We start from the raw sequence: 144,179 nt of genomic DNA on the forward strand, positions 1-144,179 counted from the left end.
CCTCTTGTATTTTGAAGGTATTTACCCCTAAACTGATGTCTAAGAGGGATAGTGTAATTGTTGTTTCTCTAAAAAGATTGTCAATTGATTCCATTGAATATGCTTACACTCCCAGAAAAGGTGTTCTCTTGTTTCAATATGTTCACTACACATATCACATAGATTCGTGTTGGATAGCTTGCACTTAAAAATATGTTTATTTGTAGCTATGATTCTCTGGATGTATTTATATTGAAAGTTTCTCAGTGTGCTATCAGTAGTTGATTTATATGGCATGACAAATATTTGTTTCCAATTATATTATTTTTCTTCAAGAAGGTTTTGCCATTTAGTTTGAGCTTTAGATATTTCGGCAGGTTTTTTAATTTAAAGTGTATAAAATATTTTGTTCGTTTTGTTTTGTTTTGCAATTATGTTTTCTACGAATGTTTTTTGAGTACATGGTGCATTTTTTGTATTGGTTACAGCTTTTATATGTATGGGTATACTTCTTATCAATGTGTAGTACATAAGGAAATTATATGTAGGTATTCCGAATATGTAGCATACGTTATCAAACGAATAGAAGTCGTTTATTCTGTAGTCGTACAATTGATCTACATATTTTATGTTTCGTTCAAACCAATGTTTATAGAAAAATGTTTAATTGTTAGTAGTTATGTCTTTATTGTTCCATAGAATGATTTTACTGTTTCTAAATTATGAGTAACTTTACACCATGCCGATATAACATTCCATAGAAATATGTTTTTTGGTTGGGATTTCATCTAGGATATTATTGTTGATATTACATTCAAAAAGTAAGGAGTCACCATATGTTTTAAGAATTTTTAATAGAATAATTTCCATTTACTCGTATTGGTATAAACTTAATGATATTAATTAATTGCGTTCGCTTAACTTTATCAGGTTTACCGTCCCATATGAAATTAAATATATCTGATTTTATATCTTCAATAATATCATTTGTGGGTTTGGGAGAACTCTTAGTGTATAAATTAATTTAGGGAGTACAAACGTTTTCAACACGGTGTTTTTTTCCGATAAGTGTAAGTTTACGATGCTGTCATGATTTTAAGCAATTTTAAAATTTTTGAAATTAAGGCAATATTTTTTTTTAAATTGTTTCATTTTCATTGTTTGTAAAGGTTTTTCCTAACGTTGTTGCTTCATCTGATGTCCAGTTGAATTTAAGATGAATATTACTTTGTTTAAATTTGCCTACTCGTAGTACAGTGCATTACATTGTGTTTAGTTTAAGACCAGATACCATTTAAACAAGGGTTAGCGATTCTATAAGATTATTGAACGAGTCACTACTGTTATTTAAAAAATAAGCTGCATCGTCAGCAAAAAGAGACTGTTTAATTTCTTCATTAGGTTCTAGCGATATTCCGTTTATGTGTTTATTCGATTAGATATAATGTGATAGATACTCGATGCATATAATAAATAGCGAGGATGAAAAGTGAAAATCCTTGTCTTACCCCTCGTTCGATGTTAAAACTGTTTGAGAAAAAGCCAGTGTTGATAATTAAACTGTTAATATCGGTATAAAATAGTTAAACCCATTTAATTAGACTTTCAAAGAAATTCATATTTTCTAGGCAAGAAAACATAAACGAATGGTCTAGTGAATCAAAAGCTTTCTCAAAGTCTGCAAAGAAAATTAGGCCAGAATTATTTGGTTGGTTGAAATATTTTATGCATTCTTGTATCAGACGTACGTTTTCACCAATGTAACGTCCTTTAATAAAACCAGATAGAGATCTTGAAATGATTGATGGTAATGTTTTTTAAATTCTGTTTGATATGCTTTTAGTTGCAATTTTATAATCATTGTTCAGTAAACTAATCGGGCGCCAGTTTGATAAGGTTTTGGAATGAGTGCTATTATACCTTGTTTTTGTAGTGTAGTTAAGTTTTCGTTGTTAAATGAATAGTTAGGTGAATTAATTAAATATGTTTTAATATCATTTCGGATTTTTTTTTATAAAATTCGATTGTGATGCCATCAGATCCTGGACTTTTGTTATTTTGCATTTCTTTTAGTGCTTATCCACATTCATTTTCATTTAGTAATCCGTCGCATAGTAGTTTTTCTTCTTGATTTAAAGCATGATGTGTATTTTTAAAAAGGGTGTTATTTTCAACATGTTTTCGTTTATACAGGATTTCGAAAAATAAACGTTGCTCTTCTAGCATTTGAGTTCTGTTTGTTATATCTTCGCAATTGACTACTAATTCGTGTACAGTTAATTTTGTTCAATTCTTCGTTTTTCGATGTTTGCGAAGTATTTTGTGTTTTTTTCATTGTGTTCAACATGCTGTGCACGTGCTCGTAGTATTATTCCATTGAGATGTGTATGATAAATTCCTTCTAATACTTGTTTTTTAAAATGTTATTTCATTTTCAATGGCTTCGGTATCGTTAGTGTTTGTTTTATGCAATTGTTTTTAAGTGTTTCAATGATTTTTGATGGTTTCAGTTTCAAGTTTGTGTGTTTCTTTTTGCTTAAATGATGTGTATCTAATTGTTGTGTTACGTATATTTCCTTTGATTACTTTTCAAAAGGTGTTTGGGTTTGCATCTTTATTATTTTGAACTGTATTGAATATTTCTTGTTTTATTTGCGTTTGATAATTGTGTATCTAATAAGATGCTGTTATTGATTTAAAAGTGTCATGGGCCTCTTTCAGGTTGTATTTTGTGTAGTTTAAGTTCATCTAGAGAGTGGTCAGTCATAAATCCTGGTTTTATGCTACATGTGTCAATAATGTTGCAAAGTGACTCAGATATAAGAAAAAAGTCTAATCTACAAAATATTGTTGGTTTTGTGTTTGAGTGCCAGGTCAATTTGCTTTCGTTTGGATATACTGTGCGCCAGATTTCTATCATATTGTAGTTTTCAGTTATTTTATTTAAATTGTTTCTTTTTTAGGATGAGTATAAAGGTTTCCATTATTTTTTATCCAATAATGGGTTAAGCACAGTATTGAAATCACCACCGACTATAATGTTTTTATCTTGGTTATTAATTATAAAGGATTGTAATGTTTCGTAAAATGTGGAATCTATGTTAGGGCCGTAAACATTGATTAATGTTAATTGCGTTTCGTGTATTTGAATATCTATACATGCTTGTCTGCCAATTATTATTGCGTTAAAGTTATCGACTGTGATCCCTATACAACAATGCTTGAAATATAAGAAAGATGTAACAAAAGGCAAAGCCGTCGATAACATTTTAAGCATTATTGAGCATTTAAACCTAAACCGAAAGTGAAATTAGTTTAATTACTCTATGCTTTTATGTGTAAAAAACTTTTTTAATGAAGAAGGGAAAATAGAGCGAAAAGTTACTTTCCAAGTATAATTGCATGTAGTTACACTGATTGTTTAAACATGTTGTAAATATCCCATTTAGAAAGAGTATTTGTTAAAAAGAAATTTGTTAGATACAATGTTAGTAGAGTTGAATATTTATAAATGTGTATTCGTGTGTATGCTGGTGTGTGTGCGTGTGTGTATGAATGCGTGTGTGCTTGTTATCCCCCTCTATAGGCGGAGGGATATTGTTTTGGCATTGTCCGTCCATCCGTCCGTCCGTCCGTCTTTCCGTCCGTCTTTCTGTCCGTCCTTCCGTCCGTCCATCCGGAGCCATATCTTGGATGTGCTTTGGTGGATTTCATTTAAACTTGGTATGAGAATATATATTGATAACAGGATGATGCACGCCAAATTGTGTTGTACTCCATCCGTTAATAACGGAGTTATGGCTCTTTTTATCTTGAAAAATGCTCTTTTGTGTGTCCGGAGCCATATCTTGGAAGTGCTTTGGCAGAGTACATTAAAATTTGTTATGAGTATTACATTATATATATATATACTCATAAGTGCATAAGACGTAATATATATATATATATATATATATGAAACACTAAGATTTGAACAAGAAAGTAACAGATAGACGAAAGGCTATGTACTACAGAACAAATAAATACGGCTTATAGTTTATAGAACTGATATGTATACTTACACATATTAACGGACATATCTCGCGCAATTGACCTAAAGGAACCAGGGAATCTGGACTGAGAGCGCAAAACACAACAGGGGGTGGGTGCCGTTTCATGCGGCGTCTCATCTGGGTCTACGCTGTTTGCCATGGCATTTTTTCATAACGCTAGGCATCAATGGGTTAAAATAACCCATAGAATCAAGAAAATGTGGTTATACAGTTCGAAAAAGACGGTCTGAACGAACAAAAAAAATGCATCGAAAGGAATATGATTTTCAAAACGGATTTCAATCGAACAATTATGAATTTAAATATGGAAATATGGTTTTATGCAGACATTTTTAATCAGCTGACATCAGGTGACTTTTCTGATGTCCTTATTACTTACATTGAACTATGAACAAAGTGACCCTGTAGGGTTATTCATGACGGCGACAAAATTGCTACAATTCACAATAAAGTCTTTTGTAACGTTGTTTTAAAATTATTTATGTCTATATGGTACTGTAATAGTAATAACGCGATGTTATTGAATTGTATACCAATTTTCAATTTACACAATTTCATAGTATAAAATTGATGAATTAGGCGAAAAGTCTAAATGTCTCACAAAAGCTATCTTTTAGGTCTAGCCGAATCTGTCTAGTACAAAATTTGACTCTCTTTTTATACTAAATGGTTTCCCTTCAATCGGGTATCCACGACAAACATGTTTATCATGGAAATGAACTACAATATCGTGACATTTTTTAGCAATGGGTCGACTTTTGTTTAGCTTTTCGCTTTATTTGATTTTAGTTATTATACCTAGTATTCTGACCGCTGTTATGTATTATCTTTCAGATTCTGACATTCTGAGGTATAGTTATACAACAATGTTTTAGGTTTGAACTTTTCGTCTCAGATGTCGCCCATGTTGATCAATGTGTTACGTTACAGCCGTATAATTTAACAACCTCTAAAGGACGGTCTAAACGTAACGCTGAACGTTTTTAGAGAGAATGTTTTTGTTTGTTTGTTTTTTTTAAACACATTTTATTTCGAATTGTAAACAAGTACACGTACAAAATAAATTTTAACAATTATGATTTGCAATCGGAAAAAAAGCATGCAATGCAACCAACTCATATCTTAAGTATATAAAGTAGTAGTCTACATCAGACGAAGCATTTAAGTTAGTGAAGTGTCTTGTAAACTTTACAATTATATTAAGTTGTGTGTTAAAAAAAAACATATTCAAAGTACATACAAAGGAAAAAAATCTTCTAGTGTGAAAAAACAACAAAGAATGTGTACATTGTAGTAACAGGTGAAAAGGGCATAGAGAAGCAATTATAGGTGCATACAGTAATTATATATAGGTCCTACATTTTATTGCAGTAACGGGGCGCCTTAAATATTATTTGTAAAAAGTGCTTAAAACAATAACAATCATCAAATTTGATTTCTAATTTTGTAAGACAATAGCAATAAACGGTTCCTTTTCAATGTCAAAGCATTCTACATTATTTTATTAAATTTATATTTTTCTTAATATAGCATATTCATACTTGTATTTCTTTGCTCCCGTAATGCTTGGAATTCATTTATTCATTTTACTTTTGTGCAATTATAATTTAATAAACAAAATAACATTATTTATGGCTATAGCACACTTAATTGAATATCCAAGTAGAAAGAAGTGTCATGTTGATGAAAGGAAAAGATTGTTCTGGTAACATTTCATCAATGATTGCTTTAGATGTCTGACATTCTCAGAATAAATGTTCTAAATTTTGCTCATTTAGAGAGTGTGTTAATAATTTATAATATACTCGTGCAGAGTTGATTTTTAAAACATAAAATACGACTGTTTCAAATGAATATTTCTGTATTGTCAGCACAATAAAAACTAAATCTGCTAAACAAAAGTAAACAAAGAAGAAGAGAAATCCACTGGTACAGCAGGATGTTCTCCTCTACCTAACCAGCAGACGAACCCGTCGACGTCAGGCATCGTCACAAAAGTTGTGCAGTCGGCTCGTCGGACGCAGTGCTGGGAACACGCTGTGGCGTCATCAACATCCAACATGTCGATTACGTCATCAGCTAAGAACGTCACGTTGCGTTGAGTCATTTTGAAATGAGAGCATCTCTCGAGAATTTCAAATGTTCGACCTGAAAGATGCCACGGACATACGCTTGTATACTATTTCAAATTTAGAATTTATGTTTGAACGTATGTACTTAGTGCGTATAATTAGATTTAATAATAATAAAAATGCAATTGATGACCATTTGTACGTGGTGACTCGTTTTCATAAACCTACAAGTATGCTTGCTCGTGTTGTTTGATGAGAAAATACCACTGTAAAGGAGAATTAATACTGAGCCAAATAGCTTCGCCGCCACTTATGTTTTGCGAAAGTTTCAATCAATAATATTTCTCCAGTGCGGTAAATTGCATTTATAATGTGCCTTTTGTTATGTTTCAGCTCACGCCGGGGTACGATAACGGATTATGAATAGATAATGCTGCATCTTAGACCATAATTAATACGACACTCGACAATAAGTAACGATCTCGTCGATGTTTAAACACACTAAAATATTGCTGCAATATTTTTCTTTGCAAAACAAAGCAGTTAAATGTCATTTGTCGTATCGTGTCGTGGCAGGTAATACCAATACAGTGTCAGGCGACGCGATTGCGTTGTGGTGTAGTGTCGTTTGTCTGGCGATACAAATTATGTAGCAGATGACAAAATCGTATCCGTCGTACTGTATCGTGTATGAGGTAATACCAATTGTGTGCCAAGCAATCGTGTCAATTGCGTATCGTGTCTTGTGTCTATCAATACTGGTATTGTGTCTGGCGATGCAATGACATGTGTCGTATCGTGTCGTGTATCTATCAATGCCTGTATTTTGTCATGCGATACCGTGGCATGTGTCGTATCGTGTCGTGTGTCTAGCAGTTCCAATATTGTGGCATACAATATAGTGGCATGTGTCGTATCGTGTCGTGTCTATCAATACCAATATTGTGTCATGCGATACAGTGGCATGAGTCGTATTGTTTCGTGTGTCTATCAATGCCTGTATTTTGTCAGGCGATGCAATGGCATGTGGCGTATTGCGCCGTGTGTCTATCACTAGTTATATTGTGTCAGGCGATGCAATCGCATGTGTCGTTTAGTGTTGTGTGTCAGGCAGTGCAAATACCATGTGTCGTATCGTGCCGTTTTTCAGTTGATACAAATGACATGTGTCATATAAGGTCGTGTGTCTGGCGATTTAATTTCAAGTGTCGTAACGTGTCGTATGTCTGGTGATACAATAAAATGTGTTATTTCGTGTCGTATTGATACAAATTCATGTGTCGTATCGTGTCGTGTGTCAGGAGATACAGTGACATGTATCGTATTGTGACGTGTGTCATGCGATACAATGGTATGTGTCGTATCGTATCGTGTGTCTGGTGAAATAATGACAGGTGTTGTATCGTGCCGAATCGATACAAAACCATGTGTCGTATTGTGTCGTGTGTCAAACCATACAGTTGCATGTGTCGGAATGTGTCGTGTGTCATGCGATACAATGGTATGTTTCGTATCGTGCCGTGTGCCTATCAATACCAATATTTTGTCAGGCGATGCAGTGGCATGTGAAGTATCATTTCGTGTGTCAGGAAATACAGTGGCATGTGTCGTATCGTGTCTTGTGTCAGGCGATACAATGTTATGTGTCGTTTTGTTTCTATTCTACCAATAGTGTGTCAGGCGATAGAGTGGCGTGTAACGCATCTTGTCGTTTGTTTATCGCTACAAATATTGTGTCAGGCGATACAGTGGCATGTGTCGTATCGTGTCGTGTGTCTATTAATACCAATATTGTGTCAGGTGATACAGTGTCATTTGTCGTATTGTGTCGTGTGTTTGTCAGTACCAATAATATATCATGCGATACATTTGCATGTGTCGTATCGTGTCGTATGTCTATCAATACCAACATTATGTCATGCGATACAGTGGCATGTGTCGTATCGTGTTGTGTGTCAGGCGATGCAATAGCATTTGTCGTATCGTGTCGTAAGTATATCAATACCAATATTGAGTCAGGCGATACAGTTGCATGTGTCGTATCGTGTTGTGTGTCAGGCGATGAAATGGCATGTGTCGTTTCATGTTGTGTGTATATCAATACCAATATTTAGTCAGGCGATACAGTTGCATGTGTTGTTTTGTGTTGTGTGTCTATCAATACCAATATTGAGTCGGGCGATACAGTTGCATGTGTACTATCGTGTTGTGTGTCAGGCGATGCAATGGTATGTGTTGTATCATTTAGTATGTCTATCAATACCAATATTGAGTCAGGCGATACAGTTGCATGTTTCGTATCGTGTTGTGTGTCAGGCGATACAGTGGCATACGTCGTATCGTGTAGCATGTCTATCAATACCAATATTGAGTCAGGCGATACAGTGGCATGTGTCGTATCGTGTCGCATGTATATCAATATCAATATTATGTCATGCGATACAGTGGCATGTGTCGTATCGTGTCGTGTGCCTATCAATACCAATATTGTGTCATGCCATACAATTGCATGTGTCGTATCGTGTTGTGTGTCAGGCGATGTAATGACATGTGTCGTTTCGTGTCGTATGTCTATCAATTCCAATATTGAGTCAGGCGATACAGTGGCATGTGTCGTATCGTGTTGCGTGTCAGGCGATGCAATGGTATGTGTCGTATCGTGTCGTATCGTGTCGTGTGTATATCAATACCAATATTGTGTCAGGCGATACAGTGGCATATGTCGTATCGTGCCGTGTGTCTATCAATTCCTATATTATGTCATGCGATACAATGGCATAAGTCGTATCGTGTCGTGTGTATATCAATACCAATATTGTGTCAGGCGATACAGTGTCATTTGTCGTATCGTGTCGTGTGTTTGTCAGTACCAATAATATATCATGCGATACATTTGCATTCGTCGTATGTCTATCAATACCAACATTATGTCATGCGATACAGTGGCATGTGTCGTATCGTGTTGTGTGTCAGGCGATGCAATGGTATGTGTTGTATCATTTAGTATGTCTATCAATACCAATATTGAGTCAGGCGATACAGTTGCATGTTTCGTATCGTGTTGTGTGTCAGGCGATACAGTGGCATACGTCGTATCGTGTAGCATGTCTATCAATACCAATAATGAGTCAGGCGATACAGTGGCATGTGTCGTATCGTGTCGCATGTATATCAATATCAATATTATGTCATGCGATACAGTGGCATGTGTCGTATCGTGTCGTGTGCCTATCAATACCAATACTGTGTCATGCCATACAATTGCATGTGTCGTATCGTGTTGTGTGTCAGGCGATGCAATGACATGTGTCGTTTCGTGTCGTATGTCTATCAATTCCAATATTGAGTCAGGCGATACAGTGGTATGTGTCGTATCGTGTTGCGTGTCAGGCGATGCAATGGTATGTGTCGTATCGTGTCGTATCGTGTCGTATCGTGTCGTGTGTATATCAATACCAATATTGTGTCAGGCGATACAGTGGCATATGTCGTATCGTGCCGTGTGTCTATCAATTCCTATATTATGTCATGCGATACAATGGCATAAGTCGTATCGTGTCGTGTGTATATCAATACCAATATTGAGTCAGGCGATACAGTTGCATGTGTCGTATCGTGTTGTGTGTCAGGCGATGCAATAGCATTTGTCGTATCGTGTCGTGTGTATATCAATACCAATATTGAGTCAGGCGATACAGTTGCATGCGTCGTATTGTGGTGTGTGTCTATCAATACCAATATTGAGTCAGGCGATACAGTTGCATGTGTACAATTGTGTTGTGTGTCAGGCGATGCAATGATATGTGTCGTATCGTGTCGTATGTATATCAATACCAATATTGAGTCAGGCGATACATTGGCATGTTTCTTATTGTGGTGTGTGTCTATCAATACCAATATTGAGTCAGGCGATACAGTTGCATGTGTACTATCGTGTTGTGTGTCAGGCGATGCAATGATATGTGTCATATAGTGTCGTATGTATATCAATACCAATATTGAGTCAGGCGATACAGTGGCATATGTCGTATCGTGTCGTATGTCTATCAATACCAATATTGAGTAAGGCGAAACATTGGTTTGTGTCGTATGTCTATCAATACCAATATTGAGTCAGGCGATACAGTGGCATGTGTCGTATTGTGTCGTTTGTCTATCAATACCAATATTGAGTCAGGCGATACAGTGGCATGTGTCGTATCGTGTCGTGTGACTATCAATACCAAATTGAGTCAGGCGATAGAGTAGCATGTTTCGTATTGTGTCGTATGTCTATCAATACCAATACTGAGTCAGGCGATACAGTGGCATGTGTCGTATCGTGTCGTATGCCTATCAATACCAATATTGAGTCAGGCGATACAGTGGCATGTGTCGTATCGTGTCGTATGTCTATCAATACCAATATTGAGTCAGACGATACAGTGATATGTGTCGTATCGTGTCGTATGTCTATCAATACCAATATTGAGTCAGGCGATACATTGGCATGTGCCGTATTGTGCTGTATGTCATGCAATACATTGGCATGTGTCGTATCGTGTCATGTGTCTATCAATACCAATATTGTGTCAGGCGTTACAGTGACATGTGTCGTATTGTGTTGTGTGTTAAGCGATACCGTGGCATGTCGTGGTATTGTTTTTGTTGCTGTTACTGTTTTTGTTGCTTGTGATAGTGTTGTTGTTCTCGTACTTGTGGTGGCTATGGTTTGGTCAGTAATACATTTTGCATCGTAGTCGTAGCAGAGATCGGAAATTACACCCGGTTCAGTTTGGCCAAAGTGACTTGTACGCACATGATCTGACCAGGTAAAGGCGCAACTGGGGATGGTGCGTCACATGTTCATCCGAGCCTCATTGTACCTGAATGCTGAAGTCAACGTTGGACATGTTTCCGACAATCAACTTGATGGTGGCTGTGCGGTTAATAATTACATCGACGCAGTTCTTATTTTTGTCACGCACAACAATCATGTCATGCCATTTGTTCGCTTGCAAGCTTATGTTGGTACATGTAGATGTTGCATTTCCAAAAGTGCCCAAATCAATCGCAACGTTTCCCGTGTTCACGTATGCTGTAAGAGTACTGAAATTTGGAGCAGATGTGTCGCCTCTGAACTGGAAAAGTATCCCATCACTTGTGTTTTCCATTAATATATACATGTACGTCCCTATGGGAAAATCGTATGAGGCTATTGACGTTTCTTCCAAGCGAACTTCTACAAATGAGTTATTATGTCCGTTCAAAGACGCGGTTGTTCCGCTGATGCGAGGATCCGGAGCGACGTATGTGACATCACTTCCTATATTTCCGATGTTACGTTTTTATCCACATCGTTAGTTCCAGTAATGAATGACAAAGGCCAGGTGTGGATTGGCAGAACAGGGTTGCATGGGGGCATAACGTTCTGATAAAGTGTGTAATACAATGAAAAGTATCTCAACAATTCAAACTTTGCTTCGACTAATTGCGATTTAATTAACGGCTTAAATTGAACCAAATAAGAGATGCACTGTCTTCAGGATGTTGATTTGGTATATTAACATTTTTATCAGGACATTACTAAACAAATACTGAGGAGGCAAGAGATGCGACTGATAGGTTATCCTTAATGAAGCCCTTAATATGTCATATGGTATATAATTCCAAACAGCAAAATAATTTAATGTTCCAAATAAAATATCTTATCAAATACTTAATCGAATTTATAACGAATTGATGATGTTTTGGTAAATACCGCTATAATTGCTGACAAGTGATTCACTTAATAAGTTCTAGTTTCGAGTTTATACAATGTATGATATATTTGATATCAATTTGATTCTTGTTACGAATACTTCCTCACCAGTGACTAGTCCCCCGTAAAGTCCAAGCCACAGGACCAATGAGAATGTGCTCACTTTGCAGGCAGCAGTCATAGCGTTGACCTGAGGAACGAATAAACGCATATAAAACTGATGTTGTTAGACACATACGTCAATAGTAAAAATCAAGTTAACAAAACGCGCCTTTGAATTGCTTCAATTACATATATCAGAAAACCGGAAGTATATGGATTTGTTTTCAATTTATATTAAATATAATATAAAAAAACTAACAAAATAACTCATTTACTATATACATGTTTTTCGAAAACATATTTATATTTGCAGTTATTTTGACAGGTTTCTCATTGTGAAATGAAATAAAATAACTATTCTTATATATAATCATTATGATTATTAAATAAAAATAATAATATTTTTATTATTTAATACCTGTACGACACTGTAATGTACATCCAGTGATGCGCTCGCCTCGATTGTGAACGCCGCGATTATCTCGTCAAGTACAGCCAGTCGCAGTCCTTGTGTACATTGTAACTTTTGTCGGCAATCGGATACGACATGTATGGAACATGGGTCGCCTTTTGTTGTAGATTTAATAATAGATTTAAAGAGTAAATGGTGTGGTTAAACAAATTTGCTTTTAATTGTCCTTTAGACATTGCATTTAGGTGCAACCAAACAAAACTCATGGAAAATTAATTTGTAACAGCTATACGGTACGCTCTTGGGCGCTACATAATCGTTTCCGGTTAGTTTCAGTTCTATTCCCGGGACTTGATTGAGGGGTAATTGTTTGCGGTATCGATTTAGTTTTGCATGCAGTAATTCAGAACATTTGCAATGTTCAATTAATATCAAATGATTATACAAATAAGACAACTGTCAAGTGTTGAGCACCGTCGAACCCACGGTATATATTCCGGTATCACTACATGAGCCTTGTTCTGAGAAAACTGGGCTTAATGCATGTGCGTAAAGTGTCATGCCATATAAGCCTGTGCAGTCCGCACAGGCTAATCAGGGACGACACTTTCCGCCTAAAATGGATGTTTGATAAGAAGGGACTTCATTTAAACAAAAAATGTCATAAAAGCGGAAGGTGTAGTATCTCAGAACGCGATTCATATTGTAAACAGTGCGACCCCTGAATCGCATGCTTGTTAATTTAATACTGTAAGCAAACAATCAAATTATACTGAACTGTTTGATTGACATATTCAAAGCATATATCATTTGATAAGAAAACGATTAATATGATGAACGCTTACTGGTAACGGTGATAGGACAAAGTACGGAATAGCGTTAGGGCCATCGTAGTTACACATTAAAATCCAGAGGGCGAGAATGTGAGAACGCCAAAATATTGACGCACTGTCGTCATCGCACTGTCGCATTGTCGTCATTGTATTGTCGCGTTCTGACATTCTTGCCATCGCCTTCTCGCCATCGTATTGTTTCACTGTCCTCATCGTATTGTCGCATTCTCGTCATCGTACTCTTGCGGTCTCGCATTCTCGTCCTCTGGAATTTAATGTGCAACCACGATGGCCCGACTGGTATTCGTCAACAAAGCGATTACCGACTGTTTAACTGTTTCATCAAGCGTCTTTTCATTTGGATCAACTTATGATCCATTAATATATATTTATGGATACCGCAGCTTGGATGTTGGTCACTTTTTATAATTGCTTAATGTACAGAGTGTATAAGAAAGTGTTGTTGGTGTTGTTTTAGTTTCTGAGAATCTTTGAGAGAGTTTTACAGTTGGGTTTTATGTACATGTTGCATTCACACACGGAAATAAACGCAAAATGCAATGATAATTAAATATTGATTAATAACGCGAAGTATTGATACTAAATAATTATTAAACATAATATGTAAATTAAACAATATAATCATAATATTGCTTGCATTTATTAATTTCAGCATTATTTTGTAAAGAAAGTGCAATTTGCTCTACAACAATGATTCGCGTATTGTTCTTTGTGGTGATGGTGCATCTGTCCTCCTAAGAATACTGCAGGCACAGTGTACCCTAAACTACCAATAGCAGATAAGCATATTTGAAGAAATTTTAACTTACTCTCAACTACCAATAGAAGCAAAACTTATGGCAAGAAATGTCTTCTTACTTTCAACTACTTACAGAGGCTGTGGAGAGAAAGATCGTTCCTCTTTCTTAGTTCCTTATTCAATTTCATGTACGGTTCCTTATTCAATTAAGGAATAATGTACGGTTCCTTACTCAAGTAAGGAATAGTGTACGGTTCCTTATTCGATTAAGGAATAATGTTCGGTTCCTTATTTAATTAAGGAATAATGGACGGCTCCTTATTCAATAAAGGAATAGTGTACGGTTCCCTATTCAATTAAGGAATAGTGTACGGTTCCTTATTCGATGAAGTAATAATGTTCGGTTTCTTATTCAATTAAGGTAAAATGTACGGTTCCTTATTCAATTAAGGAATAATGTTCTGTTCCGTATTCCTTATGTAAGTATAACATATTTGATGTTAGGTTTGTAAGACAAATAAAACATACAATTGTTTAGAAAATAAAACCAAAATTACCAAATACATTCAATTTGTGTATTACGATAAATATTTAAGTGATATTATGGGCATTTTCACTGTTGAATTAAGCTGAAAAGAATTAACAGGTCAAAATAGTTAAAATGTGGTTACTGACCAATTATCTGCAACTCATCTTGCTACCAGTTGTTTATAAAAATATATATTTTATATTCGATATTCTTACGTGACTTACCTAGTCCTCTAAGCCGAAATGATCCGTAAAACAAAATGGTGTCGTTGTGTCGTATGAACGAATCTGCACTTAAACTAAATTTAGGTTCACATCGTACATGCATGATCAGTTGTCAAACGAAAGTACGGTTAATATTCAAATGCATTTTTACTCTTTCCGGGATATTGTTTAGTATGTTGATGCTGCATTAACAAATATAAGTGTATATGAAGTCAAGCCACCATAAATGAACAACGGCTGCGATAGACACCTATAAACTGTAAGATGCCTATAATATCACTTTAATGTTTCTTCGTCGCTCTTTCAAAAGATTTGTTGCGTAAACCGAACAGACACTATCCACTTCGAATAGATACTTTGCGCCAACCAAATCTAAAACAAATAAACGTATCGTACATTTATTTGATATAAAATATGCAATCTAGAAACTTTCTACATTTTTTATACGTAAATGAACCAGTTTTTAATTCTTTATGCAAACCAAACAAAGAAACAACATTTTCTTCAGGAAAAGATAAGTTTTAATAAACCAACATCTAACATAATAAAACTTTGTCAGATCATTTCTCGATTGAAATTTCGGCAAAGTTTTGAAACTGGGTCGCTAGGTGTCAAAACCTGGATGTCAAGATAAAATTATCATTTTATCTCATGATATCTCAGTTAAGTTAAAATGTTTAAGGTCTATTAAAAAGATATATGGCTGCTAAGAGGAAAGGCATTGTTTTTGCTAACATTAAATATTGTGTTCCCTATAAAAATGTTTGTTTTTGAAGTATATTCTTCATGAAACTTGGGCAGCACATTTGTCCTTGTATTATGTTGATTAACTTAGAAGTGTGTTCTGCTCCGACCAGGTGTGGGACAGTTTTCCATCTATGGCATTTGTGAACAACTTTCATAGATATAATGTGTTCTTATGATATAAGGGCAGTGTTTGAATATAGCAAAGGTCTAATAAAAAAGCGCCAGTTGGCGGGCTGTTTTCCTGATATGGCTTCAGTTAAACCTTTTGAACACAAAATTTATGCCCGATCATCATGAAACTTGCTAAGAGCATTTTTTCCTTATGATATCTCATCGAAACATAGTTACGGTCCATTGAAAAACATGGCTGCTTCGGGCGGGGCAATTTTCCTTGTATGACTAAAGCAAAACATTGTAAATTCTCAAAAGTGCTATCTTAATTAAACTTGCTCAGAGCATTTGTTTTAATGTTTCCTCAATCGAGTTCTTATTTTGTTTCCTCACTATTGAAAAACATGACCGCCAGTAAGCGCGACAGTTTTCGTTTATGGAAAATTGCTATAGTGAAACCTTTCAAACACACTAGATATCACGTTAGGTCGAACTTTTATTAAACTTGTTAAATACATGTGTCCTTAAGAATTGTAAACCACGTTCGTAAATTAGTCCGGACCGTAAAAATCATTTTTTGTAGATTTTTTGTGAAACTTGCTCAAACCACTTGTTCCAATAATATATCGATCAAGTTTGAAACCGTTTTAATACGTTGCAAAACATGGCCGCCATAGTCTGCCTTTTTTGTATTTAACGAGTAACCATGTCCACGCATTGAAAGTCCGATCTTAATGACACTCGTTTAGAACATTTGTTATTATGGTATCTCGAAAAAATTCCAATGAACAACATGACAATATGAGGCGGGATCAGTTTTCCATATATGGCTGTAGTGAAACATTGGGACCAAGGTTTAGAGGTCAAAATGTTTTCCAAATCTTCATGAAATTAGCTTTCTTACATTTGTTCTTATTATCTCAGCCAAGTTCGAAACTGAAAAAATGCCGCAAATGGAACGGGGCATTTTTTATAATACGACTTTAATAAACCTTAATAATACCCTAGACATCGCATATTTTGTCCGAATTTCGCGAAACTTCAGATTTTAAGATCGTGTATTCTAAGATATCTCAGCTCAGTCCTTTCTTTTGAAAAAATATTGCTGCCACAACAGTTTGGAAAAAAGAATAAAGAAGTTACGAGTCGGTTTCAATAATCACAGAACTTACGAAGGCGGTTACCTTGTTATATTGATAGCGTTTCGAGTTCTAAAATGCTTCCAATCCGTTTAAACAAATCTGCAAGCAGACGTTTCAGTTTTTATTATCCAACTATATTTATTTTAAACAACAAAAAATAATGTATTACCAAATCGCCAAGGGAATTGTCCAGATCATTTGATTGTACGTTAACTTCTTCGAAAATAGTCTAGATGTCAAACCCTGATTTTTGGGCTGACCTGGATTTATAGTACGCATAAAATGTTTTGCTGTGTTATTGTTCCCGAACATCTCTATAACCAAAATCCAGCGAATACCACCTGAGCAACATTGAGCATTTTGCAAAAAATCCAAAATGTCCGCCAACATGGCTGCCAAAAGTACACAATTTCCTATATCTCCTATATTTTTGGAATACTCGTCTTTTTTTCACTTGAATAATTCGTTTAGGTAAATATCAACATCCTGGAGGCTTTTAATACAAAAAAATGCTCTTGCTGCAAAAAAGATTATACAAAATTGCTGCCAAGATGGCGGCCAAGATGCTGACCAAAATGACAAAATCGTGGTATTCCCATTACAATTTATTTTTGAACCTGCTTTTGAAAGCACAATCATACACACTTATACCACATTCATCTACATTATTTTTTACGCATTAAATAATTACATAAGCTGAAATAACTCATCATGGTGATACATTTCATTATCAAAAACTGTAAATACCATAAATTTCATGAAAAACAGATATTGTTGGGAAATTTTATTATTTTATTGTATCATAGTTGTTTATCTTAATTTATTTTATTTTATCAAAGTTGTAAATCTGTTGGGATGTTATTACTTCTTAAAACATTTAAACACAAAATTAATAATTAACATTCAACTTGTTTAGAGGAAAATTATAATAGATTATAATTTACATTATAAAGTTATTTCCCTTAGTTATAAATCCGCCATTTAAACGTCTGCAATAAAAAACAAACAAGGAAAAGTAGAAGAGTTTTCAGCAGCTTCAACGTGAATTAACAATAGTTACATGTAAGTACAGTCAGCCTTATATAGACCTCTATAAAATGAATAACTTATCTAAATGTGGCTGGTATAATTTGCTTGTAAGTATGTTAAATGAGAAAATAAACCAATGTCAATATCATGAACAATTCTGCAAATATCATTGTGTAACTATTTGCATATTTGACCCTCGCACGAATGGACCGAAGGCCAATTTATGTCAACGGTTAACTAAATGTGTGTTAATAAATTTATTGAATGTGTTATTCTAAGAAAGGGGCCGCTTAATTATTCTTCAAAAGTGTAATAGTCTTCGGATGGTTCTAGAAGCCGGAAACATGTTGTCATTTACCTACAGTTTAGCTGCCAGTTCAATAACAGTTGCAAGAAAATAAAATTAAATTTTGTTCTGGTTTTCTTTTTAGATGAAATAAGTTGTGTTCATAGAGATACCTTACTGAGCCACATAACTGAGCTACACACCAGACTTACCCCAGTACATCTGATGCATTGACCACTTAAATGGCCAACTGTATTTTACAACATAAAGAAGTGAAACTCCAGCTGCTGAAGCAGTATTTCATTCTCATTATAAACAATTAGTTGGTCATTTATTTAAGGCAAGTGAACACTTGCCAAAACAATACTTTGCAGCACACTTCGAAACAACATACACACATAGAAGAGAAGAATAAACCTAAGGTCACCGCATTGGACGGGTCAATGAAAAGCATTGGGGGTTTAAACCGGTACAAACATTTTCAGTTGTGGACAATAAGCAAACGAAAACCAAGATGGAGTGACCAGGATGTTGACGGGGAAGAACTTTTCACAAAATGTAAGGGCCCTCAGAATGGAAGCTGAAGAGGTTTTAAGAAAAGAATCTCTTTTGACGACCATATGCTCTCCCTGGAGAGTAAAGCAAAGAATAGTAGAACAACCCGTCTTTGGCTTGACTGCCTGATAAAGCCTGTTTTCATCATGATGCTCTTTGTTCGAGCCAAACGAGAAGAAGCAGAATGGGGCCTACATCTCTCAGCAGTAGCAGCTATGATGCCATATTTCTTTGCTGCCTGGCATATTAATTACGCAAGATATGGTTTGCATTACTTAAGGTCAATGGAAAATATTCCTGCACATATTCGAGAAAGATTTTTTTTGCTGGTGAGCATGTGATGCGCCATCATGAGGGCTATGGAATGGTATATGGTGAGATATGTTTACTGAGACCACATTTTTGCGCTGTGGCCATGGACCTGAAGTAATTATAGGCATAACACTTAAGGAATCCGCTTTAAAACCTTGAAAACTGAGTCTCCATGTATGTAGCCCGCTTAGCCAAGACAATAATAAATGAGGAACATTAAAGAAGAATCTGCACATGTAATTACACATGCAGAAAAGTCATCTGCTCGAGTGAAAGCCGATAGTGCTGATCGGCAGAATATTCAAAAGAAGTTGGATACATGCATTGATCCAATGAATCCTGCAGAACCCAGCACTGGTGTCTTAAACATTGTATCAATATAAAGAAGTGAAACTCCTACTGCTGGAGCAGTATTGAATTTTCATTAAAAACAATTAGTTGGTCCTTTATTTAAGGCAAGTGACCGATTGCCCAAACAGTACAAAACAGCACAATACAGCACAATACAAACCAACATAAACACAAAATATGAATGAAGCTGGGGTCACCGCCTTGGAACGGTCAATGCAAAGCATTGGGGGTTTAAACCTGGTTATAGAGCGCTCAACCTCACACTTGGCCCAGCAATATTCATAATACATTAAGTGTAAATAAAATTTAACGTCATAGCATTGTAACTCAAATTAAACAATAATAAAAGGGAATTAAAACGCATTCAATTTAATTACTATTTAATTACTCAATTGCATTGAAGATACAAGAGTAACAGAATTACAACTTTTTGACGAACGATCAAATAAAACTATTAACAATTGTCAACTACATTCCTTCTTTATAGAAAAGATTTGAGAATATAGAATCATAGAGTTAATATCTCAGATAATCATCGCGCAAATACAGGAAGAAGCAGCAATAATGGGTGTAAAAATTCCATATTACATAGCTTGGTTGTTTATGTGACTGCTAAACAAATTAAAAATAATTAAATCAAACAAGAAACGCCTATCAGAGAGAAAATATAAGACGATTTGGTAATGAATGTGTTCACCTTGATGATGCTCTAGCAATTGGAATGGAACAGATGATTGCCTTGAAAACACATGGCCAGAAGGTTTTCATAGCAAATTGACCAACATGGTTGTAACAATGGCTATCAACAATAAGGGGGTGACTTGTGAGGCAGGCACAATCTATGACACGGATTTGATATATGGAATAGTAATCGGTTTAATGTCATCAAGATCAGTCGACTTGAAAAAAGTCCTAAGCCACCAACGTTCAACAGTACCGTCCTCAATGTTTGATAACAATGGTAACATGAAAATAGCTACACCAAAAGCAACATTGACGAGGAAACTACACGTAACCCAGTCAGCTAGACTTTCATCAACGCCAGACACAATTGTAATAGATGGCTGTGCAGTTCTATGGTGCATACATTGGCCTGCAATGGTGCAGTGCAGGATTTTGTAAATAGTTTGTGGCGATTTGTATTAATACATTTGAGTTCTTGTGATGTGTATCTGATATTCGACCGATACCATCCATACAGCATTAAGAGTGGATCAAGAACCGGACGAGCCAGTAGTTGCAAGAAAGTTTGTCATAAATTGACCACCTCAACACCTCTCCCAGCCCAGCAAATTATATTGACACATTTTAAAATAAGGTTCAGTTGATTGACCTAATATGTGAAGACTTCAGATGTAGGGAATATGATCTACAAGAAGTACAACACAAACTTATTATCACAGTTTCATCGGATATTCCAGTAGAAATTCATAGAAATAACATCATGGACAGAGTGGATTTGCAAACCACCCATGAGGAAGCCGATGTAATTATTCCTCGACAAGTTATGCAGGCTATAGAAGAGGGAGCTGTCTGTGTCAAGGTCATATGCGACGATACTGATGTGTTTGTATTACTCCTACATGTATATTTGACTATGAACCTTACATGTACAGTCTTAATGGGAAGCACAAGTGCAGACAGAACGATTGTGGATATTGGTGCTACAACACAGAAAAACAAGGCAATAATTCCAAGTTTATTGGCAGCCCATGCGTTGTCCGGCTGTGACACAGTTGCTAGGCTAACTGGGATAGGACAAATTAAGGTCATCAAACAGTTAGAGAACGGATTACACCTTGATCATCTTAGTTCAAGGATGCAAGTTTTGATCTTGTTTTGTCAGAAGCAAAATCATTAATTACAGCGTGCTTTGGAGGTTATAACATAGCTAGAATGTCAGATGTCAGGTATGAAGTTTGGCTTTCCAAAATAGGGAAGAAAAAAAAAGAAATATTCCAAAACTACAAACGTTGCCACCAAAAACTGAGTCTTTCTTAGAATATGTCAAAAGAGCTCATCTTCAAACATGCATTTGGAAAGCCACCTTAGAACAAGATCCCCCAACATTCAATGTAACTGAGTTTGGTTGGAAAAAAAGAGGTAATGGGCAATGTTTTTTTCATCCGTCCTAATTGCCGATGATAAACCGCTAGCCCCAGCAAGTGTGTTGAAACTAGTATCGTGTGGTTGTTCATCTGATCAACCTTGTGGAACAGCAAGGTGTGGATGTTATGGGGCACACCTGCCATGCACCATGCTTTGCAGCTGCTATCAAACGTGCAACTGTGCGAACAGATTAACAACGGAGGCAGATAACAATAGTGACAGTGAAGCGGAGGACTGTGACGGTAAGTATGAAGCATAACAGGTAAATAACAAAACACAATAAGAGGGAGTAAGTTACTCTATATAAATGAAAACAATATAACTGGTTGTTGTTGTCATGTGTATAACGTTGTCATGTAATCCCTATACTATTGGTACTGTTTAGAACCGTATCATTGAGACGGTTCTAATGTGGACCTGAACCGTATGGTTTGGATCAAAATTATATTAGTTTATGGTGTAGTATTCACCTTATTGTTATATGGATTTCACACTTTGTCTGCTATTTTGAACTCCATTGTTTAATTGCAAATGTATTCAAATCAGAATTTTGCATTTTAAATGAGGAAATGATTAAATGATAAAGGTTCACACTCAATAAAGGTATGCTGACCGTTTGTTCGTGAAAAATGTCGCGTTTTTCTAAAAAAAAAACGGCCATTTTTTTGGCCATTTTGGAATTTTGTTGGTGTTTTTAATTTGTAATTATTTATTGTATGTTCTAAAATTATCGTTCATTAAAAAAATCACAAAAAATCACTTACTTTGAGACAAAATTAAGCAAATACATAATGTTATTGAATAATGATGATTCTTCATTTTGGCAGCCATCTTGGATTTTTCAAACGCTCAACAATGCTAGAGTGGCATCCGATGGATTTTAAATCAGGACATATTGTAAAACACGTTTATGCAGAAACATTTTATGCGTACTATTAATCCAGGTATTTTGCTTCACATCCAGACTAATAGTTCGACAATTTTGCTCTAAAATCCTTGGCTCCCACGGGTCCATAAAGATGTCCTGGAATGATATGCTGACAAATATCATGTGAAACAGACTTTCAGCAAATAATCTGGACACGTATAAATCGGTAAACATTTATTTTCGTCGCCCAATTTTGAAACATAGTCATAAGTCTCAGTTAAAAGTCGCATTTATTTATCAAACACAAAGAAAGTGACCCATGTCATTTCAGTATCTCAGGTGTGCGCCTGTGGGTCTTGTGTCCTCTTGTTGAATATATATGACATCATTTGCCGTCGATATGCCCCTTCGATGAAATTGACTGGTGATTGTTTCAGTCTGCTGGAGAAACGGGACTATATTGCTACCCAACCTTGACCCCGCCCGCTACGTGACATTTTAGACGAGCTCGTGCGAGTCCAGCTGGGGGGATGCCTATGCTATATTCGTGCTCGACAACTGCCACCTGGTAAGAACAAAAAGGGTTCGTAGATTGCGCGCCCACGATTGCTAAAAATATCTTTCTCTTTTTGAACTAAGCGGTTATATAAGTAGCATATATAAGTGGTTTACTTGACATTACCGTTTTGTACGTTTCGTATTTACCAAAACAACACTTACAATTGTTTGGAATGAATTGTAACATTCGATCTTACATAAAGTAATTAAATAGAATTTTGATATAATGGCGCATGCTCATTATTTGCGATTTGAAAACTTACAGACGTTTTTTTCACATAGTCAATAAAGATCAGTGTAGATACATGTAAATGACATAAAACAATCGGCATGTCTCTTATGTTAAAAAGCGTTACGTACATAATGGTGCTTATGGTTTTAACGAATGACTCGCATGGAATGTTCTCATATTGTTTAGAAACAATATAATGTGTCTGTCACTCGTTCTGTAAAGTTGTTTTACACACTGTCGTTTCAGAAACATTTAATATAATTTGGCTGTTTCATAAATTAACTTTTTTATGTTATTCTCTTTTGTGACTTTAAGATGCCTGCGTTAGAGCATAATGTAAAGTAAAATTGTCAGAATCTTATTATGTCAATACAAAAAGGTTCTGAACATTTCCGTCTCGTATATAGAATTAATTCGAAAACAGCTACTTCACAGCAGCTGGACCATGCCATTGTCATTCTTTCATTAACAAGTCAAACCTAATACAGTTTTATGTTAAAGGAGGTAGAGCTAATGTGTTTCCAAAATCGGTGGAATTTGTCTCGGGTTATTTTGCAACGAAACTTGTAGCACCATTTATTTTTCTTGAAGAATGAGTTTTTGTTTTTAGTTTCGAGTCGCAGTCTGTTATATTCTCTCTTTTGCTAATCGTGATGTTGAACCATGTGTTAAAACATAAAAATACAACGGTACGAAAAACAAGTATTCTTTAAGTGAATGGTGGCGTTCTTACAGATCAGGCCTCACGTGGTTTGGTTCGTAGTGGCAGAGGTGGACATTGATTATGATTCAGTATGTAAATATGGGCCTTGCTCTGTGAAAAAGGGGTCTAATGCATGTGCGTAGTGTCGTCCCAGATAAGCATGTGCAGTCCGCACAGGATAATCAGGGACCACTTTCCACAATATTCTACAATATTTCTCGTTTAAAGAAAGTCTCTTCTTAATGATCTGGGACAACACTTTACTCTTCTTAATGATCTGGGACAACACTTTACTCTTCTTAATGATCTGGGACAACACTTTACACACATGCATTCAACCCCCGTTTACATGATACATGTTTAAGTAAGCATTTAAAAGTCAAATTTAACCTTGTCCCCCATAAGAAGCTACATGTAAATGGCTTTTGTAACCAGCATAAAACCAGAACAGCCTGCGAGTAACTCGCGGTCAGTCCAGATTTTATGCTGTTTGCTGCTCATCAGTATCTGAAAAATGGAAATGAAACCTTTAAAACTAGAATTTAGTAAGAAAGGTATTTAATCAAATAGAAATTTCTAAGGGACTACAAATGAGTCAAAATACGTATCTAAATGGTAAAGGGTTGATGTTCATTGTCTTAATCACTTACAATTGTCTTAATGGTCATAATTCAATATAGAGAGGGGTTTAATTATATTTTGTCCACATCAATTCTAATCATTTGCTAACTATTGCGTTGATACAAATTAAATAACATATATACTCATGATTGAGTGCGTGTTTCTTTCCCTTATCACAATAGTAATGGTCATCTACTAAATGAATAAAGCACTGCTTTAACTGACATGTGTGCCATGCTCTGTAAAATGGGGGTTTAATGCATGTGCGTAAAGTGTCGTTTCAGATTAGCCTGTGCAGTCTGCAAATGCTCATTAGGGACAACACTTTAGGCCTAAACTGGGTTTTTGCTCAGAAGATACAGAAAAATATCATAAAAGTGGAAAGTGTCATTCCTGATAAGCCTGTGCAGACTACACAGGCTAATCTGGGACGACACTGTACGCACATGCATTAAACCCCTTTTTCATAGAGCACTGCCCAATTATAAATTATCATTTTCTTGGACTAATTGTTTGCATAATGCAACAACATACCCATTATATATGGTCCAAAACAACACAATCGACAAATTCTTTTTATTATAAATAACAAAGACACTAAACAAAGTTAAATTGTAAAACATCAATTTTAGAATGCATTAACCTTACACAAAACAAACTTAAGTAAATGAATGGAAAATTGTTGGACCAACCAAAATTGTGTAACTTTTAAATATGGTACAAACGGTCTGTTCTTTAACACATAAACATATACAATGTTTGTTAAATTTTGTTCCAGGATTGTGGTGTGTGTATGATGGAAATACATGTACTGATTAGAAAAAATGGTCCCATTTATTACAAGTAAAATAGTATTTGGTGCTTTACGATGGTGCTTGATATAATAGTGATAAATAAAAAAAACAACAGTGAGATTTCCTCTAATTGCATAACAATATGTTAGAGCATATTAATTGTATTGGCTAAGAAAGGGCTTAATGAACATGTATAATAGCTTGTCATGATATAGTCCTAAAGAAACTGCCTGAGGTTCGCTAAATTAAGCAATACATCATTACAACAACAAGCTCAATATTTGACAAGGCAGTCTGAGAGACAGCTATATACCCGGCTGAGATTCTTTTGACATGAAAAGGATTACTTTCAATTTGAGCCCTCATTATAGATTCATTACAGGATCACCTCTTCTGAGTGAGATTAAAAAAAATCTTTGCCTCCCACTCAGAAGCAAAGTGAAAATGGCTATGTGCAAACAGCATAAAACCAGAACAGCCTGGGATTAACTTGCTGTCTGTAGACTACTAGAGGTTGTATGCTGTCTGCTGCTCATCAGCAACAGGGTTGGAAATGAAGCCTTTAAAATTTGAATCTAGTATGAAAGGCCTTGAATTAAACTTAATTTTCTAATGGACTACAAACACGTCAAAATATATATCTAAGTGGCAAAGGGTAAAATACGTATCTAAGTTATAAAGGTATAGTACATATGAAGCAGGTACAAAAACTATTTAGTGTGATCTGATCTTTACTCAATGCACGTTCCATGAAAGTTTCACAAAGCAGACACAAAAATGGGGGCTCAAACTTTTGACTTTGAAGTATGACCTTTAACCAGCACGGCTGACTAATGCCACGAACACATTGTCTCAATGACAATTACCTTTAATGAAGTTTCATAAATAAAAACATTAAAAGATATAGGAATATAAACATAGTGGTAAAGATATGGAATGGACAGGAAAAGGAAAGCTCAAACATTTGACCTCTTAGTATGGCCTTGACCTTTATCAGCATGACTGACTCGTGTGTTCTGTACATAATCTCAAATCACCTAAACATTTGAGCAAAGTTGCATGAAAATCCTTCAGTTGCTACAGAAAATATGGACAAGACTCGAAAGAAGAGACTCAAACTTTTAACTTTGAAGTATGACCTTGACCTACAGTTGGCATGACTGACTCATTCCTTCTGCACATAGTCTCAATGCTGCTCTTAAACCTTTACCACTTAAATATGTATTTTGAGGTGTTTGTAGTCCCTTTGAAAATTTAATGTTATTTAAGACCTTTCTTACTAGGTTCAAGTTTGAAAGGTTTCATTTCCAACCCTTAGATATTGATGAGCAGCAAACAGCATAAAACCTGAACAGACTGCGAGTTACTGGCAAGCTGTTCTGGTTATATGCTGTTTGCACATAGCCATTTTCACTTTGCTTCTGAGTGGAAAAGGGTTCAAAATTGAAGAATGTTCAACGAAAACCGTAGAACAAATCGTAAAGGATATATAGAGCAGAGACTTAAATGTCACAGACAGACTGAAAGATTGAGCGAATGACAGATGGAAGGACAAACTGACAGACACACGAAGGGTATTCCTATAATCCCCGCCTATTTTACAACAGAGTGCGAGTTTAAAGAGCAATATATAAAGAACTATTTCATACTTATTGTAAGTAAAATCTAACATTTTACCTATTAAAAAATTCACAAGTCAGAGCTTTTTAATACAATAACTGAAGTATTGAAAAAGTAAATCATTGAAAGTGGAGGTGTTATTGGTAATTACATAATACTCTTCAGTTTGGTGAACATATTTCAAAACAATAATATAATAGAATAGGTAATCAATATTAAGTATATTAATTTATTATCAAAGGAAAAAAATTCTAGCACTTTCTGACATACAGTTTAAATATCAATGCAACTCAATTGAAAAAAAAAAAAAATCCAGTAACAAAAAAAATAAATCAAGACAACATCATTAAATGTTAAACACACAATTCCATTAGTGTATTTATATATAAGTGTATTTAAAATCAATATGTCTCTTTTTGAATTGTTTAAGTCCATGTAAACTAGACAAAAAGTGTCAACAAATTCAACCTTCACAAAGTAAAATACATGAACAACAATATTATTAAATCTGATTTATTAAAAAATATGTCCATATTCATTTGCAGCGTTTGCAAAATGATAACATATTAAGGTAGCGCCACTGTAATGGGCACCTTTCCAAATATAATCTTATGTATTATTTTCTTAATCAGCAGCATTTCACTGAACTACATGCTAATTTTTAGGTAGGCGTTCCATGCTTTAAAACAAAAATACTGATTTTTTCAAAACCACCCCCACGCTCAGCTTTTGTCCAGTTTATTTGCACCCCTGTGGTATATGAAAGTTCCATAATTCATCCAGATTTCCAAATATGGGCATGCAGTTGGTGTGTACAGATGCAGTAAAGGTGTATAAAGTTTAAACAAGATGAAATAAGTATTCTTTTACAGACATTTATTTTTTTATACCTGGCTATCTATGGAAGAGCGCCATGAAATGTAAGTCGTTTCAGCCAAATAGAAATTGGGTTGTTTAAAAACAAAGTGTCATTAAATTCATAATAGTATCATTTAAGTAATATTTTGAACTTAGTTTTTATAGATACACTGTATAAAACACAATTATCAAGAAACAGACAGATTTACAGTTTACTTTTTGAAATAAAAATAAAAATGCAACATGCATGATTCTTATTTTCAGCAGTAATTCACCCAATTTAGCCATAACGTTGTTTTAATTTTTTTTTAAATTGAAGAATTTGCATAAAAATTGCAACATATTTAACAATAAACCTAGATTATAAGCTATATTAAATCAAATCATGTTAGAAAAGAGATAAAACGCGTCGCAAAAAAGTATGCAATGTTGGCAGGATTCGAACCTGCGCGGGAAGATCCCAAAAGATTTCTAGTCTATCGCTTTAACCACTCGGCCACGACAACTTCACATTAGAAGGGCTTCAATTAGATATCCATAAGTAAACAGGTTAAAAGGCTCTTCGATCTTTGAAGAAATTGCGGGAAATCCTCCAGGTAAAACTATAAATAATGTGTATCCAGATATCATTAACATACTTAAGTGACAAATGTGCTCATGTTAATTCAAAATATATAGAACCAATCCTATTTTTGTTTAAAGAAGAGAGTAAGTCCCTTTGGACAAATAGATACCATAATAATTGACTTACGTTTTAAGCAGTATGTACATGTGTCCAAGTGTGAAATAATTGTGGTGTCCATTTGTCTGAATGTTTGCATGTTTGTTCATCTTGTTAGTTGTCTGTCTGAACATTACATATTCCTGTTTAAACGGTTTATGATCAAATATATCAGGGTTTTATTTAAATTGATACAATTTACAATAGAAATCATTGTTGTATTAATTTGTTGTGTTTTGTTGTCTATGTTTTTTTGGTAAATGAAATATAATCCAATAAAACAAGAGGGCCTGAAAGGCCCAAAGTCGCTCACCTGAGATAACAAGATATTATTGGGACAAATCTTCTGACCAAGTTTCACGAAGATCAGAAAATAAATGTGGCCTCTAGATTGTTAACAAGGTTTTAATATAGCCATATAAGGAACAATGCCCCGCCCCCTGGCAGCCATGTTTTTCAACCAACCGGCATCATTTTTGAACTTGTCCAAGATATTATCGTGATGAATCTTCTGACCAAGTTTCATAAAGATCAGACAGTAAATGTGGCATCTAGAGTGTTAACAAGATTGTAATATAGTCATATAAGAAAAAATGCCCCGCCCCTTGGAAGCCATTTCTTCAAGCAAACATAATTATTTTTCTAACTCATCCAATATATCATTGAGACCAATCTTCTGACCAAATTTCATGAAGATTGGACAATAAATGTGGCCTCTAGAGTGTTAACAAGGTTTTACTATAGCCATCTAAGGAAAAATGCCCCGACCCTGGTGGCCATGTTTTTAAAGCAACCAAAACCATTTTTGAACTCATCCAAGATATCATTGGGACAAATCTTCTGACCAAGTTTCATGATGATCGGAAAATAAATGTTACCGACCTCTAGAGTGTTACATGTAACAAGGTTTTACTATAGCAATATAAGGAAAATAGCCCCGCCCCCGTGGTTGCCATGTTTTCCAACCAACCGGCATCATTTTTGAACTCGTCCAAGATATTATTGGGATGAATCTTCTGACAGTTTCATGAAGATCGGACTATAAATGTGGCCTCTAGAGTGTTTACAAGATTTTACTATAGCCATATAAGGAAAAATGCCCCGACCCTTGGCGGCCATGTTTTTCAAGCAAACGTAACCATTTTTGAACTCATCCAAGATATCATTAAGACAAATCTTCTGACCATATTTCATGAAGATTGGACAATAAATGTGGCCTCTAGAGTGTTAACAAGGTTTTACTATAGCCATATAAGGAAAAATGCCCCGCCCCCTGGCGGCCATGTTTTTCAACCAACCGGCATCATTTTCGAACTTGTCCAAGATACTATTGGGATGAATCTTCTGACCAAGTTTTATGAAGATTGGACAATAAATGTGGCCTCTAGAGTGTTACAAGATTTTGCTATAACCATATAAGGAAAAATGCCACGCGGCCCCTGCCCCTTAGCAGCCATGTTTTTCAACCAACCGGCATCATTTTTGAACTCGTCCAAGATATTATTGGAATGAATCATCTGACAAAGTTTTATGAAGATAAGAAAATAAATGTGGCCTCTAGAGTGTTAACAAGATTTTACTATAGCCATAAATAGCCATATAAGGAAAAATGCCCCGCCCCTTGGCGGCCATGTTTTTCAAGCAAATGTAACCATTTTCGAACTCATCCAAGATGTCATTAAGACAATTCTTCTGACCATATTTCATCAAGATTGGACAATAAATGTGGCCTCTAGAGTGTTAACAAGGTTTTACTACAGCCATATTAGGACAAATTCCCCGCCCCCTGGCAGCCATGTTTTTCAACCAACCGGCATCATTTTCGAACTCGTCGAAGATATTATTGGGATGAATCTTCTGACCAAGTTTCATGAAGATTGGACAATAAATGTGGCCTCTAGAGTGTTAACAAGATTTTACTATAGCCATATATAGCCATAAAAGGAAAAATGCCCCGCCCCCTGGCAGCCATGTTTTTCAAGCAAAGAATACCATTTTTGAACTCATCCAAGATATCAGTGGGACAAATCTTCTGAGCAAGTTTCATGAAGATCGGAAAATAAATGTGGCCTCTAGAGTGTTCACAAGGTTTTACTATGGGCATAATAAGGAAAAAATGCCCCGCCCCCTGGCGGCCATGTTTTTTAACCAGCCGGCATCATTTTCGAACTCGTTCAAGATATTATTGGAATGAATCATCTGACCAAGTTTTATGAAGATAAGACAATAGATGTGGCCTCTAGAGTGTTAACAAGATTTTACTATAGCCATATATAGCCATATAAGGAAAAATGCCCCGCCCCTTGGCAGCCATGTTTTTCAAGCAAACGTAACCATTTTCGAACTCATCCAAGATATCATTGAAACCAATTTTCGGACCAAATTTCATGAAGATTGGACAATAAATGTGGCCTCTAGAGTGTTAACAAGGTTTTACTATAGCCATATATAGCCATATAAGGAAAAATGCCCCGCCCCCTGGCAGCCATGTTTTTCAAGCAAAGAATACCATTTTTGAAGTCATCCAAGATATCAGTGGGACAAATCTTCTGAGAAAGTTTCATGAAGATCGGAAAATAAATGTGGCCTCTAGAGTGTTAACAAGGTTTTACTATAGGCATAATAAGGAAAAAATGCCCCGCCCCCTGGCGGCCATGTTTTTCAACCAACCGGCATCATTTTCGAACTCGTTCAAGATATTATTGGAATGAATCATCTGACCAAGTTTTATGAAGATAAGACAATAAATGTGGCCTCTAGAGTGTTAACAAGATTTCACTATAGCCATATTTAGCCATATAAGGAACAAGATGTGTTTGTGAAACACAATGTCCCCCTATATGATGTTTGACCTTGAAGGATGACCTTGACCTTGTGAAGGATGACCTTGACCTTGAACTTTCACCACTCAAAATGTGCAGCTCCATGAGATACACATGCATGCCAAATATCAAGTTGCTATCTTCAATAGTGCACAAGTATTCATAAAATAAGCGATTTGGGCCACATATATTTGACCTCTGACCTTGAAGGATGACCTTGACCTTTCACCACTCAAAATGTGCAGAGATACACATGCATGCCAAATATCAAGTTGATATCTTCATTATTGCAAAAGTATTCATAAAATGAGCGATTTTGGCCACATACATTTGACCTCTGACCTTGAAGGATGACCTTGACTTTGACCTTTCACCACTCAAAATGTGCAGCTTCATGAGATACACATGCATGCCAAATATGAAGTTGCTACCTTCAATATAGCAAAAGTTATTGCAAAATGTTAAAGTTGGCACAAACAGACCAACAGACCAAAAGACCAACAGACCAACAGACAGGGCAAAAACAATATGTCCCCCACTACTATAGTGGGGGACATAAAAATGCCCCGCCCCTTGGCAGCCATGTTTTCCAAGCAAACATAACCATTTTCGAACTCATCCAAGATATCATTGAAACCAATCTTCGGACCAAATTTCATCAAGATTGGACAATAAATGTGGCCTCTAGAAAGTTAACAAGGTTTTACTATAGCCATATAAGGAAAAATGCCCCGCCCCCGGGCGGCCATGTTTTTCAAACAACCGGCATCATTTTCAAACTTCTCCAAGATATTATTGGGATGAATCTTCTGACCAAGTTTTATGAAGATTGGACAATAAATGTGGCCTCTAGAGTGTTAACAAGATTTTGCTATAACCATATAAGGAAAAATGCCCCGCGGCCCCTGCCCCTTGGCAGCCATGTTTTTCAACCAACCGGCATCATTTTTGAACTCGTCTAAGATATTATTGGAATGAATCATCTGACCAAGTTTTATGAAGATAAGAAAATAAATGTGGCCTCTAGAGTGTTAACAAGATTTTACTATAGCCATAAATAGCCATATAAGGAAAAATGCCCCGCCCCTTGGGGCCATGTTTTTCAAGCAAATGTAACCATTTTCGAACTCATCCAAGATGTCATTAAGACAAATCTTCTGACCATATTTAATCAAGATTGGACAATAAATGTGGCCTCTAGAGTGTTAACAAGGTTTTACTAAAGCCATATAAGGAAAAATGCCCCGTCACCTGGCGGCCATGTTTTTCAACCAACCGGCATCATTTTGGAACTCTTTCAAGATATTATTGGGATGAATCTTCTGACCAAGTTTCATGAAGATTGGACAATAAATGTGGCCTCTAGAGTGTTAACAAGATTTTACTATAGCCATATATAGCCATATAAGGAAAAATGCCCTGCCCCCTGGCAGCCATGTTTTTCAAGCAAAGAATACCATTTTTGAACTCATCCAAGATATCAGTGGGACAAATCTTCTGAGCAAGTTTCATGAAGATCGGAAAATAAATGTGGCCTCTAGAGTGTTCACAAGGTTTTACTATAGGCATAATAAGGAAAAAATGCCCCGCCCCTGGCGGCCATGTTTTTCAACCAACGGGCATCATTTTCGAACTCGTTCAAGATATTATTGGAATGAATCATCTGACCAAGTTTTATGAAGATAAGACAATAAATGTGGCCTCTAGAGTGTTAACAAGATTTTACTATAGCCATATATAGCCATATAAGGAAAAATGCCCCGCCCCTTGGCAGCCATGTTTTTCAAGCAAACGTAACCATTTTCGAACTCATCCAAGATATCATTGAAACCAATCTTCAGACCAAATTTTATGAAGATTGGACAATAAATGTGGCCTCTAGAGAGTTAACAAGGCAAATGTTGACGCCGCACAACGCACAACGGACAAAAAGCGATCACAAAAGCTCAGGTGAGCTAAAAAAGCAATACCATGTTGAAACTCTAAAGTACTCCTAAACTGGAAGTATTAGATAACAATAGTCTCCACTTTTAAAGCTTCTTGTCTAAATTTGCTGCCCATCTGTTAGGATTATGGTGACCAATTATATTTCAGAAAGGAAAATTCGAAGTTATTTTACAATAAACAAGATGTGTTTGTGAAACACAATGTCCCCCTATGTGACGTTTGACCTTGAAGGATGACCTTGACCATGACCCTTCACCACTCAAAATGTGCAGCTCCTTGAGATACACACGCATTTCAAATATAAAATTGCAATCTTCAATATTGCAAAAGTATTCATAAAATAAGCGATTTGGGCCACATATATTTGACCTCCGACCTTGACCTTTCACCACTCAAAATGTGCAGCTCCATGAGATACACATGCATGCCAAATATGAAGTTGCTATCTTCAATATTGCAAAAGAATTCATAAAATAAGCGATTTGGGCCACATATATTTGACCCCTGACCTTCAAGGATGACCTTGACCTTTCACCACTCAAAATGTGCAGCTCCATGAGATACATATGCATGCCAAATATCAAGTTGCTATCTTTAATATTGCAAAAGTATTCATAAAATAAGCGATTTGGGCCACATATATTTGACCTCTGACCTTGAAGGATGACCTTGACCTTTCACCACTCAAAATGTGCAGCTCCATGAGATACACATGCATGCCAAATATCAAGTTGCTATCTTCAATATTGCAAAAGTATTCATAAAATGAGCGATTTTGGCCACATATATTTGACCTCTGACCTTGAAGGATGACCTTGACCTTGACCTTTCACCACTCAAAATGTGCAGCTTCATGAGATACACATGCATGCCAAATATGAAGTTGCTATCTTTAATAAAGCAAAAGTTATTGCAAAATGTTAAAGTTGGCGCAAACCAACCAACCAACAGACCAACCAACCAACAGACCAACCAACAGACAGGGCAAAAACAATATGTCCCCCACTACTATAGTGGGGGACATAAAAATCCAACCGAAAGAAGAAGTTTCGCAACTTTAATAGGCACTTTTACAATCACATGACAGTTGTATGAACCATATAGCTGTTGTCATATAAGTATTGCAATTGTATCCATTTTCACGTTGTTATATAGTAATCAAGCAAATTCGTTAAATTGATATCCCCGGAAAAAAAATACTTTTGGACGGGTTGACAACGCCAACATCATCCTCTTATCCATTTACATACTTATACCAAGTTTCAATGAAATCCGTCGAAGCACTCCCAAGATATGGCTCCGGACTCACAAAAAAGCATTTTTTCAAGATACAAAGGGCAATAACTCCGTTATTATCCATTGGTGTACAATGCCATTTGGTAAGCATCATCCTCTTATCCATATATATACTCATACCAAGTTTCAATGAAATCCGCCAAAGCACTTCCAAGATATGGCTCCAAACACAAAAAAGCATTTTTTCAAGATACAAAGGGTCATAACTCCGTTATTAACAGATGGTGTACAATGCCATTTGGCGTGCATCATCCTCTTATCCATATATATACTCATACCAAGTTTCAATGAAATACGCCAAAGCACTTCCAAGATATGGCTCCGGACACAAATGTGCCGGACGGAAAGACGAACGGACAAGGCCAAAACAATATCTCTCCGCCTATGGTGGGGATAATAAAGTGCATTAAGTGCATTATCTTGTCTACAAACATTTGAAATGTCCCAATTATATATAAATAGATAATATATAATTTACTGTGGTGCGCTTGAAATGGCCCATTTATATGTACATGAATAATATATAATTTACTGGGGTGCACTTGAAATGGCCCAATAATATGTACATACAAAATATATAATTTACCGTGGTGCACTTGAAATGGCCCAATTATATGTACATACATAATATATCATTTACTGTGGTGTGCTTAGAAAGACCCTATTACATGTACAAACATATTATATAATTTACTGTGGTGCGCTTGAAATGACCCAATTATATAAACATACATTATATATAATTTACTGTGTTGTTTCTCTGTGCACATCAGAGAAAAATTCCCTTTAACAAGTGATATTTCAAGAATGTTTGCTTACTTGAAATTCATATTTTTTCTGTTTCTTATTTATAATGCAAACACTAAAGCAATTAAACCAATCCATATGCTGTTAAACGCCAAACCCTCATGAAAGTCAATCAAATCAACCACGACAATTACTTTAATGGCCAGAACACTTCTGATAGAATAGTCCTCATGTTGTTGTCCGCTGGTAGCGATAGACTGAGTTTTACGGTCATATACCCATCATTGCAGTGGTCATGTGGTTTTCAACGTGTCTAATGGTCCACTCATGGATATCGCCACCTCTGGCATTGTCAGTCTGTCAGTGTATGGTATGGTTACAGTGTTGCTTATTGACACATATGGAACATCGGAATTCAAACGCATCAGGGACGGGTAATAGGAGCGATACGTCACGAAAGATATCACCAGCCCTAGTATACTGCCCACTGTAACATCTGAAAGATGTCAAGATCACAATGTAGGAAACAATTTAAAAAAAAATAAATAAGTCTTTTGTTCTAATTTTATGTCAGTTAATCTTTTGCTGAAGATGGTGCACTCAACAATTCTTCTGATAAATGAGTGGTTATAAAGACATAGCTAATGTACATGGGATCTTAGGCTGTTAAATTGTACACGGATTTACTAAACTCTTTGTACTTGCATGAAGAGTAACGTTTAAGTAAAATTTTAACAAAATTAGCCATACTCTGTGAAAAGGGGGTTTAATGCATGTGAGTAAAGTGTCGTGGCAAATTAGCCTGTGCAGTCTATATCCGACTATAAAACTGGATTTTTGCTAAGAAGTGACTCTCTGTAAACGAAAAGTATCATAAAAGCGGAAAGTGTCGTCCCTGATTAGCCTGTGCAGAAAACGCACATGCATTAAACCTTCTTTTCACAGAGCACAGCCAAAATGTATAGACAATTTTATGCTTAAATGAACGTACGAGTAATAACACAAAAACCAACTCAGTCTCACAGTATTATTTCATAATAGTCATAGTTGTTAAGTGTAATATCTAACAATACATATGGGTTGTGTTCTGTGAAGTCCGCACAGGCTGATTAGGGATGACACTTTCCATTTTTATGATATGTTTCGTTTTAAGAAAGTTTCTTCTAACCAAAAATTAACTTTAGGCAGAAATGTCGCATCTAATTAGCCTGTGGGGACTGCACAGGCTAATCTGGGATGACACTCTACGCACATGCATTAAACCCCCTTTTCACAGAGCACAGCTCATAGACATACATGTAGCAATTTTTTAATAGATATGGTGTCAGCTTGTAGACCAAGAGTGCCCACTTTGATCCTGCTTGGGGAGAGATCACAAAATACGTTCAAAGATAATAAGTACTGGTTCTTTGGAGGAAATGAGCAGGAATCTGGGGACTTTGATGCACCAGCTCAAATAAATATGTTGAAACTCAACAATTTCTTCAGTCATTATAAGTATCAAAGCAAAAACAACAAAGCCAACCTTGCCAATGGTGGTGGTAGTCCGCAGTTCGTGAGACCGCGACCAGGGTGGCCCATAACAACGGCAGTATAACACACACTATCCGCCAAGCACTGCCTCTGCCGCGAGCATTACACACGTGTAGTTTCCCGGCTAGATACAAGGCAATGTATGCAAGGCAGCCAAAGATCACTGAAATTAATGTTTATCTATTTGCTTTAAGTATATTTGTAAATTTTCAATAAATTAAAAAATATTGTTCAATCATAAAATCCATCATCAGTAAATCTATTTTATTTAATGCAACAAATAATTGATGTGAAAAAGTTTTCAATGCAATCCCTCTACAGAATGACGCAACATACAAGCACGTACAGGCACTGTGTCTACTACAAAGTGGCAGGTACCACATAAGAGCACATACAAGCACTGTTTCCACTACATAGTTGCAGGTACAACATACAAGCACATAAAAGCACTGTGTCCACTACATAGTGGCAAGTACCACATGCAAGCACACACAAGCACTGTGTCCAAGCGCAGTTACCACATACAAGCATGTACAAGCACTGTGTCCACCAGATAGTGGTAAGTACCATATACAAGCACATACAACAAGAACTATGTCCAATACATAGTGGCAGGTACAACATACAAGCATGTATCAGCACTGTGTCCACTTTATAGTGGCAGGTACCACATACAAGCACTGTGTCCACTACATAATGACAAGTACCATATACAAGCATATTCAAGCATTGTGTCCGCTACATAGTAGCAGAAGCCACATGGAAGCATATACAAGCACTGTGTCAACTACACAGTGGCAGGTACCACATACAAGCACTGTGTCCACTACATAGTTGCAGGTAACACATACAAGCATGAACAAGCACTGTGTCCACTACACAGTGGCAGGTACCGCATACAAGCATGTACAAGCACTGTGTCCACTACATAGTGGCAGGTACCACATACAAGCACTGTGTTCACTACATAGTGGCAGGTACCACATACAAGCATGTACAAGCCCTGTGTCCACTACATAGTGGCAGGTACCACATACAAGCATGTGCAAGCACTGTGTCCACTACATAGTGACAGGTACCGCATACAAGCATGTACAAGCACTATGTCCACTACACAGAGGCAGGTACCGCATACAAGCATGTACAAGCACTGTGTCCACTACATAGTGACAGGTACCGCATACAAGCATGTACAAGCACTATGTCCACTACACAGTGGCAGGTACTGCATACAAGCATGTACAAGCACTGTGTCCACTATATAGTGACAGGTACCGCATACAAGCATGTACAAGCACTGTGTCCATTACATAGTGGCAGGTACCGCATCCAAGCATGTACAAGCACTGTGTCCACTACATAATGGAAAGTACCACATACAAGCACTGTGTCCACTACATAGTGGCAGGTACCACATACAAGCACTGTGTCCATTACATAGTGGCAGGTACCACATACAAGCACTGTGTCCATTACATAGTGGCAGGTACCACATACAAGCACTGTGTCCACTATATAATGGCAAGTACCACATACAAGCAATGTGTCCGCTACATAGTGGCAGGTACCACATACAAGCACTGTGTCTATTACATAGTGGCAGGTACCACATACAAGCACTGTGTCCACTACATAGTGGCAGGTACCACATACAAGCACTGTGTCTATTACATAGTGGCAGGTACCACATACAAGCACTGTGTCCATAACATAGTGGCAGGTACCACATACAAGCACTGTGTCCATTACATAGTGGCAAGTACCACATACAAGCACTGTGTCCACTACATAGTGGAAGGTACCACATACAAGCACTGTGTCCACTACATAGTGGCAAGTACCACATACAAGCACTGTGTCCACTACAGAGTGGAAGGTACCACACACAAGCACGGTGTCCACTACAAAATGACAAGTACCACATACAAGCACTGTGTCCATTACATAGTGGCAGGTACCACACACAAGCACAAAAAAGCAATGTGTCCAATACATAGTGGCAGGCACCACATACAAGTACATAAATGCACCTTGTCCGCTTCATAGTGGCAAGTACTACATACCACCACATACAAGCACTGTGTCCACTACATAGTGGCAGGTACCACATACAAGCATGTACAAGCAGTGTCCACTACATAGAGGCAAGTACCAAATACAAGCACATACAAGCACTGTGTCCACTACATAGTGGCAAGTACCACATACAAGCATGTACAAGCACTGTGTCCACTACATAGTGGCAGGTACCACATACATGCACAAACAAGCAATGTGTCCACTACATAGTGGCAGGCACCACATAAGAGCATATAAATGCACCTTATCTGCTACATAGTGGCAAGTACTACATACCACCACATACAAGCACTGTGTCCACTACATAGAGGCAAGTACCACATACAAGCATGTACAAGCACTGTTTTCACTACATAGAGGCTAGTACCAAATACAAGCACATACAAGCACTGTGTCCACTACATAGTGGCAAGTACCACATACAAGCATGTACAAGCACTGTGTCCACTACATAGTGACATGTAATGCATACAAGCATGTACAAGCACTGTGTCCACTACATAATGGAAGGTACCACATACAAGCACTGTGTCCACTACATAGTGGCAGGTACCACATACAAGCACATACATAGTGGCAGGCACCACATACAAGCACATAAATGCACCTTGTCCACTACATAGTGGCAGGTACCACATACAAGCACATAAATGCACCTTGTCCACTACATAGTGGCAGGTACCACATACAAGCACATAAATGCACCTTGTCCACAACATAGTGGCAGGTACCACATACAAGCACATAAATGCACCTTGTCCACTACATAGTGGCAGGTACCACATACAAGCACATAAATGCACCTTGTCCACTACATAGTGGCAGGTACCACATACAAGCACATAAATGCACATTGTCCACTACATAGCAGCAAGTACTACATACAATCACATACATGCACTGTGTCCGCTGGGGAAGCTCTTGTACCCGTCTATGACGTCCTTCAGACTGCCCTTGCACTTCTCAGGGTCCTCGACGTTACCGTCAGGGAAACAGCGTGCTAGAAAGTCTGGACGGGGCCTGTAGGGCAACAACAAGTTTCAAGCTTGAGACCCTCTTACTGTGATGCCGTTCTTTTGGTTGGTTTAACCGACTTTGTTTATGATATATACTTTTTTGTATTGTAGTTTAAAAGATCACTTCTTTAAGTTATTATGCAGCTTTTGGGCTGCAATCAAGCATTTGGTTTTACTATCTTACAATGTGTTAGAAGTTTGGAACTCATTATTTATTAAACAAATGAAAGAGCTATAATTCATATATATATATATATATATATATATATATATATATATATATATATATATATATCGTTTTTTAAGATGGCTTGCTGCAAATGAGTACCTTAAATTACTCTAGTTTGTTTCAAGATCTGAGAATGTGCCTTCCTTTGTGAGAGAAAAGCATGACAAATAAACATTTATTTTAAAACGGCCAAACGGTTTTTTTAAATGGTCTTAATGGATATTTCATTATATTAATGTTATATTTCACAAAATAAGTAGTCCTTAATGACGGCATATACACAAAAAAATGACAGTATTATTTCACATACCTTCCAACAGTAAGTTTCAGACAGTTGGTTATGTCCGCCGTGAGAAACACAGACATATACACACCTGTAAAGAATTCAAAATATTTTTCCGAAAATGATGTAACAGGAAATATTACTTATTTATCTAAAACACACCGTGACACACATTTACTTCCATGTATTTCTTTATTTTATGTTGGGACGGAATATATAAATATCTGTTTAAAATTGTTCATTTAATTGCAATTGAGCATCGCAGATCCCTCTGAATATTAAATTATGTTATCAATTTTAAAGAAATGTGGGTTACTGAATATAAAAACAAAAGGGTCATGGGCCCTAAGGGGCTCACCTAAGGCCCTTAGAAACTGAACTATTATGACAAGGTGGAGTTCAAAATAATTACAGTACTTCATGAAACATAAATATTTTTTCTAGGCAATTTTTATTTTTGAACTCAGATGAAATCTTAGAACAAAAAGAACAAATGTTCTGACCCAGGTTCATGAACTTCGGACAAAGAAAGTGACTTTAAAAGGATAAACATGCTATTTTTATTTGATTTAAATACCTAGTTTTTGAGCTCACATGACCCAGTTACAAATTGCAGAGATTTCATTTAGGCAAATGTTCTGACCGAGTTTCGTGATGTTTGCACAATAATGTGACCATTTGAGCGTTAACAAGTTTTCACTATAAAGCTAGAAGAGAGGCTCCAATACCTAGTAGAAATTGGACCGTATCGACAAGATCCTTGGTGAACTGGTACACACACCAGGCCGTGAGGGAAGGCACACAAAACACTGTTAGCTGATAATAGAAGAACAAAAAGCAGTAACAATCATAGCAGTAGGTTGTATACTTCCCAGGGTGTTTATCCCAACAATCAATGTGTGCTTGCAATAAGAAGGGCAGCACTATCAACATCATTAATAGTTTAACAGAAGTAATGCATAGGTATGTAACAAATTGAAGTACATGATAGTAATGTTTCTGTGTTTGTTTTATCTAAATAATTTACATTTGAAATTTACTCAAAATAAGCAAATAAAAAGCCTACACCAAAAGGAAACATTAACATTTCTTCATATTTCTATAAAGACTAACATTCTGGCATTATGTAACAAGAGGCCCATGAGGGCCTGAATCTGAATCTACTGGCTGGAATCAATAGGGCTCAAGCCCTTGATAGTATGAACAATCTGAGTTAGTTTTAAATAAACAGACCCAAAATGGGAAATTTATCGCATAAACAAAAAGAAACGTAAAATTTAAACTTAAAAGGCTCCTTTTCAACAATAAGTTGGACAAATTTTGTTCACTCTCAATGGGATTCTGGCCCTTGATGATATAAAACATCCGTTGAAGTTTCAAAAGGATAGAACTTTATATGTAAACAAACAAGAAATGTGTTTGTCAGAAACACTATGTCTCCTTCTGCGCTGCTTTGATTTTTTTTAACCTTTGACCTTGAAAGATGACCTTGACCTTTCACCACTCAAAATGTGCAGCTCCATGATATACACATGCATGCTAAATATAAAGTTGCTATCTTCAATATTGCAAAAGTTATGATTTTTTTTTAAAGATTTTCATTTTTTTCTCAAATTCAAGGGGTGATAATTCTGGACTTATGACTCCGATATTGCTCATTTTCAATAGGGTTTGACTCATCATTCAAATAAACCCACTGTGCAAGTTGTGGAATTGATTGGATGAAAAATGTGGACTTTATTGCGTAAACAAGCCTTATTTCACAATTTTCTCAAATTCAAGGGGAGATAATTCTGGACTTAACTTTGATGTAACCCATTTTCAATAGGGTCCGAGTCCTCATAAATATAAAGACACTGAACAAGTTTGAAAAGAATCGGATGAAAACTGTGGACTTTATCACGTAAACAAGAAACAGTCTAACGCACACATGCACACACGCACGCACGGACGACGGAAACCACGCCATGACATAAGCTCTTCAGGCCTTCGGCCAGTAGAGCTAAAAACAACTCTTAGGCAATTTTCTTAAAAGGTTGTTTGCATTCCAGTAAAAAGACAAGCAGGTGAAGAATAATGCGCAAGACTATAATGATTCTCCAAACACGCAAAGTTTCATAACTCTGAGAAAAATCATAAAAGCAGAACATCCAGGGGACAGCACTCTTGGTTGTTAAGTATCATATTAAGTATCATTGATATATAGCCAGCAGTTGCAAAAAAAGTGTGCACAAGCAGGTCATGAAATGTAGATGGGCCGTGCACTGTGAAAAGGGGGGTTTAATGCATGTGCATAAAAGGTTGTCCCAGATAAGCCTGTGCAGCACGCACAGGATTATCAGGGACAATTCTTTCCGCTTTTATGATATTTTTCATTTTAAGAAAGTCTCGTCTTAGCAAAAATCAAGTTAAGGTGGAAAGTGTCGTCCTTGATTAGCCTGTGCGGACTCCATAGGCTTATCTAGGATGACACTCTACACACATGCAGTAAACCCCCTTTCCTCAGAGCACAGCTCATATACTATACTTTATTTCAGAAATCTTTTAATCATTGGGACTTTTATTGAATGCAAGCCCAAATGTTGCTCTGAAAAACTCCAAACCAGGTTCTATGGCATAAGGACAAAGATAAACTATTTGTTTCACTGGAAATTTTGTAAAAAGCATAAGCATAATAAATTTGAAGCCACACACAATCACTGTGTTTCTGTTTGATGTGACAATCTTACCCATAAATAGCTGCTGGGATAGTAGCTTTCAGATCTGGGGAAGTTGTACAACCAAAACTCCTCTGGCTGTATTTTTCTTCTGAACCCAGGAGCTTTATCTGTATAGCTAATCAAATAGAGTTGTGTGTTTAAGACATAAATATACATGTTTATTTAACATAAATAACACAACATTTTCTAATCAATTTATGTCAGAACAGCAGTGTTGACTTATGCATTTTTGCCGTGTTGTGATGGATATGGTGTCCATCTAGCGACCAGGAGGTCATCGGTTTGATCCCAAGTGTGGGAGCATTCTTTAGATCTCCTCCCTAAGACACCAAGTACTGGTTCTAGTTCCAGTTAACAGACTCGAGTGTGTTTAAAATAAGTTGTAAGTAATTTAAATTCAATCGAGCTAAAATAAATAGTTTAAAACTAAAAGCATTTTGGAAAGTTAACAAATCAAACTACCTCTCCCAGGCTGCAAACATTTGAATAGAGTGGAACCATACTGATTTCATTGAAATCAGCCAAGAATAAAGATATCATTATGACAAAAAAATATTTACTAATTTTTATGTAGTAGAGCATACAATTGTACCGCACTTCTATACTCCACAGCATTGACCAATTTGTTACTTTGAATTAAGTTTGAACAAATTTTTTAGCCCTTTGGGACTTGGTTTTTAACTCTGCAAAGATAAATTCTTCACACAAAGTTCAATTAATATTAGGCAAAAACTATTGCCACTTGAGTGGCCACAAGCTTAATGCTGACAATTTACAAGAGACAAATGGCCATTGCAAAAGCTCATATTCTGCTTATGCTATCTTAAAAAAACAGAAAATGATTAGTCAAGAATTACTGGTAAAATACTTACAAAAAGAAGCCAATGAGAAAAACTCTCATGGCGATCTCGACCTTCATATTCGTACTGTACATCTTCTTCATTTACGATACAACAGGGACTACCTTGGACACATTGGATTGCAAAAAACTGTCTGCTTGTCGAATCTGAAATTATCAAGCCAAACAAATAAGCCGTGCTCTGTGAAAAGGGGATTTAATGCACGTGCAGTCTGCACAAGCTAAGACAGGGACAACACTTTTCGCTTTTATGGTATTTTTCGCTCACAGAAAGTCTCTTGTTAGCAAAAACCTGTGCAGACTGCACTGGCAAATCTGAGACGATCTTTTACGCACATGAATTAAACCCCTTTTCACACAGCACGGCTCAAATGTGATTGGTGATCATGCATTTAACTATTGGGGAATCAAATGGGAAATGTATGCTAATTAGAAAAAGAGGGATCAAGAGTTCAATTTTGGCACCTTTTGTCAGTGGAAAATAAACATTGGACTTAAATGATAGTATACAGCAACACAGGTGCAGGGGTACCCATGTGCTTATCAAAATCAAATCATAATTTATTTATTGTCGGTATGAAATAACATGCTATATACTTTTCAATTAACTTTCCCATTTAAGTGTATGCTGTGCTTTTACCGACACATATTATAAAAGTAAATGTAACGACAACAGATGCGTTTGCTTGTCCTAATAGGCATGCAAACTGTGTCTGCAATATTCAATTGAGAAATACCTGTAAATGCCACGACAGAGTCGTCACTGTTTACATGCGCACCGTTTAGTAATATAATATCAATAATCTACTTAATAAAGATATTAATCAATGCTTATCAAATGTTTTACTTAATGAACCATTTAAAGTCATTTAAATTAATTTAAATTATAAATTAATATGAAAAAGTGTTTATACAATAAAACATATTATTTTTAAATATTTATTTTCATTTAAGTTTATGAATGTGACAATAGAGTAAAATGTCAACATGGAAGATTTTGAGAGGAAATAATTTGTTTTCGCAGATTTTAAGTCTCCATAAATCAATTCCGTTAATTGAGTGATATTTCTAAAGTCAGGACATGAAGCTTTCACCAAAGTTGATAACTGGCATACTGTCAACGCAAAATAAAGGCGTTATTGACTGGTAAGAAAAGATGAATATTAGTCGGATTTATAATGTTCGGATATGTTTCATGAAACATATTTCAACAGGAAAAGTGTTAAATATACACGTATTTATGGTGTCATCTTATCATCGTTAACACCATCTTAATTATATATGGCAAAATTAAATGGTATTATAAGAACTTGAAGTAAACTAAGTTTTGTCTAAAATGTAGTTCTTATTTTTTGCCGGTTTATAACCAGGCATTTTGTCAGGTCTGCTCAACTCTGAGTATTTCACTATGCCCCACCAAGGCTGTTGTTCAATAGCAAACTTGCTAAACTAATTGGTAAATATGCAAGAAAACATATTTTATTTGTATAAATCAATTCTTGGTAAGCAAATGTCATAAATGACTGGAAACATCACTTGAAGCCCAAATATCGTGAAATGAAATTAACTTTCAACTTCTATGTGTCTGGTTGCAGTAGCTTGGGTCAGAAAAATATAAATATTATTGCAATTCTTTAGGTTACTCACCCCCTTTTTAATTTGCTTATTTTTCAATTCAGACAATAACAATATCATACATGCCAAAAATTTTCAGGTCCAAATCGGGACATCCCATTAAAAATGTAGGGAAATTTGACCAAAAAGCAGGACACCTAAAACGATCAATCATGCCACCTATACTGTTGTCAGTAATCAGTATATGTATTACTTACAAAACCTCATAATTTCTGGCAAATATTGAGATTAATGTGTTTAAGAATTTCATGAACACAGACGTTCTCCATTTTCGGGAAGTAAACACACATGTGCACTATGCGGATGAATCCATAACATGAAATGTGTGGCGTGCCCCTATTTGACATCCATTTGGGACAGAGGCATGTGTAATCGTTCAACGCGATGTGCGCACATCAAGCACTGTTTTTATTTAACCAATCATTAATTAACTCTAAATTTAGAATGATGCAATATTTACAAATTATTTTCTGAAAATCTGTCAAAAACGAAAGTTAATTTATGTGAATTATCAATGTGAATTGGTCAGCGCTCAATTTGTTTGATATTCAAAATTAGTGTTTTGACAGGTTTTTTAGCCTCAGTTGGTAACACATGTGGTTAGCGTGATGCTATGATAATCATTAGTATATGAAAACATTATTATGCCCCCCTTCGAAGAAGAGGGGGTATATTGCTTTGCTCATGTCGGTCTGTCTGTCGGTCAGTCGGTCTGTCGGTCGGTCCGTCCATCAGGTGGCTGTCAGACGATAACTCAAGAACGCTTGGGCCTAGGATCATGAAACTTCATAGGTACATTGATCATGACTTGCAGATGACCCCTATTGATTTTGAGGTCACTAGGTCAAAGGTCAAGGTCACGGTGACCAGAAATAGTAAAATGGTTTTTGAATGATAACTCAAGAATGCATACGCCTAGGATCATGAAACTTCATGGGTAGATTGATCATGACTTGCAGATGACCCCTATTGGTTTTGAGGTCACTAGTTTTGAATGAAAAATAGTCAAATTATAACGAAAAATCAATTTCTCTGAAAAAAACATTTCACTATCAAATATATTATTTTTTTATATCCCAAGGTATTCAACTCAAAATGAACCGAAAATAGGGTGTATCACTTTGAACAGCCATTACTTCATCAATTGTGCAGCGATTTCCATGTACTCAGTCTTATTAAACACAGAAATGAATTTCCTTTCTGGAAATGTACATATCTTGCAGTATTTTTACAATTGCTAGATCAATTTTTAAGAAATGTCACGATGCACAAGTCTCGTTGCCTACTTGCGATGATCTGACCAGATCAAAGACTGAAATCTTCACGGATTAAAGGGCATTTTCCCTGCAAAATTCACTGACCTTGGTACCATAATTCAATAAAACGTATGAAAAAACATTCTGACCGTTCTTGCCGTTTCACTATGCATCAAAACTAACTTTCCAGCGCCTTTTGAAACTTTTGTTTACATACCTTTCAAATGTTCGATGTTTTAAACACATGAGTGATTTGATTGGTCCAACACAAGTGTTATCTTTATTCTTTAATATTATTCGTTGGATCAGGTCAGATTGTCGACGAGTATTTTGTTCATGCAGCCAAATAGTATAACCATGTATTTACATTCTGATTGTTGAATCCATCTGTTCTGGCATGTTTAAAGTAAATAGTTCTTAAAATCTGTGTTTTACGCTGCAAACATATCTTCTTACTCGACAATTTTCATAGGAGGTCTGACAACCAAATATGTTTAAGGCTAATTTTTTTGTCAGCACTGAGTCCTAGAGTGCAGTTTTGGCAATCGCTACATAACATGCCTATTTGGTGGCTCATCTTTAAACATACACTGTAACAAGGCAACAACTCTTTTAATTATTAATTGCTTTGCCCCTTCAAAATTGTGTATATATATGTAGCTCAAATATTGGTACGATATTGTATAATAGTGTGTTTGTGGATATGATATGGTCCTTGACACATGATTGTCTATATTTTAGGGGCTGGCAGGGTTTTGTTGCCTATGGTTGCAATAACCATGTAGTTGTTGTAGACCCCAAAACTGTTCAGGCAAGTATACTTGTACAAATTAAATTAATGTACTGTCAACCTTCCATTTTGCCGGATTCAGCCAATTTTCAGCTCTTATCATGTAAAACCTGGAAGAGACCTGCCCAACTCATTGTTAGCAGATACAGTTTTTCTGACTAAACGAATGGGGCTAAGAGACATTAAATTATTATGAGAAACTTTAGTGAAGTGACCCAGTTGTTTTTTTTTTAAAGAATTGTACATGATTATAAAAGATTGTTTTTAAAGCACATGTATACAACAAGAAAGCTCTTAAAGTATTGTAAAATTGTAGTTCGCTCAAGTTGCTTTACCAAATGTATGTCTATGCACAGGCTCTTTAGTCTGTACAAAAAAACTTTGAATTTGCCATGTTGTTTTTTTATATTCAAGCTAGTCAGGCTGTATAATCTCTGCCCATTCTTGCAGGTAATTCAAGTATTGAACTGGCACAAGTCATCTGTAGTCAAGGTAAGGATCCAATCTTGTTTAAAATATTAAAACTTTCCCACTTATGTATTTTGACGCATTTGTAGTCCCTTAGAAAGTCAAATTTAATTAAAGACCTTTCTTAGTAGGCTAAAGTTTTAAAGGCTTCTTGCAAACCCTTAGATACTAATGAGCAGCAAACAGCATAAAACCTGAACAGACTGTGAGTTACTTGCAGGCTGTTCTGGTTTTATGCTGGTTGCTTATAGCCATTTTCACTTTATTTCTGAGTGGGAAAGGGTTTGCTATCAGTTTACATAAACTTCCTTTCAAATGCTATTCTGTATCATTCTTCAAGCAATGTTGTTGTATGATATTGTTTTACTTTTTTTTAGATTTTTGAGAACTGATCAATAATACCACACTGTCTTTGGTCAGTTTCACTGAAAATATCAGAGACTAAACATATCCAATGCATTCTGTTGATACCTTTTACCTTTTCCCACTCAGAAACAAAGTGAAAATGGCTGTGCAACCAGCATTAAACCAGAACAGCCTGTGATTCACTTGCAGTCTGTTCAGGTTTTATGCTGTTTGCTGCTTATCAGTATCTAAGGGTTGGAGATGAAGCCTTCAAACTTGAATCTAGTAAGAGAGGTCTTCAATTTAATTTAATTTTCTAGACTTAGGGACTACAATTGTGTGAAAATACGTATCTAAGTGTAAACGGGTTAATGCAGGTCAAGTGGTCTAGAGAAAACTACGCCCACGATCTAGGGAGCCCATACTCGTTACGCCTGGCCTCTGCCGATACCTCGGGCAACATAATAGTCTGGGATGTGGCACAGGGAGAGCCCAAGTCAGAATGTTGTGACGGCAACAAACCCATTCTTGGTATACACCTTATAATAATTGAGTTGTATTCTTAGAAAACTGGGCTCAATGCATGTGTGTAAACTGTTGTCCCAGATTAGCCTGTGCAGTCTGTACAGGCTTATCAGGGATGAGATGTTTTGCCTAAACTGGATTTTCGTTCAGAAGAGGTTTCCTTCAAAAGTAAAATTCCATAAATGTTGAAAGTTTCTTCCCTGATAAGCCAGTGTGGACTGCACAGGCTAATCTGGGACTAAATTTTACACACATACATAAATAGAAATATAAAAGCATATGTGTATGTGTATTCATATTTGTATGCATGTATGTATGGGTTAATTTACTTGTATGTATGTACGTATGTTTGAAAATAATTAATTTCATTTAGCTTCTTCGTGTGATTTATGGATATGTACTTGCACTTGTGTCTAGTTTTATGTAAGTCTGAATTCATTTATGTATATATAAGTGTTTCTTTGTGTGATTAAAGGATATTAATATATGCACATGTGTGTATGTTTATACAAGTCTGAAATAATAAGTCTTTCATTACCATAAAAAACATTTTGTTTTCATTTACTATAAAAGCAAAGGTCTATTTATCCTAATTGACTTGCAAAGTCGTTTAATGCTCTTCTGTTTTGTTTGTCCATGGTCTGTGGTCCCATTGTGAGAAGTCCATTGGTTAAATTAGGCTGCACTGATTAACCAATTAAAGTCAAACTGCATTAGTCTACTCAGTCTTTGTTGGTCAATTACAAGAAGCATTTTTAGTAAAAAAAAATATTTTGAATATCAGCAAATTATAAAACTTTGTCAAACTTAGTCAAATAACTCCATATCAAAAATACAAAATAAATTTGAAGTGTTTTTTTTACGTAAACTAACCTACATGAAGTTCCATATTTATTTATGGAAGACACACTAAGTATTCAATCAAAAATATTTTGTGTGTTATTGTCTACTAGCAATGGAAATATGTGTCATGTGCTTACAGTGATTTTTTTGCTCAAATTTACAGCCGAATTTCGGCTGCTTCCCAATTGCAAAAATACACGTTTTTTCCCAAAATTCTGAACAAAATTTCCCCAAAAAAAAAAACAACTTCCAAAAAAAAAAAAAAAAAAAAAAAAAAATTTTTTTATTTTTTTATTTTAGAAAGAAGTCTCATATAACTTAATTATGATTTCTTAAATCTAGGTCTCAACTTTATTTTTTAAACATCTAACAAAATATATAACTTGAATTTAGTCATTTTTGTCCATAAATCATTCCCAAACTTGCCACTTTAATTAATTAAAAAAAAAAACAATTTGACCAGACTCCTTTTCTAGAAAACTCCCTGAACATGCACTTAAAAACAATATCACTTCTGTTACTTATAATCCTATTTATAATGCTTAATTTTTCCCAATTTCATGGTTTATCGCGCTATTTTTCCCAATTTCACGGTTTATCGCGCTAATTTTCCCAATTCAAATGGCACAGGCTGTAACAAATTAAAGCAAAAAAATCACTGGCTTACAATTACTTACACTGAGCAGGTATGGAATGGTTGCCATGGCAAGATGCCTCACGTGACCTGCTGGTTGCCCTTCATCCCCCGTATGCTGTCATACTGTGGAACGCTGACACGGGAACCAAGCTCTGGAAGAAGACATACACAGAGGCTCTCTGCTCCCTAGCTCTTGATCCATTCTGCTTTAGAAACGTGGCCTGTATGTATTAGCCCATGCCCACTTAGAAGCAAAGTAAAAATGGCTATGTGCAAACAGCATAAAACCAGAACAACTTGCGAGTAACTTGCAGACTGTTCAGGTTTTATGCTGTTTGCTGCTCATCAGTATTTAAGGTTTGGAGATAAACCTTAAAAATTTGAATCTAGTAAGAAAGGTCTTAAATTAAATATAACTTTCTGAGAGACTTCAAATACACGAAATAGGTATCTAAGTGGTAAAGGTTTATACACTTTGATATACACACTACATGTATGTGTGATTGATCCTCCTTTCTTGTGATTCTTTCCTTCAAATGCAGTCAATGCTGTAATAAAAACTTCCAAACTTCAATGGGTAATATTTAAAAGTAAAAATATTATCTCTGTTAGCAGGGCTTGGTATTTTCTCCGGTAATGATTTTCGAAAAGTAAAATGAATGGCTGTAATTCAATATTTCAACAACACAAACTAACAGACAATCCCTGGGTGTGTATTTAAATGACAGCTTTTTAAAAAGCTGTATTCATATATTTGTATCCGTCAAAATCACGCGAAGGTTCTAGTACTTACTTTTATGCAGTAAGTAAGATTTATTTAGATGGATGCATACAGATGTTTAAAACAACGAACATTTCTTGTTATTGTTATTAAAACATGATTTTCTTTCAGTTTTGGGTCAAGACTCTATTGTGTTCATTGATGACTTCTCCATAACAAAGACACCGTCGAGTAACGGAAAGAAATTCTACATTTCCAGTCCATCAGGTGGGACAAATTCACTGTTTTGATATTACTATGACTATAAAACAATTGAACAAACTATAACAATTTAATGTTATTACTTTCTTTGTCTCATAAATTAAATTAATATAAGTATCTTATACTTCATTTTAGCAAACATTTCAGCCATTATTGCACTTCATGTGTAGCTCAAATTTGTTATCATGAAGTATATTTTATTGCTTACACTTTCAATTTCTTAAACATTGACTGCTGATGCTTTTAATGGGTCTATATTCAGATATATGGAACGAGTTCAAAACTAAAGCATTATATATAAGAATGTTGTTTGGCAGATACAATAAATAAACGCTAAAGCCTTGTTATGTCTTGCATTCAATATCTGGAAGTAAATTGTGATCTGCCATATGACTTCAAACAAATGAAATATTGCTGTATACATCAGCACATTTGAGCTTACTGTGGGAAAAGTGGGCTGGATGCATTTGCCTCAAGTGTCATCACATATTAGCCTGTTCAGTTCACACAGGCTTATAAGGGACAATACTTTTTGTTTTTATGGGGATTTTTTGTTAAGACTGCACAGGCTAATCTGAGATGTCGATGCTTTCTGTTTATATGTTGTTTTTTTTTGTTAAAAGGCAGTCTCTTTTGAGCGAAAAAGCAAGTTTGTGCGGAAAGTAACGTCCCTGATTAACCTGTTCAAACTTCACTGGCTAATCTGGTACGACACTATCAGCACATGTATAAAATCACATTCCCCAGAGCAAGGTTCATTCATTAAAAAACAGCCACAAATATTTGTGACTTTTTTATTAAGCAGGAAATTCTAAGGGTGAGTCGTCCATGGGAAGTCTGGAGCGTAAGCAGTCAACGTCCAAGAACCTGGCCAAGAGGATGACCAGGATACTAGTGGGAGAGATCAGCAAGTACGTGCTACATGTGGGCTTCATTTTGGGAAAAGTGGGCAAAGTGCATATGCATTAACTAACCCTTGACCACTTAGATACGTATTTTTACGCCTTTGTAGTCCCTTAGAATGTTAACTTTAATTAAAGACCTTTCTAACTAGATTCAAGTTTTAAAGGCTTCATTTCGAACCCTTATACACTGATTAGCAGCAAACAGCATAAAACCTGAACAGACTGCGAGTAAGGCTGTACTGGTTTTATGCTGTTTGCAAAAGCCATTTTCACTTTGCCTCTGAGTGGGAAAGGGTTAAGTGTTGTCTCAGATTGGCCTGTGCAGTCCACACAGGCTGATCAGGGATGACACCTTCAGCCTAAAGAGGATTTTGGTTTGGAAGGGACTTCCTATCAACAAAAAATTCCATACAAGCGAAAAGTGTCCTCCACGTTAACCCTGTGCGGTCTGCGCAGGCTAATCTGAGGCAGCAATTTACATTCACGCATTAACCCTTTGCATGCTGGGAAATTTGTTGTCTGCAAAAATGTCGTCTGCTGAATTTCTTAAATTAGCATTTTCTTTGATTTTTTTCAAAGAATACTATCAGAATAGCAAACAGTTTGGATCCTGATGAGATGCCACATTCTGTGGCGTCTCATCTGGATCCAAACTGTTTGCAAAGGTCTTCAAAATCCGGTTCCAGCGCTCAAAGGGTTAAGCCTTGTTTTCCAAGAACGAGGCTCATATAGTCCTTTTGATCATACAAAACTATTTTGTGTTGTTATTGTTGTAGAGCTGGGTAATCTTTAGTTAAAGCTTGCCGTCTAAAACTGCAAAACCAAATACATTTGTTCACATTGACCAACAGTCTCTTGTAAAGTGGATCAAATGGGCCCGGCATCTGGTTTCAAGAATTGAAGGGATGTGTTTCTCAAAATGTTGAAATGACAAGTTTTACAATATTTTATCACAGATTTGAAAATAAAACATCACACTTCAAGGATAGAGAATGACATAGATAATTCTGAAAACATTTTGGTTTATAAGGAATCATCATAGGAAATGGATAAAGTTATGGTGTCTTTCTATTCATTAAAATTGTTTTTTGGAGGCTAGTTTTAATCATTTTTGAAACTTGATATTAAAGCAAATGGACACCTGTTTTTGTGTCCCTGTCTACTTGTACGCCAACTTTTGTAATAGTATGTATATGTATATCATTGATGAAATTTATACATTTTACTGTATATTCATGTACCGGTATATTGCTGCATGTATTTATACTAGGAATTAAGCTGCTTTGTTCACCATGAAATATTCAAAATTTTCAGAATTTGTTACATGTATTGATATCAAATGATCAATGTTCGAATATACCGGTACTTAATAAACCTTTATAAACAGTATATTCCAATATCCATTTTGCTATTTGTATTTCTCATTGCTGTGCGTGTTCTTCCCCTGTCCAGTGAAGGGTCACAGGGCAAGGATCTGATAGCCCTGAATGAGTGCCTCCAGATGTTGTACCTGCGGTCATGTCGACACCACCTGCTGCTGGTATATCCTCGCGAGGTTCTCATTCTTGACCTTGAGATCAACCAGACTGTGGGCATCATACCAGCGGACAGGACTGGATCTCCATTCCTTGAGGTAACACAACAGAAGACTGGGTCTCCATTCCTTGAGGTAGCACAACAGTAGACTGGGTCTCCATTTCTTAAGGTAACAACAGTAGACTGGGTTTCATTCCTTAAGGTAACAACAGTAGACTGGGTCTCCATTACTTGAGATAACACAACAGTAGACTGGGTCTCCATTCCTTGAGGTAACACAACAGTAGACTGGGTCTCCATTCCTTGAGGTAACACAACAGTAGACTGGGTCTCCATTCTTTGAGTTAGCACAAAAGTAATCTGGATCTCCATTCCTTGAGGTAACACAACAGTAGACTGGGTCTCCATTACTTGAGGTAACACAACAGTAGACTGGGTCTCCATTCCTTGAGGTAACACAACAGTAGACTGGGTCTCCATTACTTGAGGTAACACAACAGTAGACTGGGTCTCCATTACTTGAGGTAACACAACAGTAAACTTGGTCTCCATTCCTTGAGGTAACACAACAGTACATAGGTTAAACTTAAACCTGTGTATTTTTATTTGATTGCTTACATAGCGTTATATAGAGACACTCACAAGTTTCTTTGGAAGAACCAGTAAATGTCTTATGAAAGTTCTTGAAAACACTCCCTGGTTTGTATTGAATCAGAGACCTCTGACTTACTTACATATACTATATTCAGGGTTTTTTCCGCCTATTTTGGGAAAAGGAGTCTGACCAAATTGGGAATTTTTTATTGACAAAATTGTCCGTTTTGGGAATTTTTGCTTCGATGAAAGGGCTCATTTTGGGTAAACGTGAATTTATCATACTTAGATAAGTCAGAGGTTTTACAAATAAATGTGTTAATTTGCCCTTAAATGCAGTTAAGCATCAGATGAGTAAGTTTGGTTTGTGTGAATGTGCTGTGAAATGGGGAGCACAGCAGGTTCATGGTGCTAAATCCTCGCTCAACCACAGCAGTGCTTGTTGATATGATACACATCAGCTGGACGAGTTGAAACATTAACAAACTAGTAATCATAAGTCATAAGATATTTGTTTTAAAAAAAAAAATAATTTTTTATTTTTTTTTTGGAAATTGGGAATTTTTGTTCTAATTTCGGTTTGGGATCAGGTCGGTTTGCATTGAGAATGCCTCCGTTTTCCAAAGGCGCAGACAGTGCTGAAAACCCCCTGTTTTATCCATTACAAAATTGTTATACATGTATAATCTATGGGTTTTTTATACCTCCTTTGAACAAGGCGACAAATTGCAGTCGCCCTTTAACTTTGCCCTATATACAAATTACACAAATGGTAATTATCATAAGTCACCATGTTGCGTGTAAACCCTGCCCACTATTTTAAAAGTTCAAGGTCATACTTAGAGCAAAGGTCAAATTCGGCCATTAAACACCTTGATTATATGTATTACAGTTTGAGCCATAACTTTTCCAAAAAATGTAAACCGTCATAAGAATATGTTTGAGTGTAATATCCATCTCCCTATCTCAAAGATAAATGTCATACTAAGTAGTCAAAGTCAATATCAGCCATAAAATCTTAAATTTTCATGTTTCAGCCTTAGCTTTGCCATATAGTAATGGATTAAAAATATGACAACAAGTTGTGTGTTGCTTGTCCCCTTACCTGAAAGGTGGAGGTCACACTTAGAGGTCAAAGGTTAATTTCACTTAGAGCTCAAAGGTTAATTTAGCCATAAAACACCTTGTCTGGACTGTTATTTGTCATTCATTATGCAGTTTAAAAATTACTTTCAACTATTGACCACTATAGGGAGGCAGAGTTCTAAATGTCAGCCTAAAAGGTGAAGGTCACAAATGCAGGTCAAAAGTTAATTTGGCCATTTCAAATAGAAGCTGCGTTTTGACTTAAGTAGATTTTGAAACCAAAGTGTATCGTGGTTCATCTGTGCCCTTTTGATAAATGTCTTGTTACTTCTAGCACCAAAGGTAGTGTGTTTGTTTGGTAAAATTGACATCAATACCAGTTGTTGAATAGTGCTGAAGTGCACGGGTTAATAGATATAAACGACAGTATTATATTTGTTATTTATTGCATGAGATTGCTTTATTTGTTCATGATTTTGTTAAGAAATTGCCCTTGCTTTTTAAACATTAAGAACACAATGTCTTTACTGCAGGATATATTGCTATGTTGCTCTGCAGGTGCTACCTATGACACAGAGGGATATCCTGTACTGCCTGCATGAGAACGGCAGCATCACATGTAGAGTAAGACGTAAGCAATGCCTGCAGGGACAGATGTCTCCGGAGAACAAAGATGCATTTGGTAGTATTGATATTGCATAACATTTTGTTATCTTTATAATTGTTAACTTTTTGTAGTTCTATGGGAAATATCCCTTCTCAAAATGAACTTTTAACATATAACCCATTTGTTAAGAATTTTTATTAAGCAATTTGTTCTTTAAAAAAATAATAATAAAAAGTGAATAAATCACTTTAAATATTTTTTGTAACACCTATACAATTATTTCGACATGCCTTGTAGATGACACAGGCCAGAGTGCCTCCACTGAAGTGACCTATGACCTGAGGGGTCAGTCAGACTCCATACGGATGACCCGCCATTGCAAGGTCATGGGCTTCGGTAACTGTCAGGTCAGTGAGACTAGGCTGGCCCTCCTGCTGTCTGATAGTAGACTCATCTTATGGGATCTGCACACCATCGACTACCAGGTAGTGTACAGTTACTGAAAACAGCAGCGTGACAGAAAAAAATTCTTGTGTAATTGCTGAGTTGTAAAAAAATGTTAAAAGTCTGCAAGCCTGAAAATTTCTCTGCAACATTGTGGTGGGAGACATAATGATTACCAGTAGTTGCTCCTTGTTGGTTGGTTGGCTAGTTGGTTGGTCTGTCCATATTTTATGGCTGGGCCAAAAAATATTAATTTTTTGGACGATTCTGAAATAAATTGGCAAAATTGGGTGTGTTATTCATGTTCATGTTATGTGTTTCCAGATATGTCAAGTACCTGGTGTTGTTTTACCAGAATTGCCTATCAATGTTTGATGTCATAAGATTTTTACATGTCGTTTGATTTTTAAAATACAGATTGTAGATTTGAGCCTCTCCTAGACAACCCATAAGAATTCGCTTAGAATTTGTTTTTGAGAATTTATTGGTTGATTATTTAATGGACAAGTGTATAACTGGTATAAAGCAATCAGCTTCATTTATAACAGTCAACATTGTTGTATTGTTTCATAACTTTTCTAATGAATTAAGAGTGAAAGGACAACTAAATATTTAGTTAATTAAAATAACTTGTATATACCAAATGTAAATGAGCTTTGTTTTGTGAAAAGGGGGTTCAATGCATCTGCATAAAGTATTGTCCCAGATTAGCCTGTGTCGTCCACACAGGCTAATTAGGGATGACACTAACCTTCTGAACTGGATTTTTGCTTAGAAGAGACTTTCTTTAAAAAAAATATATCATAAAAGCAAAAAGTGTCATATCTGATTAGCCTGTGTGGACTGCACAGGCTAATCTGGGACGACACTTTATGTATGCACATGCATTAAACCCCCTTTTCACAGAATGAGGCTCAAGTTTGTATGTAATTAGATTCAAGACTGTTTTTGTTTATATTTTAGTCTGACTCCAAAAGCAGCAAGTCCCCATTGTATACGCCTGGTGATGACATGATTTTGACCAATCAGACACTCTGTAACAAAGTAGTTCCCTATCCAAGACAAGCATTGTGTGATTTGATTGGTCAGTCAAGCCTGATCAGTGTTGATCATGAAACAGCAATGAAAGGTACATTTATTTAAGAGCAATTATTCTGCAGACTGTGATTTTACAAAGCATGCACATATTTATAAGCAGAAAACATTGCTTGCAAGTGCAAAATGGCCCTTTTTCAAGCTAGAAGCCTATTTTGAGGTCAGCGTTGCCTGTTGGATATGGTGTTCCCATAGCAATCGAGAGGTCAGGAGTTCAATCTTCTCTGGTTGAGAGTTTTTTTAGATCTCCCCGCAAAACATCAATAACTACCCAGGAAATAGACTCAAAAGCATTTCAATACGCCTTAGGCTTTTGATACATCGGAGCTAAAGTAAAAAGATGTAAACTTAACTTAGATACATATTTTAACGCGTTTGTTGTCCCTTAGAAAGTTGCATATAATTAGAAACCTTTCTTACTAGAATTAAGTTTTAAAGGCTTCATTTCTAACCCTTATATACTGATGAGCAGCAAACAGCATAAAACCTGAACAGGCTGCGAGTTACTCGCAGGCTGTTCTGGTTTTATGCTGTTTGCACATACCCATTTTCACTTTGCTTCTGAGTGGGAAAGGAGTAAACATTCACGGCATATGTTCTCAGGTCACGGGGTGGTACTGAAGTTCCTGATGACGGGTCTCCTCCAAGGCCTGCTGTCTCCCATCACGGTTATACGCATGTGTCCACCCCTGACCACCAAGAACTGGAACATCTACAAACCACTCCTCGCTGTCGGTGAGAACTAATGTTAACCCATTTATGCCTAGTGGACTCTCCCATCCTTCTAAATTACATCAATTTATTTCCAAAATTAGAGATGTCTAGTATATTTATTTCTATATTTAGAATATTTCTTGCATAAATGCCTTTAAGCAAACAGCGCCGACCCTGATGAGACGTCCCATCATGCGGCGTCTCATCTGGGTCTACTCTGTTTGCCAAGGCCTTTTTTCTAGATGCTAGGCATAAATGGGTTAAGAACTAAAACATGTGATGGTGATAGAAAAATGTGCTTACAAACAATATAACAAAAATATCATAGCTGTATGTTGTTTTCAAAATGTTTCTTAATTATATTCATTATGCATGTTAATATGAGTCATGTTCTGAGAAAACTGGCCATAATGCATGTGCGTAAAGTGTCGTCCCAAATTGGGCCTAAATTGCTAAGAAGAGACTTCATTTAAATGAAAAATAAAAGCGGAAAGTGTGGTCCCTGATTAGCCTGTGCAGACTGCACAGGCTAATATGGGATGACACTTAACGCACATGCATTATGCCCAGTTTTCTTAGAACACGACTCATATAGTTGAAACAGCCTGTACATACATCTGTGTGTCCCATTCATTGTTTCAGATTATAGAAGCCTTGTTCAGGGAAAACTGGGATTAATGCACAGTTTGCAGTCTTATCAGGGATAACACTGTCCACCTGAACTTGATTTTGCTAAGAAGAGAATTCATTTATAATGTATACAAAAAATACCATACAAGTGGAAAGTGTCATCCCAAATTAGCCTGTCTCCACATACTTATCTGGGATGAGTCTACCCCCCCCCCCCCTGCATTAAGCCTGGTTTTCCCACGGCACTGTTCGTATGCTGATCAGGTGCTCTCTTGCAGGCAGCCAGCATGGCAGTGTACAGGTAGTGAACATGAGCAGTGGCCAGGTGGAGAAAGAGTACAGCGTCCACACCAGCACTGTTAGGTAGGCTGGGATTATCAGACAGGCACACAGGGATCAGACCCACTGGGATCAGACACACTGGGATCAGACACAATGGGATCAGACACACTGGGATCAGGTTCACTGGGATCAACACAGTGGGATCAGACACAGTGGGATCAGACACACTTGGATCAGACACAATGGGATCAGACACCATGGGATCACACTCAGATTAGACACACTCAGATCAGACATACTCTGGGATATGACACATAGGGATCCGACACACTCTAGGATCAGACACACTGGGATCAGACACACTGGGATCTAACACACAGGGATATGACACACAGGGATGACACAATGGGATCAGACATGCTGCTATCAGACATAGTGTGATCAGACACAGTGGGATTAGACACACTCTGAGATCTGAAACACAGGGATCAGACACACTCTAGTATCAGATACACTGGAATCTGACACACAGGGATCAGACACAATGGGATCATACACACTGGGATCATACACACTGGGATCTGACACACAGGGATCACACACACTGACACACAGGGATCAGACACACTAGTATCAGATACACTGGGATCTGACACACTGGGATCAGACACAATGGGATCATACACACTGGGATCTGACACACTGGGATCTGACACACAGGGATGACACACACTGGGATCAGACACACTGGGATCAGATAGACTCATTGGTATCAAACAAATTGAATAAGAAATTGTCTTTTCAGTTAGACTAGAATCAAACACCATATGACCAGACACACTGAGATTAGACAGAAACACTTGAATCAGACACACTGATTTTGGATACACTAGAATCATACAATATGTGACCAATGGGATTGGACACACTGGTATTAGAGACACTGACCTGACAGACAACTATGATAAGAAAGACTTGGATCAGAAACACTAGAATTTCCCACACTGTGAGTAGACATACTAGGATCAGACAAGCTCTGTAAGATCCATTAGGATTGTAGGTGATTAAGTGGTGTTATTAACAATGAACTAATTTCATTACTACACGTATTTTATTCATCATTTTTTGTCCCCTACCGGTTTCACCGGAGGGGACCTATGGTTTGCGCTCTGTGAGTCTGTGAGTGTGTCTGTCTGTCTGTCACACTTTTCTGGATCCTGCGATAACTTTTAAAGTTTTTCATATTTTTTCATGAAACTTGGAACATGGAAAGATGGCAATATGGACATTAGGCACGTCATTTCATTTTGTTCCTATGTCAAAAATTATGGTTGCTGTGGCAACAAATAGACTAGAAATACTGCTGAAAATGGTGGTTTTCTGGATCTTGCGATAACTTAATAAGTTCTTAATATTTTTTTATGAAACTTGCAACATGGATAGATGGCAATATGGACATTATGCACGTCATTTCACTTGGTTTCTACGTCAAAAATTGTGGTTGCTATGGCAATTCTGAAAATGGTGGAATTTCTGACAATAGTGGAGCCGGTAGGGGACCATATTGCTTGACAATAGCCTTGTTTCTACTTGAACATACACATTTGTATGCCATGACTGAAAATGAAGTGATAATTGTGTGCCGTCATTGTCCAAACAAGGTTCTCCATATAAATCAACTATTTGATTGTTGTGATTTCTGTTGGTGCTTGCAGGGGTATAGAGTGGGCCAGCCTGGCAAGTTTCATGTCCTTCTCCTACCCCAAGCCAGGAGCCTCTGGACACGTGAAGAATGAGATATTCCTCATTGACACTGTATCAGGTAGGTGTATTTATTATGTTGGGTGAATGTGTGGACATTATTGTTAACGCCTGTCAGGGCTTGCAAAGTCATTTTGATTTTATGGGGAAGAAAAAAATTGACTTAATTTACTTCAGGATTTTTTTTCAATTGAAAAGTAGCCAGGGTTTCTGTCCAAGTTGGTGGGGAAAACCACTGTGTTAGGTATGGAGATTTTGGGTTCTTATGCATGTAGACACTCGATTAAATGGATAAACATACATGTAATTTCTTGCATGTATTGGCATTTCCTTTGTGGTTCTAGACAAAAGCCTTGTGTCAATACTTCTGGGACACTTGCAGCTTTAATAAGTTTGGAATAAAAGTAAAACTACTGCATGCTCTGTTTTGACAAATTCATCTTGCTAATATGTCTTTATAATATTAGACCTGGTTTGTATTCACCAATTATCTAAGTATTAAGGATAAAATGTCCTTATTTATCCAAAGATTACCTTAACTTTCTTATTCAATACGTACTTTCCGTACCACCTAAGGTAATATTTATCCTTTAATACTTGGGAATAATTCATGTGTTTGCGTTTCTTAATAAATCTTCAACTTAACACTTACAATCTCAAATATTACTATATTTATTAACATGATGCTGTAAAAGTCCTCACAAAATGGCAGAACACCTTCACTGACAGATGTGAAGTGATAATAATTCATAATATTTAACAAAGAGGATAGTTAATAAATAAAAACATATTGAGTACTTGCTCTATAATTTTGTGATGAAACACATTCGTTCAATGCAAAAGGGAAAACAAACACAACATGACATGCGATACAGCATAACCCCAATTTCAGATATGTAAACACATCCCAGACGCAAGTACAAAGACTTCTATTGTCTCCTTAAAATCATATTTTTTTTCCATTTATTTAATTATAATGCATCGAAAGAAATAATGTTAAATGATAACACAACTCAAATTATTATTGTAACCATGAAAACTACATAAAACAACGAATGACAACAAACTTACTTCTGCTATTCTGTTTAAAAGTCAAATTTTTATATAATTTGAGTACCCATATCAGTCTGTATTTAGAGCGATGATAAACATCAAAGAAAATATACATGTATGATGAATTGTGTTGAAAATCATAGGAAAACATATGCTACGTCGACTTTTTTAAGGTGATTTCAGAGTTAAGGGAGGGTTATATGTTCCTTAACTTTAATGGAAAAAAAAGTGAACCTAAGGGATATTTCTAAGGTAAGACATATTGTAAATAGGACTTAAGGCATTTCCTCAATTTTAAGGGAAAAACAGTACAAAAACTAAGGAAAGAGTAACAACTTAGCTTATTTTTTCCTTGGTGAATTCTGGCCCAGTTGTTCATACAACTTATGTTTTGTTTCTGGAAGATATGCAAAAAGAAAAGAGATAATCTATACTCATTTCCAATATTATACATTCTTTTTGAAAGCAAAATCAGGGTGCTATTTTAAGGGGGTGTTTTAAGCACTGGCCTCATCAGTGGATATTTATCATACATGTTTATCTGTGATAACCTGTCACATTGCCATATACAGTCCAACCCCTCTTAAGCAGCCAGTCAAGGGAAACAGCCAAATTGGCTGCTTAAGCGGGGTGGCCTCTTAAGAGGGGGTTGGGGCATAGGGAGTCTAGAGTTGATGAGTGCATGGCCAACTGTTCAATTTTGGTATAAACAAAATGGTTAATATGTGTACATGTACTAAACAATGTATAGACTTAAAATAATTTTATTTCTTCCTCTCTAAAATCAGCTATAAGACAACATTTTCATTCAAAAAAATATTCTATTCATCTTTCTCATCATCATCAATATCATCATCATCAGATTCAAGTCAATGAAAAAGAATCATTCTCATGATTCATTGTTTACACAATGCGCGTTGTATGGCCCCAATGCACTTAAGATGGGAACAGTTGTGAATCAGTTATGCGTGAATAACTCCCGTGTCACTATAAATCGATAATTTAATCGGTTTATTGCAGTTTTATGGCTTTGAATACCTACCGCATGAATTGGTCCCGACAGTGATCTCCTTCGTGATAAAATCTTTGCCAGTTACTTAAGAGACTGATAATAGCAACCGGGTGTAATCCTCCTGGTGATCGTGCTTTTCATGCATAATATTATAAAAACATTTTTTGGCCGCGTAAAGGGTTTTATCAAAATTAATATTGAAATCATTGTAAATATAAAACAAATATAAATGTTTTGTTTTATTCCCAAAAGAGAATATTAATTTGTAATCCGAAACACACTCCCGATTGTTTAATGTTAACGAGACGTTTACAAATTCTAGCATTGTACTCTATTGACTGACTTCTTATGTATTTCAATTTTACTTATGTGATAACCTGTCATACTCCGAGCTACTCTATTTTTTTTTACTTGTTCTGTATTTCAGTTATAATGATGTTATAACCTGTCAGTTATAATGATGTGATAAGCTGTCACATTCCCATATACCCTATTCTACGTGTTGTTCTGCAGGTAAGGCTACTGCAGTGCTTACCTATCCTATGTGTTGTTCTGCAGGTAAGGCTACTGCAGTGCTTACCTATCCTATGTGTTGTTCTGCAGGTAAGGCTACTGCAGTGCTTACCTATCCTATGTGTTGTTCTGCAGGTAAGGCTACTGCAGTACGTACCTATCCTATGTGTTGTTCTGCAGGTAAGGCTACTGCAGTGCTTACCTATCCTATGTGTTGTTCTGCAGGTAAGGCTACTGCAGTGCGTACCTATCCTATATGTTGTTGTGCAGGTAAGGCTACTGCAGTGCTTACCTATCCTATATGTTGTTGTGCAGGTAAGGCTACTGCAGTGCTTACCTATCCTATGTGTTGTTCTGCAGGTAAGGCTACTGCACTACGTACCTATCCTATATGTTGTTCTGCAGGTAAGGCTACTGCAGTGCTTACCTATCCTATGTGTTGTTCTGCAGGTAAGGCTACTGCAGTACTTACCTATCCTATGTGTTGTTCTGCAGGTAAGGCTACTGCAGTGCGTACCTATCCTATATGTTGTTCTGCAGGTAAGGCTACTGCAGTGCTTACCTATCCTATGTGTTGTTCTGCAGGTAAGGCTACTGCAGTGCTTACCTATCCTATATGTTGTTGTGCAGGTAAGGCTACTGCAGTGCTTACCTATCCTATATGTTGTTGTGCAGGTAAGGCTACTGCAGTGCTTACCTATCCTATGTGTTGTTCTGCAGGTAAGGCTACTGCAATGCTTACCTATCCTATATTTTGTTCTGCAGGTAAGGCTACTGCAGTGCTTACCTATCCTATATGTTGTTCTGCAGGTAAGGCTACTGCAGTGCTTACCTATCCTATGTGTTGTTCTGCAGGTAAGGCTACTGCAGTGCTTACCTATCCTATATGTTGTTGTGCAGGTAAGGCTACTGCAGTGCTTACCTATCCTATATGTTGTTCTGCAGGTAAGGCTACTGCAGTGCTTACCTATCCTATGTGTTGTTCTTCAGGTAAGGCTACTGCAGTGCTTACCTATCCTATGTGTTGTTCTGCAGGTAAGGCTACTGCAGTGCTTACCTATCCTATATGTTGTTCTGCAGGTAAGGCTACTGCAGTGCTTACCTATCCTATATGTTGTTCTGCAGGTAAGGCTACTGCAGTACTTACCTATCCTATATGTTGTTCTGCAGGTAAGGCTACTGCAGTGCTTACCTATCCTATGTGTTGTTCTGCAGGTAAGGCTACTGCAGTGCTTACCTATCCTATGTGTTGTTCTGCAGGTAAGGCTACTGCAGTACTTACCTATCCTATATGTTGTTCTGCAGGTAAGGCTACTGCAGTGCTTACCTATCCTATGTGTTGTTCTTCAGGTAAGGCTACTGCAGTGCTTACCTATCCTATGTGTTGTTCTGTAGGTAAGGCTACTGCAGTGCGTACACAGAGGGACCAGGAGCCCCACATAGAGATGCTGAGGGTGTCACACCTTAGGTGAGTGAAACTTACACACCATCAACACAAGGAGTACTATTGCCTTAATAAATATGGGCCGCGCTCTGTTTAAAGGGGGCTTAATGCATGTGCCTAAAGTGTGGTTCCAGATTAGCCTGTGCAGTCCACACAGGCTTATCAGAGACGGCACTTTCGGCTTTTATAGTATTTTTCATTCACAGAAAGTCTCTTCTTTGCAAAAATCCAGTATAGGCGGAAAGTGTCATACCTGATTAGCCTGTGCGGACTGCACAGGCTTATCTGAGATGGCACCTTATGCTTATGCATTAAGCCCTGTTCTCACAGAGCACAGCGCGAATGTTTTGACAAAAACCATTTTCATGTACATACGCATTCATTCTTGAATATTCAATGATCGAATTTAAAGATAGACATTTATTTACCTCTTGGCCATGACATATTGTCTGACTTGGACTCAAAATAGTTATTCACCCAGGTGATTAGAATTTTTCTTGGAGCCTGAATGACAGAAAATGACCTGCTTTTCACTTAATACCTGGTCTGGTAGTGCTCTGGACTACAAATCTGAGGATCTTAGGTTTCATAACTTTCCTAGAAATGTATGGTGATTGGTTATGAAATGACAGCCATTCTCTCCCTGTTATGATTTAAGAAGTTGTCAGTTACCGGCATAAAACTGTGCAATTAATTCTGGTAAACTAACTACCTCAGGAAAGTGTCAGACAGTTAATGGATTGCGGTAAAAGTATGACTTAAATATTGTTTATTTAAGTAGACAGCAAACAATCCAAAAGACCAAAAAATGACTTACAATTACAGATGTTTTTATTTATAGGATTTTGATATAAGCCTGCAAAACTGCTTCACAACAACTAATGAATATGTGTTTTTTGTAAATCATGCATACATTCAGATTGTTAGCAATAATGACTACTTTATTTCAGACAGTATTTCACGCTGGCATTCAAAGAAAAGCCGCTAGAGTTATGGGACTTGAAGACACTGACCATTCTTAGGGAGATGTCATCAAAGTTGCCTCTGCCCACTGCAATGGTGAACTTAATGATTTCTAGCAGCTTTCTCTATTGAAGTTAATGTTTTTTCTAAAAAAACTACTGTACTAGTTTTAGACAAAACAAATCGTGTATAAGATATTAAAACAAGCCAGCCCTATTGATTGTTGCTCAGTTGTATGCAAGCTTGTGTGCCTGTTAGCTTTATGCTTGCAGAGACATATTTAACCCTCTCCCACTCAAAAGCAAAGTGAAAATGGCTATGTGCAAACAGCATTGAAAACCAGAACAGCCTGTGAGTAACTCGCAGTCTGCTCAGGTTTTATGCTGTTTGCTGCTAATCAGGTTTTGAAATGAAGCCTTAAAAACTTAAATCTAGTAAGAAAGGTCTAAAATTAAATACGACTTTCAAAATTTGTAAAAAATACATATCTAAGAGATAAAGGTATAAATCGTTATGTTTCCAAGAGAAAATCAGTGCTATTATTTTTTTTTAGATAGATAATTTGTTTGTGATAAATAATAGGTTCTGAGTGGAAATGACATGACAAGACTGCTTGACAGCATTGTTTCCCTTGCAGGAATGGTCCCCCAGCCACAATTTGAAAGCTCTGCGCAAGAAGCTCCAACAGCAGAGCAGCCAGGAACCAGGCGTGGGGTTGCCTGGGCTAAGCACAGGGGATACAGGGGCAGAGAACTCTGACAGTATCTCGGTCACATCATCTGATAATGCTGTCAGGTAGGCTATAATTAAATATTGTACATCACATTCATCTGTTTGTCTTCTACTATATGCATAGATGCCATCAAAAGCATATGCACCGGTTGCTATTTTCTAATTAAAAAAAAATGCCCACTAAATATTGATGTAAGTGACATATTTACCTACGTAACTCACAGCTAAGTTGCACTTTGTGTTTTATTTTATACACATGAACTGATCAAACTTGTGGTTTGCATTTTTTGAAAACCAATTAAGATTAATTAAAAATTATTATTTTAAAAATGTACAAAGAATGTTCTAAGTTTTAATATGTCATGAATAAGTATAATGGAAATGAAATGATTTTTTGTCGAGACAGCTTGCAGTAACTAGATGCACTTGACAATTGTTGTGTGTGTGTGCGTGTGTGTGTGTGTGTGTGCGTGTTTTAAGCCATCAATGTTTTTTGGTCTGTAATTGTCTCATATATCATGCAATTTTAACAGATATTTATCATGAATAATATAACAATTCATATATTATCCAGTGACCCAAAAACCTTGGGGAAGATCAGTGTGAAGGAGCACTTTGTGTTCACGGACAGTGATGGAATACTGTATCATTTCCTTGTTGAGGGTAACAGCTTCACTGATGCCTCCAAGATTCCACCAGAGGTATGGTAACATTGGCTACTTTGATTTGCATTTAGAGTACCTTAACTTCTTTTAAAGGCCTGTTTCAAAAGTAGAATGACAGTTTTATTACATTATTTGGTGTATTGGAGAAAAAATATGTACATTTAGGATTTGTTGCTATTTTGTTATAAGGATTATATGTTTGAAAAGTTGTCAATTCATTTACTTATATCAATTATCTTTGAACTTTGGAGCAATAAGGAAAACCTGTATATTCTTAACACTTATACCAAATCATTCCATATAAAGGCATTTATGAATAAGACTAGACTTTGTGAGTTTTAAGGTGTTGAATAAGGAGCATGTTGCATTTGAAGCTAGTTTCCTACCCCTCACAGCTGTGCATATGTCTCCACCGTTACTTCTGTGCATTTGTTACCTCCCCTCACGTGAATGTATCTCAACAGAGTGGCATGGGCACCATCACATGGCTGGCATGGAAGGGGGACTTCATCGTGTTTGCTGACGCTGATGGCCAGATCTGCCTCTGGGATTTGAAGGCTAAACAGGCCAGGTGATTAACTAGTTCTATCACTCAGTCAGGGAATCCCTTCACAGGTGGTTTATTGAGGATCACAATGACATAGTAGATATGTTGTTCACCTAGTTACATCTCCACTTTGGGCTATCCCCATGATATCACCTTCTAAATACATTAAGTACTGTTTCTACCCAGTAAATGGACTCAATAGTGTCTCAAGAATAGCCCCGAGGCTTCCTAAGCTTTGAAGCTTAATTCAATAAGTTTACACTTGGTGTGAGATTTGTTTCTGTCTTTCTTTACTCTCTATAATTGTTATTAAAATAATTGTATGTCCCCTTTCAAAGTAGGCCCCATATAACAATCACACGGTTTGTCTGTGTGTCTGATTAAAACTTCCTGTCTCAGTCATTACTTCGCCGTATTTTGATGGTATTTAATTAAAAAAACTTGTCAATCCTCATACCGGTAATAATACAAGTGTCTTTTTACCTCAAACTAACTGGTCAAAAGTATTTGGCTATAAAACAACTTACAAATTACTGCCTCAGTCAAATTTTGCCACATATTTGAATATGTAACTACAAATGTAAACCATCCTAAGACAACGTTTCATGTGCAACACTCATCTCCCTACCTCAAAGTTTACACTAAGAGGTCAGGGCAACATTTGGCATTAAAATAATGCAGTCTGACTATAAGTTTGTCATTCATTGTGCAATTTAAAATACCAAAAATGACCGTTCTTTGGAGGAGCTGTGGTGAGTGTAACACACTTCACCTTTCCTCATAGGTCAAGGAGTTGTTAATGTGTTGACACGTTTGGAAACCATCATGACACAAATAGAAACCATCATAACACAATGTGTCGTGTTTCAACCATCAACTTACCTCAAAGGTCAAGAGTAAACTTTGACCATAAAATGGCTTGTTTTTTTAGATAAGTGAAATTTCGAGACAATATGTGTAATGTCTGGGCATTCCTGCCGTATGGACACATTACGTTTTTATGCCCCAAGTAGGGGGGCATATAGCAGTTTAACTGTCCGTCTGTCAGTATGTGCGTCCGTCCGAAAACTTTAACATTGGCCATAACTTTTGCAATATTGAAGATAGGAACTTGATATTTGGCATGCATGTGTATCTCATGGAGCTGCACATTTTGAGTGGTGAAAGGTCAAGGTCATCCTTCAAGGTCAAAGGTAAAAAAATGAAAGTGGCGCAGTAGGGGGAATTGTGTTTCTGACATACACATCTCTTGTTTTGTTATTTATTAAATGAACTGAAACTTAGGTCAAGCAGGGTTTTAAATTGGCATTGGAACTAAGTTGTCCACATCGTGCAAAATGGGGGTTCAACCATATGCACACATATGTTGTGATTTTGTGATAAACCATGACTGATACATGAGGCAAAAAAAATGGCTGGTCATGCTTCATTCTCTTTATGCAAAGTGTTTAAATTCATATTTTAGTATTGTAAAGGTGTCATACATTGCTACATCTTGTTGAAAGATAACTGTCTGAAGTGTTGGAATATTCTAAATAAATTCACATGAAATGACTAGCTTTCAGAAATATTGTTTACTGAACCTATCTGTGAACATGCTATAAGAATGGCATTGAGAACATGTAGAGTCTTAGTTGTAATATAGTGTTGCAATGGTGACATGCAGAGTCTTAGTTGTAATATAGTGTTGCCGTGGTGACATGCAGAGTGTTAGTTGTAATTGAGTGTTGCCATGGTGACATGCAGAGTGTTAGTTGTAATTGAGTGTTGCCATGGTGACTGTGTCTATTTCAGGAACAACTCCACCCACCGTGGTTGGATCAAGAAGATAAGGTTTGCCCCTGGCAGGGGAAACTACAAGTTCTTGTTGCTGTACAATGAAGGGGCAGATGTGTGGGATATTAATGAGGGCAAGGTAAGAAGGAATCTCCAGGACAGCCTAGATTTGTTTTCTGGATATTTTTTCCTTCTGAGTTTTTACTAATTACTCTAAGTTTTCGGACACTCTAAGTGTTCAGACACCCCATTTTTTGTCCAAAATAATTATTTTTCTTGACTCTTAATATTCGTCTATCATTAATGACTCTAAATTTTCGGACAGTATATTTTACAGTGCTTCTTTACCAGATTTTGGCATTGTATTCGCTTATCTTTTGACCCTTCGATCATGGATTTTTACAAACGGATAAAGGTCATATAGCCTGAGAGACGCATGCCTGAGGCCAATGGACCATAACATTTGCGTATTTGGGTAAATAACCATGTATACAGGTAGAAAACAATCGCTTTACCCAGCTGCATTTTAAATGATATTTTCCTTATAAGGAGGCAGTATGTTTAATGTTTTTACTTTTTTGTTCTGTATAATTTTCGATCAAGAGTTAGCAAAGCGGTGAAGATGTATTTATGTCACATAAGAAACACTATTGTGAATTGATTTACTGTGAAATCATTTATTTTCGCCAGCACGAAATTTCGTCATTTTTATAAAAATGAAGTTTTTGTCAGCACTTAAATTCGCCAATGCCTGACTTTGAAACAAAATAAAAAATTCTTCAGTCAATATCCAATTTGTTTGTAAAACATGTCCGAAATATATCGCGTTTGCGATAGATCGTAGTGGGGAAAGAGGGAGGACATTTGAGAGTCACTTGCAGGAGGTGGGGCCTGTTTGTCACATGTCAATATACTAGTCTTTTGTTATCAGGTGATCAGTAATTTGCCCTCATTAGTGTATCGTTATTATGATTAGCGGATTAGTGGGACCGAATAACCGTTTACGAGTGTTTGAAACCCGGGTTTGAAACAGTGAAGCCAGTTGCCAATTGGTCTTATTCATTTATTGCATTGAAAATTTTTTTTTGTTTCAATGTTATTATACTAATCCAACATTTAATATTTGTCTCTAAATTTTCGGACACGTGTAAGTTTTCCGTTATTAAATTTAGAAATATAATTACGGCATATAGTTATTTTTAAACTGGGAAGAGTCAAAATTAGACTTAATATACCGGTATATATATAAATTGTTTAATGAAAATAAAAATAAAAATATGGGTCTGAAAATTTAGTTACGGAAAAATATATATAAGCCATGCTCTGTGAAAAGGGGGTTTAATGCATGTGTGTAAAGTGTTGTCTCAGATTAGCCTGTGCAGTCCACACAGATTAATCAGGGACGACACTTTCCGCTTTTATGATTGTAAGGAAGTCTCTTTCTTGCAAAAATTCAGTTCAGGCGTAAAATGTCGTCCCTGATTAGCCTGTGCTGACTGCTTAATCATTTTATTGTCCCCTACCGCTGAAACCGGAGGGGACTTATGGTTTGCGCTCTGTCTGTCAGTCAGTCTGTCAGTCAGTCAGTCTGTCTGTCACACTTTTCTGGATCATGCGATAACTTTAAAAGTTCTTCATATTTTTTAATGAAACTTGAAACATGGATAAATGGCGATATGGAGATTATGCACGTCATTTCATTTTGTTCCTATGTCAAGAATTCTGGTTGCTATGGCAACAAATATAACAAAAAAATACTGACAATGGTGGAGTTTCACCGGTAGGGGACTATATTGCTTGGAGCTAAATCTGAGCGCTTTCTTTTCGTTTTATTTGTTTCTCTTTTCAGACTTAGTTGCTAAGCTCTATCAAGAGCCACATATCAATAAAGTTTCTTTTAATTCAAAATTTATGATCAAAATTGTATTATATATTCTTTTGTTGTTGTTGTTTCAGCCCGAGTTACTGAGCTCTATCAAGAGCCCCAAGGAGATCCCTAAGATTGTGGACGCAGAATGGGTTGGGTCGGACCGACCCCTGTTTGCCACCGTGGATGGCTCCCTGCACATGATGGACCTCACATTGAAGAAGGCCTCATTCTCCATTGAAGAGCTGGAACTCGCCGGTGTGTGTCCTTGTGCAGTGTGTTCTTGTGCAGTGTGTTCTTGTGCAGTGTGTTCTACCCTTTTGGGAATAGGGTCGGGTCCATTTGGGCTGGGAAAAATTGCTTTGTTTTGACAACATGTATAAGAGGAAAATTAGTGATTGTTTTTTTTTGCTAACAAATATTTAAAAAATGAGAATACAAGTGATTACAATATAATATTTACTAAGGTTTAGCTTATAGATTAGCTGGATTTGAAATAAATTAAATATTGAGGCTTATTATTTTATTTTTCGGTCTCATTTGGGAAAAATATATTCTTTTTCCCATTTTGAATGGGTCCCTCTACCGGACCCAGATTTGAACGGAAAAAAACACTGTTGTGTACTTTGACCCCACATTAAATTTATCTCTTAGTACAATTCCATGGGAAATCCAGGTCTTTACCATTGTGTTTGTCTTTTACCCTTTCCCTCTCAGAAGCAAACTGAAAATGGCTATGTGCAAACACCATAACACCAGAATAGCCTGTGGGTTTACCCTTTACCACTAAGATACGTATTTAGATGCATTGGCAGTCACTTAGAAAGTTATATTTAATTAAAGATCTTTCTTACTAGAAACAATTTTATAAGGCTTCATTTCCAACCCTTAGATACTGATGAGCAGCAAACAGCATAAAACCTAAACAGACTGCGAGTTACTCACAGGCTGTTCTGGTTTTATGCTGTTTGCACATAGACATTTTCACTTTGCTTTTGAGTGGTAATCCAGCTGTTCCATGTAATGTATGATTTATTATACTGAAATGGTAAAAAATCAAACAAACAAAGCTGGAAAAGAGGCATTCATCAGCAAAAGTGTATGCCATGAGTCTGTTTATGTTTTGCCATGGAATTGCTTACTATGACTACAATGACTAAATAGTCAGGCACGGTTTTCACAAGTTATGTAGCTTGCTTTGCTTTTCAACATCTTGATTTACTGAAATTTATCTTTCCTCCTTGTTTACTTAATTTTATCTTTCTGCCTGTTCTATTTAAATCTATCTTTCATCTTGGTTTATTTTAATTAATCTTTCATCTTGGTTTATTTTAATTAATCTTTCATCTTGGTTTATCTAAATTTATCTTTAAATAAGTTGAACAAGGGCTACAATTTATTCAAATGAGAGCATTGAACAATTTTTTGGATTGTTAGGCATTACATAAATGATTAACTAATCTTATGCATTACTTCTTTAATCTGTTTCAAAGAGGATCTGACCTCACCCTACCTCATGTCATCAAAGCCAATGTTCCTGATGAAGCATCTACTCCAGCATCAGAAATGGGCCAACATGTACACACTGTCATTGTCTGGCCTTCGGGACGAGGATGCGGACATAATGGCGGCTGTCAACAAGAATCTCTCACTGATTGATCCGTAAGCAAGAAGTTTCCTCATTCTTTTATAACCTGTTCAGATAGAAATATTTACTAAAGACTCATTTACTTTATCAGCCTTTAAAACCCACTTTAATAATTTTTGTTTCCTTTATTCATATTTGGTTTTCTTTGTGCAAAAGTTTCACAATTATATAAATATACCACAAAAGTCTTTTGGATCGGTAAAATGTTGACTTGTTTTATCTTATTTGTATCAAATTAATATTATTAGAGTTTTTATGTGAAATATCATTCTTCATAAAGATCTGCCGTTTGTTAATAATATCAAGCTGTTCTTCAAGATTTTACTTCACTATAGTTATTTTACATGGTAGAAATGTTAACTAAGCTACTTTCTGTTATTTTTATTAAGAACCTTGCAGAATGGGGATCTGCCAACTTGAGTGCAATCATTCAATTTGTATTGACTGCATTTCAAGATTTAAGACATTACTATGGATTAAGGTTTCTCATGGCTTATGGTCTATATAACTAGCCACACTGTATCGATGTTTGTACTGAATTTCAGAGATCTGACAGAATATCTCAAGAACTGCAGGTTTGGAACGGCTGAAAGATGTCTTCTTACAGCTAGGTAGGATTTGATCCATGCATGTGCTCTTACATATTTGTTTGCTCTGAAATCCTTTACGTTAGTATAGCCTGCTACTGCACATTATATCTATCAGGTCTTTGAGGTGACGTAATTTGTAATATTTTAAGCACTTAAAATATGTATGTCATTTGTTAATTTAATATTTTTCTTATATTGAATGCTGTAATTCTATGTTAAGCTTACTTTGAAAAAGAAAATAAAACAAAGTAAGGCCTGGCATTATAAAGAAACTATTGGAGAAATACTGCAATCATAATAACTAAATATTGCAAGTAAAAATAAAAAATAAAACTATTAGCTCTCTTTTAAAATCACGTTTTTCTCAACAACGCCATTTGCGCAACAATACCCAAAATCGCTGCAAACGTCACATATAGTCTTATCAAATAGAGTATTATTTTACCATATCAGTTTATTGAAATAGATGTTCTTGTCCTTAACCCAACAATAGTCATACCCTGTTAACACTACACAAATACCATCAGTTTGAGGATCCCTCCTTGTTGCAGGTTATATGGGGATGAGTCCGAGGTTCGGTTCTGGACAGTGGCACTCTACTACATGCGCTCTGGCAGGGCGCAGCCAATCACCAAGGTGACACATTGGGGGGGCAGCATTACCAATTACCATTATGGCTGTTGCCATATCCTAGAAATGTGAAACAAATGATATTCTGAATTGTATCATCTAATGTATTGATAGTTAAAATCTGATATGAATTAGTGAACACAATGTCCCTAATTCAAGTAAATAGGATCTCAATTAAATCAGTGAGTACTCCACAGAATGTCTTGTGAACGTGGAACAAAAAAGCTTATGGAAAATTGATGATTTAAAGCAATTGTATTATGTTATGTGATATGTTCCTCTTGTATCATCTGTAGCCAGCCTGAATGTCAAGTAAATTCAGAAAATTCATGACTGCTTGTTGTTCTTTGATTTAGTGTGACAGATAATGTTACTTCCATGGTGTCCCCTTTAGATTTTTCAGGCAATAAATAATGAAGTGCCTGTAAAATCATTTTTAACCATAAATGATTTGTTAGTTACATAATCTCTGCAGCTACAGAACATTAAGGTAGAATATGATAATCTATGCATGAATTTCTCTCTTATATTAGAGTTCAAGCTGTGTGTTTGCAAAACAAGATGGCGGAGATGTATTCCTGGACCCAGACAACAGCAAGTCCTATGACCTTGGTGACCTTGAGGGTCAAGGTCTGGGGTCATCGTCATGGACACAGCACAAGGACCAACCACTAGAGAGATGCTTTGATTTCCTGTGCGATAATCAGAGCTACAAGGTGACTGTTGGAATAACCATCAATAACTTCAGCAGTGATTTTTTTTAGTTGAAATTTGGGTCCGGTAGGGTGACCCATTTCCAATGGAAAAAAGTTTAGAATTTTCGCAAATGGGACCAATTAATTCCCAATTGAAGTTTTCCAAAAAAAATTTTTAAAATAAGTCTTAATATTTATTTAATGTCAAAAACAGATCTATAAGTTAAATCTTAGTAAGTATAATATTGAAATCACTCAATATATATTCTCAATATTTAAAGTATTTGTTAGCTAACAACCAACAACACTTATTTCCCTATTTTAGTCAAAACATCGCAATTTTTTCCAATTTAAAGGGACTCCGCCCCATTCCCAAAATGATGAAAAAAACAACTGTTCAGGATTTAGTGTTCACACTTTTAGTATACAAGAGTGCAATTTATTACAAATGCCTCATGTCTTATTGAGGTTTTAAAATTTCTTGTCTTCCTCGTGATCAAAAGCCAGGTAGCGACTAACAATCAAAATACAGATTCAATATATTTGTTCTATGCAGGAAATGATCAAAAGTGTTCAGAACCCTATGTTAACTTTTGAATTATCTATACAAAAACAGTTTAAAATGAAAATAAAGTATATATTTATTTGGTGAGTAAATATATTTGCAGTTATTTGTTTCAAGTTTTAAAATTGCAGTTTCTAAAAAAGAATATTATTATTTAAATTTTATTTCACCTCCTTTCATTGCAAAACTTATTGTTAATTTACATGTGAATTTATTAGTTTACAATAGAGTTTCTTTAATAATTCAACTTGCTTGATATAAAACAGGTATTGATATATTTTATAGAGCCAAATAAAATCCATGCATAACATTATATAGATACAAACATAAACGTACACACACAGACTCGAACACAAATGCCATGTTATAATTGAAATGGGCCAATGTTAACAAAGAAAAACATTCCACTGCCTTGAAATATCGACTGGACTTAGAAGCCCTGCTCATGAATGAGCTACTTGTGATATTAATGGTATATTATAAAGCATGTTTGTGTGTTCAGAGGTACCAGTTGGACCGTGTGGCCCTACATGACAGCAAGCGGGTGTCTGTGCAGCACACCAGGAAGTGTGCAGAGAGCTATATCATGCTAGGACAGACTGACCGCGCCGTGCAGTTGCTATTGGAAACAGAGCCGGACAGTGAAGGATACTATGTCGACTGTCTCAGGTACTTATTGGCAACACATATTTTGTTTAGGTTTATTTGCAAAAAAGAATTCATCAAATGTAATTATAGTCTCTTAACCCTTAAAGCGCTGGAGCTGAATTTTAAAGGCCTTTGCAAACAGTTTGGATCCAGATGAGACGCCACAGAACGTGGCGTCTCATCTGGATCCAAACTGTTTGCTATTCTGATAGTATTCTTTGAAAAAAAATTAAGAAAATGCTTATTTTAGAAATTCAGCAGACGACATTTTAGCAGAAGACAAATACCCAGCATGCAAAGGATTAAATTATTTTGATCACACTATGCTGCTAAAAATAATAATAGATTCACATGAAAATACCAGTAAATAGCATTTTTTAATGATAACCATTGCTATTATTATTACATTTTGTTATATTTTTGAATGATATATATTTAATGAAAACCTGTGCTTCTTTTAGTTTAGTAAAAAGTAATTAAAAATTAGATATAAACCTTCTTTTGAAATTAGGGTAAAATAATACAATATTACACTATACTAGTATGTGATAGCATATGTTTAAATAATGTTAATGTAATATCTGAAATATATAGAAATCTTCTCCTAAGTTATCTCTCTCTTCAAGGTCATGCTTAGTGGCCAGTGTTCGTTCCTCAGGTGCCTCTCAAAGCACCATCAAGCTGGTAGCTACAAACCTCATTGCTGGAGGAAAACTCATTGGTAACAAGCTCGCTGCAATTCTTTCCAGATTAATATTTTAATAATCATTTGTTATCATACCCCACAAAGACAAACACTTGGCATTATGAAAGTTGTGAGCTTCACCTTAACTATTTGAGAAAAATCAGGGACTGACAAACACTGTTGACAGAGAAGTACATCTTGTAAAGCGGCATTGAGATTAATCAACCATCATATTTTCTATCAAATCAAATCTTGTTCAATGCATTATACTTAAAATGAGTCTTTGATATGGTGCAGTTGTTAAAACATGGTACTGACTTCTTTTTACTGATATCTTTTTTATGCAAAGATTATACCCATGTTAGGAAAGAAGCAACATCAATTTTTAACAGAAAAGTTTTGATTTTTTCATTTCATTCTAACTAACATGGATCTTTACCAAATCAATTGTTTATTTCTAAAATTTAGGGAAAAAAATCCTTAAAAAATATAACATTGTAAAAGGGCTTTTTGTCATATTATCAGTGTTTGATGTAATCTTTTCATTGGTGTGATTTCAGAGGGTGTACAGCTGCTATGTCTGATCGACAAGGGCCTGGATGGCTGTCGATATCTACAGACCTACGGGGCCTGGGAGATGGCTGTATGGCTAGCCAAGGTTGGTAGCTTCTTGATTTTGAGCAGTTTTTTAATGAAAAAAACACTTTTCATTTAAATTTCATAATATCTGTTCATTTTACGAATTTAATCCTTTTATTATGAAATTGACATTCTATGTACCTTTGATTAAAATTACAGGGTCATTTGTGTCATATTCTTTTCTACAAGTCATTGAATGCACCTTTTGTAATAATGCTGTAACAAACATAGAACAAGTGCTATTGTCATGATGTTCTATAAAAGAAAAAAAGCTCTCATTTGGGATGTGTTATATGATGCTTTTATTGTATACAGGATTTAATGCTTTTTTGATGATTCTTTGATGCTCTCAAAACTTTCCATATCTTTTTTCCTGTGCCTTTCTCTTATAAAAAACTCATGAAATCTGTATAGTTGTTTATGTCTATAAAATGTTATTGCATCTTTGTGATACATTTAGACATTGTGATTTATGGTTATTATTAAGGGAAGTCAATCCCATTGTTCTTGTACTTTGTACTTTTGTCATTTTCCTCCCTTGATTAACCCTTTCAGTGCGGGAACCGAAATTTAAAGGCCTTTGCAAACAGTTTGGATACAGATGAGACGCCACAGAACGTGGCGTCTCATCTGGATCTTAACTGTTTGCTATTCTGATAGTATTCTTTGAAAAAAATGAAGAAAATGCTTATTTTACAAATTCAGCATACGACATTTTAGCAGACGACAAATTTCCCAGCATGCAAAGGGTTAAATCCTAATTTAATGTTTGATATTTACTCAAAATTGTCAGTCCATCAATGGATCCTGTGTTTGTTACAATATACTATATAAGTTGCCTGATGTCTGTTTCAGTGCACCCTGGAGTACACAGAGTGCTGTGAGGTGATGAAACGCTGGGTGGACCATCTCAGCAACACTCACACCAACCAGAAGGTTTGATACGTCAATCTGTACAGCCTGCACAGGCTTATCAGGGACGACACTTGCCACATAAACTTGATCTTTGATAAGAAGAGACTTTCTTGAAACGAAAAATATCATATAAGGGGAAATTGTCGTCCCTGTTTAGCCTGTGCTGACTGCACTGGCTAATCTTGGATGACACTTTACGCAAATGCATTTAACCCCTTTTTCACAAAGCACGGCCCATATCTTTACCTGAAGGAAATATTTGTTCAAACATTGAATGTTGATGATGATTACTGAATTAGGTTTGATATATGACATTTCATATAACTGTAAAATATTGTACGCCCTCGATATGAATGATATCTGTGAATTCTATATTGTTATAAATATGAAAAAATATTATTTTTACTTTTTTTAAATCTGAATCTATTTACAACTTAAATAATTTAAACTGAGGTTGAATCGTTTTGCTGTGGTGTGTTTCACACAATAGTCATGTAATGAGATAGCACATCATTTTGCTGACATTATTTCCAATAGAGTACAGCTGTTTTGGTGCTTCTGTCCCTGGGCTACTTCCACAAGGTGATAGAGATGCTGTACGGCATGAGGCAGTTCAACAGGGCTGCCTGCTTCATTGAGGCCGCTACCGAGTTTGGACTCCTGGAGAAAAATGAAGAAAACAGTATGTAGTTGTGCTGTTCTTATGAACTTGAACAATTATGGTATAGATGTATTAGTCTGTATTGAATAGAGAAATTGTTCTTTTGAGTGTAAAATGCCAACTCATTTAAAAATAATCTGGTGGCCTACATGGCCTCATTTTCCTCCAAACATTATCTCAATACTTGCTTCTTATTGTACTTTTGTGGATCTTTATAACCAGAGTCACACACATGCTTGTTGATATTTGCATATTCTTTTTTTATTCTGTATCTTTGAAGTCATGGAATGTACATTGAGAGATTAAAGGATGAATCTGCCAATTGGTGTTGACTAAAGTTTATATTTATGTATATAATTATTATCCCCGCAAAAGGCAGAGGGATATAGAATTGGCGTGGTCCGTCTCTCTGTCCATCTGTCACAAACTTGTCAGGGCTTTATCTCAGAAACTATATAAGATAATAACATTAAACTTAATGGGTGTATAGATATCAATGAGGAGAAGTGCCATGCTCAAGAACCATAACCCTACATTTTTAACCAGGTTTTCCGAAGGAAAAAACTGGTTATTAGATTGGCGAATGTCAGTGGGCGGGTGGGCAGGCGGGAAGGTGGAACAAGCTTGTCTGGGCCATAACTTTGTCGTTCATTGTGATATTTTAAAATCATTTGGCACATTTGTTCATCGTCATTAGACGGTGTGTCGCACGAAAGAATTACGTCGATATCTCCAAGATCAAGGTCACACTTTGAGTTCAAAGTTCAACAAGGGACAAAATTGTCACAAAACCAGGTTTTCATTGTAAAAAAAAAATCTGATAAAGGGAGAAAACTCAAACTGAACTTTTGAAATGACCAAAAAAAATTAACCCCCTTTGTAAGTTTTTTTTTTTTTTTTAAATCTATTTTTAGTCGTGGCGACCTTGACATTGGAGATATTGACGTGATTCTTTCGTGGGACACACCGTCCCATGATGGTGAACAAATGTGCCAAATGATTTTAAAATCTCACAATGAATGACATAGTTATGGCCAGGACAAGCTCATTTATGGCCATTTTTGACCTTTGAACTCAAAGTGTGACCTTGACCTTGGAGATATCGACGTAATTATTTCGCGCGACACACCGTCCAATGATGGTGAACAAATGTGCCAAATGATTTTAAAATCTGACGATGAACGACATAGTTATGGCTCGGACAAGCTCATTTATGGCCATTTTTGACCTTTGAACTCAAAGTGTGACCTTGACCTTGGAGATATCGACGTAATTATTTCGCGCGACACACCGTCCAATGATGGTGAACAAATGTGCCAAATGATTTTAAAATCTGACAATGAACGACATAGTTATGGCCCGGACAAGCTTATTCCGCCAGCCCGCCAGCCCGCCAGCCAGCCCGCCAGCCAGCCAGCCAGCCCGCCCGCATTCGCCAATCTAATAACCAGTTTTTTCCTTCGGAAAACCTGGTTAAAAATGGCCATAAATTAGCTTGTCTGGGCCATAACTATGTCATTTATTGTGAGATTTTAAAATCATTTGGCACATTTGTTCACCATCATGGGATAGTGTGTGGCATGAAAGAATTATGTCAATATCTCCAAGGCCAAGGTCGCCACAACTTAATATAGAATTTTTTTTATTCAAAGGGGGCTAATTATAAATAATCAGTTCAGTTTCAGTTGTCTCCCTTTATCAGATTTTTTTTCACATTGAAAACCTGGTTTTGTGACAATTTTTGTCCCTTGTCTTAAATAAAAGAGTTAATGCCTTTTGTCTTTTTTGTATGATGTAAATTTTTAGGGCTGCATCTCAGATATCCTACAAGAATTTTACAGGAAACCTCATGGGGTGTATCAATTAAGGGTTATTGCAATGCATAAACACAATAACCCTACACATAATTTTTTTATAGGAATTTTATTGTTTATATAAAAAAATTTAACCCTTGCATAAAACAAATTTTATTTTGCAGAGGATATCAATTCAAGGAGTTTTTTTTTCAAAATAAGAACTTAGCTTGAAACAAGTAAGCATCTTGTATGTTTACCCAGTATACGCTTTTTAATAAAACAGAAATGAGATTTTAAAACCTGTTAAATTGTCTTCTATTGTTAATTTATTCTATGTACAAAAGTAAGTTGTTGGATGCATTGTAATACTCCAATTTAACAATATATAAGATTGGAATACAGTGCACCAACATGGTGTAGATTCTGCAAAAAACTGATAGTTTTGCACCCATTATTTTTTATAAATTTTGGGCTGTTTTTTTTCATTTATTATCCCCACGCTTTTTGAAAAAAAGGTGGGGATATTGTGGTTATCTCCGCCGTCCGTCTGTCTGTCTGTCCGTCCGTCCGTCCTGGCCACTATCTCCTCCTACACTAAAAGCACTAGAACCTTGAAACTTGCACACATGGTAGCTATGAGCATATGTGCGACCCTGCACTATTTGGAATTTTGATCTGACCCCTGGGTCAAAAGTTATAGCGGTTGGGGTGGGGCCGCGTCAGAAATTATCACTCATTTTTATAGGTTATTTTACATTTACTTCTTTATTTCTACACCGATTCACTTCAAATTGATACTGGACCTCTCTTATGACAATACGGTCAATCTCAACCATGCATGGCCCCATTCCCAACCATGGGGCGCCCCGCCCACATAGGCCACACCCACCAAAAATTTCCATTTACTATAATTTTTTCATTTCTACACGGATTCACTTCAAATTGATACTGAACTTTTGTTATGACATTAGGGTCAATCTCAACTATGCATGGCCCCAATCCCAACCCTGGGGCGCCCCGCCCACATAGGCCACACCCACCAAAAATTTCCATTTACTATAATTTTTTCATTTCTACACGGATTCACTTCAAATTGATACTGAACTTTTGTTATGACATTAGGGTCAATCTCAACTATGCATGGCCCCAATCCCAACCCTGGGGCGCCCGCCCACATAGGCCACACCCACCAAAAAATTCCATTTACTATAATTTTTTCATTTCTACACGGATTCACTTCAAATTGATACTGAACTTCTCTTATGACATTAGGGTCAATCTCAACTATGCATGGCCCCATAACCAACCCTGGGGCCCCGCCCACATAGACCACACCCACCCAAAATTGCCTTTACTATAATTTCTTCATTTCTACACCGATTCACTTCAAATTGATATTGAACTTCTCTTATGACAATACAGTCAATCTCAACTATGCATGGCCCCATTACCATCCCTGGGGCGCCCCGCCCACATAGACCACACCCACCCAAAATTGCCTTTTACTATAATTTCTTCATTTCTACACCGATTCACTTCAAATTGATACTGAACCTCTCTTATGACAATACGGTCAATCTCAACTATGCATGGCCCCATTACCAACCCTGGGGCCCCGCCCACATAGACCACACCCACCCAAAATTGCCTTTTACTATAATTTCTTCTTTTCTACACCGATTCACTTCAAATTGATACTGAACTTCTCTTATGACAATACGGTCAATCTCAACTATGCATGGCACAATTACCAACCCTGGGGCGCCCTGCCCACATATGTCACACCCACCCAAAATTGCCTTTTACTATAACTTCTTCATTTCTACACCAATTCACTTCTAATTGATGATGAACTTCTCTTATGACAATACGGTCAATCTCAGCTATGCATGGCCCCATTACCAACCCTGGGGCACACCTAGGTCAAACATTCGGCGTGGGGATACGCGTCGGCCTCTGCCGCGCCATTTCTAGTCTGAGTTGCTTTTACTCCCATAAAGGAACCATTGAACTGTCTTTCAATTTTGTCATTTTCTATGAATTTATGCTTACAGGTTCCTTGATTGAAGCAGTGTTCCTAGAATATGCAAGACAGCTGTCTAATCTGGGCCACAAACAATCGGCCGTCTATTACTGCGGCCTTGCCGGTAAAAAGGGGGAACAACTGTGTCAGGAAATAGAAATCCTCTATGCCTGAAGATTTACTTCGACTTGTATAAGGACCAATTATATTAAATGTGCATATTGTTGTATTTAAATGTGTTTCAAACATATATGTGTTCTGTACGATGGAAAATTGATCTTCATACACAAATTATTCCACAAAACTATTCATTGAAATGATTAGTGTCTTTCTGTCGGAAATTTACTTATTACAGGCATGCTTCTCCATATGTTATGTAATTGACTGATCCCAACTTCTACATTTCATTGATAATGCTAGTAAATATGTGTTTGTCATATGTGCCATAAGGCCCATCATATACATGAACATTGTTAATTGGTAGATGCATGATCCAAATTACCATAATATATTCTTATTTCCTTTGTTGACAATTGTATATTGTTCTGTTATAGTATTATTGATTACTATTGTTACTGATTGAGAGATATTTAGAGAAATTACAAACATCCTTCTTTACAGCCTAACCTAGTGATATTATAGTAGCGGCATACATGAAGTTTGTGATTTTGATAATTATGAATATAATTATTGTTTCATTTTTGCTTATTTTAATCACAGGTATTGGGCGTGTGGCCAAGTCACTTTAACATTATCAATATGTTATAAAACAGCATTTTTCATCATTTTGACAAAAAAATAAAATTAAAATAAATCTGATATAATATATTTTATCAAAAAATTTTTTGGGGGGGGTCGAAATGATGAAAAATGTTGTTTTATGACAAATTGATAGTGTTAAAGTGACTTGGCCACGCACCAAATACCTGTGATTTTAATAATGATGAGCTGCTTGTGATGGTCTAATTCATGCAGGTGTGGTTGCACTGACAATATTGACAGGAAGAATAACCAATGATGATTTTATCTGTGAATGTATTGAAATGTCTGCACATATATGATAATCTTTATCAGTAAATGTTATAATTGCTTTTGACATACACTCTGCAGAAACACGCTATGATAGAAAGTTGATAATATAAGGGACCATGCGATAAACAGTGATTATATGTGTTCAGTGTTTTCACCATATTGTTATTATATATTTAATATATGGCGTTCAACCCATATAATTATTACATATTTCTATGTTTTGCATGAATCGAATAAGCTTATAATATTGATCAAACACTTGTTGCAGTTTCAAATGGCGTCAATGGTATATCATTTCAACATGTTGTTTCTGTTATTTAAAAAAGTATTTAAATTCCTGCTTCAAAAGTCAGTGGATAATAAAGTGCAATAATATTGCCTTGAGTTTGATTTTTAGCTCGACTATTATATATGAAATATATATAGTGGAGCTATCCTACTCACCCTGGCGTCTGCGTTAGCGTCTGCGTTAGCGTGCAAATGTTAAAGTTTTCATACTACCCCAACTATTTTCTTTGTCCCTTGACATATTGCTTTCATATTTTGCATACTTGTTAACCAACATGATCCCAACCTATAAACAAGAGCAGACAACTCTATCAAGCATTTTGTCATAATTATGACCCTTTTTCCACTTAGAATATGCAGCAAATGTTAAAGTTTTTGTACTACCCCATTTATTTTCGTTGTCCCTTGACATATTGCTTTCATATTTTGCATACTTGTTTACCAACATCACCCCCAACCTATAAACAAGAGCAGACAACTCTATCAAGCATTTTGTCATAATTATTGCCCCTTTTATACTTATATATGCATATTATTGATAAATCTATGTTAAAGTTTGCGTACTACCCCAAATATTTCCTATATCCTTTGACATATTGCTTTTATATTTTGCATACTTGTTTACCAACATGACCCCAACCTATAAACAAGAGCAGACCACTGTATCAAGCATTTTTACATAATTATGGCCCCTTTTACACTTAGATAATTGAACATTTTTCTAAAATTGCCATAACGTCTTTATTTATTATCACATTTTATTATTGCTTTGACAAAACAACACTTACCTGAATACCACAATTGATTTCACCCAAACAATACCACACGCCCCTACCCAGAATCCCTCCCCCCCCCAACCCCCCCCCCCCAATTTTTTTTCTCCTTTTTTTTATTTTTGAAAGATCGTCTAATAAATGACCACACCCCACATTATACCCCCTCTCAACCCCCCCCCCCCCCCCCCCCGAAAAATAAAATAAAATTGTTTCCTTTTTTTATTTTTGAAAGATCGTCTAATAAATTATTGAATATTAACAATTTCCCCATGATGGCTTACGTTATAATGTCAAGCACTCGAACAGTCAAGCGCGCTGTCCTCTGACAGCTCTTGTGTGTCTTATAGTCATTTAAAATATTGTGCAGGAAATAATCTACAAACGTTGAAAGTTATATAAAATAAATAAATAAATAAGTCAACTATTATGATAGTGTGATTTAACTGTTCACTTACTGCATTGGCCGCTATATATCAATAACAAAATCACTGCAACGCTTAGAAATCTCGTTATATTTTAATCGTTTGAACAGGGACCTATACAAACAATAGGACCCTGGTTTTAACGGTGTATACATTCATAATTAAAAAGCACCTAAAAAATGCATACGTATGTTATATGTTTGATGGAAGTTTGTACTGAATGTTCCTCATATTCCTGAAAGCATTATTCGATGTTTTCCTTACATTTTTACTGAACATGAAACGCGTATATGCTCCTAAACGCCATTTCACACATTTTTTGTTAAGTAGAAAACTCGATCAAACGTTTTAATGATCACTTACTTATTAAACAAATGTGAAGAGACATCTATTGCCAGGTTATGTATTGCATACCTAAACATATATGTAAGCAAGGTATACTAGTATTTACTTCTCTTCATATTGAAATGTATTATGAGACTATGCGATGATTTTTTAAGCAAAAGGTCAGGCGATTGTGTCAATATATTTTTTATCCTGGTTTTAAACAAAGTTGGGATGTGGCTGTCGGCATGGCGGCTTTAAGCAGGGCTTTCCTCCAATAAGTTAATACACAGAACAACCTTTGGTAAACGTTGGACGCAGCTTTTTATGCCCCTGAATCGAATGATTGGGGGTATATTGTTTGTGGCCTGTCATGTGTATGTGTGTGTGTGTCCCAAAACTTTAACCAAAACTTTAACTTTGGTCATTACTTTTGCAACATTGATGATAGCGACTTGATTTTTGGCATGCATGTGTATCTCATGGAGCTGCTCATTTTGAGTGGTGAAAGTTCAAGGTCATAATTCAAGGTCAAAGGTCAATTATTTTTCAAAACTTTAACCCAAACTTAAACCTTCTTCATAACTTGTGCAATATTGAACGTAGCAACTTGATATTTGGCATGCATGTGTATCTAATGGAGCTTCACATTTTGAGTGGTGAAAGGTCAAGGTCATCCTACAAGGTCAAAGGTCCAAAAAAAATCAATGCGGCGCATTAGGGGGCAATGTGTTTCTGACAAACACATCTATTGTTTGTATTTGACCTTGCCTAGGGTTCCTAAACGACATTACACCATTTCATACAGGTAAAACCCAAAATTGTCGGAAAAAACATCATCTGGCACTGCGCTTTCTTAAAAATAAAAGTGACATTTTCATGAAGTGACAAAGGGTGCGCGGTTAGTGTTGTGGGCTGGAAGCACATCATAGAATTAGCCCTAGAAACGATTGTGAGGTAGCAGATTTCAAATTCAATACATTAAAATACGAGAAAAATAAATGTTTGTCATACAAAAATTTGTCTCTGGCCAGGATATCTCAGCCCGCTCGTGTAAAACAGTCTAGTAGAATATTTGCAATTGTTAAGCCACACCGGCGTCGTATTGTACAATCTATTAATTATATGTTAATGAGGTTTATTTACAGAAATGTTAAAAAGCGCCTTTTGTTAATTATTTGTGGTGCTGTTGTTTCAATTACGAACACGCTTGGTGTTGTTATGTATGTCCTGGAGTGAATACTGAGTCCTGTAAATATAAACGAAATGTTTTAACAAGAAGTCATGTGGAAAAAGTCCAGTGTGTTTTTGTTTCATTTATATGTCATTCTAGCATTTATTTCATGAACAGTTCTCATCAGATCTTCAAAAACTTCATAAATATATGTGAGTATTATTTTTATTTTAAATTACCCCAATCGCATTAAATAAGGCCTGTAATTTACCTTATCCAGGAAAAGTTTCCGTTCTTTGTATACGATATTTATAAATATATTATTATACGTTATATCTCGAGCAACTTCAGTAACCACTCAAGTTACCACAGGAAATGTTGAATTAAATTATCCACTTCCTTTGTAAAAATCGGGCATATAATTTTAAATGCAAATGTTACTCATGAAAAAATACTGACATCATTTTTTAAGTTAGCCTGTTTTAATATGTCGTTAACTTGTTTTTATTTTTACGCAAACCAATCGAATCTGAAATTGAAATACGTTTATTTCAATTTAATTTCTATGCATTTCGTATAAAGAAATACACACGTAGGGTTTACAATCATTTGATTTTTTCCCCTAACAGTTTCTGATCCTTTCATCGCTTCGAACCATCGTAGGCCAATCTCTTAATTGCACGACGGTTACATTACGTTCATGTGAGAGCATGGAACGACAACTCTGCATGGACATTGTTTGGTAGGCGTGTAAAGTTAACAGTTTCTAGTTTCGATTTCAATATAAACAATAATGGCGACTAAAGAAGGAAATCTCAGCGAAAATGCGTTTACGTGCTCAATATGTTTGGAAGAATTTCGAAAGCCAAGATCATTGCCATGTGGACATTCTTTTTGTCACGAGTGCTTGTGCGAATACTTAAAGAAGTTTGAGGGAAAATCGGAGATGCCCTGTCCATTGTGCCGGAATGCCACACATACTGAAACGCCTATAACGCTAGATTCTATCGTACAGTGGGTAGAGAAATTCCCATTATTTGACGTGCTGCCAGGTAACAAGACGAGCAAAAGTGAGTTTTCTTTACCAACGAAACAGTCATGCCAAGCATGCGCAATTGAACAAAAGTCTGTGGAAGCAAATTTGTATTGTTTGGACTGTTGCGAACATTTATGTAATACCTGCGCAGAAACCCATACAAAGTTCAAACTGAACCGAAACCATAAAATATCTTTGTCAGAAAAAGCACCATCGTCCAAGGTGGTAGAGTTGTTATTGGAGATTGGTAGATGCCCGAATCATGAGAACGAAACAGCGGAATATATTTGTAAAGACCAAAACCAACCATGCTGCGGAAAGTGCGCGATAACATCGCATCGTAAATGCGAAGAAGTTCTTACAATATTTGACGTTGCTAAAGAAAATAACACGCTCGCTGATAGAATTGCAAATTACACTCAGAAACTTGAGGAAAAAATGATGTTGACATTGGACCTCAGTCACAGAGTAAAAGAAGAGCCTTCACGTATTGAATCTTGTTCTGAACGTATTGAAAAGCAATTGACTGAAATTAAAGTGCAGTTAGATGAAGCATTTGAACGCCTCAGAAACAAAGTAATCGGTGAGGTAATGTCAATCAAATCAAAGCTTCTGGATCAAGCAAAGGGAAATTTACAGGACGTGTGTGTGAAACTGGAAGATATCCGGAGAAAACAGGCCGAGCTTGAAGATGTTCTTTCTCACGGGAACGAAGTTCATAAATATTTGTACATGCTCAAGCAGACACCCGTTGATGACGTTAAATGGGGATGGAGTACTCCATACACAGGATACCATACAGTATACAAACCAGTAGAATATATTTCCTATCCATCAAGAGCTCAAAGGAGTTTTTTTCAAATGCAAGAACCTACAAGCATACGCATTCTTCAATACGTAGAACTGGGAATAACATTCAAAGAGAACACTCCGTTATCGAGTATTATTGAACAAATAGATAACCTTTTAATTGTGGAACAAGACAGCAGGGCGCATACGATTTAAATTTATAAATCAGCACGCACATTTACCGGTAGTCGCCTTTTCCTAATAAATACCGGTATGCTACAACCTCGCGCTCATACTACGTGTTTGTCCTGCAAAAGTCGCCATAACAATGACAGCTTAGTATTGTTTCATTTCGGCAAATTGAAAAAAAAAATCATTTTTAAAACCATTGAATTTATGTTGCCTATTTGCTTCTATTTAATGGCATATTAACCCAAATTATATACTTAAGTGACCAATAAATGTTAACAGCATAATAACTGATTGCGACCCTGTCGCATAAATAATTTGTATGAATGCGATAACCCGTATTTTGTGTTTTCCCACTACTTTCATGTATTATGTTTTATAGTATGTACATTACTAACCTCTGTTTTATCACTTACTTTTCACATGACCTTTTGATATGTATATTATAGTATGGTTAAGACTGACGATTTACTATGTACAAGTCGTAATGCATATCTGTTCTGTTCTATGTCTTTGGGATCAACAACATTATAGTACCATTGGTACCATATACATGCACATTCTTGAATGTATACTCTAATTAATTCGATGGTTACAAAAAGATAACATGATATGAATTAAATGATTAAATGAATTATGAATGATTTAACCGTTTCTGTGTCAATGCAGTTATACCTATTGAATTTCACGCAAATAGTCAGTTAGTGCGTTAAAAGGGTCATACCTACAAGTAATGTCGAATAAAACTTTTTTGTCATACATGAGAGAACATGTCATTTAAAACTATCAAGCAATATGCGATACTAAAATCGTGCATCTGGATCGGCGAGGCGAAGAGAAATCAACTAGTGCATGAAATGCATAACACAACATACGTTGGATGACATTTTATTATAGGTTTAAATATAATTCTGCAACAAATCTAACATATATAAAACCGTTTGCAATTAGGCACCATCATAAACTAATGAACTGTTACCTTTTCAAACAACATACCGCACAATCTACAATAAATTGTACGAGAAGATGTAATTTTGCAACGATATCAACGAACAATTTACTCCGACACTTATAGACATATCAATGTACACTCGTATGAAACAAATTACGTTTGGAAGTAAAGAACAAATAGCCCATACCATCATTCAAACGCCCTGCATTCTCGTGCTGTGTACTGGTAACACGAGAATCTTGCTTTAGGCAGATGATATTGTATGTATAACCGACTCTGCAGCAACAGACTTACAAAACATGTTAAACACTTAATTATTGGTGTAAATGTAATGGTATGAGTGTAAATTCTCTCAAATCAAATATTTTTTTTACTTCAGATATCAATCTGTTATTCAATCAGAAATGTGTTTAAGATTGGTGATGTACCATTGAGCTCTGTTACACAGTACAAGTACTTGGAACTAGTTTTAACCCAGCCTGTAGACTATTCAATAACTGATAATTTATCTAATGCTGATAAAGTTGGATTTATATGATCTATTGCAGACATAGCAATATTGTGTGCCAACAACTGCTATAATGTCTTAAATCAAAGAAACATAACTCTTAGTCAATGATAATTATTGACTCTCTTGTTAGTTGTGTATATAACTTGTAGAATTGTATCTTTTAACAGCTATGCCTAGTGTTTTAGTGTAAATGCTAAATTGTTTTACTGATGTACTTGTTTCAACTCTTGCCTAAAGTTAACTTGTTAATCAAACTGTGTTATGCTCTGATCAAACACTTTTCATTATTTTCACCCACTTTGAGAATGTAAGGCATTATCCTCATTATTCAAATGCAGTGTTTTAACAACCCATTTTAAGGCAGCTTTTAACTACACGATTAAAAAGAATACTTTAGATTTCACCTGTTTTACCTGTTTGATATGTATATAAAGTGAAACCTATGGATCACTATGCATTATTGAGATGAAGGAGTATGTCTTGTTATTTAAGTCTTTTGTAAATCTTTTAGATTGGCAATGTACTGTATTTTAATTTGTGATATGTATGTAATGTTATAGTGTGTACATTGATGAGAATATAATACAAAATATAAATATATATAAACAATATAACAGCTATATACTTTATCGCATAGACTTCGTAATCCGATGCTTGAGTGTGTTTTATGCAGTCAAATGATAGTTACATTAACAGGTTGCAGGATCACGTGACTTTGTTGGGTTCCCAATTAATGAATGTAAACACTCCGGTAAGTGGTGCTTTTTTTTCAAATAACTTTTAAAAACAATTTTTGTCTAAAGAATTTCAACTAGTGCATAACAAACACATTTAATGCTGCTTATGAAAATTTGGTATCTACTGCATTCATTGTACACGGTTATGCTTCACGCAACGTGCCATTTTGTCATCGATTTCAGAAGTATTCTGGGATTTATTCTTATAACCTAAGATAACTGCACAAACTGCAAGAAAACTGTCTTTAATTAACTATAGATTTTTGCGAATGTTTATCAATAACTTGAGATATGTGCAAATATAAAGTTCTTAACAGTGTGTTTACATTTTGTCCAGCCAGTGCGTAACCCCGTTGATTCTTCATCCTGATTTAAGTGTGATAAGATCCTGACTCTTATTTTACTATTTAAATTAGTCTTGAAACTTCGGACTCTCTTATAGCCTCAAAGATTTACCTTTGTATGCTCTCCATATATATATGAGGTTTGAAGTCACTGGGGTCAAGGTCATCGAGGTTAATAATAGATTTTTTTCCGTCACACTTTTGTTACAGTTTCTCATAGCGCCTTCACTATTTTACCGATCTCTTACATATTTGGCATGTAGGTACCTGGCATGGACTTCTACCTTTTGATGAGGTGTGATGTCACTGGGGTCAAGGTCACCGAGGCTAATAACAGATTTTTTTAGGTGGGTACACAATTAACACATTGACAAAGCGCATCATCGGGGAGCATCCATCAGTTTCACTGATATTATTGTTTATTTAATATGTATGGAATGGTAAGTTTAAAAGGTTACAACTGTGGGGTGACTGTTACAATAACAGATTGTATAGTAGGTCCTAATCCATGAATGATCATTTTGAATTATTATACATGTATTATTATACATGCTAACCTCAGAAAGTTGATGTAGGCTGTCAACTGGTCCTACTTTTTCCTACTTTTTCCTACATTTCCTACTTCTTTGAATTTTCAATATTTTATCCTACTTTTTCTTCAAAAACTCCTATTATTCCTACTTTTTCTTTTTGTAACATAATTTGTATGTGACTGATATTTCTGATCATTATTGTTTAGTGTATAGTATAATTGAAGCTTGATTGGTACCATTTCTACACTATGCACGTATAATACTGAGCTTGATAGGACATGTAGCTGAGAATGTGTGCCATCAGTCCTCACCACATCATTCTGTTGAAAGGCATGTTTTTGCTTAGTGTCTTGGTATGTTAATTTTATGCTTGTAAAGTTGTAAAGAATGTCAAAGAAAAGCAATGCTAAGTTTTTAAGTACTGCAGAATCTAGACATACTATCATGCAAGTTTTTAGTAGTTTAATAGTATTTTTTCCCAATGATGTTTTTACTGAGGGAGCATAATTTGTGTGGTTGTTCAGGGAATGAATTTAAAAATATGCAACAAAAAAGTGTTTTGGTCTTTACCTAAAATATTGAACTAGTATTTTATTTGTACATGACTTTCTTTGGTATACAATTATATATTAGTTCCAATATTACTATATGAAAGAAATATTCATTTCAATTTGCTTTCAAATTACATTTATTTTTGGACAACCACCACAAGTCACTAATTTAAAACTTGAAAGTCTTTTATCTGCCTCTAATCAAATAATAAAGAATAGTTAGACTCTGGTGGTTGTTTTTTTTTTAAACTTTTTTTCTTTAATAGTTAACATTAAAGAAATGATGTTGCAGTGAAAACCATCATGCTCTTTGATGATATTTGCAATTTATTTATAATTTTGGTTTCGATGATTTGTATTATATGTCTATATAGATTATAGTGCCAAGTGCCAAGCATATACATGTATATGACTGGCCATATGCATTTTGGTCCAAATGATGTTCAGTTCACTGTTTAGAAAATTTTGAATTTTAGTAAATTAACGTAGATCGATTAAAAAAAGTCATATTTTTCTACACTCATGAAAATATCAAAATACCAAATTTGTATCCAAGTATGCATACTCAAGTTTAAATAATCAATATTATGACCCCATACTATATGCTAATACATGTAGCTATGCTTTTTAATCAATGTAAATTTTCTCAGTAGGTTTGTCTAGAGACCATAATATTGTCTCTGAACATTTTTCATGTTATTTTGTATGTCTTTATTCTGCAGTGCATTTTAACATTGTGCAATGCTTAGATTTTCGATATGCCAATGGATTATTTAACATTTTTGTAATGCGTATTGCTTTCCTTTATGATATGCCAATTCGTGATTACATATCAACAGCCTTGTATGTGTTGAGTACTATATATAATAACCAGCCTGGTGTATTTTCTCTGTTTCCCCAAAAAATGCTACTTTCCTAATACTATGTATGTAACCTAACAACTCAATATTAAACATAACAACAATATTCTTAGTACAATTGATATGTATCAAGCCTGGTTTGAACAATTAAGATTTTGATGGCTTTCAGGTTCAATTAATGTTCAAATAATACAAACAATAAGAACATAGTGTACATCACTGGCAAACTATACAATACATGTCCATAGTAAGGGCCGAAATTAATACATGTCAAACAAGATGGTATGTGTGTTCCCATCGTATACAAAATGTGTTACCAATACTATGCCTATGGGCAATGTCGATCTTATTTCGTTATATATATATATATTTATATATGCAACATGTACAAGATTTAAATAAACTATATTTATATACATGAAATATGTATACTTCTTGAATAATATACACTCTATTTAACAAAGCATAAACAATTAATAACAAGATGTGTTTGTGAAACACTTTGTCCCCCTATATATGGACCTTTTACCTTGAATGATTACCTTGACCTTTTACACTCAAAATGTGCAGCTCTACGCGATACACTTGCATGCCAAATATCAAGTTGCTATTTTCAAAATTGCAAAAGTTTTGGCCAATGTTAAAGTTTGACGCAAACAAACCTACAAACCAACAGAAAGAGCAAAAAACAGTAAAGACTGGGGAACATAAAAAGGTAGATTATACCTTGCCACGACCTTGCATGATTAAACCAGTGGGCATCAATCGTTGTGCGAACGTTGCTGCAACGTAATATTTAGGTCGCAACGTCGGCAACCATTACCGAACGTTGCCACAACGTTGCATACAAAACATTACCCGGACGTCCGGTAAATGATTTGTATGCAACGTTGTGGCAACGTAATATTTAGGTCGCAACGACGGCAACCATTACCGAACGTTGCCACAACGTTGCATACAAAACATTACCCGGACGTTTCATCAAACGTTGCAGTTTGGTTGTCACAATGGTGTATATGAAAGCTTACCCGATGTTTTTTCCAACGTTTCTGCAACGTTGTATTTAGGTTGCATTCAAACGTTGCAGTTTGGTTGTCACAATGGTGTATATGAAAGTTTTCCCGACGTTTTTTTCCAACGTTGCTGCAACGTTGTATTTAGGTTGCATTCAAACGTTGCAGTTTGGTTGTACCAATGGTCTATATGAAAGTTTTCCCGACGTTTTTTCCCAAAGTTGATGCGACGTTTTTTCCCAACGTTGCTGCAACGTTGAATTTAGGTCGCATTAAAACGCAGTATTTTTAAATTCTATTTTTTTAATAATATAAAATTATTAATTTTTTTACTGTCAACCGTTTTTTCGATTAGTATCGGCAGTTATTTAAGAGTATACGGTTTGTCCTGGTAATCCCCAATTGGTTCCATGGCTGTATATACAGGAAATGTAGCAAGGATGTCAACACCTGGTCCGGGTGGCTGCTTCTCAAGTGATAAATACTTACAAGATGTTGATTGTTTTCTTGAATGTTTTCCACGTGTGCAATATAACGTTGCTGAACAAATGGGAAACAAAATAGTTGGATAAATGATAATGGTATTGCTCGCGCAGTAACTTCGTCATTTTCTTTATTAGTCTCTCTAGGTCATATTAATTTACGTTCGCAGATATTTACATTTATCTCTTTTATTTTTAGTCCATGAAACTAATAAAACACTCCAAAGAGAACACTTGAGTTAGTTAATAAACGTAGTCCACCCCAACACAATCGTTTGTTAAATATAAATATTTGAAAATTAATAAAGGTGTCCGACAATTTAGAGACGCTCTTAAATATTGCTTGTCGATCGGATACGGTAATGTAAAGTGTTTAGCATCAATTGTCTCAAATAGTAATAGAACGTGCTTGTAAAATACTACGCCAAATGATATAAACTATGTTTTGATGTGTTTCACTTCAAGCTATTGGATGAAACCATTTTATTTTACCGTTATACATCATTATTTACCCAATAACGCCGATGTAAAGGTCGAATGTCGTAAGGCAGTCGTCTACCAGTTTTTATGATCTTAATCCGATCGCAAAAACACATAATCGAATTGTCACCAGATACGCACAATGGGGAAGATTGTGGTCCAATAGCATTGAAAATAAACATTCCGGAAATTTAGAGTCACAAAAATTCTTATTTTGGCTAAAGAATGGGGTGTCCGAAAATTTAGAGTGTCCGAAAACTTAGAGTTATTACGGTACTTGTATTTACATCGTTACATACATATTTATAAACTGCAATTTGTGGGACTATGCACAGTCTACTCAAACGAAAGGTTTGAACTTTTTAACTAGATTTTCATCAAAGTTGGGCAACCCTTGTAAGCTAGGCAGCGTGGTTTTACTATTGATGTTCTGTAAATATAAACGGATTGGTGTAAACAGAACACATATGTCAAAAAGAAGACGTGTTTTGTGAAAATTAAGTCATTCTAACTGTTATTTGATTAACAATTTTCAACAAATCTTTGACTCCATAAATTAATTTAGACAAGCTACTTAGGTCACATAACCAAAATCGCCTTTAACATTAGATTTTAATTTATCTGAAGTCTTAACAGTTTCCGTTGTTTCATGCGATATTCATAAATCTTTATGAGTATAATTTTAATAATAAAATAAACGTTATAGCTCGAGAAACTTCCGAAACCACTTTTGTCACCACATAAAATGTTGAGTTAAATTACCTGTGACTTTATCTTAGAAAAATGGGGTACATTATAAAAGTTCGCGCATGTAAAATACTTACAACGTTCGTTTGATGTTAGTCTGTTATGATAAGCCGTTCACGTTTTTGTTTTTTCTACTATGTGTAATAGACAAGACAAGACAAATATTTATTCAGACTTGCACAGTGAACATCGCCTAAACACTAGATATTTCACACATAGTTTTGTCACAGAAATAAACATAGTAATAAAATAACATTTGCCGCAACCTATACAGTTACGAAAAGCCTAGGAAAATACTTGTTATATACTGTATGAAGGATTACTATGTGAAGTTAAGTAACACCATAGAAATATTATTTCTTAAATCAGAGTATCTTTTACAAATTTGGCTAACTGAATAAGTTCAAATGTATTCGTTGTATTTAGAAATCGGTTGAATATATAAACAGAAGGCCTAATGTTATAACCTTTCTTAAGACATTTACAAACAAAAGTAAACTCATCTTCGACATCTATTAGTTATAAAAAAAGGAAATAACGCTCGTTTCGTAGAAGATTTTATCCAGCATATCTTCCAGTTTGAATTCTTAGTGGCAGACTCGAAATTCGAAGCTTTGTGACATAGTGTCTAAGTGATTACGGTAATAAATCTAAATAATTTTCGTCAATGAAGGCAGACTTTAACACGCGGTTCATATCTAAAATAGAGCTTTTCACAACGTATCGAAACCACTGTTGTTTATAGGCATCAATTACAGCAGTTTTAAAATGTGGTATAAATATTTTAACATCGACGGATCTTTGGTTATAAAACACGTATTACAAACCGTAGGTGTCTAACAATTTTTTTTTTAGATAAGATACGCAACAAGAACGTGTGATATTATTAACAAATTATAATAGGTAAATCGAAAAAAGTTTTATTTCAATTCAACAATATGTTTCGTGTCAAGAAATAAACATAAAGGATTTACATTAATTTAATAATCGTTTCTTTCACGGTCTTTGATCCTATTATCGATTTGATTTGAGTAGGCGCGTGAACAATACACAGGTTATAGTTTCGATTTCAATCTAAACAATAATGGCGACTAAAGAAGGAAATCTCAGCGAAAATGCGTTTACGTGCTCAATATGTTTGGAAGAATTTCGAAAGTCAAGATCATTGCCATGTGGACATTCTTTTTGTCACGAGTACTTGTGCGAATACTTGAACAAGTTTGAGGGAAAATCGGAGATGCCTTGTCCATTGTGCCGGAATGCCACACATACTGAAACGCCTATAACGCTAGACTCTATCGAACAGTGGGTAGAGAAATTCCCATTATTTGACGTGCTGCCAGGTAACAAGACGAGCAAAAGTGAGTTTTCTTTACCAACGAAACAGTCATGCCAAGCATGCGCAATTGAACAAAAGTCTGTGGAAGCAAATTTGTATTGTTTGGACTGTTGCGAACATTTATGTAATACCTGCGCAGAAACCCATACAAAGTTCAAACTGAACCGAAACCATAAAATATCTATGCCAAAAAAAGCACAATCGTCCAAGGTGGTAGAGTTGTTATTGGAGATTGGTAGATGCCCGAATCATGAGAACGAAACAGCGGAATATATTTGTAAAGACCAAACCAACCATGCTGCGGAAAGTGCGCGATAACATCGCATCGTAAATGCGAAGAAGTTCTTACAATAATTGACGTTGCTAAAGAAAATAACACGCTCGCTGATAGAATTGCCAATTACACTCAGAAACTTGAGGAAAAAATGATGTTGACATTGGACCTAAGTCGCAGAGTAAAAGAAGAGCCTTCACGTATTGAATCTTGTTCTGAACGTATTGAAAAGCAATTGACTGAAATTAAAGTGCAGTTAGATGAAGCATTTGAACGCCTCAGAAACAAAGTTATCGGTGAGGTAATGTCAATCAAATCAAAGCTTCTGGATCAAGCAAAGGGAAATTTACAGGACGTTTGTGTGAAACTGGAAGATATACGAAGCAAACAGGCCGAGCTTGAAGATGTTCTATCTCACGGGAACGAAGTGCATAAATATTTGTACATGCTCAAGCAGCCTACCGTTGGTGACGTTAAATTGGGATGGAGTACTCCATACACAAAAAGAGTGTACAGAGGACTACAACCTAACAGACCTCGTAAAGGGATATATAATCTGTATTACGTAGAATTTGGAATAACATGTAATGAGAACACTCCGTTATCAGGTATTATCGAACAATTAGATAAACTTCTTTCTGTCAAACAAGACAGAAAGACACTTAAGATTTAAATTGATAAACATACACGCACTTTTTGGTCACCTGGTCTTTGCAAATAGGCTACAACCTCTCGCTCATAATACGTGTTATGTAAAGGCGTCAAAATGATGACAATTTTATAGTGTTTTCATTTTGTCAGATTGAAATAAAATTAAACAGCGCCATTTTAGTCCATTTAGTATACGTCTTTGGAATGAACAGCTTTATAGAACATACAAATGCATATTCTTGAATGTATACTCTAATTAATACTATGGTTACAATAGGATATGTACACATGATATGACTTATTTGATTGGCAGTTTCCACGCGAATGCACTTAAACCTTTCAAATTTCACGCAACAAATATCAGTTTTTGCGTTAAAAGGGTCAAACCTACAAGTAGTGTCGAACCAAACTGTATTATCATACATGACCCAATTCATTTAAACCTTTCATGTAATATGATAGACAAAAAGAAGTACATTTTGATCGGAAAGGCGAAGAGAAAGCTTCTAGCATATAAAATGCAAATTACAATTTACGTCGGCTACCATTTAATTATAGATCTAAATACCACACTGCAATACATGTACCGTATATAAAACCGTTTGCAATATTGCGTAATGAATTGCCGTTATTGGTAACATCCCAAGCATAAAATCGCACAATTTACGATAAAGTACGATGCACGCGAGTAGTTAATTTTGCAACGAAGTCCACAAACTTTTTACTTCGATACAAATGCAGATAACTGCATACTCGTATGAAACGAATTACATTAAATGATTTAGAAAATCAAGAACAAATCCTGTAAACCATCATTAAAACATGCATATTAATATGCTTTACTACACAATTCTAAATAAATGAGGGCATAATGGTGGCATTTGTATATGAATCATTTTTTGCATTGCTGTTTTAAAATGATAGTGAAGACAGTGTGTTGAACAGTGAGAATATGCGTTTTTGTTTATGGCAATTTAACTTCCTGTTTATTCCTCACTCTGAAAAGTATAAATCTCTTTTGCAATTAAATGTGTATTTACCGGTATGTTTTTAATTTGTAAATTATTTAATTTAAATATTTAAAATGTACCCGTTAATTTGTTATCACTATAATTATGGTAATTATAAATATTATTGTAATGATCACGTAATTATTGTCATTCTTGTTATTGTTATTATCCCCACGCTTTTTGAAAAAAAGGTGGGGATATTGTGGTTATCTCCGCCGTCCGTCCGTCTGTCTGTCTGTCTGTCTGTCTGTCCGTCCGTCCTGGCCACTATCTCCTCCTACACTAAAAGCACTAGAACCTTGAAACTTACACACATGGTAGCTATGAGCATATGTGCGACCCTGCACTATTTGGAATTTTGATCTGACCCCTGGGTCAAAAGTTATAGCGGTTGGGGTGGGGCCGCGTCAGAAATTATCACTCATTTTTTTAGGTTATTTTACATTTACTTCTTTATTTCTACACCGATTCACTTCAAATTGATACTGGACCTCTCTTATGACAATACGGTCAATCTCAACCATGCATGGCCCCATTCCCAACCCTGGGGCGCCCCGCCAACATAGGCCACACCCACCAAAAATTTCCATTTACTATAATTTTTTTCATTTCTACACGGATTCACTTCAAATTGATACTGAACTTTTGTTATGACATTAGGGTCAATCTCAACTATGCATGGCCCCAATCCCAACCCTGGGGCGCCCGCCCACAAAGGCCACACCCACCAAAAAATTCCATTTACTATAATTTTTTCATTTCTACACGGATTCACTTCAAATTGATACTGAACTTCTCTTATGACATTAGGGTCAATCTCAACTATGCATGGCCCCATAACCAACCCTGGGGCCCCGCCCACATAGACCACACCCACCCAAAATTGCCTTTACTATAATTTCTTCATTTCTACACCGATTCACTTCAAATTGATATTGAACTTCTCTTATGACAATACAGTCAATCTCAACTATGCATGGCCCCATTACCAACCCTGGGGCGCCCCGCCCACATAGACCACACCCACCCAAAATTGCCTTTTACTATAATTTCTTAATTTCTACACCGATTCACTTCAAATTGATACTGAACCTCTCTTATGACAATACGGTCAATCTCAACTATGCATGGCCCCATTACCAACCCTGGGGCACACCTAGGTCAAACATTCGGCGTGGGGATACGCGTCGGCCTCTGCCGCGCCATTTCTAGTTTGTGTTGCTGTTATTAAAACTATTGCTATTATGAACCACACTTTATTATATGTTGTGTTTTTTTCAATGTGAATATATTTTAATACGTTTGAAGAATAAATAAAAATAAAGTATGTTTTTAATGACAATTATATGTCGTATATGTCACCTTTGTGAAATAAGGTTTACAATCAAACACACGCAACAGATGAATAAAACATTATATTAAGTATACCACCTCGTTTGTCTACTCTTTCTTAATTTACGCATGATAAAGGCACTATTTCTTTGTTTCTTCAATGTATGTGATACATACTTGAGAAAACGTACACGATTGGTCCCGTTTAAGGAACCTTCCATTGCCATTGTAAAGGTAATCCCTTCCGGATCTTATTAAAGCCTAAACATATAAAATGGCATGTGCATTAAACGGATGCAAACAAACGTGTCGTTGATGTGCAGAATCTATTCACGTTTTTTAAAACACGTAATCAGGCCTTTCCCCATGAGTTTTTTCCTACACGTGGTCTGAGACCCATAGTTCGAAAGGGGTTCGATTTTGTTGTTAACTGTATGTGTCCTCTCTTACAACCCGTTTTGCAATAAACCCGTTTTGCACTAAATTTATTGCAAAACGGGTTGGAGTGTCTTATTGCAATTTGATTTTTTTATAACTACCCGTTTTGCAATAAATCCGTTTTGCAATAAAATCATCGCTCATTTATTGGCAATAATTTTATTGCAAAACGGGTTGGAGTGTCTTATTGCATTGTGAAAATTTTACAACAACCCGTTTTGCAATAAAATCATCACTCTTATATTAATTAATTCAAACGGATTGTAATAGTTAAAAGGGAGTTTCAAATGATGTATTCAAATAATATTATTTTTTTTTAAGTGAATTTTGACTTATAATTAAAATGCATGGAAGGTGGTGAATATCAATATTTAATACGATAAAACAACACAGAATGTGTTTCAAAAGTGATTTCAAACAATTGAGTACTAAAGTTAAAATGATGCAAAAATTATTGCAAACGAATTTATTGCAGCCGGGTTGTTATGCAAATATCAAATTGCAATAAGAAACCGCAATCCGTTTTGCAATACAATTATTGCATTTCTGGGTTTTGTTTCCTTCTGTACGAACTTGGTTGAAATCACTTTCTATACACATTATGTAATGTTTTATCATATTTAGCATGAAATCGATCACTTTCGATGTCGTTTTTTGTCTACAATTATACCTATGTCTTATTTTGAAAAAGAAAATCCATCTATACGAAAGTTTTTTTAGACTTTATTTTTCACAGTTTCCAATCAATGTGAATAAATTTGTACATGTGTGATGCGTATATTGCAAAACGGGTTTATTCCAAAACGGGTTATTATAAAAATTACAAATTGCAATAAGACACTCTAACAAGTTTTGCAATACAATTATTGCAAAACGGGTTTATTGCAAAACGAGTTGTTATAAAAATTTAAAATTGCAATATGACAATCCAACCCGTTTTGCAATAAATTTATTCCAAAAAGGGTTTATTGCAAAACGGATTGTAACAAAGCATACGTAAATCAAATACCAGAGATTTTTTAGAAACAAGCGCAAATAAATTATAACTTGGCCAATCTTAATACGTATGTTACCTTTATTTATATATTGTTACGCTTATTGAGCGAGAGTGTTCGGAGATTCTTTTGGTTAAGAACGCTGGAGACTATGTACGAGAGAAGGTTTCTTCGAACCTGTGACCGAAGGCAGCGGCATGGATGGTTTCCGCAGGGCCGTCGCGAACAATTATCTAAGCGAGCCACCTGAAATTTTAATCCAACACTTAAGGGATAATGAAAATCACCGACTTTCCATGAACAAAAATGAAATTCGAGTAGAAGAGAGATTCGGTACATAATACTATCCCTATCAGGTGTAAAGATCAAAGGGTGGACATTTGTGTGCGTATGGAAAGACCTTGTCCATATATACATGCATACCAAATATGAAGGTTACATCTGAAGCGACATAGAAGTTTTGAGCATTTTTCGAAACCTAAACGCAAAGTGTGACGGAAAGACAGACTGACAGACGGACGGACATGCGATCACTGTATGCCCACCTTCGGTGGCATAAAAACGAAACGGAAACGCGTTTTACTTTTCGGTTGAAGCTGGGATAGATCCACATGTGGTTCGGAAGCGCTGGCGTTAGATATCGATATGCCTAATCCGGGGTCCTTTACCGCCGACGGCCCACAACTGTCAGCGATTACCAATACTCGAACGATACGCATTCTCGGACGTTTTTTTAGAAAATCAATATTATTCCAACGCGAATATTTGAAACGCAAATATGCTGATGTTTGAAGTGAGACAAATATTTACATGTTTTATTGGCAAACATTAAACATCCTATCATCAATTGAAAATACATTTTCACACGAAGTTGACGTTTCGAAAGTTTCGTGTCTGCCGGTAACATTTCGTGTTTCATTTAGTGAAATCATTTCTTGATCACACACGTATCAGCAATTTAAAGATTCAAATACTTACATTTTATGGTGCTTGCTCATTTTTTTCTTACTCGCCCTCGTATTTTAATAGTCACAACATCCCTACATTATTTTGCAATTATTTGGTTTACCAGAAGTAAAATACAATATTAACATCGATTACTCAATGTAACTTCGTGATGATGTTAATTAAGATCAAATTATTAAAATATTTGTCGGTTTTTGTTATCAGCCTTCCTATAAAATGTATTCAATCACAAAGCAAAAGAAACGTTCGCTTAGTTTACATAAAGATATTTTAAACAATGTAATATATTTGACTGAACTCTTTTGTTTATTATCAACGCCTGTTATATGAATTGACTAGTATTTTGTTTAGAACGATTTGACAAAAACACATTCATGTATGTATGAACATGTCTAATCATGACAGTTTTGTATGCAGTGAACGAGTTTCTTTTTATGATGAGTATATACATGTATACCCTGAAATGTATGATCTCCGGCATTTTGATTAGCGCAATTGTTGTTTCACCCGTCTCTGACATCGGCGAATCAGGTTCAATCCCTGCTCCCTACGCATGTGAGCTTAATTGTGCCTTGTTCTGAGAAAACTGGGCCTAATGCATGTGCGAACAGTGTCGTCCAAGATTAGCCTGTGCAGTCCGCACAGGCTAATCAGGGACGATACTTTCCGCTTTTATGTTAATTTTAGTTTCAAGGAAGTCCCTCCTTACCGAAAATCAAGTTTATGCGGAAAGTGTCGTCCCTGATAAGCCTATGCGGACTGCACAGGCTAATCTTGGACGACACTGTACGCACATGCATTAGGCCCAGTTTTCTCAGAACAAGGCACAATTGATAGTCACCATACCATACAGGTGGGGTTTCCTTCGGGTACATCGGCTATCCCCCACAGCACAGGGCTACACAAAAATGAATATTGCTTACTAACATGAAAATATCTTGAAATGGCAGCTTTAATTCAAACTTTATTTTAATTCACAATATTCGTGAGTCTAGTAAGTGACATTGGAAGAGTGGTTAGGAAACACTCCGGGTCCTCACATAATGCAGCGAAGGACCTCATTAACCTCGAAGTAAACACAATGCAATATCCTTAATGTTTGGTGGCTGAAACACCTTCCGTTTAGGGTTATAAAATCGTCAAGATGGCGTGCGCAGTTAAGCAACCTTCTTTTAGGTAACACAGATGACGACAATAAGTTTGTGTATGCTTCATAAAGCGTCATTCAGTCAGCCTTTTACTTGCCTATACACGCATTTCGAGAGTTACTTTGTACATTTATATTCACCAGTTATTATAATTATTACAGTACTTTAACCAGTATTTTAAGGTATTATTCTATTTCTTTTCTAGCCTTAAATAGTAACATTATACGTGCATTCCTTTTTCCACAACTCTTCAAAAAACTTTCGTCTGCTACACATGTAATCCACACTGGTTCTTTTCATTTTAATTTATGAGCTGGTTATTGGTTTGTTTGTTAACAAATATTGTGTTCTTTATTGTATGATTATGTAAAAATAAAATAGTGTATGCTTATTGTAATACAATTTGACCTTAAAGCGTACATCACACATTAATAAATATTTACGTGTATATTTGGTACTGAATTCATTGCCTTGTGGTAATGCAAACGACTGCTGGTATTCTAGTCAAAAGAGGTTCTAATATCTCTTCTTTTAGGCTAAAGTAAAATTTATATTGACAGTTTTGACAGTTTGACCAAAGAGCCTAACATATTGTCCAAAGCGAGGTCGGGTTTATGACCGCTATATCCGGAGTTGAAGTAGTTGTCGAGAAGTCAAGAGTCATTGCCTTGTGATATACTGATAGTAGAGATCTGTTGTCCAAACATTTAGTCAAATATAAAACAAAGTGTTTCGAATGGCATGGATTAAAATTACCAGGGTATCACTAGCTCCCAAATATTTCTGAGGAAACGCCTGTTTCATCTGTGTAAGAAGTATTGAAAGAACACAATTTTAATATATAACCTATTATGGAATTTATCGAACAAAAGCCCGAATTGAAATCGCTTATAAAGCAATTTTTCTGAATCTTAATTAATCGGAATTCTACATTAAAAAAATAGCGTGACTTTAATTCTTAACAACCATCTTCGAATATAGGAAGTGATAAGTGCATTTCTTACAAAAATAAAACGGATTGCACTAAGTAATATGCCATAAAAGCTCATAAAAAAATCCAATTTCAAATAATTTAAAAGGATATAAAAAATTCGGTTTTTAATTTCTTTTGTTTAAACGAAACAAATCACTTACATATTTACATTATCGACCGGAACAAGTTTTATATAGACATAAAACATAAAGCCGCTGCTCTATTATTGATGGTTTGTTTACAAACAAATGAAAACATAAGAAACAAATATAAGAAAACAAAAACCATACATAAATGCTATTTGATATTAAGGTTAATTTAAAAAGTGTACTTCAACTTTAACGGATATGTTAAAGAAACATGTATCCCCATGCATCGCTTTATTAACATATGTAGTGCTAGTGGCGTATAAGCTTCTAAATAGAAATTACTAAATAAAATTACATCAGAGTTTATATAGATGTCGCGGTGGTGTAGATGATGTGACCGCCTAGCGATCGGGGGTTCGTGGGTTTCGATCTTACTCGGGGAGCGTTTTCATAAACTCCTCTGTAGACACCAAGTACTGGTTCTTCCCAGGAAACGGACTCGACAGTGTCCATATCTGCCAGTAATACCCGCGAGGGGAGTTCGGCAGTATTGAAAGATAGATATTGTTACTACGTTTAAATAAAAGCAATGCTTACACAGCTTTCAGTAGATTCTTTAAAAATCACAACAAATAAGCGTCCAGCCAGAGGCATATATCTAACGTATCTAACGAAATAAAATGGTATTCGTTTTTGCATTATTGACAATTGACTCAAAATACAAACTGGTAACATTTATTTTACGCAAAATAAAATACTTAAAAAAAAAAAAAAAAACACAGTCCACTTCTTAGTGTTAAAAAAAGTCGTAAAATCCTACAGCGTCAAACAGTACGAATGTCTCTTTTAAATGCGGTTAGGATGACAACGATGATAAGTTGATAAGCACTACTGCCCGATACTTAATCTGTGCCCTGCCATAACAAGATTAAGGAGCATTGCATACACACGAATTTTACCACACTAGTTTTAAAATACGTATGTGGGGATTTAGCCAGACTTGAACAATGACATGGTGGAAGGGGCTGAAAAGGGGAAAGGGTGACCTATTTCATAAAAATGTGTCGGGTGGTATATTTTGCTAATTCCACTTCAGTTAATATATTCAAACATCCATTCAGCATAATTCAACGAGGTCTGTTCTTTATTACAATTTGATGTAAATATCAATTAATTCTGCATGTTAATCTATAAAATTGTCAATAGCCAATACAAACGTGTTGGGTGTTCCTGTATTTACCAGATCATTGACAAAGAAAAAAGGGACCAAAAAGGGTGATGAATATTTTAAAAAGGGTGTGGAATCCAAATTATAAAGGAAACCCCCTCTATCTCTGCCATTCTGCTGTAGCTAAATTCCTAACGTATGTTATAAAAACTAATAAAACCCTGCAATTGTTATTAAAAGAAAAAAAAAGGCTTTCCATATCCCGAAAATCACAGAGGGTGCGTTGTTATCTTGTTAAAAATATTGCATTGTTGGCATAAATATTAACCAACAATCGTAAACAAACGTGTTTTATAGCATAATGTTAACAATAACAAAATAAAACATTGCTTAAACAAAATATTTAAACAGAGCAACCGTACAGATCATATTTTTAAGACAATAACTCAGCTCAACGGTATATATATAATCAACAATACACCATGCCATACATTGGTTTGAGATTGAAATCAATAGAGCCGCGTTCTGAGAAAACTGGGCTTAATGCATGTGCGTAAAGTGTCGTCCCAGATAAGCCTGTGCAGTCCGCACAGGCTAATCAGGGACGACACTTTCCGCTTTTATGGTATTTTTAGTTTCAATGAAGTCCCTCCTTACCGAAAATCAAGTTTATGCGGAGAGTGTCGTCCCTGCTTAGCCTGTGCGGACTTCACATGCTAATCTTGGATGACACTTTACGCACATGCATTAAGCCCAGTTTTCTCAGAACAAGGCTCAATAGAGCTATAACCATCAAATTTCCTTCAACTATTACACAATCCTAACTATGAGCTAAAAGGATGTACATACACTGGAGCACAAGCACATTACGGGTAAGACATTATAATGTAATGACGCGTCTAAATAATACATGAAGCCACAGAGTGTTACGCTAGAATGTTTATAATGGAATTCTAAACACGTGCATTAAAGCTCGTAGATGCGGCGTCTCATCTGGGTCTGCGCTGTTTGCTTAAAGGAATTTCTGTAAGAAGTATTCTAAATAGAGAAATAAATATACTAGACATCCCTAATTTTGGAAATAATTTGATACAATTTTGAGGGAAGGGAGAGTCCACTAGGCATAAATGGGTTAATAGCGGACAAGGGGTAACTCCTGATCAGGGACAGCGCAAAGTCCTTGTAGAAATAATACAACAATTTCAGATCGATGTCATCTTGATAAGGGCTTCGTTCAACTCATCACAAGCAAAAGTTTACAGAAAGATAATTCCTCAAGCAACCTGTATCATTACTATACAGAGATCTACTAACTTACTTGAGTCTTTGGGAAAAGGGGCTTAATGCATGTGCGTAAAGTGTCGTCCTAGATTATACTGTGCAGTCCGTTCAGGCTTATCGGCGACGACACTTTCCGCTGTTATGGTATTTACGTTTAAAGAAAGTCTCCTCTTAGCGAAACTCCAGTTTGGTGGAGAAAAGATGGGTAGAACAGGCTCTGGGACAACACTTTTCTCACATGCATTAAGCCCCTTTCCCGAGAGCAAGGTTCATTTTATTGAGTGATCTTTGTTTTATATTACCAACGAACAGCTATGAAACAATAAAAAAGTGTACATGTCCAATATTTTCAACGGATATTACAAATACATTATATGTACACAACTATCCATATAAGACGTTCAACAAAGAATACTTTTATTATACGATTTTTTTTTCAGTTAAAAAAATAGAACAAGAGTTCCGCGGTCGGAGACATATGACCCCCAAACCTATTGACCCAATTTCAATAGGGGTCATCTACTGTCCAAGGCCAATGTACAAGTGATGTATCAAGCCAATCGGTAAATTCGTTGACGAGTTTTTGATCGGAAACGATTTTTACACTTATTGTGATAGTGACCTTGACCTTTGACCTAGTGACCCCAATTTCTATAGGGATCATCTACTGTCCAAGGCCAATGTACATGTGAAGTATCAAGCCAATCGGTCAATCCGTTCACAAGTTGTTGATCGGAAACGAACTGGGTCTACCGACAAACTGACAGACCGAACGATAGACCGACCGACATCCAGCAAAACAATATACCCCCTCTTCTTCGAAGGGGCATAACAATATATGTTTAAAATCGTATAACGTCAGATACAGGTTGCGTGTTTTGGTAGTGCAGTGTAGTAGTTCCCAATGCATCATCCGGATTACTGGTTATACCCAGCGTGCATGACGTTCGTGCTCTGTACAACCACGCTGGACTCTGTAATAAAACGTTTCGAGTATTTAGGAAAGCATTGATTCACTCTGCTTTGGTTTGGAGCATATTTGAAGAGAAAAGGATAAATTCCGAACTCCTTTAAAATACATCGAAAACAATAAACTCAATGAAATGGAATAATTTGCTTGAATCAAATACAACAACTGCAATGTCACGACCCACAGGAACATTGCTCATTATGATTAAGTGTTAACACTTTATACAGTAAACTCTGGTGGTGAGTATGTAACCGAGATTTAGTGGTTTATAACCCGCGCATTAAAAAGGAGATCCCGCCATTTAAATTCAATATACCATCATACTTAGGCTGATGCATTCTGCGAACAGTCTAATAAAGTCAAGCAACGTACATCAAGTGTGTGTAAGTTTCTTCAGGAATATTTAGTACAAGGTGTATCATTTTGAAGTCGCCTCAGTTGAATACAGATAAGAGTACTTGTATAATACTTAAATTGTTTATTATATACTAATATATATTATTGGTTTCATAATCGGATGTTCATGTATAGGATTCTTTTTGCAAATGTAAAAATACAAAATTAAAATATTTTTTTTTTTCAAGAATATTTTGATTCGTTTTTTTAATCGTAAGACAGTTGAGTAGCCAGAGGCGGACTTAAGCTGAGGCAGTCTAAAGGGTCTGGAGACACGACATCCAAATTTACCAAATTTAGTTATTTTTACACTGAACACAAATTCATCAAGTGATTTAGGTCGTGTTTCAAAAAAGGAGTAAATTTGAATTGTATCCCAGCTTTCCTCTAATGATGCGATTAAACGACAATACACTAATATTTTTCTGATAATAAAGTAGGTGGTATTTTATGAACTAATTACTTTCTAATCACTTAATGTAAGTCGACAACAACCTCGACGCGCCTCAGTATGGCTATGACGCTGTAAGGGGTATTTGATCGAACACAACTATGTAATATTCCCTACTTTTACTCGGATTTACATTTTAGGAGATGTATATTTCCCTGTTTAACTCACGTGCTGACTGCATCACCACGGTACGGTCTCTCCTACAGCAGGCGCAGCAACCGCAGCAACACAAGCAGCAAAGTACGATTATACCGACCAGGACAAGGCCGCTAACAATCGGCACCCAGCTGAAATGTGTTAAAATGTATATTTTTTGGCTGAAGCAGGTATGAATTTGTTACAATCTTGATTATTTTTGATTATCAAATGTTTGGACATGTGACTGTAAGAAAAAAAGTATGCGTAAACAAAATATACGAAGAATAGTTTATCAATGAAGGAAATGAGATTATGTCCTATTGCCGACGAAATTATTCCATAATTAATCCCAAACCAAGTTAATTGGTCCGTTAGGGGCTCGAACTTACATAAACCGGATAGAACACATGAAACCCGCACCAACAGTCCAGTGCTCTACTAATTGCCCTAGCCGGATCAAACTTGGAGCTTATAAAAATACGCATGATTATGCAAAAAGTTTGCGTTCCTTACACGTGATCCTCTATCCAGTTTTTGTCTTGGTCCCGATCCTGGAAGGGGACCAGGTCTGACTCATCGTGTGGCCACTTGTTACCATGGCAATCGTCAACTGAAACTAACAAACGAACACATTGTAAAAGTATATGAAAATTATATTCGGCTGAGAGCTGTTCTAAATAAAACTGTTATCGTGTATAACTTCACAAAGCGTAAACCGTAACTACAATGTATATACATCGGGAATGCCAATCGCGAGTAGTCTGTGTATATGTCAGAGTTTATTGTCAGGTCCCTGCGTCTTCTCGACTGCTTGTTTGTGCGCACCTGTCGGCGAGTATTCGATACTCACCTTCGTCATATATGAGTAAGTCTCTGAGATAACAGCGTTTAACCTATTTATGCCTAGTGGACTCTCCCATCCTTCGTCTCATCTAAGTCTACGCTGTTTGCTGACACTTTCCGCTTTTGTGGTCTTTTCTAAACGAAAATCCACTCTAGGCGAAGAGTGTCGTCCCAGATTAGCCGGTGCGGACTGTAGAAGAAGCGGTAATCATAGTTGTAGTCGTAGTAGCAGCAGGCGTACTCGTAGCAGAGTAGTAGTAGTTGTTGTTGTTGCAGTAATCGTAATAGCAGAAGTTAAATAATAAGTAGTAGAAAGCTAACTCGATAGATCGCATCAAGAAACAAATGAATTTTGCACGAACAGTTGATCTTTTATTTTCTTTTTATTAATATTGTCTTCAATTTTACTGTCATATTTCCGGTTTGGCTTATACTTAAGATATTAACATTGTTTTCTTTCTCATTTTCATTTTTTACGAAAATGTGAGCTCACGCCATCATATTTATTTTGACTTTTGTGTAATTTTTCTAGTAATGGGAACGAATATTAGAAAACCGACCAAATATTCTAATCCAAAATTCATATTCAAACAATCTATTTTTTTCTTGAAAATATCTGATATTCTTTATTAAAACTTAAGTTTTTACAAATACAAAGTTGAATTTAGGTTATGTGCTGACGACTGTCGTGTAAGAGTACATGATGTGATAAAGATGTCGTCATTGTTTAACTTTAAAGCAACAAAAATAAAATAGCTGTAAAGCGATACCGGTAACAAAATTCTGATAACACTGTTAACAAAATGCCACAAAACCGAATGGTTGCCGTACAGAACAAAGATCTATCAATAAACAAAGTTTGAAAAAATCGATGTGAGACGGCGGGAGAGCTCGTTTTATCTCTCGGCCCTCTGTTATCTGGCGTTACCATGCGCTACGACAGCTTGTCCACCCACTTGATACCAATAAAAACATAAATTAATTCTCATGACTTCGCACAATAGAACTGTGAAATATACCACAAAGTTTTGATATTTATAATAGCGTTGATACATTAAAAGTGATTTTAAAATAATAAATAAAATATTTGAAAAAATGTGTCAGAGAATCAATAAAAAGGGGCCGTCCAACATATTTTGGCATGTATTAAAATCTTGTCATTAACTTCTGTACATGCTTTTAATAAAGCAATCCTCGTAGTTTCCCAAAATATCGATTCGCGTCGAACGACGCTTGAATCTGTTGGACAGTCCCTTTAAGCAATAACACGTAATAATTATATGTAAGGCCGAGTTAGCGTTGTTTACAAGTACACCTTTCAATACGCCTTTGCCTCAAACGTAATTATTTCTTTTTTTAAATAATGAATAAAGTATAAGTATAAATGCGATATCAAAACCTATAGTCTTTAACTTTATGCATTTAACTTAAATACTTTCGGAGATATTAAATAACGATACTTTGTTACATTTCAGGCCGAGTGAGACTATTTAAAAGTATATAACTTAAAATATCCCGGTGATATTCATTAGCGAAACTTTGTAACATTTCAGGCCGAGTGAGGCTATTTAAAAGTATATAACTTAAAATATCCCGGTGATGTTCATTAGCGAAACTTTGTAACATTTCAGGCCGATGCAGATTTATTTAATAATACACACCTGCTTTTGCCTAGATTTAACTATTTCGTAATTAATATTTCGTATTTAAATATCTTTTTAAAGGTAAACAATCTATAGCCTCAAATGAAGTTGGTGATTTTAACTGAACTAGCTCCGGAGATGTTCTTAGGCGAAACTTTGAAAGATTTCAAGCCGAGTTAGACTTTTTAAAAGTACATGTCTGCCTTTCCCTAAAACGGGATTGTTTCTTTATAAATTCTTCCAATTGACGTATCATTTTAAAGGTTATCGAAAAATTTACACGTATAACAAAACACGTACATAGTCTCGGAGATATTCATTCGCGAATCTTTGTAAGACTTCAGGCTGATGCGGATTTTCTTATTGATAAGTACATTTATAAATTAACGTTGTATAGTTCAATATAAATTGAGAGGTAACATAAAAAGCAATAGCCGGAAATGAATTAAGCGATTTTTACTGAAGCATGTCAGAAGATATTCAGTAGAGAAACTTTCAAAAAAAATTCAGGCCATGCAGACCTTTTGTATTGTTAAGTTTATATCTGCCTTTGCCTTAAACCCTTATTTTATTTATGTTTCTTAATTAAGTATCATTTTAAAATTAATATAAAAATCTAAAGGCTGAAATAGAAATGATGATTTCATATTAAACTGTTCCGGTGATGTTCTCTATATTTTCTAAACGGATCTATTGCTTTATTTAATTTTCCAAATGAGTAAATTTTAGATTAAAATGTTAAACAGGAAATTCATAATTATATTGATTTTACCTTCACTTATTACGGATAAATAATGTAAGCAAGACAATAAACATATCACTGACACATCAGCGATAGAGGCGCAAACGCATTCTCTTCAAGGGGGACCATGTCCCCATTGTGAATTTCTTTATAAATACTGATCAAAACGTTTTCGCAGCCTTGTACATTTTTATATTATCTTTAAAATGATACGTAAATCAGGAGTATTTGTAAAGAAACAATACAGTTTAAGGCACAGGAGCCAGTAAAAAAAAAGTATATGTAAGAAAAATATACTTTTATTTTTACTTTTTTTACTGGCCCCTGTGGTTTAAGGCAAAGACGGATATGTACTCTTGTATATTTCAAGATCTTTGACGCAAACGCATGTGCAGGCATGTGGTGTAAGAACCCATAATGATATTGAAATAAATTAAGACTAATATTGCGTTTCATTATGTTCTCGTGCAAAAATACGAAACTATACTTATCCTGTCACATGCCTTTAAATCAGCCCGATAACCAGGTAACCTAATATCCCAAAAGATATTAGGCTAGATGACCACGTGACCTCAAATATCCGTCAGTTGCTGGACGCGCATGCGCACGCCTGTACTATTTTCTATTTATAAAATATACTTGTTTTCAATAAAAAATACAACATAAGTGTAAAGTACTGTTTGTTTAAAAATTATTATTTTAACAGCATAATTTCGTCTTTGTGTATTGAATTAATAACGATTGACTCGATTTCTGTGTTGTTTAACAAGACGGAAGATAGCCTAAGCGTTTTGCATGACTTGACGTCACAATGTTTTTGCTGCGGCGTGTTTTTTCCCATATTAAATATTTAAACACAAAATACTGGAAAATTATATATTTTAGAAACATGTCAACGAATGTTGTAAATGTGAAAGGATAAATAGAATAATAGGTTGGTGACATGGATGGAGAATGGTTATCTGGCTCGTCGGAGGATCTTATCTTAACTTCCTCCGACTTGCCAGATAACCATTCTTCATCCACGTCACCAACCTATTATTCTTTATATACCCCACATGCTAAAGCGTCCAATCGTCACGAATGAATGATTTTATCGTGAGCTTGCTCAGAATGTAGTCAATGTTCACATTAAAATTATTAACCAAAATCTTACCTGTTTACTGAGATATTCAAGTTTGAAAAGTTTTGCGTTAGACAAGTCTCCAAGTGTGGTTCTTATTGACAAACAAAATTAGCTTCGTGGACATGAATTTTACTGAAAAATCAAAGCAAGTCAAATATCTATAGGTACTCTGTACTAAGTGCACATTGACTTATATTAATTTCATCAACACGTATAGTACATAATCAAGAAAAACATGTTTTATTTTTTTTTGTTAAATATAATGTTGTTGTTTTTCTCTTTTTATAAAAGTGTCTTTGGATTTTTTTGTCATGGCTTAATTATCTGAACTTAAGATAAGATAAGATAAGATTTATTTTGAGTCGGCAAGACATAAATAGACAACATAAGCCATTAAGGCTTTTGAACCGACTATATAAACATGTTTATAAATGTAACAAGTATAAAACAGCTACAATATGAAAATAAAATATAGCAAAATTAAGTTAATAGATATGATATGCATGCTAATAAGTTAATGAAATCACAGTATTACATTCTAATAGTTTTCATACTATTTAAAGAAATATTGTGCAGGAGGCCGCTGATCTTGATCTAAAAGTAGATCTAAAAAATGAAAAATAAAAAAATAAAAAAAATGCCGTAAAGAATTGTGAGTTTAAAGACTAAGAAGAAACCAAACACAAAATGAGCTAAGAAAGTGGGTAAACACGAGGTATCAAATTGAAACAGATTCGAATTGAACTGGTCAGCAGCTTCCTCACAAATAAAAGGTTGCAAGTACACATAAGCAAAAATAAAGTTGACAAGCACAGCAAGTACACATAAGCACATAAAAACTGACAAGTACACATAAGCATATACAAACTGACAAGCACAGCAAGTACATATAAGCACATATAAAACTGACAAGCACAGCAAGTACATATAAGCCCATATAAAACTGACAAGCACAGCAAGTACATATAAGCACATAAAAAAAACTGACAAGTACACATAAGCATATACAAACTGACAAGCACAGCAAGTACTTAAAAATTATGCTTATACTAAATATTAACATAACCACGCCAAAACCACAAATGCTATTCGTGTCTTTTTCTTATTGCAGATAAACAGTTAAACTGTAACGAATGTTAGCTTACCTTCAATCAATTGCTGTTTCCCGAGTTATTAATCATTAACGTGGCACCAGAGTATACAAAAATGAATAAACATTATGAAGTAAGTGTATAGACTACATGCAATAAAAATATGAAACGCAGCTTATTTAACTTAAAATACCTTATTTGCGGATATCTACTCTAGTACAGCATAATCGACTTCGACACTGTATTTATAACATTACAACGGTAACGTCTTCGCATTTTATATCTCAAATTAATGGCAGGCCTATTTCAGATTGTAAAACATGCACTAATATATTTAAAATAAATGCACTTACCCCAAATCACCAATAAACAAACGAATAACACACAAAAAGTATGCATGGTTGTTGCAAGCGTGTCTTGCGTTCGCAATATGATATCGATGATTTAGGAATCGTCACACTCCAGTTTCGTGATACATGTACTTTTGTAAAGAGGGATTGGATGTTTATGCGCATATTATTTCTAAATATAGATCTAATGGGGGTTAGGGCATTTTCTGAAAACCGGTTAGGCACTATAACTTTGGAGAATCTAGGAACCTATAGTCAAGGCTCAGTAACTTCCCTTGTTATATATGAACTTGTTTAACGTCCTTGTTCGAACCACAGGCAGCAGTATCATAAATGTGCCCCCACCCCCGAGCTTACCACAGGGGTTCCAGATTGTTGAATGTACACCTATTGTGTATGGTTTGACTTTTCAACAACGAATATTGACAAAAATACACAGTTTGAAAAAATAACCCTCGTATAGGTATTATATATACACAAGATATGAAACGCACTACATGCCTATTGCTAAAAGATTGTGGAACACACAACGGATTTTAATCATTGTAATTCGGCTTCTTTCTGAGCTGCACCATCAACATTAAAAAAAAAAGAATTATAAAATAATGGGTTCCGAATGTAAGTTGCTGTGAAAGGATATAACACATAAGTGTATTTACTTCAATACATAAAACTTGAGAACAGTTATGTGACTTTGGTGATTGTCCACTTACACTACTACTTGTTCCTGAAAAGTGATATTCTCTTTGAGTGCTGTTTAATTGCAGTGAAATGGTATTTATGTTTAAGTATACGTGAATTTAAAGCGATTATTTCTGAGTTACATGCGAGGTTCATATTAAAAGATGAGGCTTAAAACCGGTTTAAGCCCCAACAAATTTATTGACAGATTTAAGGCGTGGACCAGTGTTTTATGTGAAATGTTGTGATGTACATATAAAGGCGCTTTGTCAATCGCCTTTAACAAAATAATGGCAGACGGTTACCAAAATTTATCTTCAAATATTTTCATTTGTGTTCCTTTATATTTGCAATTATTTTTCTAACTCAACTATCTTCAATAAGGGTACTGTCGATTTGGTTATATAATCCATATATCAATAATAACAAGAAAACCACTATTATACTACGTCAGTTATGGCGATCCATATAGCCTGGACCAATATGGTTAGCTCACGGTCCTTGTTCAATTGCATACACTTACAGTATCAGCTTCAGTGTGTGTATTACGGCGCACGTTTGTGTTGCATTAAATTTAAATAAAAGGTATCATCTCGACCCAAGACAACTCATGTCTTGTACTCTTTAAAATTGAATATACATAATACCAGTTTATTATTACACTCAGCACATTTACAAATGCGATATGAGGTACAATAATACAAATACAAATAATTTAAGATACAGGACAGACTGCGGGTATACACTATTATTACGCTGTGTGTGAATATGTAAAATATACACAAACATCAACAGTAAACAACATAATGAACATATTAGAAAGTATGTAATGCGATAATTATGCAAACAAGATGTCAACAAAACAAAGACAATAACATGTTGTGTGCCGGTTGGCTAATGCATTCTGTTCAAAACTTCATTTAAGAACTTGGCTAGATTCAATAGTATGTGATTGTTCTTTACGTTCATTAAGGCGTCAAAACTTAGGCAATTACTGTTTCTAATATATTTTCGAGGTATAAGTTTTTTTCGTGATTCGTTGAATACAGTACATTTAAAAAGGTAATGATATTCGTCACCAACTTCGCGAGCGTTACATAAAGTGCATAGTCTATTACAACGTTCTATGTTTGACCATCTAAGTTTTTCAATTGGAAGTTGGTTGTTACACATTCTAAAATTAACAATGGTTTTTAAAAGGCGTGGAGGTAGGACATCAAGGTAATACTCGTATTTATGTTCGGTTTTGTATATGCGATAGTTTAGACATTTGTTTGATTCAAAGATACTGCTGTGCCAATTTTGTACATACTGGTCCTTAAGACTAGTTTCTATCTTTAGTAAAAGTGATTCTCTAGAGTATAGATAATCCTGGTTTAGCCACACATGACTTAAACCACATTCATCAAGGATATATTTTACGTGGCGTAACCAGTTATATTCTCTCCCGTTTTGGAAATAGTCAAGATACATAAATTTATACATCATAGATGATAGTTAAACATTATTAGATATTAGGCTGCACCAAAAACCAATAATTTTCTTCTTCATAGCTATATATATTGGATATCGACCAAGGTCACCATAAAGCATAATATGTGGTGTACTACGTTTGACCTGTAGTACGTGTTTCAGAAAATCAGTATGAACTTTTTCTAAAACATTAACATTTGAATAGCCCCAAACTTCACATCCGTATGTTCAATTGGCAATATTGTAAAATCAAAGAGTTTTAGTTGACATTCAATAGACAAGTCCAAATGTCTATTTTTTTATATAGGCTAAATAATCCTTTTCTAGCTTGTTCAACAATATGCTTTTTAGCTGTTGCGAAATTTCTGTTTTTTGAAAAAACAACACCAAGGTATTTAAATGTATCTACAACTTTGATCTGGTGATTGTTTACTATAATATTTCGATTTCTATGGAAACGATCACCAAATACCATGACCTTAATTTTATCAAAATTTATGTCTAATTTCCACAATGTACAATAATCTTTAAACGTATGTAATACAGATATGAGGTCTTCCTCTAAATTTGAAAATACAACAGTATCATCTGCGTACAGTATAACAATTAGTTTTAAATACATATCTAGGTGTTCATCTGAAATATTAACACTTACATTATTATGCTCTACAAAATAATGTTCTAAGTCATTAAGGAAAAGAGAAAAAAGGATCGGTGAGAGGTTTTCGCCCTAGCGCAAGCCTCTTCCGCAGGGGAAGAAATTTGAATACTTTTTGTTAACAAAAATACATGATTTTATGCCACTATTCATATTCTGTATGATTCTTAGAAAGTTTCCATCAATATTATATCGCATTAGCTTGCCCCAGAGACCCACTCTCCATACAGAGTCAAGAGCTTTTTGGAAATCAATTAAACAACAGAATAACTTCTTATTTCTGCGTCTACAAATTTCAGCTAGGGTGTGAAGAACAAAAATATGGTCAACAGTGGAATGATATTTTCGAAGGCCAGCTTGGTTAGGGTTTAACAAATTATTAGTTTCTAAGAACTCTGATAACCTATTATTTAAAACCGCCGTAAATAGTTTGCCAACACAGCTCAATATTGTTATAGGCCTATAATTTTGTGGATCATCTTTTGCTCCTTTGGTTTTAAAAATTGGCACAATTTAGCCGACAAGCCATGATTCTGGTATGAATCCAGTATTTAGTACTGTATTAAACATTTTTTTATGCAAAGGCATTAAAATGCTGTTTGATGCTATAATGTATTCATTTGTAACATGATCTAGACCACTAGCCTTTCCTGGTTTCAATTTGTGTAAGCATTTTTAAATTTCATGTATAGTTATTTCGGTATTAAGGCTATAATTAAAATGTACATTTGAAAAATCGGTATCAACATGTACGTTAGAATTTACATTACTAGTAATCAGATTTTTAAAAAATTCGAAAAAGGTATCAGTGTTCACATCTTCATGAACATTTCTTGTATTTAAACTGTTAATAAAGTTCCAATAATCTTTCGGGGATTTACCCCGCATGTTTTTAATTTTATTTTTGATGTGTCTTTTATGTGTTACAACAGATTTTCTTATAATATGATTATATTTTTTCGATACCTGGATTAACTCAGTTTTAGCCTCGGTGTATTTTTACAAAACTATTTACGTTTGCACCTATGATAATTAATTCTTGCAGTTTTACACTCATTAGTAAACCAATTAGCAGGTTGCGTGTTATGATGTTTATTATTTGATTGGGTTGTTTTAGATGTTCCAAGAGTCATGCGGGCAGAGTTAACTAATGCATTTTCAATAGAGCTAACGATCTCATTTATATACATCTGACTAATTTCCGAATAATCAACATTAAGTCGCTGTAAAGCGTCTTCAATTAGAGATAAATCAATGTTACTTATAAAAGATTGCTCCTTACTATTGTCCCATTTTCTTATTCTCTCTTTCATGTCAACGTTTTGGTCAGGGTTACACAATTTTACATGCAATTGAAATTTCAAACAACAGTGGACATCTGATATTAAAGAGCAATATTCGCTTACACTAAAATTTTTAAATAGACTCGTATGATGATAAAATATAGTCAACAACGGACGTATCCTTACATGTGAAATTTCCAGTTTTATCCGAGAAGATCTACCATTTAGAATGACAAAATCGTTAGATCGACAAAAATCAGTTAACAGTCTACCAAATCGGTTTACATGACTGTCTTTCGAGCAACGCTTATAAAACATATCATTGTTTTTTAATACATCGTGCACATTAGTATCAAAAATAGCAGAAGTGTCTATATTTAGGTAATCATATAAACTTTGATCTACTTCCGCAATATCTGAGATATTAGACATTCTGGCATTAAAATCCCCAAGTAAAATAACATACTTATTATTTGAGTTAAACTCTTCTTTTTCAGCATAGAAAATATCAAGTATAATTTGGTTAAAGTATTTTGAACTTTTGGGTGGTATATAAACAGCCCCAAATATAATGTCTTCATCGGTATTTATAATGGTCTTAGATATTTTCAACCACTGCACATATTCACAATCGTTAGTGATTATAGATACACAATTTGATATGTCTTTCTTTATAAAGTTTCAATACCGCCAGATTTTTTATATTGCTTTTGGGAACGATTTTTGAGAAGACACTTATAATTTTCAATATTTACAATGTCTAGGTCATCGCAATGTGTTTCAAAACATTAAAAAATAATTAATTAAGTTTACGAACTCCGGAATATTAAGTTTTGACTTCAAACCACAAACGTTCAGGCAAAAATACTTAAGGCCACCGCGGCTCCTCTAAAGTTGAGTGGATTCAGGCACATTTCCGGGTTGCAATGACGGGTTATGTCCTAGTTGGGGTCTGTTAGGCTCCCATCGCCGTTGCGGTTGCTGTGCGCTTTCGCGCTCCCCACCTGTCCTTCCGGTATAGGGTTCACGAGATAACCGCTGTTCTTGAGACACATCGATCTCCCGGCTCTTACTTCCCTACCGTCGACGAACAGCCTGTCGTGCACTAGGACGGTCCGTTTATTCTGCGCACGGTAATGGCGCATTAGCGGGTATAGTTCACGGCGCTTCTTTTCAATTTCTTCAGAGAATTGTTCGTTTATTCCATACCGTGTCCCTCTTAAAAGGTATCCGAACCGACGAACGTCTTCTCTATCTTTGAAAAAGGAAAATTTTGCCACTATAGGGCGCGGAGAAGGTCTTGTTGTGTCCCGGCAAGTAGGGATTCTATGCACACGTTCAAATTTGATGTTTTGTAAATTGAGTGTTGATATGAGAAAATTTGATAGCACTTGTTCTGTGTCCTCATAATGTGCACCTGTTCTGCTTGTTTGTATTACTTCTTCAATGTTCGTGAACACTAAGTTGTCTCGCATTTCCCTGCACTTACTGTCAATGAGTTGGGTCCTAAGCTCATCTTGCAGATCTTTTATGTCGTCAAATGATTGTTTCAATGATTTGTTTTCATCGCACACCTTATCAATTTTTTTAGCCTGTTCTTCAATATGCTTTTGTTGTTTTAGTTGTTGCACACTGATACTGTCAAACCCAGAACTTAAAAACTCAGTGGAGCGCTGAAATTCTCGGTTGGTTGTCTCGGCGATGCGAAGTCTCTTGTCCATATCGTAAACTTTAACGTTCAACTCACCGATACTTTTCTCGATAGCGTCCAATTTATCAAGTTTATCTAACTTATTAAGACACTTTTCTAATTTGTCGATCTTCTCAAAATGTTCTTGCATCTTATCAATTTTACTCATCAGCTTATCAAACTCTGTGAGGGTCAACGTTACGACATCATTTTCACGCGCTGATGCGATAATATTTCCGGTGTCAAGGTCGAGATAAGACAGATCTCCATCGACAGAGGATTCAGAGCCGGGTTGTCGATACTTGGTGCGCTTGGCTCCTCGCTTTGCTGGATCTTTTGAGGCCATTGCTTTGATTGCTGTAAAATACTATACACCAAACAACACACAACCTAACTAAACAATGTGAGCACTAAATGTTAACAAATATTTGGGTTTCAGTAAAAGGTAAATAAATATCTATCTTGCTAAATCTACTTAACTAAGACAGTCGCGTGTACTTTAGCTCTCTTTTTTACGCAATCGGTAGCTATGGCTTTTGGGGACTTTGAATGACTTGGGTTATGCGCGAGTGTACAACATAGTAAGCATGAACCGTTAATCGCTCAACGAAACCCCGGGTTGATTTGCAGAGTAACACAATAGACTGTATAAACAAGTCGTCGATGAGTTGTGAAGTTTTATACACAGGTAAACACGAGTAATCTACACAGTTATTGCTTTTATTTAGAATCTGTTTTACAAAAAAGCTTAAATTCATTAAAATAAGTCACGTCAAATAATGTTCTGTCAAAGTTTGTCAAAATTTTAGAAGAAAAAGTGCCTTATTTAATGGTTATATTTTTAGTTACTCTTTATGTATGTAACTGCTAGGAAAACAGAGATAAACGAGAGCCAAAATAAACGTGACTTACCCGCAGCCTTTCAACACACTAATTCCTACGATAATCGGATAATAATGTAATCTAAGCACGTATTCACTTACCCATTTTAAGATTTGAATGAAGAATAGACTAACAACCGATGACAATTCGTGTAGGGTTATATAATTGCGGGTTATAGTTTTTTAGTATTTCATAAATAAGTTGTTATAATGAAACATTGTGTAGTTATAGTCGTTATAATTACATTCCGCGCCTAATTGTACATGTACTGTACTCTGCAAGTATAACTAATTAAATAATATTTTCTTCATTTTTCATTCTTCATTTTTGTAACAAAAACAAATTTGTGAATTCGGGTCCCTAGCTTAAAACCTACAGGTATGTGACAATACGCTTGGCTGCATATGAATGCGAATTTTAAAACAGAAATTTATTTCTTATAAAAGCACATCTTACTACACGGTAATTTCCCGCGGAATGCAGCCACGCAGTGCTTCTCGTGTTGTATATCATTTCAGAAAGAGTGAGCTGGCGCTTTTTAAGTAACCTTACTAGGCTATAGCTTTTGTATGACTGAATGCTATTTACCGATGAAGATCTTTGAAACCGACTCTGTTTTTTTTTATGTACGAAAAAAAAAAAAATTGGTGACCCTTAAATCAACTTGCTGCTTAGTAGACGACAGGCCATGTATGTACAAGATCTGTTGGAGGCGCATACTTTCGTCCTCTACCCCATTAACAATGATGGAATTTGCATTAATTAGTTCATGGTAAGCACCATATCATAGCTCAAGCGTTTGTCTTACTTAAATTACTGTTTGATGCATTAAGCAAAATGAAATTAATATGTTATTCAAAAAACATTTACAGATACGAGTGTCAATAACATATTTTACATATCAACTCAAATCCTATGACGAAACGGAGCAATGGAGGAGTAGAAATCATGACATTTATTGACTGATAATAATGTGACAAGTTTAACCACAATTCGTTGACAGTTAATAGTTAATACAGTAGTGTGTTTTATCATCGTATAAAGCACGTACTTTGTATCAATTGTAGCCATTCATATATTTGCGTCGTAATTATTACGAAATACATCTTTCTGTGATATTTATATTAGCATAAACTGTACTGAACAATTGCTCATATTGATCAATGATATTCTTTCGCCCAGTTATGCCTAGCGTCTAGAAAAAAGGACTTGGCAAACAGCGTAGACCCAGATGCCGTCTCATTATGGTCTGCGCTGTGTTGGCTTACAGGAATTTTATCTAAGTAATATTCTAAATAAAGATATAAATATACATGACATCCCCAACTTTGGAAATAAATTGATCCAATTTAAAAGGATGGGAGAGTCCACTAGGCATAAATGGGTTAAATTCCCGGTCTCGTATGCCCTTCTTTGTGATATAATTTGTGATTTCCCTTAATTATAAACTGCTATCCACACAGGTTTGTGGTGGCTGTAGTACGTTTCTAGTTCACCAACATCTTTATAACTGTCACAAATATCAAATCGGTTATTATTATTATTATTATTAAAAATGTTAAAAGTAAAGCTCGAGACAAAATAGTTATGAACCTTTTTGGGTCGCGGTCGCAGATTTCACAATCTAAACGCGGACCCTGAGTTCAAGGTCAAGGTTTCAAGGTCAAAACTTTTATGCGCTGGGAAAGGTCTTGTCCAGATACACATGCGTACCAAATATGAAAGCAATATCTGAAGTGACTCAGACGTTATTAGCTTTTTTTTAATCGCGGTTGCAGATTTCGAAACCTGAACGCGTACCCCAAGTTAAAAAATGTCATGCGCATGGAAAGGTGTTGTCCAGATACACGTGCGTACCAAATATGAAAGCAATATATGAAGGGACTCAGTAGGTATGAGCCTTTTACGAATCGCGGTAAATGTTTTCGAAACCTGAACGCTGACGTCAAGTTCAAGGTCAATGTCACAGGAATAAAATATTTTATGCGCTTGGAAAGGTGTTGTCCAGATACACATGCATACCAAACGTGAATGCAATAACTGAAGGGACACAGAAAGTATGAGCCTTTTTGAATCGCAGTCGCAGATTTCGAAGGCTGAACGCTGACCTTAAGGTCAAGGTCACTGGGGTAAAAGTTTGTATGCGCATTGAAAGGCGTTGTCCAGATACACATACATACAAATTATGAAAGCAATATCTGAAGGGACACAGAGGTTAAGAGCCTATTTTCAAAAAGTGTGACGCCGCGGACGCAGCCGCCGACACCGCCAAAAAGTAACACCTATATGTCCCCTGACCATAGCCATTATAATGCATAATATTTGAATATCTAAGATGGAAAGACTATATTTGTAACATTCAAAAGATATTTCGAAAGTGCGTGGCCTCGCTTAGTTTAACATGATTCGATCGATACAGAATTTCAAGGCATTGATCGTAATCGATGCTTGAGAAGTATGGTTCTTGGAATATTCCAGAGGACAAGGTGGGGTATTGTTGGCGTCGCTCTGGAGAGCGGCGACTAGTATGTAATGCATTTTTTTTCGCTTATGGGAGGGGAAGTTATTTTACGGATCAGTGTATATATTTTTGTTTTAAGAATATCTTGCCTAGTGGTGTTTTTTTGTGTAAATTAGTGCAAATAAGTACTGCATTTGTGCATATTACAATTATTACAACATTTATTGCCAATAATGCAAAGCTAATTGTTTTAATTAATAACTGATCCACAACTTATTACAGGGGACATATTACAGAGACTGGGCAAATACGCGAAACTTTCTTGTTTTGTATAAAAGCAAAACATAATCAAAATATATTTATTTTGTGGTTTTTCTAATTTGCTTATTTAGTGGAGAATCAATGTAGTACGATATTTGACGACCTATCGCGCAAGCAAGTTTATTGGAAGGCGTAGTGGTACGAAAACGTACAATGTATTAGTTTATTAATAGACATATAATAACGATCGCTATACGCAACTTCACCAAACAGCAGTACATAAATGATGTCAGCCGGAATAGCTCAGTTTTAGGAGCGTTGGGAAAGATATATATATATCATAGGCCCTAAGTACTATCCCTACCACATATAGAGCGCAAAGCGCGACACGTATTATTAATTGTAACAATGAGTTGCGATAAAGGAAGCAGCCGCTTATCAAGGAGGAGCTTTGTCCAAGCAACCCCTTTCCCTAGAGTCAAGCACTCCTCGGAGTTTTTTTCTAAGAACCAAATGTAGAGCGCGAAGCGCGACACGTATTACTATCCAGGCGGTATGGTCCCTTAAGCATTATCCGACCATTACGTCCATAGTTATCTTCCTTAGAATTTGCGAAATTTTGAAATCGTTGTTCGAAGTCCAAAATTTTCATCCGATTGTTCCCAAACTTGCACAGGTTTTTTATCAATGAGGACCCAACCCAAGCTCTATATGAGCAATATCGGACCATAAGTTCAAAACTATGTCTCTTTGAATTTAAAAATAAAAGTGAAAAACTTCTTGGTTAGTTGATTATGTCAACATTTTTCATCAGATTCTTTTCAAACTTACAGTGTGTTCATATCAATGAGCATTTTACCTCATATAAAATGAGAAACATCGGGACAATAAGTCCATATTTTTTTCTATTAAATTTGACAAAAAAATATATTTCCACTTGTTTAAAACATTTCACAACTTTTGTCTGAATCTTTCCAAACTAGTAAAGTGTTTTTATATCAGTATTACTCGAACCCTATTGAAAATGATGAATATCGGAGCAATAAATCTATTATGATCTTTTACTAAATTTCAAAATTGTGAAATGCAGCTTCTTTATGCAATTTGCAGTTTTCATTCATTTTTTTTCAAACTTGTACAGTGTTTTTATATCAATGAGTACTCAACCTCTATCGTAAATGAGCAACGTAAGAATAAGTTCAGAATCATATCTCCTTGAAGTTGAGACAAATATGAAATTACGCTTACAAGATGAAGCAGATTTTTTAAAACCTACACAGTTCTGTTCCATAAATGAAAACTGCGCACGGATGCCAGTAAAAAAAGGAAACCAATGTAAATAAAATGAACTATGAAATATTTGGGGGGTTACAACACACAATCATAGATAATGGTTATTTGGGGGTTATAACACAACATCATAAATAATGGTTATTCGAGGGTGATAACAAAAAATTATAGATACTGGTTATGAGCAACAAATGGTCGGACTGTTTCATGAAAATTGGACTATCAATGTGACTTCTAGAGTGTTAACAAGGTTTTACAAGAGCCATATAAGGAACAATGCCCGTTACATAACGGCCATGTTTTTACACCGGAACCATTTTCGAACTCATCCGAGATATCATAAGAACACATTTTCATATAATATGTTAAAGGCGATAGTAGCTATATGAATATTTTTTCATATCATGCGACAACTGGTGCTCGACTACGTTTGACCAAAGGAGCACGATACAACCCAAGTAAAGGGCCATAAGACGATGTTACATACCAAATATTAATGAACCGATACGTGTGGTTTTATATTTAGTTTTCATTTTCATACTCTATTTTTATATCAAATAACGTACATATGCAATGGACCTGACAGTTTTTATGAACTTTAGAGAGGGTTACCGAAGGGTCATTCAAATCGTTCCAGCGCTTCAGGAGGAAAATTAGTTCGAAGAAGAAAGTTAATGGATAGACGCAAGCCCGCAGTCACTAACGGCCGAAGGACATCAGGGTCTCCTACGAGCTCCAAAAGAGATCTATGTCATTAGCGTAGCTAAAACAGTAATATTAGCTGTTCATAATTTTAGTTAATGAATTTTAAACTTATAATCATATAATAATCATATAATGTATATGCTATTTGCAATTAAAATATAAACAATATTGTCATTCTTCATATTTATGTTTTGGGGTTAAATGTTTAAATTTTGTATATATTAATTTTTATTTTAAGATATCCCGTCCTACTTACTTTTTTCAGAAAAAGTTCACGTTAAACAAATTTACTCTTAGCAATGGATTCAACTACTATATTACGGGATGTCGTGAATGTGAAATAGGAATATTCATTTACAGTATCGATATTTTATAACGTACAGTTGAATGGACGTATGTAATAATTAAACATATCATAATTGACGAGATTTAAAATATATATTGGTTGTTCGCGTTTCTTTATCCCGTCGCGTCTAATTTCAAAACGAGGCTGAACGTGTATAGATCTTTGGAAGAGGATATGGATCATTATAAACCAGTTGATTTGTATTAATTACATTAGGGTTTTCATGAGCACTGACACTGGTTAAAAAAACGGCAAACATATGCATACATGCATGTGTTGTTTAACCTAAGTCATATTTTAAAGCCATAGTATTCAGTACCATTAGTGCATACGTGTATATACATACATTTTATTTCATCTTTATTAAAATTCAAGATACGCACAATCATCAGAGCACATTTGGTCTGAAGAATAAACATTGATAATTGCACAAAACAAATATATCCATAAGTCGTATAATACAAAACGTTATTATATAACTTTAATTCTCAAAAGTATGTTTGTTGGTCTGTTCTATGTTTCATGAACGATCGAACGTGTAAGATGTGTGTTGACCCAATCATAAGAAAAAGCACGGACTATATACGCTCCGTGTAAAAAGCAATATAAAACGCAAAGCACATGACACTATGTAAATGTTATGTCATTTTACTTTTAACTTGAATTAATTTTCTTTAACAGTGAAAGACAATATTGAAGAATTCTTTTATACAGGTGGAAAAACGAACGTGGAGCAAACTGAACTGTCTATGCATGCACCTTTATTTCTCTTTAAACGTGATTATGAGTGATAAATATATGTCACTTTTTGTCATATATCTCTTTTGTCTGTATTTTTCGGAAACATTATTTATCCCAGTTGTGGTCAACGAACATGCTTTTTTTTAATTTAGTTCTTCTATACTCTAACGAACACTCTTTATAAGACTACGTTATGACGGAGTTTTATTTTACCGGTACCCGCTAAATAGGTTTCGTGTTTAGGATAACATTTTATAAATATTTCAATTGTATAGGTATTAAGCATTTAATTATGTATCCGAACATTCTTTTACAAGGACAATCGTCCCTACGATAATTTTGACAAGGCGGACATTCGTTCATTCGTTGTTTTAATTACCCGGACATTCATTATCACGCTATTTTGACATCCCAAAAAACCATTCCAACATTATTTTTACAGACCGGATATTCGCTCCTACATAGTTGTCACGCCCCGATTTCTACAAGGTTTCGCAAATTACAGATCTCAGTGTAAGTAGATATATTCGAATATGTTTTAACGTTATCATTCTCATGATTACGATAAAATCTTACAACAATAAAAAGTATTACACAAAATATGAGAAAAAATATATAAAAACAAACTAGTTTAATTACGACACATTAAAATACCGGATAAAATGCCAAGAGTGTCATATTATTTTGAAAAAAATGTGATAATAATGACCGGGATAGCAATTATTCAGGAACGAATCTCCGGGCTGTCAAAATAACAAAGGAACGAATGTCCGGACAGTCAAAATTTTGTTGGAACCATTATCCGCATTGTCAAAATAACGAAAGCACGAATGTTCGGGTTGTCAAAAACATAGGCACGAATGTCCGCTTGTTTGAAAAATAGGCTAGGACGAATGCCCAGCATTAAATGTATTATTATGATAAAACTGGCTAATATCTAAACAGTATTTAGTTAGAGTATTTGGCGTTAAATTAGTCTTAGAAATGACTACGTTATACTACTTCCACGATAGACATTTGGTATCATAAATGAAGTTCAATGACCAAGCATGTACCACGGGTGGTTTATGGCACCATGCTGTTATTTAGTATTTGTCGGCACAGTATCTGATCATAACGAGATAATGGGTTTGTGCCTAACACAGGGGCTATTACACCACAGATAATCAATAAACAAGATAGATCTTTATTCAAACAGCGCGATAAAAAAGCTCTAACAAAGAGTGTCAAATGTGTGCGAAAAATGAAGAAAAAAGTACTTTTATCAAGATTTTTTATGTATTGACACTTAAACTGTTGAAGAACATATTTAATACTTATTCTGACAATATCATATTGTGTTTTCTAAATCGTTACATCGCCGAATGTTCAAAAGAGTGAAATGTTTAAATCAGATGCGGCGTTGTGTGGGACTATTGTAAATGGTTACACGTTCAGCCTCTTTCTGGAGTTCTGCGAGTCACGTGACTTTGCGTTCTTATCAATTTTGGCCAATTGTGAAAAGGGTCTATTGTATCCCTATTGTATTATTACAGTGATTCGGTAATAAATTAATCAAAATGTGTCCACACAGTTTAATAAGATGTATGCAGATTTGAACATCACAAACGACTTACTATGGCGGTTCAATAAATCACAATAAGCTGTTAATTTATAGAAATTACTTTATAAAATAGAGTGTATATAAAAAGAAGTTTGTTACATAAATACTGTGAGAACAACACAATGAAATAACAAACTACAAATCTTATATGTGCAAATATCCAATATAATATTTTAAGTAAATAAAACATATCGCAAAATAAAATAAGAATAAAGATCATGAAAATCACACTTTGTTAAACATTGTCTCCTTTTTTAACTTAGTACACCACGAGAACACTTGATTTTAATTTTTTTTTCTTTGCGTTAAAGGTGGAATATCATATGACATTTAATTGCATCCGTTACAACACATTTAAAAATGTTGCATTATCCAAATTGCTCACACAATCACAATCATGCTGATAATGTTTAATAATAAATAATATACATTACAACATACACGCCATAGAGACTTAGTGTATAATGCGAAATCATTCACCTGATTCCAATCAAAATGCAAGTTAATGAATACGAAGATTAAATATGTTTCGTCTCTGGAACGTGCATATTCGTGGGCGTTTGTCTAATATATTAAAATATTTTATTATAAACCTTTTTTCTGCCCCAAAATACAAAATGTATTCAACATTCAATTACAAGAATTGGCATCCGCTACTAGCGTTTTCTTTTGTAGCGCGAGCCGGCCGACTTCCTGAGGCCGCAACCGAGCGCTGTGTGCGCGACCTCAAACACACGATGTGCCTTTCGAAGTCCTCGGAAGGCTAACTATTTTATTGAGTTCAATAAACAGTGTAATTTATTATGTTCCTTAGGCTACCTGCCTTCTGATTATAAACTTAAAATAATCGAGTCGCTTCAGATATATACAATGCGACCAAAGAGGGGACCGACGCCTTCAACGAACCCTCTGGCTTTCTATTACTCTCAGCTTATTAAAGCCGCAACCCTTCACCAATCCCTCAGTGAAGCTACCGGTTCCGTGAAGCTACCGGCTTTTGCCTCCGTGAAGCTACTGGCTTCCGCCTCCGTAAGGCTACTGGCTTCCGCGAAGCCACTGGCTCTTCGTCACCCCAAGGCCTTAGGTGAAGCTTCCGTCACTGCCTTGTACGACGTCCGTAGACTCCAACACTCTGAAGACCCTCTACAAGAAACAGGAACTCTGCAGCCCGGGCAGCACCGTTCTAAGTCAACGTAAACACCCAAATGCTTCAGAGCACTGTTCTTTTAGAGTAACGTCCATTTTCTTCAGATGTTGATCCGTTCGTATACACATGAGAACTGCCTAACTTGCCGATCTGCGCGTCTTTATATACTGACGAACAGAGCGCCACCTAGCCAACGGAAACTACCGACGTTTCCAATTGCCCTCCGCACTCTACGGAGATTACCGATCAGCATTTCTCCTTCACTAACACAAAAACAAGCCGAATATATACGCAGGATTTTACTAGAAACATTCCTTAAATATCAAATACTCTTTAAATGCTTAATACATTATTTTTAGCCATACAATTAACTTACTTTATGAATTACAAGTCACAATTTTATATTGTTTACGTGGCAAATTTAAAACCAAGGGAGGTAATTAAACTGTTGCAGTGAAGAAACGCAAAGCATCTATTTCGACTATGAATCCTTTCGTTATACTTTTTCTGTATCAAGCATGTAACTGTACTTCTTTTTATGCTAATACAAACACTCGGACGACTTTGGCACTTATTTCAATTCCACAAAATACTTTCTTTAGTGTACATACATAGTTCTTATTTACTTTTCCGGACAAACAAATTGATAATGGCCTTTAATAAAACGGACCATAACACTAATTTGCTATTATGTGACCACGTCTGTAATACAGGCTGCTCCTCTCGTGCATACGACTTCAAACGTCCAATTTTCAGTGCATTGTTTTGCCGTTCCGGTGTTTCAGATTGCGCAAGCATGACATCAACTCAAAGGTAAATATGTTCTCATCCGAAAATTGCGATAAAAAGATCTCGATGCAGACATCGCCAGTTTTGGCATTCAAGTTCCAATACAACCTTGGTACCACAGTAAACGCATTTAATCTTTAACACTAGTTTTCCATGAACTGCTTAAAATGTTACATACACACACAGGCTATAATAAATAACAATGAAAAGACATACGTTCGATTGACAAACTTAACCGCACTAATGATCAAATTGGGGTGAACAGGCTATGGTCAATATTAGCGCACTGTATTTATCAACGACGTCTTTATGCTAAACACATCCAACCTAGAGTTCGTCTCGTGTCTGAGCAGCTTTAGTTTCGAGTCCAGTAAAGCGACCAACAAACAGTGGCGCCATCATCTCATAGTTCCAAATCAAAAACATGAACGGGTGATCAGCCGTAAACGTCTGTATAAACGTCCGTGGAGGAGCTGGCATGGTTGCAGCAGTTGCAGCTGCTTCCTCTATACCTTCTTCGTTTACATCCACACACGCCTTGTGGAACACCTGAGAAACAAACAAGTCCGTCCCCATTCCAGAGAGGTCAGCTTTGTTTTGATTAAACACGTCCGGCATTCCGAGAGCAGATAATGTATCTGAAAGCTGGAATGAACTCTCAAGCTTGAATTTCGGAATGGAAACTATAACAGTTGGTGAGAAAACATCTTCGATACATTGGTTCATGTTTTGGACGTTTATCTTTTTCTCCATTTCCAGCAATCCAGTGACGGTGTTTGGAAGTAAAACTATCATAGCCATTTCACTCTCAATGAGATACATTTCATTACCAATGTAAGGCAGTTGTAAAACCTTACAATCCAAAGCTGCATTCTTGCTATATCGCACTTTCTTCATTTCTCGTTTCATCATGTCTATCTTCAAAGACTTTCCGTCCAATGTATGAAAATCAGTTTGTGTTGTACTCTGTGGCTGAAACTGTGTCATCCAGTGTCCTTTGAAATAGATAGCATTTGCAACTACCATTCTTGTGAGTGCATTAATAGATCCGCTAGGCAGAAGGTTTTTTATCTTTTCATTTGTGACTTCCTCTACCCATTTGTTTATTTCTTGTCTGCTTCCCTCTGGGTTGGAAATGAAGCACACATGTTTGACATCTGAGGCAAAATGTTCGACTACAGCTTTTCTATAATCGCCCAAAATGCCTTTACCACTGATCGGATAGAGTCTATTAGCGCTTCTCAGTATGCCATGATCGCTCCTTTTATTCAACCGGTAAGCAAAACTACTAGCAGCATCAAGTATTGACTGTTGATCTTTGGATCGAAATTGAAGAGTAGAAATCATTTGGTTTCTGGTTTCATTTCTTGCTCCAATTTGAACCATCGTCATGGCAACAAAAATGATGCTAGGCGACATGAACAGGTTGCTATGGGGATTGTGTGAAACGACATGTTGAAAGAGGTCCAAAGAAAATTTTGAAGCACTTGATGACATGTATCTCAAATGATGTAAATACGCTTCATACCTTTCCGTTCCCATCATAAAAGGTTTCTGCATCAGGAAAAATACAACATAATTAATATATGTTAGTGCATTACATGGCAATTAATTCAAAATGAATATTTTAAATAGTTACTCAGTTTATCTTAGGAAATCACGATAAAAAATGCCATGTGGTTTCAAAAAACAAGAGTGCCTGAAAGACCCAAAGTCGCTCACCTGAGATTCAAAGGAACTGACCTGTCATGTGCAGCCACTGATGTCAACTTTCATGAAGAGTGAACAATTAAACTTCTAGAGTTCTAACGAGGTTTTTATTATAGCAATATAAGGACAAATTTCCCGCTCCCTGGCAGCCACGTTTTTCAACAGACCGGAACCATTTTCAAACACATCAAAGATTTTTCATTACAACAAATGTACTGACCCAGTTGCATGAAGAGTGGACTATGAATGTGACTTTTGGAGTGTAAAAATGTTGTTACCATAGCAATATAAGGCAAAATGCCCGACCCCCTGGTGGCCATGTTTTTTAACCATCCGCAACCATTTTAGAACTCATCCTTGATATCATTGGGAAAAATCTTCAGACCAATTTCCTTGACGATCGGACAATAAATCTGGCCTCTAGAGTTTTAACAAGGTTTCACTACTGCCATATATAGTCATATAAGGCAAAATGCCCCGCCTCCTGGTGCCCATGTTTCTACCAATCTGAACCATTTTTTAACTCGTCCAAGAGTGTTTACAAGACAAATGTTGACGCCGCACGACGCACGATGGACGACAGACAAAGGCGGTCACAACAGCTCACCATGAGCACAATGTGCTCAGTCGAGCTCAAACAGCACAACAATGCCTGATATATACAGGGTTTTTATTTGATTTTGGGGAAAGAGTCTGGCTTTTTTAGAGGAAAAAATCGCGCAAAACGCCGGATTTTGGGGGAAAATAAGAAAAGTCTTAAATAATCTATTTAACATATTTTACTGTTTTTAAAACAAATTCAAGGCAATAGATAATTTAATTATGCAATATTTGTCTATGTTCTACACTGGATCAGGTTAACTTTTATAATTGAAGGTTTAAAAAAAAACATAGCATTTATTTGGGGAAAATCTCTGTAAGAGGGGAACATACGTCTAGGGGAAAGGGCCGATATTCGGCGCATCTTAAAGAAGTATTAAAAGCCCTGATATATCATATGCTCCCAAAGTAAATGCTTTTCAGTGAGGTAAAGTTAATTATTCAATAAACTTTATAAGTAGAAAAGTTAATCTTACAATTTAACAAGTGCTGTCACTATTATTGCCACAAGCATGCAACGTATCATTTTGATCAAAACTTTTGTTCTTTACTTTCAACATTGGGGAACTTACAGTCCTCTATTGATATAGAACTTTTCATTACAATCAATAAGGAACTAAACTTTTCGCTTTGCGCACAAAACTTTAACAAATAAATAACAAGTGTTTCGCGGCCGGAGACATATGCCCCTCCAACTGGGATTTGAACTAGTGACCCCAATTTCAATAGGGGTCATCTAATGTCCAAGGTCAATGCGCATCTTTAGGATCAAGACAATCGGTCAATTCGTTGATGAGTTATTGAGCGGATACAATTTTCACAATTATTATGACAGTGACCTTGACCTTTGACCAAGTGACCCCAATTTTGATAGGGATCATCACTGTCCAAGGCAAATGAGCATGAAAAGAATCAAGCCATTGAAGCAATTGATCAGAAAAGCTTTTCCCACTTATTGTGCCAGTGACCATGACCTCTGACCTAGTGACCCCAATTTCAATAGGGGTCACCGATTTTCCAAGGTCAATGCACATGAGAAGTATCAAGCCAATCGGTGAATCAGCTGACGAGTTATTGATCAGAAATGATTTCAAACTTTGTGTGTTACAGTGACCTTGAGCTTTGACCTAGTGACCCAATGTCAATAGGGTTCATCTACTGTCTAAGGCCAATGCACACGTGAAGTATCAAGACAATTGGTAAATCAATTGACAAGTTATTGATTGGAGACGATTTCAAACTTAAGGTGTGACAGCGACCTTGACCTTTGACCTAGTGACCCCAATTTCAATAGGGTTCATCTACTATTCAAGGCCAATTCACATGTGAAGTATCAAGCCAATCGGTCAATTCTTTGACAAGTTATTGATCGGAAACGAACTGGTCTACCGACATTCAGACTGGTCTACCGACAGTCTACCGACAGACAGCCAGCAAAACAATATACCCCTTCTTTTCGAAGAGAGGCATACCTATCAAAGAACGAATTATGGTTCTTGCACTAAGTACTTCCTTTTAAAGACTTATGTAATTTTATGAAGTTTCAATTAAATCCTTTCACAACTTTTGAGTAATGGTAAGTTTAATTACAAATTTAATCAGTAGATCTATGAAATTCTATCTCAATATCTGCAAAAATAATGGAATATTAGATAACCAGAATATTAACAAATGGCGATAACTCTGTAAGTATTAAAGAAGAACTCATGGAACACTCTGCAATTCCTCTTATAGCCTTTATTCAATAATTGAGTTTGATTTGAGTCCATTCAATTCTTTCTGATTATGATTTACTCAAGAAAACAACATTGTGTAATTATATTCTCCAAAAACAGAAAGAAAAGAGCTCAAATACTATAGAAAGCACTTTTTATCTATGTCCTCCATTATAATATAAATAAATATTTTAATCCCTTTAAAACTTCAATTAATGTATGCTTTCAAGTGAAAAACAATAATCAATAACTCTGCAAATACTGAAAAGAGAGTTATGGTCTTTGTGCTCGTCATTTTTCCTTATAAGCCATCTATTATTTCATGAAGGTTTATTTGAATATGTCCAACAAATGAGGACCTGTCCTCCACACAAAAAAGGATCTGAACCAAAAAACTAAGCAAAATGCAATAACTCCAATCCCACTGATATGAAAGTTTTGTTTCTTGTACTCTGCATTCCCCCCTCACTGTATCATATTTCAATGTAATAAATGTTTTATTTATTTAGTTATGTCATGCTTTGCTAAAGAAAATTGACTGAATCGCAATAAATCAATAACTTCTGGAAAAAGGGATTGTTCTTGTAGAGTTGTTCTCTGCACGGCCTCTTAAAGGCAAATTTCATTATTTAAATTTTAATTTGAATCACTTCAATACTTCTTACGTTGTTCTCTGCAAAATAAGAGGGACAGTCTGATAGCCAGAAGGACCTATGGATCATATAGATATCATTATACAGGGCAAGATATAGGATAACAAATGTATAGATAGCTGAACAGAAAAGAACAGAAAAGTTACTTTTTTACTTAAGCATGTGAAGCTCATCGTAGTTAAAATACATATACAATAACAGCATATGTTGAAGTACACACACAACACACATTATTTTAAAGAACAGTTAAAAATAAACAGGATATAAACACATTTCGTGAACATATTTCATGAGAATTCACATGGATGAGGTTGATACATAGTGATCACACAATTATATGTGTATAGTGTTACAATTGAAGCATTCATTACGTAATTCTTTGTAAGAAATGTATAATTAGTTAACACTACATATATATGACTTGTTGTTTATCATCCTTACGCTAGACCAATGCAAAACAATCATTGGATAATATTACAATACCGTTTGGTAAATCAAGTAACCTGTCCTTAAATTGTGTAGCCGATTCGGAAACAATTGTTGTACGTTTCATTATATCAGCCAACAAATGGTTCTCACACCATATATCGTATTTTTGATGCATTTTGAACGAAACTAAAATATGCAAGTTATTCTCGGACAAAAAATAATACTAGTGACATCCTATATATCACATAATAGCAGAGTTTACTTAAGCATAGCAAATTTTCAGTTAATTTCTTAAGTTGTACCAAATTATAATAATTGAAAAATGCAAATAAAAACAATGTGAAACTAGTTTGCACTAGATTCTAAATACTTTAATTACTTAATGCACACATTTAAAATTGTGATTTAAATCAGAATTCATTATAGAAACTTATTTTGTTTACAATACCCTTCCAAATTAATAAAAGGTTTCAGTATTAATACTTTTAAACTTAAGTGAAAGGTTGAAATATTTTAATAATACTTCAATTGCTATGTTAAAATGCAGTTTGCAACTGAAACAGTGATTTTCTCCGCACGTTTTGAAATTGGGAATTTCTGCTTTAGTAAAATAAAAAATAGCGAAATATTGAGTCATGGCAGGATGACTGAACCTTATTGAGAATTTAGAAAATATGGCTAAAAACTAATGATACCCTTCCAAAGGTTACTTTATTTTACAAGTTTCTCTATAAATTAGAAGATGATTGATAAATAATCAAATTTGTCTGAGAAGTGGTACTCTAAGGCTACCTTACAGCCAACATGTAACTATCCTTCCTACTGTAGTACACTTCATTATACATGTACTTATGTTTTTGATGTAACTTGCTTGAACATTTACATCATTTGGTTGATTGTTTTTCAGTAGTTTTGTAAAATGATGATATCCTTATGCTAATAGACGGGGAGTGTGCTTTCACGAGTATGTCGTATGGTTGTGTGTGGCCTATTAGCTATTTTCACAGCTAAGATATGTCATGTCGTTTTACGAGGGAACGCAGTCTCGGCATTTTAAAATTCAGATCTGAGCTTTACCTTGCACTGTAAGTCAAACAAATTGTTGTCATTAATACTTTTAACTAAATCTTTTGTCAGATATATGCATATATTTCACAATCTAGTCTTTATATAGTATTAATTCTCTGTTAAAGAATGGGCGATTCGTACTCGATGTATTTCGTACCAGCAATTCGTACGCAACATGTTTCATACAAACATAATTATATTTCTTTCTTGTGCCTTTTAGATGTTATTATTTCATTTTAGCTCTAAAACTGTATTTTAAAGCATAGTTTGAATGAAAAGTAATTTTATAAGATGCGTGTTGTCTTTTGGCGCTCATTATATATTTTCAGTCGGTAGTACAGTCATTATTAATCTTCAATCGTTATTGTTGCGCCTTTCACCAAGATGTGAGTGAGAGTGGTTTTTGTTTAATCTGTGGATAGTTGAATTATATGCATAGTTCAAAAGTTTGAGATTATTGTGTGAAATGAAAAGCATAACAATTTCTATTCAAATTATAGAAAATTAACCATTTGAAGAGTATATCTAGACAACTGTTGAGTGTCAAAACATGTATTGTTTTAGTAAATTTAACATCGGCACTGTGTTTTTATAGTTTAATTTGCTTTGATATATTCAATTCTTGGAAGTTATTATCCGTATTTAATAAATACATTGGTCCGTCTTATTTTAAGAAAGTAGTTTTCTTTATTTATAATACCACTTGACATGTATGCTTACACATCATCTTTCTTAGAAAAAACAGACGTTACTATGTGCATATTCTCGATACATGTTAATATATGTTTGTAATTTAAAATGTTTTGGCTGTTTTTTAAGTATTCGTTTGTTTTGTTACAGCCATTACGGGGGCTATACGAAATCAATAAACCGTTAACTGCTGTTTTGGGTAAAATCTGTACACTAACTAGAATAATCATTATTATATGTATGTATAATGTCCCTGGAAAATGTAAAATGATGAGTTAATTTCGTATTGCAATTTTAAGAAAAAACAACACAATTTGAAACAAAAATAGATAAACATACAAATGAAAAAAGTGTAAATGTTGTGCACAGTGAATTATTAGGGCTGTGTTTTATGGTTATTGTCATCTTAAATTTTGATTGTAATTTATGGGTATAGAGTCTGATACCATTTTTGACTTATATTTGGAATTAAAAATTTGTTTAATTTGAAAAATGTGTTAATTATCTGTTTACAATTTTAAATTACCCTAGTTGCTATGAGTGTTACCATGTACTCTAGGTAGTTCTATTTAAAGACAAAAAAGTAGCTGCTATGTAGCCGCTACTAGGTAGCAGGAAGGTAGCCAGAAAAGGTAGCCGCTACTAGGTAGCCAGAACAGGTAGCCAAAAGGAAACAGAAAAGGTAGCCGCTACATAGAAGCTACTAAGTAGCCGGAAAACAAATATGCATCCAAAAAACTACATAGCCGCTACTCAGCCGCTACAGGTAGCGGTTGAGTAGCGGCTAGGTTGCAGCTAGGTAGCCGCTATAGGTAGCCAGAGGCCTTAGATTTCTGTTAGGAAAGTGATGATATTCTGTATATGCTACTATTTTATAATCATAATTTTTAAAATGAACAAGTTTATTTGATTGAGGTATCCGTTTTGTTAGAAACATATTGATAGAAAGTAATTGTTTTATTTCCAAAGAATCTCTGGAATTACATTTAGGAACACTTGTTAATTTTCTATTATGCCAAGGATTAACTATCATTATAAGAAGCTACATTTGAAACATACATAACATGTCAAATTCAAACAATAAACACAAAGGGCCTATATTGCCGACTTTGTGTAAAGAAAATAGTAACAGGTCCTAAAGAAGACAAACATATTTATAACATATTAATCCAAAATAGTGATATTCCACCTAGTCAAACCAAATGTAATTCATAATTTGTATATATAGATTGGAAAAATGTCTATAAACTAGTATTTAATTTAACTTGGGATACATATATTAGATGGTTACAGTGTAGAATAATCCACAGAATCTTGGGAACAAAATCTCTAATGTTCAAGATGAAAATCGTTGCCAACAATCTATGTACATTCTGTAATAATGAAATAGAAAACAAAACACACTTGTTATGGAACAGCCCCTATACCCAAGTTTTTTTAATTTGCTGTTAAAATAATGAAGAGAAGTAGACCTAGTTTACTTACTCAGCTGAAATGTCAAGATCTAACAGTTGGGATTAATAAAAAAATGACTGATATAAACATTGTATGCATTGAAATTTAACGGTAAATTTTTTATCGTCAAAAGAAAAATAGAAATCCCTCACATTTTGACTTGAAAATTGCACGAAGCAAACATTTGAAATATACAAAACTACAATAGAAACAGAACAAGAATCGAAAAACTGGTCATACGTCAAAACATTTTCAGATATCCCCTACAACATCTTTATTAATCATAACAACTTACATATGTATGGTTCATCAAATCTGAATTTTGTTAAATCTGCACTATACATGTAATACACATAATGCAACTCAGAAATTAAATAATTCATCTTCCTTAAGTGTATATTATTTATAGAAAAAAGATATGTATGCATACAGGTGTTACTTAATTTTTATTAGTAAACCAATGTTTTTTATTATAATTTAAAAACAAGGAAAAGAAAGATAAAAGTATATGTGAATTTTTAAACATGAGCGGGATATGGTTGTAACTATGTTAATATCCATTAATGTGTATCTTTAATCTATTAAGTATTTACATGTTGTTTTTTTCTTTTCTTTTTTTGCTACTTTGAAACATGTGTTGTATATAAATCTTCTATGGCTATACACACCCTGCATGTATGTGTTTATGACTTGCCATGTATTTTGCACGAATTTTACATGACTGTTATATGAAATATTTATTATTATATGGCAAAAATAAAATGTTTGCAACAAAAACAAAAAACAACAACAACAAAACTGAAGATTGATAATGGCTGTTCGAAAAGCTTGTGTTTTATCCAAACAGTGCATTTTATGGGAAACGTTTAAAAAAAAGAACATTTACTAGTAAGTCGCATAATAACAAGCATTTAGAATCATTCTTTAAACGAGAAAGGCTGCATTTAAATACGCAAATAGAACTGTTAAGCGTTAGTAAAAATGTTCATGTGAACATCATTGAGTCTCTTAAAAATGTTAATTTTAATTTTACTTTTAACTTAGTTTTGAAATGATCACGTTCGCAAAAAAGAAGCGTTTATAAAAGTTGTTCGTTGAAACAAAGCTCTGTTGCAAACTCCCGACATACTTGATAATTTATATTGGGAATAATGTTTTCCTTATTTGCGCGATATTATGAATTTATGATGAACAGTCTTTCAGCTCCGTGCTTAATTAAAATTCATGTCAAACGTTAACAAACCGTTTCCATTGTTGTTTTGTCACATAAAAATACATAGTTATGTCACCATTTGCAGCACGTAGCACTGCTTTTCATTTACAATTATAAAGAACTGTAACCCACAACAAATTGAAGATATTTAAATAAATGTCCTATACCAAATAAATGAACAAGCGAGATACCTATTCCGTTTTTTAATATACATATGATACAAAAAAACGTCCAGTTGAAAGAAAACTTCAAATAACTTCTGCCAAATCATGCCAAATTAGAAATATCCCGAATTCTTTCAATTCTTGTATGACATGTTAGAAAGTGTTGTTTTAGCGGAACATCTTATTGAAACATTATCGAAGGAAAACCTTTAATTACGGAATATCTTTTCGTGCAAATATATAATATTTCGCGAAATATAGAAAACAATCATGGACTCTTTTTCTTGAAAAGATAATCTGATGCTTAAGTCGAAACTTTCCTTCCACTTTAGTCTAGAAAAAGAAGAAGTTGTAGTAGTCGTAGCAGTACTAATAGTAGTTGTAGTAGTAGTAGAAGTAGTAGTCATTTTTTTAATGATAGTGTGTGTGTGATAGAATCGCGTTTTACTTAATCAATAATGTGTCGTACAATTGCACACTTATTTCAAATTATGTACGTATGGAAACATTCAACATATGTTATTTGGAAATATAATGTCTAAATGCAAATGGGTATACATGCGAAAAACTCCTTAATTGCTAGCAACCTTCTACAGTTAAGTTTTACGATGCACGATATTTGCTATAACATTAAATAATGTAACACATTTATTTTGGACATTCCTCAACAAGCATAACATTCAAAAATAATACGTTGATTAGACAGTTTTTGCATGCACACTTCAGACATAATTGTATTTGCATACGATACACTTCAACATTTTTGACGATGCTGCTTCAGCGAAGCAGCTCGTCTAAGTTATCATACCATGAACAAATTATTCACCATGGCGACCTATGTAAAAGACCGAGCCAGTCCGATTTTTCTAATCGGCATACCTCGCTGATTATCATTGATAACATTCTCCTAGCAGATTGTCGTTCGTGCCTCAACATACAACAATGGCCGCGCCTATGAGAGAATGTTGACACTCGTGTCAAAATTTTATTATAGCAATAATCGGCTTGTTTGGCTATTTAGAAACTGTCGTTTAGGATATTTGAGTTATTTATTCACTAAATCTCCGACAACAATGGATGGAATTCGAAGGATATATTCGATGTGAATGAAGGACTTTCTGGATCTTGGTAGTTTGACACGGCAAATCTGACATTCTGGTATTTTTAGTTGTCAATTTAAGTAATATTTTTCTTTATAAATTGTATTCGATCATTTTGCGACTTATTGAATGACTATGATACCCGATATCAACATATCATAGGGGATTTGCAGATCATCAAGTTGTCCTGAAATTCAACATTGATTACAAACTCTTTACTGGTTTGTACTCTTTCTTGTTTCTATGTTAGTACTTTATATCATTTTAAAGTAACATGACTTGTGTCCTTGTGAAAGAGACATTAAGGCGATTGTGGCCAGTTTGGATCCAGATCAGCCTGCGGTCGCTTGAAAGCTGTTTGCTTAAAAGCGGTTTTCTACGGAATTCGGATAGTGCCATCTATAATCTCGCCCTCCTTTCATTAAGGGCGACACTAGACACACGAAGCGATACTTGATATTTTTCTTGACAGTCGCGGCGACGCACGATATATTTCTTGACAGTCGCGGCGACGCACGATATTTTTTTGACAGTCGCGGCGAAGCACGATATATTTAATACGATATATCGCCCTTGTGTAGGTAGCCCAAAAGACGATATATCACGTTAAATATATCGTTCGTCGCTGCGACTGTCAAGAAAACTGTCGTGCGTAGCCGCGACTGTCAAGAAAAAATATCGTGCGTCGCCGCGACTGTCAAGAAAAATATCAAGTATCGCTTCGTGTGTCTAGTGTCGCGTTCAAAGGGCGACACTAGACACACGAATCGATACACGATATTTTGCGCGACAGTCGCGGCGAAGCACGATATTTTATTTTTCAAATATCGCCCATATTATCCGAATCTCGTGTATCGAGGTCTAATTTCAGACCGTGACACTAGACACACGAAGGAATACTCGATATTTTGCGCGACAGTCGCGGCGCACGATATTTGTACCATTGAAGATCACCTAAATTCAGAATAGCTATTATAGAAGTGTGGAAAGTTTTAAGGGTGTGACAAGTAAGCGACAATGGGTCATTACCGAGAGGCGACAACTGATCTATGGCTGTTTTAAAACAAGGAAAATTAGTGCCTGATTTAGATTTCCTTACATAGTTCAATAAAAACTTATTTCAGAAGCCTGGTAACAGTTTAACGTTAATGTTACCAATGTGTCAGACCAGTGCCTTGATTTTGAAATCTAGAACATACATGGTCAAGTCTTCATAAAATCAGGACAAAAATTGTATTTTAAGTCCTTAATTGACCTGGCTATAGTTTTCAGATTATTATAAGCGCAATTAGTATATTTATATCATTATTTATGCTTTGTGTATTGTAAACATATACACAATCATGCAGTTACATGATAACAATAAATAATAACAAAGCCACCCATACTATAAAGGTCATTGACAAAACCTATGGTAAAAATGTGAACACATGGAGTGTTATCGCCCTCTCGTGCCAACAAAAACAACACGTTGACAGGTTGTCATTTTTGACAGTTCTACTTTCACTTTCAATTTGTGATATCAAACTATTAACAATTATGTGGCTGAGAAAAATATCGCCATTGCTTATTTAATATATTTTCTGCACATTTCTTCACTTCACTTCAAAACTTACATCGATACACGATTTACTTCGTTAATTCAAACATTCCTGACAGCCTACC

The 144,179-nt window shown here is 35.5% G+C and overlaps 4 protein-coding genes and 1 long non-coding RNA gene across 6 annotated transcripts in view; 2 read left to right on the forward strand and 3 right to left on the reverse strand.

Annotated features, from left to right (window-relative positions):
- Positions 1–35,286: 35,286 nt before the first annotated feature.
- On the reverse strand, positions 35,287–44,005 carry LOC127842033 (phospholipid phosphatase 5-like). The gene is made up of 7 exons (XM_052371350.1): positions 43,865–44,005; positions 43,002–43,107; positions 41,001–41,088; positions 40,300–40,363; positions 39,640–39,764; positions 36,658–36,828; positions 35,287–35,628 (listed from the first exon to the last, which is right to left on the reverse strand). Exons 1-7 carry the CDS (start codon positions 43,933–43,935, stop codon positions 35,426–35,428), a joined length of 828 nt encoding a protein of 275 aa, XP_052227310.1. The 5' UTR covers positions 43,936–44,005; the 3' UTR covers positions 35,287–35,425.
- A 793-nt stretch (positions 44,006–44,798) lies between these two features.
- On the forward strand, positions 44,799–83,856 carry LOC127842008 (WD repeat-containing protein 11-like). Of its 2 annotated transcripts, none has more exons than XM_052371307.1 (31): positions 44,799–44,997; positions 47,484–47,553; positions 47,983–48,024; positions 48,723–48,876; positions 50,400–50,573; positions 51,243–51,338; positions 52,135–52,243; positions 53,690–53,870; positions 56,012–56,135; positions 56,358–56,545; positions 57,468–57,633; positions 58,203–58,334; positions 59,222–59,306; positions 60,941–61,047; positions 64,960–65,032; positions 65,959–66,067; positions 66,609–66,766; positions 67,278–67,404; positions 67,833–67,939; positions 69,710–69,830; positions 71,648–71,816; positions 73,052–73,220; positions 73,752–73,817; positions 74,348–74,432; positions 74,960–75,142; positions 76,189–76,355; positions 76,961–77,055; positions 77,580–77,677; positions 78,514–78,594; positions 79,111–79,255; positions 83,085–83,856. In XM_052371307.1, exons 1-31 carry the CDS (start codon positions 44,933–44,935, stop codon positions 83,225–83,227), a joined length of 3,789 nt encoding a protein of 1,262 aa, XP_052227267.1. In that variant the 5' UTR covers positions 44,799–44,932; the 3' UTR covers positions 83,228–83,856. The 2 variants fall into 2 exon arrangements, with proteins under 2 accessions (XP_052227267.1, XP_052227268.1); XM_052371308.1 differs by having other exon boundaries at positions 52,138–52,243.
- Positions 83,857–87,804: 3,948 nt separating this feature from the next.
- LOC127841944 (E3 ubiquitin-protein ligase TRIM56-like) lies at positions 87,805–98,869 on the forward strand. Its single transcript, XM_052371096.1, has 2 exons — positions 87,805–88,561; positions 98,076–98,869. Exons 1-2 carry the CDS (start codon positions 87,863–87,865, stop codon positions 98,577–98,579), a joined length of 1,203 nt encoding a protein of 400 aa, XP_052227056.1. The 5' UTR covers positions 87,805–87,862; the 3' UTR covers positions 98,580–98,869.
- Positions 98,870–106,227: 7,358 nt separating this feature from the next.
- On the reverse strand, positions 106,228–115,863 carry LOC127842306 (uncharacterized). Its single transcript, XR_008031536.1, has 4 exons — positions 115,711–115,863; positions 110,426–110,528; positions 109,943–110,061; positions 106,228–108,931 (listed from the first exon to the last, which is right to left on the reverse strand). It is a non-coding gene; the product is annotated as an uncharacterized LOC127842306 (long non-coding RNA).
- A 14,062-nt stretch (positions 115,864–129,925) lies between these two features.
- LOC127842869 (leukocyte elastase inhibitor-like) overlaps positions 129,926–144,179 on the reverse strand; it is a 16,050-nt gene continuing 1,796 nt past the window's right edge. Inside the window, exon 2 of the mRNA XM_052372617.1 lies at positions 129,926–133,271. Coding sequence (XP_052228577.1) covers positions 132,045–133,262 — 1,218 coding nt within the window. The 5' untranslated portion in view covers positions 133,263–133,271 and the 3' untranslated portion in view covers positions 129,926–132,044. The remainder of the gene's footprint in view (positions 133,272–144,179) is intronic.

This window comes from Dreissena polymorpha, chromosome 8 (assembly GCF_020536995.1).
Source record: "Dreissena polymorpha isolate Duluth1 chromosome 8, UMN_Dpol_1.0, whole genome shotgun sequence".
Lineage (NCBI taxonomy): Eukaryota > Metazoa > Mollusca > Bivalvia > Myida > Dreissenidae > Dreissena > Dreissena polymorpha.

What these genes read in the sequence shown, in the direction of transcription:
- LOC127842033 (XM_052371350.1), bottom strand. Translation starts at nt 43,935, where the DNA reads ATGAAGAAGATGTACAGTACGAATATGAAGGTCGAGATCGCCATGAGA. An exon ending in TACGGTCCAATTTCTACTAG is followed by an intron (nt 40,364 to 41,000) that starts GTATTGGAGCCT and finishes AATTCTTTACAG; the next exon opens with GTGTGTATATGTCTGTGTTT. An exon ending in CCCCAGCGGACACAGTGCAT is followed by an intron (nt 36,829 to 39,639) that starts GTATGTGATTGT and finishes CATTAATTTCAG; the next exon opens with TGATCTTTGGCTGCCTTGCA.
- LOC127842008 (XM_052371307.1), top strand. Translation starts at nt 44,933, where the DNA reads ATGAAGCTTTCACCAAAGTTGATAACTGGCATACTGTCAACGCAAAAT. An exon ending in CAAACCACTCCTCGCTGTCG is followed by an intron (nt 58,335 to 59,221) that starts GTGAGAACTAAT and finishes GCTCTCTTGCAG; the next exon opens with GCAGCCAGCATGGCAGTGTA. An exon ending in TGCCTCTGCCCACTGCAATG is followed by an intron (nt 66,068 to 66,608) that starts GTGAACTTAATG and finishes TTTCCCTTGCAG; the next exon opens with GAATGGTCCCCCAGCCACAA.
- LOC127841944 (XM_052371096.1), top strand. Translation starts at nt 87,863, where the DNA reads ATGGCGACTAAAGAAGGAAATCTCAGCGAAAATGCGTTTACGTGCTCA. An exon ending in AAATGATGTTGACATTGGAC is followed by an intron (nt 88,562 to 98,075) that starts CTCAGTCACAGA and finishes TTGACATTGGAC; the next exon opens with CTAAGTCGCAGAGTAAAAGA.